Here is a 131,455-nt window from a genome sequence, read left to right as displayed (position 1 = left end):
GAGAATCATACAGGAATGTTGGAGAGTTGTGGAAAGAGGTCTTGGACACTGCATGTACCTGCATAGGCAAGGAGGCAGAGACAGGCAAGGTTCCTCATCTAGGAGGACACTGACAATGTAATGTCCTTAGTCATGCTCTGAGCCCATGTTCCTTCTGTTGCATGCTGCAAATAAACTATAGTGTTGTTTTATGAGATGGTCTTTTTTCTTTTACTACTTATTATTATACTGTATGTCACAATGAGCCCAAAGAGTATTTCAATGTTTTTAAGTCTTTTGCATTCAGATGTTGGGTACATGAGTCCAACAAGATCACAGAAAGGTTAGCTGCAGTCATTTCTCTATAGCACAGCTTGGAATGGAAAACCTGCAGCTGAAGAACTCAGACGAAAGCAGAAACTTTAGAGTTTCACCAGGAAGAAGGCACATACATCCCTGTTACCATTGGGATTAGTGTAGTCTTTCTGTCATTTAGTTATCATGCTATGTAAAATATTATATTCACAGTCCATAGTCATATGTGACACCTCCAGGGGTAACATTCCAGCTGTTGTGGGACTACACATCCCAGCATGCCCTGCCACAGATTTGCTGTTAGGGAATGCAAAAACTGTGGCTGGGCATGCTGGGATGTGTAGTTCCACAGAAAGGGGAGAACCACAAGTTGCCTACCCTAGCACTAGAATAGATTATGAATTCTCAGATGAGCAAGTCTGTGCCTCCTGTAACTTTCATTGTCACATTTGTATTTATTTTGTCTATGGGGGTCATTCCGAGTTGATCGCTAGCTGAAAATGTTCGCTGCGGTGCGATTAATGAAAAAAAGGCACTTCTGCGCATGCGGCGCAGTGCACATGCATATGCGGCGCAGTGCGCGCGCGCAATGTACTTTCACAATGGCCGATTACACAGGGTCTAGCGAAGCTTTTCAGTCGCACTGCTGGCCGCAGAGTGATTGACATGAAGTGGGCGTTTCTGGGTGTCAACTGACCGTTTTCAGGGAGTGTTCGAAAAAATGCAGGCGTGCCAGGAAAAACGTAGGCGTGGCTGGGCAAACGCAGGGCGTGTTTGTGACATCAAATCCGGAACTGAATGGGCTGAAGTGATCGCAAGCCAGTGGCGTAACTACTGCCCCCTCAGTCCTCGCGGTGGCTTGGGGGCGAGGGGCTGCGGGGGCGCCACTGACTTTGCACAGATTGACATGCGGACGATCGTCCGCATGTAAATCTGCGGTCTCCCTCCCTGCTGTAAGGACTTGGAGGGACACGGAGCACATAGCGCGTCTCTCCTGTGTCCCTCCTGGCTCTCCCCCGGCCGGTCTAAGTGCCGTTCGTGAGCTCTGATTGGCTCACGAACCGGCACTTCCTTTATTAGACTTGCCGGGGGAGAGCTAGGAGGGACACAGGAGAGACGCGCTATGCGCTCAGTGTCCCTCCAACACAAAGGTGCGGGGGGGGGGAGAGGAGAGCAGGCACTGGGCGCATATACCTGGCAATGGGGGCATATACCTGGCACTGTGGGGGAAGATCTGGCGCTGGGGGCATATACCTGGCACTGGGGGCATATACCTGGCACTGTGGGGGTAGATCTGGCACTGGGGGCATATACGTGGCACTGGGGGCATATACCTGGCACTGTGGGGGAAGATCTGGCACTGGGGGCATATACCTGGCACTGGGGGCATATACCTGGCACTGTGGGCATATACCTGGCACTGGGGGCATATACCTGGCACTGTGGGGGAAGATCTATACCTGGCACTGGGGGCATATACCTGGCACTGTGGGGGTAGATCTGGCACTGGGGGCATATACCTGGCACTGTGGGGGAAGATCTGGCACTGGGGGCATATACCTGGCACTGGGGGCATATACCTGGCACTGTGGGATTAGATCTGGCACTGGGGGCATATACCTGGCACTGGGGGCATATACCTGGCACTGTGGGCATATACCTGGCACTGGGGGCATATACCTGGCACTGTGGGGGAAGATCTGGCACTGGGGGCATATACCTGGCACTGGGGGCATATACCTGGCACTGTGGGGGAAGATCTGGCACTGGGGGCATATACCTGGCACTGTGGGGGAATATCTGGCACTGGGGGCATATACTTGGCACTGTGGGGGAATATCTGGCACTGGGGGCATATACCTGGCACTGTGGGGGAATATTTGGCACTGGGGGGAGCAGGCACCGAGGGGGCATATGTGGCACTGTGGGGGAAGATCTGGCACTGGGGGCATATACCTGGCACTGGGGGCATATACCTGGCACTGTGGGGGAAGATCTGGCACTGGGGGCATATACCTGGCACTGGGGGCATATACCTGGCACTGTGGGGGAAGATCTGGCACTGGGGGCATATACCTGGCACTGGGGGCATATACCTGGCACTGTGGGGGAAGATCTGGCACTGGGGGCATATACCTGGCACTGTGGGGGAGCAGGCACTGAGGGGGCATATGTGGCACTGTGGAGGAATATTTGGCACTGGGGGTAGCAGGCACTGAGGGGGCATATGTGGCACTGGGGGAGGGGTATATTTGGCACTGGGGGCATGTACCTGGCACTGGGGGCATATACCTGGCACTGTGGGGGAATATCTGGCACTGGGGGCATATGTGGCACTGGGAGCACGGCACTAGCAACAAGCACTACCCCCTAGCAACGAGCATGACACCCAGTGCATCAAACCCCTGGCAACGAGCATGACACCCAGTGCATGAAACCCCTGGCAACGAGCATGACACCCTGAGCATGAAAACCCCTGGCACCATGCATGGAACCAAGAGCATGAAACCCCTGGCAACGAGCAGGTAATTTAAAAGTAATTAGAAGCCTTACTGTAGAACTTAATGTGTAATGGGCATTACGGTGTGTGGCATAATGTATCACGGACATTGCGGTGTGTGTCATAATGTGTCGGGCATTACGGTGTGTTGTATACTATATCACGGGCATTGTGGTATGTGGTATAATGTCTCAGGATCATTGTGGTGTGTGTCATACTGTGTCACAGACATTGTATGTGCTATAATGTATCAGGGGCATTGCAGTGTGTAGCATAATGTATAACGGGCATTGCGATTCCTGTCATAATGTGTCACAGGCATTACGGTGTGTGGCATAATGTGTCGGGGGCATTACAGTGTGTGCATATTGTGTCATGTGCATTGTTGTGTGTGGCATAATGTCTAAGGGCCATTGCAGTATGTGGAATAATGTATACTGGGCATTACTATAAGGAGGAAAAATGACAAATAATGTAAGGGGCATGAATCAGGATTATTTTTCTTTCCTGTGGTGGCTAACGTCTGGTCGTGCAGGTTGCAAAACTGGGATATAAGGTAGTCTTTTCCTGCAATACCACGCCCCTTTACGCGAAGCCACGCCCATTTTAACGAAGCCACACACCCTTTTTGGCGGCGCGCGTCTACGGCGCGCACATATTTGTCCCTTTGCTAATGCCAATTATGGGGGGTATGGGGGGGGGGGGGGGGGGGGGCGCCGAAAGATTTTTTGGCTTGGGGGAGGAAAATTTCTAGTTACGCCACTGTCGCAAGCGCTGAGTAGGTCTGAAGCTACTCAGAAACTGCACAATTTTTTTTGTAGCCGCTCTGCGGTCCTTTCGTTCGCACTTCTGCTAAGTTAAGATACACTCCCAGAGGGCGGCGGCTTAGCGTTTGCACGGCTGCTAAAAACTGCTAACGAGCTATCAACTCGGAATGACCTCATATGTTGTATGTCCCTGTTTTATATACAGCATTCCCCATTTTTCCACTGGTGCCGCCCCTAACAAATGATAATAATATTCAGAGATCCATATAATCAGGTGTGATATTTAATGTCAACATTCAAAATGTTGACACCAGAAGATCAACATGATCTTTATGTTGACATAGACATTATGGGGGTAATTCCAAGTTGATCACAGCAGGATTTTTGATAGCAATTGGGCAAAACCATGTGCACTGCAGGGGAGGCAGATATAACATGTGCAGAGAGAGTTAGATTTGGGTGGGTTATTTTATTTCTGTGCAGGGTAAATACTGGCTGCTTTATATTTACACTGCAAATTAGATTGCAGATTGAACACACAACACCCAAATCTAACTCTCTCTGCACATGTTATATCTGCCTCCCCTGCAGTGCACATGGTTTTGCCCAATTGCTAACAAATATCATGCTGCGATCAACTTGGAATTACCCCCTATGTTGACATCAGAAATGTTGGTATGTTGACATTGCATTTTCAATGTTATTTACCCCAACCCTAATCTAATTCAAAACTGGTCTGTCGACGTTTTGCCTGTCGAAATTCACAATATTGACATATATGTCCATGTCAACACTGCAGGTGTTGACATTCTAGATGTCGATGTACAGAATGTCAGCATAATGACTGCATACCATATAATCTTGTATACACAAGTAATTAGAATTTGACAGGAAAGATAACGTTTTAGGTAGTAAAGCATTAAAGCTCATACAGTATACACAGGTGTTGGGATAAATACTAAGTAAAGGATGGGCAAAACCTTATATATTGACCGTACATTTAATAGTGCTCTAGAAGTAGAAGCCTACTTTCAAAGTTTCCCTGCAGCATAGTGTTCTCTGGGGGTCATTCTGACCCGTTCGCTCGCTGCGTTTTAACGCAGCAGAGCAAACGGGTCCCTACTGTGCATGCGCCGGCGCCGTAACCGTAGTGCGCCGGCGCATGCCAGATGGCCGAAGGCCATAGCAGGGATACGATCGCCCCTGCCTGATTGACAGATAGAGGCTATCGCTGGGCAGGAGGGGGCGGAACGGCGGCGTTTGGCCGCCATTTCGTGGGTTTGGTTTGGTCAACACAGGTGTGGCCGGACCGAACGGGGGGCGGGCCGCAGCAGCTGCATGACGTCACACGCAGCCGCTGCGGGCTGGGAGCGATGAGCAGCTCCCGGCCAGCACGCTAAAGCTGCGCTGGCCGGGAGCTACTCTTGAAGTGCAAAGGCATCGCCATTGTGCGATGCCTTTGCACTTCTGCGAGGGGGGGCTGGACTGACATGCGGGGCGGGCTAGCCCTGTGCTGGTCGTCCCCCCGCATGTCAGGGAAGAAGATCGTAGCTGTGCTAAATTTAGCACAGCTACGAACAATTCGGAATGACCCCCTATGTACTTAGTGAGTGTTCCTGCATAATGCCATTGTAATTAACAGCATTCATATTTCTGAATCGTATTAGGCAAAGTGATTGTGTACCAGAATGTGTGCTTTTATGCACTAGGTCATTGGTTCCCAAACTTCTTTGAGTCATGGCGCCCTAGAACATCAGAATATTTTTCAATAGGGCAAAAGTTTCTTATTGAGAAATTCAGAAAAAAATATTGAAATTAAGTAAATGTTGCTTAAATGTCATCCTTAGGGTCGGTTATGTGGTGAGAGATAGGGTTGCGCTTGTTTGTCAACATATTTTATGATTGGAAGCCACAAACATTGGTTTGGCCTGTAACAATGACCATAAATATTTTTAATTGGTCCTGGACAACCAACCCAGGGCACTCCTGCAAGTGCCCTGAGGCACCCCAGGTTGACACTGCACCCAGTGTGGAAACCACTGCAGTAGGTCCATTGGCCCTCATTCCGAGTTGATCGCTTGCTAGCTACTTTTTGCAGCTGTGCAAACGTATAGTCGCCGCCCACGGGGAGAGTGTATTTTCGCTTTGCAAGTGTGCGATCGCATGTGCAACCAAGCGGGATGAAAACGTTTTTTTGCAGTTTCTGAGAAGGTCTGAACTTACTCAGCCCTTGCGATCACTTCAGCCTGTCCGGTCCCAGAATTGATGTCAGACTCCCGCCCTGCAAACGCCTAGACACGCCTGCGTTTTCCCTACCACTCCCAGAAAACGGTCAGTTGACACCCATAAACTCCCTCTTTCTGTCAATCTCCTTGCAAACGGCTGTGCAAATGGAATCGTCGCTAGAAGCATTGCACAGCAACAATGCTGTTTGTACCCGTACGATGCATGTGCGCATTGCGGAGCAAACGCAGGCGTAGTAGTAACCTGATTGCTGCGCTGCGAAAATCAGCAGTGTGCGATCAACTCGGAATGAGGCCCATTGTACGTAGATAGGACCATTCTGTTAAATTCTTTTTATGTAATACCACCATAAAGGAGCAGCACATAGGCTTTAATAATGTGTGCTGTATGCACAGAATTATTAGTTGACTACTTTAAGAACTTAGTAGAAAGTTGTTTACAATATATTTTTTTTACATATGTCACAATGTATCTGTCTAATGTTAACTGTAACAAGACGATGTTCTGCAGAGACAGGCATTGACTTAGGTATTAGGTGTTTGCAACTCTCATGGTTTTTATTGTTCCACCCTCTACTTGTGACTCTGCTAGACAGTTGTATGACAGTGCAGTAGGCTGTATATATGCTGGCTATTTGAGACACTTTAAAAGTGCCACCCAGATCTGTACTCTGGTTTAAGTGACCCCACTTACCTATCGGTGCTGCGGGTATCACCAGGAATATGGTGAAAGCAACAGGTTTCCAGAAATCTGCACCGCAGATACCACTGCTCACATGGCTCACCCAGTTACACACCTTCAGCCACAAGTGGAGATGCAACTAAGTTGCGCCTGGTTCACCATCACCCGCAGGCTTGTCTAACTGCAGTGCAAAAACATGCAACATCTGTCTATAAAAATGATTTGCCTTGAGCTAAGCATCAGCCTCTAGATCAGGGGTGGAGAACCTCAGGCCAGATGGCAGTATAAGGCCTGCAGAGCCACTTGATCCGGCCCAGCCAGGCTCACCTAGCAGGACGCCCGCTGAGATTTTGTTACTAGTGGGCGCCTGGCTTCTTACCCTCAGTAGCAGCCGGAGGCAGGAGCTCACTCTTGAGCTCCGGCTTCCGGCTCTGGCAGTGTGCGTGTGCTGCTGTGCGGTGTTGACTTCTCTCCCATAGTTCTGAGGAGTGAGTGGCCAGGCGGAGGGCAGCGGTCCGGAAACAGGAGCGGGGCTGGTGAGTATTGTGGTTTTGTTTCTTTCTTTTAATGTGTGTGTGTAAGCATCGCAACTAAAGGCCATATCTAATGGGGTGCAACAACTGACTGGTGGCATATCTAATGGGGCATAACAAGTGACGGGGCATATCTAATGGGGCATAACAAGTGACTGGGGGCATACTTACTAGGGGCATATCTACTGGGGCATAACTACTGACTGGGGGCATATCTACTGGGGGCAGGCCCATTTTTAAGTTGATAATTTTTGTATGGCCCCCGAAGGATTTTAGAAATATCCAAATGGCCCTTGGTAGAAAAAAGGTTCCCCACCCTTGCTATAGATGCTCAATATTTCGGTATTCCGAGTGAAATATAGGACCAGAAGTACATATTTCTGTACTAGTGATCTAATGAAACCTGGACCACCCGACATGATGAAGCTGAAGTCCTGTGCATTGAGGAACAGTATGTGCCCATGCATAGTGAGATGTTTGGCAATAGGATCATGAGCATTTATAGCAAATATTTTTTGGGGAATACCGCACCGGTGTGTAATAGATATCACAAATCGATATAATAACCAAAATAGAAAGATATAAAGAAAACCCTGTTTTCTTATTTTTGATTTGGTGGTGCACCCTGAGTCAATGGCAATTGAGACAACAGAAGGAGAAAAAAGAGACTCTTTTGTGGGCGCACTCTTAACTTGAATTAACATATGAAAAATAGGAAAATTGATCTAAAAATTAACTTTTATTAGTATTACAACAATAAAATGTGTTCAGTGGTCAATGGCATCAAAATGGTAATCAAACAAATGAACTTAGTAGCAGTAAGTTTGCTGATACTAAATAGGATAGTGCAGTACTATAATATAATCAATGATAATTGGATGCTAATTCTAGCATGATAAATTCCGGCTGCCGGTGTCCAAAGTCTTTATGGGGGATTGACCCAACCAGTTTAAGTGACAGATAAGACACTTAAATGCACTAGCCTAATACTAGTATGGTTAAGATGTCTGATGGCGTAATGTACCCAGCTGTCATAGAGAAAGAAAGGGAAAAGTAAGGAGTGAGATGGCAGAGTGATTCTGCTGTCAGTGTTAGACTCTGAGCGTATTAGGCCAATCTTTCTCTCTACTAAACTGAGTATTCCTCAAGGGTCGCCCACTTGAGTACTGACCCAGCCCTACACAGATTAGCTTCCAAGATCGGACGGTTTTGGGCGTTCCCAGTGTGGTATGATAGTAGAGACGACAATGAATGATGATCCAAAGCTTCTGGAATCACTGATGAGAGTTCACGAATTACAAGACAGTTTCATAGATACAGTACATTTACTTTTTTTACTTTTGCACTTACGACCCATCTTCAGTTCATGATAATTGCTTGTTATTTGTAGCAACCTTTTAGGTAAATGTATCTATGTAATCTATTATGCAAGATGCTTGGGACTTAGGGTTTTCGAGGTAAGGGGCTTACCCTTCATCTGAAGCACTTTGACTAAAATATACTGAATTACTCATTAAACAAAAGTAAAAGCCAACACACACACACACACACACACACACACACACACACACACACACACACACACACACACACATTCCACAAATCTTATCAAATATGGGGGCAGATGTATTAAGCCTGGAGAAGTGATAAGGCAGTGATAAATGCAAGGTGATAATGCACCAGCCAATCAGCTCCTAACTGTCATTTTTCAAATCAGTAATTATTGGCTGGTGCATTATCACCTAGCACTTATCACTGATCACTTCTTAAACCCTCCTCCAGGTTAATACATATGTGCCATTATTTCATACTAAGAAAAGATGATAGTATTTTGTAGTTGTGGATAATTTAAATAGGATATAATAAAAAGAATAACAATTTCCCAAAGTCCAAATTAACGTTCAGCACACTTACCTAATGATGTAAGTTCTAGGGACTTGGTAACATTTTTCACAGAGCCTCATTGCCATGCCCCCCCCCACCCCTCCCAGGGCACCAACTGAGACGAGCATCCATGGCGCAATATCACAGTATAACGCCCTTGAAACCCCTCACCTTGACTTCCTCTGTGGGATCTTCTGGAGGTATAAGGTAAAATGTCAGCCATAGAGACTTTGGGCCTAATTCATGTCTGTACGCAATGCCGATGTGTTCACAATGGAGCGATTATCCGCAGACTGTGCATGTGCTGTGATTGCACTGTGCACGCCAAGATATTTATATGCAGAGTGATTGACAGGATGGGTCTGTATGGGGGAGGTAAGGTGGGAGTGGCGGCAAAAAGGCAGGTGTGTCATGCCTGTGTTCGAGGCGTGTATCTGCCTTCTGCTGCAGTCTTTTATGTAGAGAAACATGGCACCAGCATTGTTATTGCCGCGACCAGTCTACATAGCCATAGGTCAACCTTAGAAGTCGATGTTCATCATTATTGCATTGGTGATGTGTGTGAGTACGCAATTGCATAGAACTTTCCGATGGCTCCAGTGGGCGTCTATCTTCTTTCCTGGCCGGCAGCGATGATTAGCAGCCCCGTAACCTAGAAAAATGCAGATGCGTAGGCATTTATGTACAAACGTGAATTAGGCCCTTTGTGTTGTCTTGCACTAGAGGCTTTAGTCTATGGTGGTCATTCCGAGTTGATCGCTCGCTAGCAGTTTTTAGCAGCCGTGCAGACGCTATGCCGCCTCCCACTGGGAGTGTATTTTAGCTTAGCAGAAGTGCGAACAAAAGGATCGCAGAGCGGCGTCAAAGGCTTTTTGTGCAGTTTTAGAGTAGCTCAATACCTACTCAGCGCTTGCGATGACTTCAGACTGTTCAGTTGCTGTTTTGACGTCACAAATACGCCCTGCGTTTGCCCGGCCACGCCTGCGTTTTTCATGGCACGCCTGCGTTTTTTCTAACACTACCTGAAAACGGTCAGTTGACACCCAGAAACGCCCACTTTATGTCAATCACTCTGCGGCCAGCAGTGCGACTGAAATGCTTCGCTAGACCATGTGTGAAACTACATCGTTCGTTGTAATAGTACATTGCGCGTGCGCATTGCGCTGCATACGCATGCGCAGAAGTGCCGTTTTTTTGTCTCATCGCTGCACAGCGAACGAATGCAGCTAGCGATCAACTCGGAATGACCACCCATGTCTATTTGAGATAAAAGGACCTATTTATTTTTAATGACAGTGATAAATTGGATTTGAACACAATTTGTTAATATTTTGTCACTGGTCAACTGTATAATACTGAGCTACCCAAACAATACTGGTGCAGAGTGGTGTTACTTATTGCTTGGCTGAGTCAGTCTGCATGGGTTGATGCTAGTATAGCGGAACTGATACACTTTCAGTTCCACTACTACAAAAAATTTTATAAAGCTGGGGAAAAGGACAGAGCCCTTTACCATTTAAAAGAGATTGTCACGGACATTTTTTTTACTAAAAATGTGGGGGATTTTTGTTTTTTTCTGTTTTTTTTTTAGTGCTTTTAATGCCATGGGCCTGTACGGGTCGTGCGCAGGGCAGTAGAGAGTCTGGCCGGGTCAAGGTACTTTTCAGGGGGCGTGGCCTAATCATGGGAGGCATGGCCCTGCACACTTACAAAAAACTACAGAAAGAAACAGTACTTTAAGTGCCTCCCTGACCACACTGCAGCCCAGCACACAGCAGCATGTGGTGGGCTGAGGAGAACAGCTGCAAGTGCTGCTGCCAGGTAAGGTATGGGGGACTTGGGACCCCTCTGCGGCTGGCACTTTTCGTGTTTTGTGTTTTGGTTTTAGTTTTAATTCCACTTTTGTGTTTTGGTTTTGGCTTGGTTTTGCCAAAACCACCCTTTCGTGTTTTGGTTTTGGATCTGGATGATTTTTGAAGAAAACCCATAAAAACAGCTAAAATCACATAATTTGGGGGTAATTTTGATCCTACTGTATTATTAACCTCAATAACATTCATTTTCACTAATTTCTCCAGTCTATTCTGAACACCTCACACCTCACAATATTGTTTTTAGGTCTAAAAGTTGCACCGAGGTTGCTGTATGACTAAGCTAAGCGACACAAGTGTGCGGCACAAACACCTGGCCTATCTAGGAGTGGCACTGCAGTGGAAGACAGGAGGGCAGATATAAAAAAAAGTCCCAAACAGCACATGATGCAAAGAAGAAAAAGAGGTGCACCAAGGTTGCTGTATGACTAAGCCAAGCGACACAAGTGTGCGGCACAAACACCTGGCCCATCTAGGAGTGGCACTGCAGGATGGCCCTTTTCAAAAACTAGGATGGCACTTTTCAAAAACTAGGCCCTAAACAGCACCTCATGCAAAGATGTAGAAGAGGTGCAATGAGGTAGCTGTATGACTAAGCCAGGAGAGCATACCCCTACACCTCACAGGGCAAACTCTGTAAAAATTATTTGGTTTAAATATTAATAACCCCTTTATTTGGAGTAAATAATATACAGCACAGGGCAGCACCACTGAATTTATATGCCAGCACCAGGGGTGTATCTAGGGGTCCGGTCCGAGCGCCACTGGCAAAGTAAGGGACTGCCCCCCCCCCCCCCCCAGAGAGAGCACTGCAGGCCAGTGGCGGCTGCAGTAGAGACGGAATTTGAAATAAGGAGCCACAGAAACTGTCCCCCCAATTGCTGGAAAACATTGCTGGCAAGGACTCACTGTTAGGGTGAAGCCAATGAGAACTGGCCAGTAGCAGCATAAGGAGACAGGAAACTGAGCACACAGGAGTATAACAGGAGAGGCCCTGCCTCCCCTGACTACTCTTACTGCACTTCACTGAATCAGCACACCCCCCAACCTCCGCTGACAAGAGATTTCTATAGGCTAGCTAACCTGCCTGCAATAGACTAGGTGTCATGGTTGGTGTCCCGCCCGCCCCAGACTATCTGATCGGGGCTTATTCTCCAGGGCAAAATTTTCCTTTGGTGTACCACGCTTCCCCTCCATAATAAAAATGAACATAATGATATGTGCATAAGGCATGGCACTGGTCTCTCGTATCTACCTCTAGCCTTTGCCTTTTTTCTTTTACCCAAATTGCATACCTTTTCCTGCATTTTGTGTTTTAATTCAATAAGTGTAGCAAGTACTTGGGTTTAGTATCTTCACTGACCCCTCTATACCCCACACTACATAACTGACCCCTCTATACCCCACACTAAATCACTGACCCCTCTATACCCTACGCTGCATCACTGACCCCTCTATACCCCATGCTGCATATCTGACCTCTCTATACTCTACACTACATCACTGACCCCTCTACACCCTACGCTACATCACTGACCCCTCTACACCCTACGCTACATCACTGACCCCTCTACACCCTACGCTACATCACTGACCTCTCTACACCCTACACTACCTCACTGACCGCTCTATACCCTACACTACATCACTGACCCCTCTACACCCTACACTACATCACTGACCTATCTACACCCTACGCTACATCACTGACCTCTCTACACCCTACACTACATCACTGACCCCTCTACACCCTACGCTACATCACTGAACTCTCTACACCCTACACTACCTCACTGACCGCTCTACACCCTACACTACATCACTGACCCGTCTACACCCTACGCTACATCACTGACCTCTCTACACCCTACACTACCTCACTGACCGCTCTATACCCTACACTACATCACTGACCCCTCTCTACCCTACATTAAATCTCCTGTATGCCCGCCGGCTGTCCCCCCGCGGCTCGCCCCCTTCGCCTCCTCTGCGTCCCATCTTAAATTCGACTTGAAAAAGTCAAATTAAGATGGGGATTGAATAGGGGTTGTCGGATCCATTCCGACAAATACATGTCGGAATGGATCCGACTTTAATTGAATATACCCCTCTATTATAAACACTGCCCTGCCCCCCTCCTGGAAACTCTCACAAATACACATTACCTTTATACTCCCAAATCTAGCACACACACATATCCCCCTCCACTGTCAACTCTGTCACACCAATCACCCCTTCCTTCCCTCCAAACCCGACAGCTCCCTCATACACATGCCCCTCTTCACATACTGACAATTCTCTCACCCCATCCCCCCCTACCCACCCACACTAACAGCACACATACACAAATCCCCCCTTCCTCCCCTGCCGACCAACAATTCCCTCACACACATCCATCGGCCACCCCCCCCATACACATCTCTCTCACCCCCTTACAACCCACACTAACAGCACAAATACACAAATCCCCTCTCCCACAGTCCATACAGATAGCTGCCACAAACTTCTTGGAATATGGGCTCACCATTGTGTCTCACAGGAGGATGTCCATCAGCATCCAGCCAAAGCCTCTCCGCCCGCGGCGCAGTGTTATTCTTTGCAGGCACCTCCAGTAATCCTCCTCCCAGCGCTGCCGTGGTGAGCATGGGCCTGTGGATCTACGTGTGCAGGGGGCGGGGCTATTTCCTTTCAGTGACAGAGGAGGGAGGTGCAGGAGCTGAAGCTGAGAGGAGTTTTATGCTGTAGAAGAAACGGCTGCAGCCGGCACTTCATTCGGGAGTCCCGCTTGTAATTTGTGCAAACCTGATGGCGCCACTCTGTGCACAACCGGACTACAGCGTTCTAGCCCTTGGCCGCAGGTGGCACCTCCGGGCAGCGCCCCCCTCCTGCTGGCGCCCCTGGCGAGTGCCATCCTGGCCAAGGGGTAGATACGTCCCTGGCCAGCACCACTGGACTGGATTTATACGGAATTATATGGATTTATATGGAATTATCCGGAAGGATCACTGGAATTATACGGTAGGATTACTGGAATTATATGGCAGGATTACTAGAATTATATGATAGTACCACTGGAATTATACGGCTGGATTACTGGAATTATACGGCAGGATTACTGGAATTATAGGGCAGGATTACTGGAATTTTACGCCAGTACCACTGGAATTTTTCGCCAGTACCACTGGAATTATTCAGCAGGATTACTGGAATTATACGGCAGTATTACTGGAATTAAACGCCAGTACAACTGGAATTATACGGCAAGATTACTGGAATTATACGCCAGTACAACTGGAATTATACGTCAGGATTACTGGAATTATATTCCAGTTTCACTGTATTTATATGGCAGGATTACTGGAATTATACACCAGTACCACTGGAATTATACGACAGGATTACTGGAATTATACGGCAGTATTACTGGAATTAAACGCCAGTACAACTGGAATTATACGGCAAAATACTGGAATTATACGCCAGTACCACTGGAATTATACGGCAGGATTACTGGAATTATATGGCAGGATTACTGGAATTATATTCCAGTACCACTGTATTTATATGGCAGGATTACTGGAATTATACACCAGTACCACTGGAATTATACGGCAGGATTACTGTAATAATACGGCAGGATTACTGTATTTATACGCCAGTACCACTGTAATTATATGGCAGGATTACTGTAATTATATGGCAGGATTACTGGAATTATACGCCAGTACCACTGGAATTATACGGCAGTATTACTGGAATTAAACGCCAGTACAACTGGAATTATACAGCAAGATTACTGGAATTATACGCCAGTACAACTGGAATTATACGTCAGGATTACTGGAATTATATTTGTTTCCCTGTATTTATATGGCAGGATTACTGGAATTATACACCAGTACCACTGGAATTATACGACAGGATTACTGGAATTATACGGCAGTATTACTGGAATTAAACGCCAGTACAACTGGAATTATACGGCAAGATACTGGAATTATACGCCAGTACCACTGGAATTATACGGCAGGATTACTGGAATTATATGGCAGGATTACTGGAATTATATTCCAGTACCACTGTACTTATATGGCAGGATTACTGGAATTATACACCAGTACCACTGGAATTATACGGCAGGATTACTGTAATAATACGGCAGGATTACTGTATTTATACGCCAGTACCACTGTAATTATATGGCAGGATTACTGTAATTATATGGCAGGATTACTGGAATTATACGCCAGTACCACTGGAATTATACGGCAGGATTACTGGAATTATATGGCAGGATTACTGGAATTATACACCAGTACCACTGAAATTATACGGCAGGATTACTGGAATTATACGGCAGGATTACTGGAATTATACGGCAGGATTACTGGAATTATACACCAGTACCACTGGAATTATACGGCATGATTACTGGAATTATACACCAGTACCACTGGAATTATACGGCAGGATTACTGGAATTATACGCAAGTACCACTGTAATTTTTCGGCAGGATTACTGGAATTATACGCTAGTACCACTGGAATTATATGGCAGGATTACTGGAATTATACAAAAGGATTACTGGAATTATACGGCAGCATCACTGGACATATACGGCAGCACATGGACACCACCACTGGACTGATGCAGGACAATACACCACCACTGGACTGATGCAGCACAACACAGCACCCTATACAGCAGCACTGGACATATGGCAGCAGGGGACACCACTGTGACTAGTCACTGGACTGACTGATGCACAGGACACTACCCCTGGTCTGATGCAGGACAACACAGCAACACTGTAAGGAACTTACTATACAGCAGCACTGGACATATGGCAGCAGAGGATACAACCACTGTGACTGGACAGATGCAGCACAATACACCACCACTGGACACTGGACATATGGCAGTAGAGGACACAACACTGTGACTGGACAGATGCAGCACAAGACATGGACACTGAGAGAACGGAGACACGTCCTCTCTCTACACTCTCCAATGCCGGAGTGAAAATGGCGGTGACGGGCGGCTCCTTATATGGAATCCAAACCCTGTGAGATTCCGACAGCGGGATGATGACGTTTTGCCTCGTTCTTGTTTCCGAGTCAGGTGGGAAAACCTGATCCTGACTCAGATCCGGGCTCGGGGAGTGAAGTCCGGTAGGGTTCGGAACTCTGAGAACTGAACCCGTTCATCTCTAGTAAATAGTGCTTGCCCCCCCCCCCCCTTCCTCCTTCCTCGGCACCACTAGTCCTGCATTGTTCGATGCACTACAACTGCAGACATCAAGTGATTGACATAGGCGTGCGCAGCACATTTTATTAGGGGGTGCACCGTCAGAGGGGTGTGTCTAGCACCGCCTTTTGGGCGTGTCTAGCACCATCTATTGACGGTCAACGTAATATAAAATATCCACCCTTGCACCAATCCTAATAAAGCAGATACATTGTCAGATGTTGTGGTGTGCACCAAACAAACACCCCTGATGGCACTCACTGCAATTACACTGCTCCTCCTCAGCCTGGCATTTTTTCCTTGGGCGGTGAGCACAAGAACAAACTTCCAAAATCCATTTGTCTTGGAACTGTGGCACCTAATTATAAGGTGAAAAACCACAGTATTAAGTGGAAATACTAAGGGCACCAATCTACCGAGAGCAATTTAGGAACGGGCATATAGGATTGACTAAATCTGTGTATTATCACATTTCAGTGGGTGAGATCCTTGTTTTTAAAGTCATTTTATTTAACAAATGATGTGCAATATGTAATGGTTTTTAATAATATTAAATTGTGTTAATAATTCATACCAGAATTGTGTATTCACATAAGCGCTGGTTTAGGTTATTGTATTTGTTGTATTACGGAGACTGACTATCTCCACTCAGCAGTCGCTAGGTAGAAGCAAACCACATCAGCGCCTTAACTACCATTTGGTATAACTTCTCTTGCTCCTCATCAGTGGCTGGCATTGGCATAGCATAAAAGGAGTGAGGTGGGCGTGCGAGCAGCATGACGTAATCACTTCACAGCACGCTGTTTTTGTACATGGAAGTGGAGCAGGAAATCTGAAAGCTGGTGGCAGTGGCACCCATGATTAACCCAGGCGTCCGGTCAGTAATGCAGTCCTGACAGGGTGCAGTGCAGAGGGGACAGTAATCAGCCTGCTCGGCGATCGATGCATCAGGCATGTGAGATCGGGGTGCCAGACATTAGGGGGTGCCTGTGCGCACCAGGCACCCCCCCTGCGCACACCTAAGGTGATTGACAGTATGCAGGCATTTGGGGCAGGGAGGGGAGGTGATGGCCTCCATTTCCCATGTGCAGTATGGGTCCGGTGCATACGTATTGTACCAAAAACCAGTACATTGCCTACAACTGCGCCTTGCAGACCGTAATCAGCCCCCCATATCAGGAATCCTTAAGTGTTGGGTCCCTCCTAAAAGGAGCATCTAGGGTCTTGCTACAGCTGTGCATGCTTAATTCAATTTAAGGTGCATACACACTGAGCGCTTTTCCCTCCTGCCCAGTGATGTCAGCAGGGGTGAGCGGCTTTCCATAGCAGGACGCTATGGAAAGCCGCTCACCCCGCTGTTCATCTCCTGGTAATACCAGTAGATGAACGGGGGCCGCCAGCGATGAAGCGGGAGCGCGCATCAGCGCTCATCGCTGGGGCATACTCACTGGACGGCTTTGAGCTGAAAGCAGCTCATCACACCAAAAGTGACCTGCTTTCAGCTCAAAATCGCCAAGTGTGTATGGGCCTTTACACTCACTCCACGACTTGGGTATAGGGATCTTTTTACACCAGGGGATTGGGGACAATGCCATAATTACTACTGGATGGGCTAGGGGATAATGTTACAATGGGTACACATGGACACTGGGAGGGGGGGGGGGGATAGACACCATATTTCCACTAAAATATTGCAATGTTTAAAAAAAATATGTTGTTGACTTAGGCCAGGGGGTTATTCAGAGTTGTTAGCAAACAAAAAAAAAAACACACTAATGGGCAAAACCATGTGCACTGCAGGGGGGGCAGATGTAACATGTGCAGAGATTAGATCTGGGTGGGGTGTGTTCAAACTGAAATCTAAATTGCAGTGTAAACATAAAGCAGCCAGTATTTGCCCTGCAATGAAACAAAATAACCCACCCAAATCGAACTCTCTCTGCACATGTTACATCTGCCCCACCTGCAGTGCACATGGTTTTGCCCAATTGCTAACTTTTTTTGTTTGATAACAAATCTGAATAATTCCCAAAATTAAGTAAAAATAACAACAATTTTTTTTTTATTTTTTTTTAAATTATCAGTTTTAATATGCAGCCTTGTTTTTTTTTATTAGGATTGTTCCCATTTGTAAAGCACTGCAGAATATGCTGGCACTGTATAAGTAAATGTTTGAGAAAGCAAATGATTTTACGAAACTTTCACTGAAGAAGACACGGAATGCAAGAAACATTATTGGGCCTAATTGAGATCTGATCGCTGTTGTGCAAAATCGCACAACAGCCGATTATCGAATGACTGCACATGCGTACAGATTGTAATGTACAGGCGTGAGGCCAATTGATCGCTAGGCGAATGCAGGCTGATTGACAGGAAGTGGACATTTGGGGGTGGTAACTGAACATTTTCTGGGAGTGTCAGAGAAAACGCAGGCGTTCCCAAGCGTTTTCAGGGAGGGTGTGTGATGTCAGCTCCGGCCCCGATCAGTCAGTTTCTTTGACACTGTAGGGGTAAATCCTGGGCTACGTACAGACTGCACAGACTGGAAAAATCATTCTATGGTAAGTTGCGAACGGATTTGCAGCTGACCGGCGTTTGCAAAGCTGTTCGCACGGCGTACACAGACTTGCACGGGGTGGTATTTCACTCTGTTGGGGCGGCGACTATCTGATTGCAAAACTCTGTTCGCAGAGGAGTGATCAGGTTGGAATTAGGCCCATTGTTTAGGAAGGTATCCGTTCAGATGGTTGACAATGTTAAGGTCGACACTCATTAGGTCGACCACTATTGGTCGACATTGACATGGTCGACGTGGGCAAATGGTCGACACATGAAAATGGTCGACACATGACAGGTCGACACATGAAAAGGTTGACAAGGCTTTTTTAAAACAAAATTAGACTTTTACATACGTTACCATCCACGTGGACTGCGACTGGGAATAGCAACCTGTGCCGAGCGCAGCGGTAGAGGAGCAAGGCACCGTGGGGGTCATTCCGGGATGATCGTAGCTGTGCTAAATTTAGCACAGCTATGATCATCTTTCCTGACATGCGGGGGGACGCCCAGCACAGGGCTAGTCCGCTGCGCATGTCAGTGCCGCGCCCCCCCCCCCCCCCCCCCGCACAAATACAAAAGCATCGCACAGCGGCGATGCTTTTGTATTTGTGCAGTTGATCGGCGTTGGCACTGGCCGCAGTGGCTGCGTGAGGCGTCATGCAGCCGCCGCGGCCCGCCCCCTTAACAGTCCTGCCACGCCTGCGTTGGCTGGACCGCACCCCCTAAACGGCGACTTAAGGCCGCCGTCCAGCCCCCTCCCGCCCTGCGACCGCCTCTGCCTGTCAATCAGGCAGAGGCGATCGCTAGTGAACGACGGCCTTTGGCCGTTCAGCATGCGCTGGCACACTGTGGTGCCGGCGCATGCGCAATTCCGACCCAATCGCTGTGCTGCAATAAACTGCAGCGAGCGATCGGGTCGGAATGACCCCCCTTGTCCACAGCACACTTTCAGAAACGACTGTTTTGTTTGAACTAATAAACAGTTAGCTGAACTGATAAAAAGTAACAGATAATAAATCATTAGGGGTCATGCTCTTATATGTTCCTCAGATTATGTTTTTGAGAGTTTCCTTTCTGCTAGAAGAACTTGGGCCATTTTGGACTCAATGAAATGGGCAAATTCACTGGTGCATGGTTCAGGAAATCTGTTGGAAGTACGAGTACATGAACACTGGAGTAGATAGGCCCTGATTTCTAAGTCAGTACAAGTAATGCTGATATTTCTCTAATGAAACCTTGCCTGGTTATTTGGGTTGCTATACGCATTGTACTCACGCTGCAGTTGTTTATAAATACACACAGACTGCTTCCATGCTTCCTCTCATCTGTATTAAGCGCTCAGTGTGCAGCTCGGTCTTATGTGGGTGTCGAGGGCCATTGTTCAATTTACAGTATGCTTTGCTCATTTTCTGAATGTCAAGATCTAGGCTGAAACGTATTCCTGGTTTACGGTTTTTATGAATTCATAAGGAATCAGTCAGAGCAGCTGCTCAGAATCAGCCAGTGTTTTTCAATTATCGGCACATCAGCGTGTCATGTGGGAGGTGATATAATCTAAATACAGCTACAGCAGGTTTATAATAAACACTCCACCACTGAAATAGGAAACTCCGGCACGTGACTCTGCATCATCAGCCCAGTAGCTGACACTAGTGCTCAGTTATTCACTGTTTGCCATGTATTACAAGATTGCCTATGAAGGAAGATGAATAGTATTTTCGCTAGTGAGCTATTAATTCACAGATCCAGTCAGCATACTGGCATTTGGGATGCCAGCGGCCGGAATACTAACGTCATAATTCTGACACGTGCCAGGATCCTGACATTGGGGTATATTTACTAAGCTCCCGATTTTGACCGATTTGGTGTTTTTTCATCAAAGTGTCATCTCGGGAATTTACTAAACTGAAATCTCGGCAAAGTCAAATAAAAAAAATACGAATGAATACACCATCGGTCAAATACGCCTGTTATTTTATACAACTCTGTAATTTACTAAAAATTCGTATTCACAATCACTGCCGGCAATAGCCAAACACTGCCGGGGAAAAATACAAATCGTATAAAAAAGCAGTTTTCAAATAGACCTGCTTTTTTTTACCGTGTTCTGATAGGCATGCACGGATCTGTGAGATCCGTGCATGTTTATAAGTGGGAAGGAGTGGGAAAGACTTAAAAATCAGATAAAAAATTGCGTGGGGTCCCCCCTCCTAAGCATAACCAGCCTCGGGCTCTTTGAGCCGGTCCTGGTTGTAAAAATATGGGGGGAAAATTGACAGGGGTTCCCCTATATTTTAACAGCCAGCACCGGGCTCTGCGCCTGGTCCTGGTGCAAAAGATATGGGGGACAAAAGACGTAGGGGTCCCCCGTATTTTTAACACCAGCACCGGGCTCCACTAGTCAGAGAGACAATGCCACAGCCCGGGGACACTTTTATATTGGTCCCTGCGGCCCTGGCATTAAATCACCAACTAGTCACCCCTGGCTGGGGTACCCTGGAGGAGTGGGGACCCCTTAAATCAAGGGGTCCCCCCTCTCCAGCCACCCAAGGGCCAGGGGTGAAGCCCGAGGCTGTCCCCCCCATCTAAGGGCGGAGGATGGGGGGCTGATAGCCTTTTGTGTAAAAAAAAATATTGTTTTTTGTAGCAGTACTACAAGTCCCAGCAAGCCTCCCCCGCAAGCTGGTACTTGGAGAACCACAAGTACCAGCATGCGGGGGGGGGAGGAAATGGGCCTGCTGGTACCTGTAGTTCTACTACAAAAAAAGACCCAAATAAAAACAAAACACACACACCTTGATAGTAAAATTTTATTAAACATACATGCACACCTACATTCATACATACTTACCTATGTTGACACGAAGAGTCGGTCCTCTTCTCCAGTAGAATTTCGGGATACCTGTAAATAAAAATTATACTCACAAAAAATCCTGTGTAGATCGGTCCTCTTCTTTAAATTTGTAATCCAGGGACTTGGCAAAATAGAAAAACGGATTACCCGGACCACGAACTGAAAGGGGATCCATGTTTACACATGGATCCCCTTTCCCCGACTGGCGGGACCCCCCGTGACTGCTGTCAAAGAGGGTCCCTTCATCCAATCAGGGAGCGCCATGTCATGGCACTCTCCTGATTGGCTGTGCGTGCCTGAGCTGTCAGTCAGTCTGCGCACTGTAGATACAATGTAGCGCATAGGCACTCCATTGTATCCAATGGTGGGAACTTTGCGTTGATTTTGAAATAAATCGAAACGTTGCTTAAAATTTCCAGGATGATGACCTGTTGATTGATAAGTATAAGACCGGGAGTACCACTTACCTTTGACACTATATAGTATATATACAATAAACAGCACTCAGGAATGCAGCTTGTTAAATATATTCGTGGTCAACGTTTCGGAGACCTTTAATCCCCGTCGTCAGGACATATGTGATATATTGCTTTCTGATTCGGGCACCGGGACCAGTTGATTTGTTGATAGAGTGCCGGATATCGCTTGTTTCCTATATATATATATATATATATATATATATATATATATATATACATATATATATATATATATATATATATATATAGTAAACAAAAATGAAATAATGCAAAGCATGCTTTACCCAATTCGTTTGCAAGGATTGTATATTACTTACACTAACATACTAGCTGTTTAACTATATACTTATGTATATATTTATATACTACCATTACATAGATATAATAATAATAATAATAATAATAATAATAATTTCATTACTATGGTGCTGATGTTTTGATTACTGTAACAAAAATCCCTTATATATGCTTTAATATTTTACTTTTACATGATCCCGCCTCGATGCTTGTATTTTCTCCTCCACCTGATGTATAAACTACATAGGATAACAGTCAATGTTTTCTTACTGCGCATGTGTCTGAGCTGCAGTGCGTATGAACAGCAATTTAATTGCTATGGAGCTCGCAATGAGGGATAAGGCTCAAAGTAAATGACAGGTAGACAGCGTTTGGGGGTGGTAACGGGAACGGGGAGTGGTCGGCCAAATGCAGGCACATCATGGCTGTTCAGATGGCGTTTTCTGGCCGTGCATAAATTAGCAGTGGCAATCTCACTTGCTACTGGAAAGACCTCAGGGTCCCTAGAGAGCAGCTCAGCCTACACGTCTACACAGGAATCTGCATGATGACCCAATCTGCAAAGATAGTACCAATGTTTCTGTAGTTGTATGCCATTGGTCGGCCATGAGGAGGCAGCAGTAGGCATCCCTAAGCTCAGGTTAGCTTCTGACCATATTACCATATAACGCCAACAGCGATCACATCAACAACCACCATCTGAATCAGGCCCATCGTGATAATTAATTGCAGAATAGCCGTAACCAGTTATAAGCACATAGGGCAGGCCTGGCCAACCTGTGGCTCTCCAGCTGTTGTGAAACTACACATCCCAGCTTGCTCTACCACAGTTTTAGCATTCTCTAATAGCAAAACTGTGGCAAAGCATGCTGGGAATTGTAGTTTTACAACAGCTGGAGAGCCACAGGTTGGCCAGGCCTGACATAGGGGATGAAGGCATTCTATAAATGTCCTAAGCATGGCACCCAAGCTTCTGCATTTCAACTCTCCAAAGAGTGTTTTCCATAATGATACGCGCCTGTGGGTGTGATTTGCCACAAAAAGTGTATAATAAATATGACCCAAAAACATAACTGTAACGGGAGTGACTTTATGTAGAGGATAAAGGGCCTAATTCTGAGTTGATCGCAGCAGCAAATTTGTTAGCAGTTGGGCAAAACCATGTGCACTGCAGGGGGGACAGATATAACATGTGCAGAGAGAGTTAGATTTGGGTGGGGTGTGTTAATACTGAAATCTAAATTGCAGTGTAAAAATAAAGCATCCATTATTTACCCTGCACAGAAACAATATAACCCACCCAAATCTAACCCTCTCTGCAAATGTTACATCTGCCCCACCTGCAGTGCACATGATTTTGCCCAACTGCTAACAAATTTGCTGCTGCAATCAACTCTGAATTACCCCCAAAGAGACAGGATCCACTCATAGCTGACACCCTGGATGAGGCTGTGCATGGAAGCAGGGCCGTAACTAGGTGTGTGCCGGCGGTGCCTGGCACACAGCGCAAGTGCACTGAGGGCGCAGGACCGCCGGCAACACTGGCAGGTCTGCACTGCTCGGTGTGCCTGCAGAAGTTTCAGTAACTGCAGCACCCGTCAGTGGTGGATCGGGACTCCGGGTGAGTTTGCAGTTTTACGGTCCTGTACAGCAGCACCTCCCCTGCCAAACTGCCTATCGGTGATTGCTGTATTGGTTTTCCCTCACAGGGGGCGTGGCCATGGGTCTGTGATTAGGCCACACCCCCGACATTGCCTGTGGTCAGTAGTGTCTGCGTGCGCATTGGGGAAACAGACTGTGTGTGTAGGGGACAGGCTGAGTGTGTGTGTGTGTGTGTGGGGGGGGGGTTGTCACAAGGTCGTTGGCTAGAAAGTTTGCAGATGGTGATCTGGAGTAGTATATGTGCTTTTCTCACTCTCACTCTAAAAGTTAGTCCCTGTGAGGTACTGATCCCTCTTGCTCTATTTGGGAGGTGAAAGCTGCAGCACACTGGTGGAGAAAGAGGTTCCTGCTCGTGGTGCAGGTGTATGTACTGACTAAATAATGCGAGGTCAGATACAGTACCACCTGCTAAATGTCCCTTCAATGCAACCTAGTGTATTGGCTATTATGTCTCTCTTGCTCAATTCAGCTTCTATCTTCACCACCTGACAATTGATAGGCTACAAGGATTAAGAACATCAATACATTGAAGCCCTCAAAGATGCTGATGAAGTAAGGCAAGGCTCCTGATGTGGGTTTTACAGTCTAGCTTGCCTTCAGAGTAATGCTGGTGCAGTGAGATAATGCTCCCTGATGCAGATATTGCAGTGTCTTGAAAGGCCAGATAATAAGGACTGGTGGTTGGGGTAAATGGGCTTGCCTTCAGGTCTTCTTCTGCCCCACACTAATTTGCTGCAATCTGCCAACTCAACGGCCCTCCTGGCACCCTCCAGCCAGCAATCAGCTGCGCTGCTGTCATGTGTGTGTGCGTAGGGGACAGGCTCTGTGTGTGTGTGTGTGTGCGTGCGTGCGTGTGTGTGTGTGCGCGCATTGGGGGAACGAACTGTGTGTGTGTATTTGTGTGTGTAGGGGACAGGCTGCCGTAATGTGTAAAAGGTCACTCTACCTGGTGTAATGTGTAAAAGGGGTCTCTACCTTTCTGTAATGTGTAAAATGGGGCTCTAACTGCCATAATGTGTAAAAGGGGACTCTACCTTCCGTAATGTGTAAAAGGGGACTCTACCTGCCGTAATGTGTAAAAGGGAGCTATAGCTGCCATAATGTGTAAAAGGGGGCTCTACCTGTTGTAATGTGTAAAAAGTAGGCTCTACCTGGCGTAATGTGTGACGTGCTCTACCTGGAGTAATGTGTAAAATGGGTCTCTACCAGGTGTAATGTGTGTAAGTGGCGCTACTGTGCTGCATAATTTGAATAATGGAGAGTACTGTACAGCGTAATATGAATTGGTAATATTTTGTGGCCATGTCCCCTTCCTCGTGAAGCCACACCCCTGTTATCTTGCCGCGTGCACTGGCCCTATTTTAAATATGGAGGGGGGGGGGGGCGATGCTGTTTCTTGCACACATCACTAAAATGTCTAGTTACAGCACTGCATGGAAGGTCATGAGACTTTACTGGGTACATTTGAAGCTGAATCTGGTTGGAAATGGCAGAAGTCAGGGGGTGCCATGAGGGAAGGGGGTGGGAGGACAAAGGGGAGCTGAGGGGTAGGAAGTGAGGAACATACCAAGTGAGAGGTGAGAAGGGCGCAGGGATAGTCCCAGGGGAGGGTCCAGCTCACGGTATTTAACCACACACTGTAGATTTTGGAGCTGGTTGCAGAGGGGGAGCAACGCCTTGGAGACAGGTGGAGAAGGGCTATGGAGAGGGAGGAAGTGGAGCTTCTGAAAAGGGTATTATCTCCGTCCCGATATTACTCGTTTTAACTGTAGATGGCGTCCGCACTGCGCCCCACAACCCAGTACTTTGACTGATGCCTCTCAAATATTACCCTCCCTGTTCCAGCGCCTATGGTTGCAGTGTTGAAGAGCGTTTTTAAATATCCACCAGGAGTTAAGACTTCAAAATCTGGTTCTCATTTTCCTTTTTTTACAAACTGAACCATCAATAGATAGAGGGGAGATGGTCCCCCAATTACACGTTACATTCTGTTCTTCTATTGTCTTATCTAATGTTATAAACGCTGAGCAGAGTAAAAGTGATAGTACATCCAGGGCCTGATTGAGATGTGATTGGAGGTGCTATTGGATAGCACTAATACGGTAATGCAGCAGGAGGCATCATGCCTCCTGCTGCATTACTGACCCGAGCTGCAGCATTGGATCATCTGTGACACTATTGGCCAGCTGCGTGACGCATGGCCCGCTGCCAGCCACTGCATCTACTACAGAGAGGCCAGGAAATCTCTGGTCCTTGGCTTTGTCCCTCCCCAACAACAGCAGTGACACGCCTCCATTTTCCATAATGAGGCCATCGCCACCCCCTCCCCAACCCCAAATGTCATCAGACTGTCAATCACTGACAGTCTGATGATGTAATGCAGGGTCATTTTGGTGTCCCTGGCTTAAAGACGACAACAGTTGTAAATTTGACCCTTACTTTGCAGAATCCCCCTACTCTAAAACTCATTTTGACTTTATCCCCTCTGAAGATGTTAACATTGCAGGAGTTAACACGCACACACACACACACACACACACACACACACGCATACACATACCATCTTGTTATTTGTAGCCTACAACAATAGACATATAGTGTATGCAGTCAAAATGTTGACATGTACAGGACACCGACATAATTGTCAACATGTCGACTGTTCACATTCACAAGGTTGACATTCTAGCATAAGCAACATTATGTCAATGTCGACATTCAGAGCTTGTTGACATTCATAGGCATGCGCAGAACATTTTATTAGGGGGTGCACCGTCGGAGGGGTGTGTTTGGCACCACCTACTGGGCGTGTCTAGCACCACCTTTTGGGCATGTCTAGCACCGCCTATTGGCACTCAAAGCAATATAAACATATGCCCCCAGCGGTGCACCGTACTCAACACCCCCAGCGGTGCCAGATACACACTTGCCCCCAGCGGTGTCAGATACATAAGCCCCCATATGTGCTCACCCTCCTCTGTTGCCAGTGCCGCCGATTTCCGCCACTTCTCTGCCACTGAGTGGAGGAGAGCGCAGTGCGCGTCTCTCCTGTGCCTCACTTCAATGAGTCCCTGGCTTTCTCCGGTGGCCATTTGAAATATGGCGCCGGCTTGTGAGCCAATCAAGAGCTGCTCTGTGAGCTCTGATTGGCTGACAGCCGAGAGACATTGTAAATGACTGCCGGAGACGGGGACACACAGTGAGGGGCAGGAGAGATGCGCACAGCGCTCTCCTCCCTTCAAGTTCAGTGTCAGTCTGAGACGGGAATTGGCGGCAGCAGCAACAGGCGTGTGGGGGGTGCCAGACATTAGGGGGTGCCTGTGCGCACCAGGCACTAGTGATGAGCGGTTCGGTTTCTAGGAAACCGAACCCCCCCTAACTTGACCCTTTTTACACGGGTCCGAGGCAGGTTCGAACCTTCCCGCCTTGCTCGGCTAACCCGAGCGCGCCCGAACGTCATCATCCCGCTGTCGGATTCTCGCGAGATACGGATTCTATATAAGCAGCCGCGCGTCGCCGCCATTTTCACTCGTGCATTGGAGATGATAGGGAGAGGACGTGGCTGGCGTCCTCTCCGTTTATTGTAGAAGTTGATTGGTTTATTGCTTAATTGTGGGGAGGATTGGGGAGCAGCTGTTAGGAGGAGTACAGTGCAGAGTTTTGCTGATAAGTGACCACCAGTTTTTATCCGTTCTCTGCCTGAGAAAAACGCTCCATACCATATCTGTGCTCAGTGTGCTGCATAATATATCTGTGCTGAGTGCTCACACTGCTTAATTGTGGGGACTGGGGAGCAGCTATAGCAGGAGTACAGTGCAGAGTTTTGCTGACAGTGACCACCAGTATAAGTTGTCTGCCTGAAACACACTCCATATCTGTGCTCAGTGTGCTGCTTTATTGTGGGGACTGGGGACCACCAGTATAATTAATATTATATAGGAGTACAGTGCAGAGTGCACTGCTGTACCTACCTCTGTGTCGTCATCCATTAAGTATACTATCCATCTACATTCTATACCTGTGGTGCATTTTAGTTTTGCAGTTTGCTGACACAGTGTCCACCAGTATACTATATATAGCAGTACGGTAGGCCACTGCTGTACCTACCTCTGTGTCGTCACTCGTCATCCATTAAGTATACTATCCATCTACATTCTATACCTGTGGTGCATTTTAGTTTTGCAGTTTGCTGACAGTGTCCACCAGTATACTATATATAGCAGTACGGTAGGCCACTGCTGTACCTACCTCTGTGTCGTCACTCGTCATCCATTAAGTATACTATCCATCTACATTCTATACCTGTGGTGCATTTTAGTTTTGCAGTTTGCTGACAGTGTCCACCAGTATACTATATATAGCAGTACGGTAGGCCACTGCTGTACCTACCTCTGTGTCGTCATCCATTAAGTATACTATCCATCTACATTCTATACCTGTGGTGCATTTTAGTTTTGCAGTTTGCTGACAGTGTCCACCAGTATACTATATATAGCAGTACGGTAGGCTACTGCTGTACCTACCTCTGTGTCGTCACTCGTCATCCATTAAGTATACTATCCATCTAAATTCTATACCTGTGGTGCATTTTAGTTTTGCAGTTTGCTGATACAGTGTCCACCAGTATACTATATATAGCAGTACGGTAGGCCACTGCTGTACCTACCTCTGTGTCGTCATCCATTAAATATACTATCCATCTACATTCTATACCTGTGGTGCATTTTAGTTTTGCAGTTTGCTGACAGTGTCCACCAGTATACTATATATAGCAGTACGGTAGGCCACTGCTGTACCTACCTCTGTGTCGTCACTCGTCATCCATTAAGTATACTATCCATCTACATTCTATACCTGTGGTGCATTTTAGTTTTGCAGTTTGCTGACACAGTATCCACCAGTATACTATATATAGCAGTACGGTAGGCCACTGCTGTACCTACCTCTGTGTCGTCATCCATTAAGTATACTATCCATCTACATTCTATACCTGTGGTGCATTTTAGTTTTGCAGTTTGCTGACAGTGTCTACCAGTATACTATATATAGCAGTACGGTAGGCCACTGCTGTACCTACCTCTGTGTCGTCACTCGTCATCCATTAAGTATACTATCCATCTACATTCTATACCTGTGGTGCATTTTAGTTTTGCAGTTTGCTGACAGTGTCCACCAGTATACTATATATAGCAGTACGGTAGGCCACTGCTGTACCTACCTCTGTGTCGTCACTCGTCATCCATTAAGTATACTATCCATCTACATTCTATACCTGTGGTGCATTTTAGTTTTGCAGTTTGCTGACACAGTGTCCACCAGTATACTATATATAGCAGTACGGTAGGCCACTGCTGTACCTACCTCTGTGTCGTCACTCATCATCCATTAAGTATACTATCCATCTACATTCTATACCTGTGGTGCATTTTAGTTTTGCAGTTTGCTGACAGTGTCCACCAGTATACTATATATAGCAGTACGGTAGGCCACTGCTGTACCTACCTCTGTGTCGTCACTCGTCATCCATTAAGTATACTATCCATCTACATTCTATACCTGTGGTGCATTTCAGTTGTGCGCAGTAAATATAGTAGTAGGCCATTGCTATTGATACTGGCATATAATTCCACACATTAAAAAATGGAGAACAAAAATGTGGAGGTTAAAATAGGGAAAGATCAAGATCCACTTCCACCTCGTGCTGAAGCTGCTGCCACTAGTCATGGCCGAGACGATGAAATGCCATCAACGTCGTCTGCCAAGGCCGATGCCCAATGTCATAGTAGAGAGCATGTAAAATCCAAAACACAAAAGTTCAGTAAAATTACCCAAAAATCAAAATTAAAAGCGTCTGAGGAGAAGCGTAAACTTGCCAATATGCCATTTACGACATGGAGTGGCAAGGAACGGCTGAGGCCCTGGCCTATGTTCATGGCTAGTGGTTCAGCTTCACATGAGGTTGGAAGCACTCATCCTCTCGCTAGAAAAAAAAAAAAGACTTAAGCTGGCAAAAGCACAGCAAAGAACTGTGCGTTCTTCTAAATCACAAATCCCCAAGGAGAGTCCAATTGTGTCGGTTGCGATGCCTGATCTTCCCAACACTGGACGGGAAGAGCTTGCGCCTTCCACCATTTGCACGCCCCCTGCAAGTGCTGGAAGGAGCACCCGCAGTCCAGTTCCTGATAGTCAAATTGAAGATGTCACTGTTGAAGTACACCAGGATGAGGATATGGTTGTTGCTGGCGCTGGAGAGGAAATTGACAAGGAGGATTCTGATGGTGAGGTGGTTTGTTTAAGTCAGGCACCCGGGGAGACACCTGTTGTTCGTGGGAGGAATATGGCCATTGACATGCCTGGTCAAAATACAAAAAAATCAGCTCTTCGGTGTGGAATTATTTCAACACAAATGCGGACAACAGGTGTCAAGCCGTGTGTTGCCTTTGTCAAGCTGTAATAAGTAGGGGTAAGGATGTTAACCACCTCGGAACATCCTCCCTTATACGTCACCTGCAGCGCATTCATCATAAGTCAGTGACAAGTTCAAAAACTTTGGGTGACAGCGGAAGCAGTCCACTGACCACTAAATCCCTTCCTCTTGTAACCAAGCTCCTGCAAACCACACCACCAACTCCCTCAGTGTCAATTTCCTCCTTACCCAGGAAAGCCAATAGTCCTGCAGGCCATGTCACTGTCAAGTCTGACGAGTCCTCTCCTGCCTGGGATTCCTCCAATGCATCCTTGAGTGTAACGCCTACTGCTGCTGGCGCTGCTGTTGTTGCTGCTGGGAGTCGATCGTCATCCCAGAGGGGAAGTCGGAAGACCACTTGTACTACTTCCAGTAAGCAATTGACTGTCCAACAGTCCTTTGCGAGGAAGATGAAATATCACAGCAGTCATCCTGCTGCAAAGCAGATAACTCAGGCCTTGGCAGCCTGGGCGGTGAGAAACGTATCCATCGTTAATTCAGAGGCAACTATAGACTTGATTGAGGTACTGTGTCCCCGGTACCAAATACCATCTAGGTTCCATTTCTCTAGGCAGGCGATACCGAAAATGTACACAGACCTCAGAAAAAGACTCACCAGTGTCCTAAAAAATGCAGTTGTACCCAATGTCCACTTAACCACGGACATGTGGACAAGTGGAGCAGGGCAGACTCAGGACTATATGACTGTGACAGCCCACTGGGTAGATGTATTGCCTCCCACAGCAAGAACAGCAGCGGCGGCACCAATAGCAGCATCTCGCAAACGCCAACTCGTTCCTAGGCAGGCTACGCTTTGTATCACCGCTTTCCAGAATAGGTACACAGCTGACAACCTCTTACGGCAACTCAGGAAGATCATCGCAGAATGGCTTACCCCAATTGGACTCTCCTGGGGATTTGTGACATCGGACAATGCCAGCAATATTGTGCGTGCATTACATCTGGGCAAATTCCAGCACGTCCCATGTTTTGCACATACATTGAATTTGGTGGTGCAGAATTATTTAAAAAACGACAGGGGCGTGCAAGAGATGCTGTCGGTGGCCCGAAGAATTGCGGGCCACTTTCGGCATTCAGGCACAGCGTACAGAAGACTGGAGCACCACAAAACATTCCTGAACCTGCCCTGCCATCATCTGTAGCAAGAGGTGGTAACGAGGTGGAATTCAACCCTCTATATGCTTCAGAGGATGGAGGAGCAGCAAAAGGCCATTCAAGCCTATACATCTGCCCACAATATAGGCAAAGGAGGGGGAATGCACCTGACTCAAGCGCAGTGGAGAATGATTTCAACGTTGTGCAAGGTTCTGCAACCCTTTGAACTTGCCACACGTGAAGTCAGTTCAGACACTGCCAGCCTGAGTCAGGTCATTCCCCTCATCAGGCTTTTGCAGAAGAAGCTGGAGACATTGAAGGAGGAGCTAAAACAGAGCGATTCCGCTAGGCATGTGGGACTTGTGGATGGAGCCCTTAATTCGCTTAACCAGGATTCACGGGTGGTCAATCTGTTGAAATCAGAGCACTACATTTTGGCCACCGTGCTCGATCCTAGATTTAAAACCTACGTTGTATCTCTCTTTCCGGCAGACACAAGTCTGCAGAGGTTCAAAGACCTGCTGGTGAGAAAATTGTCAAGTCAAGCGGAACGTGACCCGTCAACATCTCCTCCTTCACATTCTCCCGCAACTGGGGGTGCGAGGAAAAGGCTAAGAATTCCTAGCCCACCCGCTGGCGGTGATGCAGGGCAGTCTGGAGCGAGTGCTGACATCTGGTCCGGACTGAAGGACCTGCCAATGATTACTGACATGTCGTCTACTGTCACTGCATATGATTCTCTCACCATGGAAAGAATGGTGGAGGATTATATGAGTGACCGCATCCAAGTAGGCAAGTCAGACAGTCCGTACGTATACTGGCAGAAAAAAGAGGCAATTTGGAGGCCCTTGCACAAACTGGCTTTATTCTACCTAAGTTGCCCTCCCTCCAGTGTGTACTCCGAAAGAGTGTTTAGTGCAGCCGCTCACCTTGTCAGCAATCGGCGTACGAGGTTACTTCCAGAAAATGTGGAGAAGATGATGTTCATCAAAATGAATTATAATCAATTCCTCCGTGGAGACATTCACCAGCAGCAATTGCCTCCAGAAAGTACACGGGGACCTGAGATGGTGGATTCCAGTGGGGACGAATTAATAATCTGTGAGGAGCGGGATGTACACAGTGAAAGGGGTGAGGAATCGGAGGATGATGATGAGGTGGACATCTTGCCTCTGTAGAGCCAGTTTGTGCAAGGAGAGATTGATTGCTTCTTTTTTGGTGGGGGCACAAACCAACCAGTCATTTCAGTCACAGTCGTGTGGCAGACCCTGTCACTGAAATGATGGGTTCGTTAAAGTGTGTATGTCCTGTTTATACAACATAAGGGTGGGTGGGAGGGCCCAAGGACAATTCCATCTTGCACTTCTTTTTTCTTTCATTTTTCTTTGCATCATGTGCTGTTTGGGGACAATTTTTTGGAAGTGCCATCCTGTCTTGATTGACACTGCAGTGCCACTCCTAGATGGGCCAGGTGTTTGTGTCGGCCACTTGTGTCGCTTAGCTTAGTCAAACAGCCACCTTGGTGCGCCTCTTTTTTTCTTTGCATCATGTGCTGTTTGGGGACAATTTTTTGGAAGTGCCATCCTGTCTTGATTGACACTGCAGTGCCACTCCTAGATGGGCCAGGTGTTTGTGTCGGCCACTTGTGTCGCTTAGCTTAGTCACACAGCCACCTTGGTGCGCCTCTTTTTTTCTTTGCATCATGTGCTGTTTGGGGACAATTTTTTGGAAGTGCCATCCTGTCTTGATTGACACTGCAGTGCCACTCCTAGATGGGCCAGGTGTTTGTGTCGGCCACTTGTGTCGCTTAGCTTAGTCACACAGCCACCTTGGTGCGCCTCTTTTTTTCTTTGCATCATGTGCTGTTTGGGGACTATTTTTTAAATCGGCCATCCTGTCTGACACTGCAGTGCCACTCCTAGATGGGCCAGGTGTTTGTGTCGGCCACCTGGGTCGCTTAGCTTAGTCATCCAGCGACCTTGGTGCAAATTGTAGGACTAAAAATAATATTGTGAGGTGTTCAGAATAGACTGGAAATGAGTGGAAATTATGGTAATTGAGGTTAATAATACTATGGGATCAAAATGACCCCCAAATTCTATGATTTAAGCTGTTTTTTAGGGGTTTTTGAAAAAAACACCCGAATCCAAAACACACCCGAATCCGACAAAAAAATTTCGGTGAGGTTTTGCCAAAACGCGTCCGAATCCAAAACACGGCCGCGAAACCGAATCCAAAACCAAAACACAAAACCCGAAAAATGTCCGGTGCACATCACTACTAGGCACCCCCTGTGCGCATGCCTATGTTGACATTGTGCTGTTGACATTCTGAATGTCATTTAAATATACCACAACTATTTATAGAATACTTTATAGATCTAGTCTCCTGTGGTCTATATATCCTTTCATCCCTCATGTGCTTTAAAGTTGTTAAATCCAAATTCAAAACCAGTCACGGTGGTTCGGCAAATCCAAATTCAAATCCGGACTACTAATCAGAGCCAAATCCAAATAAATCTCTAATTTACTAATTTTATCATTTGGATATGAGCAAATGTACTGTACAGCACCTTAATCCACATATTAAATTGGACCACCATATGTAAGACTAGCATTTTCCTGCGGCTTCGCTTGCGTGGATGTCTGCTATTGCTTAGCAGAACTTATTTTACAAAATCAGTAATGCCATCTAATATTGTGATGTATATTTTAGATTGTACACATGGGGCCTAATTCAGCTTCTGTTGTACTTTTACAAAAATAACAAATGGCCGTAGCCTGTGTGCGTGGTCATTCACATTCCGATCGCAGATGCGATTGCAGTGTGAGTGACAGGGGGTGGGGCTTCTTGGGCGGCAATGTGGCATGGGGGTGGAAGGGCAGCATGAAATGCAGGCATGTCATGGCCATTTTCGGGACATCCCGATGACGTCGTCTACGTTTCCTGTGATAGGAAACATGGCAGCGGTGTGCCTAAATATGCAGCCTGGCTATGTATGCAGGGGGGTTTCCACTAACTGAATCTGAATCAGGGCCATTGATCACAAAATGTCTTTGGAAACAATGGTGGTCATTCCGAGTTGTTCGCTCGCTAGCTACTTTTAGCAGCAATACAAACACAAAGCCGCCGCCCTCTGGGAGTGTATCTTAGCATAGCAGAATTGCTAACGAAAGATTAGCAATTCTGCTATTAAGTATTTCCTTGCAGTTTCTGAGTAGCTCCAGACCTACTCCTAGATTGCGATCACCTCAGTCCGTTTAGTTCCTGGTTTGACGTCACAAACACGCCCAGCGTCCGGCCAGCCACTCCCCCATTTCTCCAGCCACTCCTGCGTTTTCTGCTGGCACGCCTGCATTTTTTAGCACACTCCAGGAAAACGCTCAGTTACCACCCAGAAACACCCACTTCCTGTCAATCATTCTCCGATCAACAGAGCGACTGAAAAGCTTTGTTCGCCCGTGAGTAAAATAGCATCGTTTTGTGTAAAATTGCTTAGCGCGTGCGCCCTGCGGTGCATACGCATGCGCAGAACTGCCGGATTTTAGTCTATTAGCAATTCTGCTAAAAATAGCAGCGAGCGAACAACTTGGAATGACCACCAATATTTTCAGTTTTTCCTTCAGGAATTAACCCAAAAAGTTGCTTGGGGCTACTAAGTCGTGAGCAAGCCACGTAAAGCTGCCCATGGGAGAAGCAGCTGGTCCTGAGATCAACGCCTGCAGCCCTGAGCGTTTGCCCCTGCCACTTGTTGATCGTTATACCGAAGCTGATGCTTGCAGGAACCTGCAGGTACTTGAATTGAAAAGGACAATTGTTGGGGATAAGGGTTATACGTGGTATAAACACAGTCTCACCTGTGTCACATCTATTTATAATCTCTGCCTCAATTAGGTTACTCTACAGAGCAGTCACTTTAAGTCGGGTTCCGTTGCATAACTTGGGCGGAGTCAGGGTCTGCAGAAGCATGATGGGAACACCAACTTTGAGTGCGCCGATTGTCAAGTGTTTGTTTTTCCTTTATTACTCCTCTCCCTTATTGTCACTGGCCTAGACTGAGGGTGTTGTGAACTCGGGGATTCTTCCGATGGTTGGAAAGAGGAACCACAACTGAGCTGGAAAAGGGAAGGCCTGATATAGGATTTCCTCATACAGGACGCAGACAGTGGAATTTGATGAAATATTAAAGAGCTTTATTGCAAAGGGAAACAACTTAAAGTCAAATGCCAAAAAGGAATAAATGAGGAATTGTCCAGACCCACTGAAGGGTTTATCAGAATCAGAATCAGCTTTATTGGCCAGGTGTACTCACGTACACTAGGAATTCTTTGTGGTACAATGCATCGCCAAGCAGCAACATGAAGGGGGAATACATAGCATACGAAGGGGGAAGAACATAGCATACATTACACACATTACACGTGTGAGTTGATACTGCACATTGCAACTGTACTCAACATATTAGACATATTATACATGTAGGACTAAACACAAAGGCTGCTTGGCAGAGCAGCACCGAGGCAGCCATCCGCGGCGCCAACTAGAACTCAAACAATGCACATAATACAGAAGATTTAAGTATTACATCAAAAGATAAACCACACAGACAATAAAGACAGAAAGCATAATGCAGGGTTGGTGTAAGCATTTTGGGTAATAACCTCCAGGGGTTGTGTATTCCACCCTCACAAGGTACCAGGTGCGGCAGCCATCTTAGGCGCTCTGCATAGGATTACCCAGGGTGGAATAGTCCACCCCTAGAAGAGAACACAAAACGGGGAGATTGCAGAGTCCTTAGGTTCAGAGTAGAGTTCCAATAAAACCATCAGGTCCATGTATTTTTCATCCCATCCACAAGTTTACCAGATAAGGCAGCCATGTTGGGCGCAGTACAAAGGTTACACAGTGGGAGATGAGCCATACAAGGGCCAAATGCATTCACGGGAAAACTGACACGAGTGTAGGAGTAGGCTATACCCTGCATGGAAAGATCCAAATGAAGCACACCCTGCCCATGGAGGAACCATCCGAGGCAGCCATGTGAGGCGCACTGTGTAGGTTACTGCTGGCAGGGTGTGCAACCAATGGAGGTACACATTACAGGAATAGCACACAGTGGGGGGAAAGTACCCTGTAAGAAGAAAGAAGAGAAAGACACATTTGCAGGAAAACATTAATTTGTGAAAATGATAAATGTCCTGGTCTCATGAGAGCAGTGCGGGTGGGTGTGAGAGTGTGGGGAGCAGTGCGGGTGGGTGTAAGAATGTGGAGTGCACACTAATGTCCAATGGAACTGACCCAGCAAAATCTGGTCCTGATGCGCACGCCCCTCAGTTCCCTGCTCAGCTTGAGGGGTAGTCTTGGGGGCAGTCATGATGTTCCTGGACAGAGAAGTAGTAGGCATTGGTCCTGGTGTTCTCAAGGCAGAGGTGAGGAGAGGCCACATGATGGTCCTGAGTTGCAGTGTTTGGGGAAATTGTTTTATTCGAGATTTTAGCGTAGTCCAAATCCAGTTCAAACTCCGGTTCTAACTCCATCTTAAATCACATTCTTAACAAATGCATTCTTCACAATTGCAAGCAGGCCAAGTCCTGACTGCAGGCCTTGATAATATTGCTCTTAGACTTAAATGCTCCAACTATATCAGCTGGCAAAGGGGGAGGCATGCAATCAGAAGTTCAGCTAATTAACAGAGGTTATTTTGCATTGAAGAAGGATCACAGACATTTGCAGACAAACTTCCTTGGGGTGTGAAAAGTGTAGCCAGAGAGAGATGAGAGACTCAGATATACAAGCATGAAGATGGTGTTTTTACCTGTGAAGAGAGGAGAAATGGTTTTCAGTTCCGGTTCTAACTCCATCTTAAATCACATTCTTAACAAATGCATTTAGTGAGCAGTATTGGGGATGCTGGTAATTGAAGAAACTGTAGGTGATGTTTGAAAGTCACTGAAAACTTATGGAGCTTATGAATGATGATTAATAGCACAGATGGTTGAAGAACTTGTGAGTGATGACAGAGACGCTGATGATGTGAGAAACTGAAGTGCAGGGGTTTTAGATGCTGTGGATTTGTAGAACTTGAGAACGGAGATTGAGACGCTGATGACGTGAGAAACTGAAGTGCAGGGGTTTCTGACGCTGTGGATTTGTAGAACTTGAGAACGGAGATTGAGACGCTGATGACGTGAGAAACTGAAGTGCAGGGGTTTTAGACACTGTGGATTTGTAGAACTTGAGAACGGAGATTGAGACGCTGTTAGATTTGTGGAACTTGAGAACGGAGACTGAGACGCTGTTGGATTTGTGGAACTTGAGAACGGAGACTTGAGACGCTGATTACTAGGAACACGGATGACTGGTACGCAGAGAGATTTACCGGCCGCTGAATACACTGGAGCCGGTGTAGCAAACTGGCAGCTGGAAATGCCGGAGACACTGGAGTACAACTGCAGAGATCCTTGCCGGGAACAAGAGTACTGGCATCTACGTCAGGGAAAGACGATACTCAGGCACTGAAGCTCTGTCCGGCGTCTGACTTTGAATCTCCCGCCAGCACTGGATTGGCGGAGCAGTCTGATGACGTCACCTGCCCCCCATCCACGTGATGCCGGGTGTCATGGCGGCGCCCATGCCCCGGAGAACCGCCGGTAGCCGCGCCAACCAGACGCCGGAGCCCGTGGTCCACCGAAGGCAGAGGCCGCAACACCGACCAGCAGACACGCAGGGGTAAGCGCGGCGAACGCCGCCTCCGGTGTGTGATACTTATGTCACATCAATATCATACATATCTCTGTTTCTTTCTAGGTCACTAAGCTATATAATAGTGAAAATGCCTTCCAAAATTCATCCAGTAATTCTTGCGTGATGCCGTAACAAACAGACAAAAAGTTGTAATTTTTTTTTCATCTCCATAGTTCAGAAACAGTCCCTAGAAGTATATTTCTCAAAAAAATATTTTGTACAGACACAATCCTTACAGTTTTATTCTTTTATTACATGTATATGTAAGTTTTATTATATGTATATGTAAGATTCTTAAATAATTTAATTTACTATAATTTACACATTCCTCATATTTGACCAAGTTGCAGCATCTGTACCTGTGAATTTCCTGCATTTGGTTTTGCAAATTCATTTGTAATCCCAAACCTGACCAAAACCTATATGAATTGCAGAAACAAAATAAATTGTTTCTCTCATCACTATTATTTAAAAAGTACAAAGTAAGGCAGGAATCAGGGCACAACAGATAAACTGCACCCCAGGAGACAATGCAGAAGGTCATTGTCTACGTGCTGTAAATACAGCGGTCGCATTCCTCACAGAGCAATGAGGGCTAAGGGTTGGAGAGGGTCATGTGATGAGATCATGCTCTGACAGGCCCTGCTGCCTCATTCTGTCACAGTGGGTTTTTATCACTTTCTTACACACCGTAGTCTAATTGGGTCTGCTTAGCAACTATACCAGCTTCACATTTGCAGAATCAAAGACCACAGTTACCCAAATTAATCCAGCAGCGTGCACGGGCCTGTCCATCTGACCAGAGTGCGCTTTTTCAAAGTACAGATGAGCGGACTGTGAAGTCTGGTAGATTTGAATACTAAGCCTCACTATAGTGCATTGTCCCTGCTGCATGTAATACATTTAGAAAACTGTAGAGTGGGAGAATAATTAATAAAATATATATTAAATCAAATTAAATAAGTAAATGTGACACATTGAAATTATGTAATTTAATTGAATTCAAATTAGTTTGCTTGAAAATAATGCAACATTGTTATTTAATATGTTTTCATTTATGTTAGGGCAGTGGTTTCCAAACTGGGTGCCTCGAGGAACTTCTGGCTGTGTCCTGGGTTGGTAATCCAGGACCAATTCAAATTATTTCTGGTCAATGTAATAGGCAAAACTAGCGCTGGTGGCTGCCAGTCATAAAATATGTGGACAAGCAGAAGAGAATCCTGGCACTCACCACAAGGCTGACCCTATGGATGACCTATAAACACAATTTACTTTAAAGAAATTCTGAATGAACTTTTGGGCTAGGGGTGATGAGAAAAAGATTCTAATACTCTAGGGAGCAGTGTTACCAGACAGTTTGGGGACCCCTGCCTTAGGTAAAAAAAAAATTATTCATATACTGTAGTGCAGTGCCTCTGTTTAGCCTGCAGGTGTCAGCGCATAGTTGCTGTCTATAGAAAGCACCTAGGTAATGTCTAGTTCTCGTTGCATACATACTGTATAGGCTTACCCAGAGCCGGCCTTAGGCATAGGCAAACTAGGCAATTGCCTAGGGCATTTGGTATGCTTAGGGGCACCAGCAGCTTCTGCTGATTAAAATGATATGCGGCATGCCTATATTCTGTGTGTATTCCTGGAAATCACTGTAATGTAGCATTTCGTATGCAGATACAGCCGCAGTCGCACACAGAATATAGGCATGCTGCATATCATTTTAATCAGCAGAAGCTGCTTGTGTATCCTAGCCACATAGTCATGCAAATAAGATGCATTTTTATAAACAAAAGACGCCCAACCTTAGCAAAGCTGCCAGCTGATTCATGCCAGGCATCTCTTGCAGAACTGGCGACGGTGCTAGGGGGCACCAGCCAAAATCTTGCCTAGGGCATCATATTGGTTAGGGCCGGCTCTGGGCTTACCATACCAGCCCTTTAAACCGGGACACTCATGAATTACACAGGTTCTGTGGCTGGTTAAAACCAGGTGAAATGCAGGCTTTAAGTCAGCAGCCACAGGACCTGTGTCCCCCGTGTAAGTGTCCCGGTTAGTAGCGACAGTATGGTAAGCTTACATATACAGTGGAAATAGTGACACCTGCAGTCTATGTAACAAAGCAATGTATTTAATTACTAATTTCCGATGACAGCATCTAAATCACAGTTACTATCTGTCATCTTTCCCATCTCCAGTCCTCAGGGTCGGGATGGTATCAGGATCTCGGCGCTTGGGTTGCCGCCGGTCAGAATACCTACACCGGCATCCAACACGCAGAATCCTGACACCTGGTTCATAAGTAGTGTATCCCTCACCATCTACCCCCCCCCCAGCCCTAAACATTCCCTCCCTGCAGCCTGACCCCCTAACCTTCCCCTGGGGTGCCTAACCCTAACCCCCCCCCCCCCCCAGCCTATCCCTAACCATCCCCCCACAGCCTAAACCTAACCTCCCCTTACCCTGCAGCCTGACCCTAACCCACCATGGCATACTTACGTCGAGGATGCCAGAAGTCGGAATTCTGGTGCTGACATTGTGATGCATGTTGGGATCTCAGCGTCGGTCTTCTGACCAGTGTCGGGATTCCCATGTCAGTATTCTGACGACTGACATCCCAAACGTCGGTATGCTGACTGCATACCTTCCAACATGACCCATTCCAGGAGGGACAAAATGCTCTGTTCCTGGACGTCCCTCTTAATATAGTATTGATAACAAAGGTGTTTCATCACAGTTGAGGGTAATTTTAAATGAAGAAGGAAGTCCTGGAACAGAGGATTGTGTCCCTCCTGGAAATGGTCATGTTGGGAGGTATGTGACTGGACCCCTAACAGTGCATTTTTCCCAGATCTCCTACAGTGCATCTAGAAAGTGCTTCACTTTTTCCACATTTTGTTATGTTACAGCCTTTTGTCATAACTGAAATAAATTCATTTTTCCCTCAAAATTCTACACACAATAACCCATAATGACAACGTGAAAAAAGTATTTTTGAGATTTTTGCAAATTTATTAGAAAGAAAAAAACTAAGAAATCACATGTGCATAAGTATTCACATCCTTTGCTCAATACTTTGTTGATGCACCTTTGGCAGCAATTACAGCCTTAAGTCTTTTTGAATATGATGCCACAAGCTTGGCACACCTATCTTTGGTCAGTTTCGCCCATTCCTCTTTGCAGCACCTCTCAAACTCCATCAGGTTGGGTGGGAAGTGTCGGTGCACAGCCATTTTCAGATCTCTCCAGAGATGTTCAATCGGATTCAAGTCTGAGCTCTGGCTGGGCCACTCAAGGACATTCACAGAGTTGTCCTGAAACCACTCCTTTGAGATCTTGGCTGTGTGCTTAGATTCGTTGTCCTGCTGAAAGATGAACCGTAGCCCCAGTCTGAGGTCAAGAGCGCTCTGGATCAAGTTTTCATCAAGGGTGTCTCAGTACATTGCTGAATTCAAATTTCCCTCTATCCTGACTAGTCTCCCAGTTCCTGCCACCGAAAAACATCCTCACAGCATGATACTGTCACCACCATGCTTCACTGTAGGGATGGTATTGGCCAGGTGATGAGCGGTGCCTGGTTTCCTCCAAACATGACGCCTGACATTCACGCCAAAGAGTTCAATCTTTGTCTCATCAGACCAGAGAACTTTGTTTCTCATGGTCTGAGAGTCCTTCAGGTGCATTTTGCCAAACTCCAGGCGGGCTTCCATGTGCTTTTTACTAAGGAGTGGCTTCCGTCTGGCAACTCTACCATACAGGCCTGATTGGTGGATTGCTGCAGAGATGGTTGTCCTTATGCAAGGTTCTCCTCTCTCCACAGAGGAATGCTATAACTCTGACAGAGTGACCATCGGGTTCTTGGTCACCTCCCAGACTAGTGCTCTTCTCGCCCGATCGCTCAGTTTAGACGGTCGGCCAGCTCTAGAAAGAGTCCTGGTAGTTCAGAACTTCTTTCATTTAAGGATGATGGAGGCCACTGTGCTCATTGGGACCTTCACAGCAGCAGATATTTTTCTGTACCCGCCTTGAGACAATCCTGTCTCGGAGGTCTACAGACAATTCTTTTGACTTCATGCTTAGTTTGTGCTCAGACATGCACTGTCAAGTGTGGGACCTTATATAGACAGGTGTGTTCCTTTCCAAATCATGTCCAGTCAACTGAATTTACCACAGGTGGACTCCAATTAAGCTGTAGGAACATCTCAAGGATTATCAGTGGAAACAAGACGCACCTGAGCTAAATTTTGAGCTTCATGTCAAAGGTTGTGAATACTAAGTACATGTGATTTTTTATTTTTTTTATTTTTAATAAATTTGGAAAAATCTAAAAAAAAATACTGTGGGTTATTGTGTGTAGAATTTTGAGGGAAAAAATGAATTTATTCCATTTTGGAATAAGGCTGTAACATAACAAAATGTGGAAAAAGTAAAGCGCTGAGAAAACTTTCCGGATGCACTGTATATGAGGAACAGGAGAATTCATTAGTCACTGACACATTTTAAAAGACCCACAAGTGGTGATAATTATTTCACTTGTGCTACTGAGGAGATCTGTAAAACATGCTCTGTTAAAGGCCAATGGGGACTGGAGTTCAGAAACCCTGGCATTTATTCATACAAATGGACGTAATAACAGAAAAAAAAGTAGCACGATGCTACTATGGGGGAAGAAATAACATTTATGCTGTGCCACCGCTTTTTCCCCTATCAAAAATGACCCTCCCAGGCTATTGTACACTAGTGCAACAATGGTGACCCAGAACATTAAAATAACTTTTGTGTAGGGCACACCGTGCATGACTTGTTATAACGGAGTACAATCTTTACTGAGCTTGTCTCTCTTCTGCTTCTATCCTTTGAAGTCAGGAGCATTTGTACTTTTGGCGATTACACAGGAGACAAGGTGTCTTATTAACAAGCTGCAGCAATTCTGTCTGTGATCAAATAAGGTGCCTTTGAACTAAACCGAACACTTAGTAAAGCAAACCACTGTTAATATGGATGAATATACGCAGCGTAGCTGTTAATCCAATGTTGTATACTTTTTACTGTATACTAGGGAACATGATGCAGTCGCTGCCCTTGGCATTACAATATTAAATGGCGGAGGGAAATGCCATGGGGTGTGGTGTGACTTGTTGACAGTTATCATGTTGACGGTCAGCAGATTGACATGAAAATGTTGACAGGCAGCATGTTGGTTTGTTCAGCATGTCGGCTGTGACCATGGCGTAATTCATCATGTCTACCCAGATGATATGTGAGCGTGATGAACTGTAGACTGCCCCTGGTGGTCTAGCGGTTTCTTACCTTCTCCCGCGGCTCCAGCGTCTTCATCCAGGTCCCGACGATCACATGAGGATCAGTGTCGGCACAGGTATTGTGGGATTGGCATTCTGGAGAGTATTTATCCCCCTATTCCTAACCTTAATCTCTCCCCCTAACTCTTCCCCTGGTGCCTAATCCTATCCTCCTCACTCACTCGGCCTAACCCTTCTGGCGGCTCTTAGCCCGAACCACAGAATGTCAACATTTCACATGTCAAAAATATCAGATGTCGACATTGTGAACCTGTCGACACTTTGAGCATGTCAACCTGGTGCCTGTTGACAGTTTGAATCACGTTGAGGTTCTAATGTCTAATGTCAACATTGCGGTGTCGACCTTTTGCACATTGACATTCGACCAGATACCATGCTTGAATGTTACATGTCATAATTCAGGTGGTGACAAAGAAGACTGAGTATGGGAAAGGGCAGATATAAGTGGTCTTTAGTGGATCTGGAGAGGTGGGTTGTGTAGTCTGGGTGATAATGTCTGGCACTTTCCAGAGAATCCAGACTGTGAGTTAGACTTACCTGCACAGGGTGTATGCAGCCGGATTGTCAACAACTGATTTTAGGGCCAGCGTTAGGCTTAGGGTTATTGTTAGTGTTACAAGAAAAGTGCATTGGGAATTGCGTTGTCGACGTGCCAACATGCACTGCCAATATCAACTTTCTGGCAATGTCACATTGTATCTGTGTATATGTATGACGTTGAAATTCTGTACGTTAACATTCAGACCATTCATATTGTTGACTTAATATAAAACAACCATCCAGGGAGAGACTTTTATAAATCGCACACTGGATACAGTAGTGCATCAGCCACTGCCAATAACACAGTGCATTCAGGGCTGCCGAGACACCCAACGGGCACGGGTGCTAGAGGAGGCGTGACCAAACAAGGAGGTGTAGCCACATCCACTTTTTAAAAATTTGTTCCTACGGGGAGAGGGGGAGGAGGAGGGGAAGGGGGGAGGGGGGGCAGATATAATATGTGTTGAGAGAGTTAGATTTGGGTGGGTTATATTGTTTCTGTGCAGGGTAAATACTGGCTGCTTTATTTTTACACTGTACTTTAGATTTCAGTTTGAACACACCCCACCCAAATCTAACTCTCTCTGCACATGTTATATCTGCCCCCCCTGCAGTGCACACGGGGAGCAATTGAGACTGCATCGCTGCAGCGGCAGCGATCGCCGTCTGAATTTTTTTGCAGAGTGCGCCCACACCCCGGGAGCCCAGTGAGATGCTAAAAGCATCTCAGGGCTGTGATTGACAGGCAGAGGCGGTCACAGGGCGGGAGGGGGTGTGCCAATGGCATTAGAACGCCGTTGGTGGGGCACTGTCCGGACAACACAGGTGTGTCTGGACTGCTGCAACCTGGGACGCGACGGGTAGCTCCCTGCCAGGGCGCAGGACCTTCGTAGGCAGGGAGCTACTCGCCGGGTGCAAAAGCATCTCCACCGTGTGATGCTTTTGCACAAGTGTGTGTGTGTGTGTGTGGGGGGGGGGCTAGACATGCAGGGTGGACTGGCCTTGTGCTGGGCGTCCCCCCGCATGTCTGAGAAAATGATCGTAGATGTGCTAAATTCTATGATGAGATCTGAATTAGGCACATGGTTTTGCCCATTAGGGGAAAATGTTATTTTGCAATCAACCTTGAATTAGGGCCAGTCAGGTAAGTTAGGTGTAAGACCCTTCCTTCCTTGGTAGGCAGGCAAGTCACTGTAGGAGTGGGTGTGATGCCTCACTTCAGAAATATCATTGACACAATTAATATATTTCAACTTCCTGAGCTGAGACAGGTTCGCCTTGGCCTCCACTAGGGGAATCCACTGTTTTGCCTTATGTGGATCAATGCACTTAAGTATCACCTGCTGCACTGGGCCCTGAGGTGTGTGCACTATAGAATACCAACCCCGGCATCCCCACTGCCATAATCCTGATTGAGGCGTGCAACTAAACTAACCCTAACCCTCCCTTCCAGCAGCCTACCCCTAACCTTCCTTCCGTAGCCTAACCCTAATCTACCCCGGCATACTTCCGTTCAGGATTCCGGCATCGGCATTCAGACAGGTGTTGGGGCTCCAGCGCCAGTTTCCTGACCATCAGCGTCCTGTACATCGGGATGCCCACTACATCTCCACTATGGACTGTTTGCACAGCGAGGCCTCACTTTGGGAGAGATAGCCAAGAGCGTGAGTCAGATGACTGTGGCGGGAGTAGCATTGTGGGTAAATTATTTTCTGACCTCTCTTCATTTATTCCACAAGAGTTAAACAAAAATGTGAACATGGGAGACATTTTGTTTCTTCTTTTCACACCATTCTGACACCAGTGATTGGCTGGTGACCGTTACTATCCGCTCTGCAGGGAACTGGCAACCATCTGCGTGCATCACTTTTGCTAATTGAAGGTTCCTTAAAGTATTGCTTGGATAAAGATCTCTAAGAGACTTTACATTTAACTCAGTGGAATTTGGAGCTAATTGATCACCATTATTATTATTATGCTTCCTTGAAAGCAATATTTATTAGAGAAGCCAGGCGATATGTATATTAACATTGCGCATATTAATACTGCTTATGCAAACTTTAACATTTTATAATAATAATAATAATAATAATAATAATACTACTGTACTTGATGTTTATATTAATAAATGATTGAAAGTGATATAATTATTGTTTATCTAATTGCAGCCCTATCTTTTTGTGTGTTTAGTAGCGCTGTACTATACCTATTACCTCTGTATATTTGTTCGGGAGTTACAGAGACCCCAAGCGGCTGACTATCACCACTAGTTCTCAGCACCACAATCTTATCTTATTTCCTTATTATGGTTATTGTGAGCTATTTAGTGGTCTATGAATGAATATGCGTGGTAGTGTAAAGACTAGGGAACATATATATTGGCATGGCACATCTTATACCATGTACAGCGCAGATAGGGCATTATGTAATAGATTCTGTGATGGCAACATCCCGTTACATCCCGTCCCTCATCTCGGAACCTTTTACATAAACCCCAAAGTCCTGGATTCTACAAAATTTGGCTGCTTTGGGAACATCTGCTCTTAGGCTAAATAAGATAAGCATTACAGCAGAGCAGTACATATAGGAAGTGCCAAACGTTACTGGAGCCTTGGGGTTGGATACTGTCAAGATGGCTGATGTAAAGAAACCAATCCCGGGATTGATTTTTTTTCAATCCTGATTCCTGGGATTGGAAAATTGGCCCGGGATTGGAAACTCTACCTGCAAGCTTTTATGAGATCGGGAGGTCGGTCAGATTGATACTAAACAGGACATTAAATGCAACCTCCCGATCCTGGCTGTTGCAGGGGCATTGTAACTAAGCCATTTATTGACTAATGCTTCTGCAACAGTCCTGCATACACACCTATGCAATCATCGGCCCATTCACCCGATAACGATTGTATACCCAGCTTTTGGACAGCTCTTTCGATCAAGTTGTGTCTGGGAAAGCATGGAAATAATAAGTTAAGGATTTTTTTCTAGTGACGTGTTTTTTTATTTTGGAAAAAGATGAGGGCACTACATTTCTCATTGGCGAATAAGCCTTAGTACTTTAGAATTTACATTTTCCCTCATGACTCTTTGTAGGAAGAGTCTAGTTTCCAATTTTTGGATTTTTTATGTTTTGAGGTAGTGGTGACAGGATTTGCAGTGAATAACATCAGTAAAACCCCGCCCACTTTACTGTAGAAGTGGGCGGGGTTTAAGAGAATTCCCCAACATTCTAGAGTGCTACCAGCCTCGTGTGTTGCACTTTGGGAAATAGCCATTTTTGCTTTTACATCTAACCAGGCACAAGAACAAATCACTGATAAAAGGGCATATATAACAAAAGGTCAAGTCCTATATTTCCATCAAGGGAATTTTAATGGAAACATTCACATGCCTGTGTTACTCTGTATTCTTGACATGATCAATACATATTCCATTTAAGAGATATAATGCAACTCACAATCACCTTTACAAGCATTTGTAATCAATGGCATAAGGGGGACATTAATTAATTTTTTAAATTTAATATTTTATGATTTGGGACTTAGAAGTCATTAAAAATCCTTCTGAGGGGAATATATATATAAGATTGGAGAGCGATAAAGTGGAGAGAATATAGCCTGTAACATTGCAGTTAGGCGCTGATTAGCTGGTACTTTATCTCTCTCCACTTTATCTCAACCCTTCAGGCCATCGTTCCAGGCTCAAGTGCAGATTTTTGACAAAGGGAGATTTTAGCCATCCCACGAAAGGGGAACTAGCATCAGTGGTGTTCAATGCAGCATTACTGCAGTTTATCTGAAAGTTATTATCTGCAATCAGGATGCCTAGTCTAAAAGGGGGATTCTGGGTACATGCAATCCCTCCCTGCTTGCCTTTGAATACCTTACTATAGCATGTACCCTTAAATAGCTGTACATCATTCTTTATCCTGAATATATCTTTTAAATGAATACATACCAGAGCAAGGTGACACGATTCACAGTATTGTTTCCCCACCATGATGATGAGATTTGCACTAATAATCATCATCATCATCATCATAAGACGAAGAAGAAGGTGTACTTTTTTTGTACTCCCAATAGGGAGTGCTTTACATTTGGCAAAAAATAAATAAATAAATAAATAAATAAACATAATAATTAATAGCGTACAGAAAATTAGGTTTTGGGGTTGTATTTTTCTTCTAGACTCTAAAGGGACATTAGTGAAACGCGTGAGTAAGCAGGTATTGAGTCTGTGCGTGAATAATTCTAGAGTGGAGGTCTCTTGCAATGTGCGAAGAAGAGAGTTCCATAAAGTTGGAGCCACAAATCTAAAAGCTCTACCCCCAGATTAATAAAGGGAGATTCTAGGTTTCTGTTAATAGCCCTTCACCTACAGATCACAGTAAGCAAGTGGGGCAGAGAGGAATCAGAAGCTGCTTCAGGTATCTGGGATCCATGTCATGTAGGGCTCTGATAGTCAGTCAGCCAATCAGGAAATAAAATGGCCGTCTTACAGGCAGCTAGTGGAGGGAGTAGACCAAAGAATGGGTGTTACAATATGTGGCAGGAACAGGGCTGGTTAGGTAACAGTCTGGCTGCTACATCCTGCACCAGCTGTAAGTGGCGCAGTTATTTTGCTGGGATACCAAGGTAGAGGGCATTGCAGTAGCCTAGATGTGATGACACAAATGCATGTATGACTTTAGGCAGATCTTCTCAGGGAATTGCAGTAAGTGCTTGATTCTGGCTATATTTATACACATAAAGGAATGAGGGTTTGATCATGGCTCACATCTGGGGCGGGATGTAGTGCCACTCGAGTTTGGCGGCCGTGCAAGATGCGGCTCGAGTTCGGATGTTTTTTTTAAAGGGGCAATAACTTAGAAGGCATGGTTTTGTCTTGTAAGTAATTGCCACTTTAAAAAAAAAGTCAGAGTTCGGCCAGCATCCCACATGGCCGGTGAACTCGGGCAGCTCTACATCCCGCTTTTGATGTTTATGTCTCAATCTACAACCCAGGACAACACCAAGATTTGGCACAAGGTCAGTGTAACACTACTCTGAAGTCTTGTCCTTTGATTGTGAGCTCCTATCATAAGGAACACTGTTTTATTAGGACTGAGTTGCAGCCAACTGGCACTCATCTATTGCTGGAGCTCAGCGAGACATTCAAGATTGGTATTAGGTTCTCAGCACCCGGCCAGTACCTATGAATTATGTCATTAAGGCCAGCTGTGTCCACTTCATTTGGAAAATAATGCAAGAAGGTGGTCTACTTGCCCAGGAGACTAGAAAAGCTCCCTTGAAGTTTGTGAGTCTCCTAGACATCCCAGGAGAGTACGTTAGTATGGTAATTTTGGTATTAATTGGTAAATGGATTATCTAAGTTTTAGGATATGTTTGTACCTCACATTTAGAGCCTTTGTGACTTTCACAGTTTTGCATTGCATTGGTTAAAATAAATAGTATGGTGCCTTTGTGCAGTGCCGTAATTAGACATTTTAGCGCTGTGTGCAAGAAACAGCATTGTCGCCCCCCAGAGTTAAAATCGGGACAGTGCGCACAAAAGGCATGCGCCAAAAATTCAGGGGTGTGGCTTCATGAGGAAGGGGCGTGGCCACATAATAGTACCAATTTACATTACAACACAGTAGTAGTGCCATTTGTACACATTGCGCCAGGTAGAGTCCCTTATACATGTCACGCCAGGTAGAGCACATTATACACATTATGCCAGGTAGAGACCTTGGGGGTCATTCCGAGTTGTTCGCTTGCTGCCATTTTTCGCAGTGCAGCGAACAGGTTACTACTGTGCATGCGTATGCACCGCAATGCGCAGGCGCATTGTTCGGGTACAAAGCGTATCGATGCTGTGCGATGGATTTAATGAAGAATCCATTCGCTCAGCCGATCGCAAGGAGATTGACAGGAAGAGGGCGTTTGTGGGTGTCAACTGACCGTTTTCAGGGAGTGTTTGGAAAAATGCAGGCGTGTCCAAGCGTTTGCAGGGCGGGTGTCTGACGTCAATTCTGGGACCGGACAGGCTGAAGTGATCGCAAGGGCTGAGTAACTCCAGAGCTACTTAGAAACTGCGAAAAACTTTTTCGGCCCGCTCGGCTGCACACACGTTTGCACACTTGCAAAGCGAAAATACACTCCCCCATGGGCGGCGACTATGCGTTTGCATGGCTGTCAAAAGTAGCTAGCGAGTGATCAACTCGGAATAACCCCCCTTATGCACATTACGCCAGGTAGAGCCCCTTACATGCATGTATAATCAAGGAGCTACTAACCCTCCCCTTCCCATATCATCTACATCCCAGTTCTTCCACTCACGTGATTCTAACATTATACTATGGTACAGCCTCTGAACTGTGTTAGATACCTCTCTTGCTTGCTTTTAATTCACTTAAGGTTTGCTGTGCTGTCACTAATGCATGGAATGTTTGATAAAGAATGTAAGCTCTGATGGTGGACACCTTTAATATTTATTTATTTTTTCTGGGGTGGTGGTGGGGGGAGTGTTTGGAAGGGGCAGAGGGGTTTTCATGTTTTGTGTTCCCCTGTTATGACTGGTTAAACTTGAATGCAGGTAATAAGGTTTTGAGAAGAAAAAACAGTTGTTCAGTCCAGGAGTGTAAATGCTGGCTAGTTATAGAGCAGCCATACCAAGTCCCCAGCACTCCTACATGCAGCACTTTGATGAACATGGGGGGTCATTCCGAGTTGTTCGCTCGTTATTTTTTTTTTGCAACGGAGCGATTAGTCGCTAATGCGCATGCGCAATGTCCGCAGTGCGACTGCGCCAAGTAAATTTGCTATGCAGTTAGGTATTTTACTCACGGCATTACAAGGTTTTTTCTTCGTTCTGGTGATCGTAATGTGATTGACAGGAAGTGGGTGTTTCTGGGCGGAAACTGGCCGTTTTATGGGTGTGTGTGAAAAAACGCTACCGTTTCTGGGAAAAACGCGGGAGTGGCTGGAGAAACGGAAGAGTGTCTGGGCGAACGCTGGGTGTGTTTGTGACGTCAAACCAGGAACGACAAGCACTGAACTGATCGCAGATGCCGAGTAAGTCTGGAGCTACTCAGAAACTGCTAAGAAGTGTCTATTCGCAATTCTGCTAATCTTTCGTTCGCAATTGTGATAAGCTAAGATTCACTCCCAGTAGGCGGCGGCTTAGCGTGTGCAAAGCTGCTAAAAGCAGCTTGCGAGCGAACAACTCGGAATGACCCCCATGGTTACTTACCTTTTTGATCATCTCTCACGCTGGTACTCGATGCTTCCATGACCCGAAGGTGGCCCAGCTGGTGAGTTGTGGGTGATGCGCTGCTGATCCCTTCCTGACTTGTTTCTTTCATTTCTCCTAATCACTTTTTTCTGTATTCCCTCCACTATTACCTTCTTCTTTCTTTAACATGGTCTGTCCCTGTCACCGCACTCTCCTTCCCTGTGCAACCCTGCTGTTCACCTCTGCAGACCAGGCCATTAGCAGTGTTTTTTCCTTCTCATATAGCCGGGTCTGCTGGAACCACTCCACAATCTTTCGCTTCCGTGGCTGCCCTACTAAACTAGCTGGTGGGGGCGCCATGAGTTGAGCAGGCTGCGGTGTGGTCATCCACTCACACTGCAATCATTCTTCCTCCCATCTGCCAGGCCGCTCGGCAGCAGCGCGGGACCTGGGAGAAAGGGAGTGGGTCACGAACTGGGTGGGTCAGGAGGTGTGGAAGAGGCGTTTGCTGTGTGTGCACCAGGCAGCTAGTGTATGGGACAGGCGGCAGGAGACCCGGGCATTGGTGAGGCTGATCGCATCTTTCTTCCACTGCTTTGTAGGTCCCGACGGGCATCAGGAGTCCATGGCGATGCTGTGCAGCTCTCCACTTCCTGGTTGCGGACCCGGCAAATAGACATTACGGCGGCGGCCGGTTCTACCCCCAGGCAACCTGCGCTGTGTGCAGAGCACACTCCGCATACAGCTAGTTACGGCCCTGCCTTTGTGCATCCTCAAGAATACCCCTTTTTTAATGACATATAAGGCTTTCATTTGTATATATTGATTTAATAGCTTTTTTTATTTGAAGTGCATCATATATGGAGAAACAGGTAAAATAGCATGGAAATTATACTTTTTCATATTCTTATCTCTCTTGTACAAAAATCTAAGATAGAAGCTTTGTTGGTCGTCCATCACAATCACAGTACAAATTTAGTTTTCATTTCTCTGAATGAAGCATGGCGTTCTCTTTTTGGTGTTTATTTTGCTCTGGCAAAACCAACCCGATTGCTGTCTCGGTCAAAGACTGTGTAGTACCGGCCAATGAAGACATCCCCAAGGATCCACAAGGGTCCGGCAGGCGGAGGTATATCCAAACCCATGAATCCGCTAATACATACGGTCTTCCCCATATTTGATATCTGTATGGAAGAGAATAATAGCATCAACATACTATATTGGGGAAACTCAAATGAACTGTACTCTGGTGACTCAGAAGAAGAGATGAGCATCATAGATCAAGAGAATTATGGAGATTATAATCTGTTCTGGATTATTTTTTTTAAAAGTTATTAACCAGTATTTACGGATTAATTTCAATTACCTATTAACTTCAACATGTGGTGCAATTGCTGGAAATCCCATTGAAATGTATAGGCCATTAAAATTAAAATGGACCAATGAATAGGTCCACAGCATTGTTAGTTGTTCTTTCATACATTTTAAGGTTTCAATTACTGTTTATTGGTGTGGGCTCAATGCATGGAACCTTCTGGTTTCCCTTCAAGATAAGGCAGTTATAAGTGGTAAGCTGCTTGTCAATGGCTAGCACCAAATGAGAGTTCAGGTGCTCCCTGCTTTCATCATTTAGTGGTGGGCAGCATTAGTTTGTGGTGGGATACTTTTTTCTGAAAATCCTTTTTTATACCTCTCTCAGATTACATATAACAAAAGTCTTAACGGAGTGTTTGAGTAGTCGCCTTCAATTAAAGTTTAATATAAAATCAAGTATATGATTATTTTCATGTATATGATTGGTACAATTAGTAGAGGTCTTTAGGACCCTAACAAGTATACTGTGGCCCCTGAAATGTTACCTAATCACTTCCAGGTTGCCAATCTCATTAATTACCCTGGCCATCCACTGCCCAGAGGAAGTAAAGATGTCTAGTGCGTGTTGCCCCTCAGCCCTCACCCATAAAGTGACCTTTCACTTGATTTTCCTTTGGCCAACTCCTCTCCACCTCAGCCTACTGTACCTTGTGGTAAATTCTGCCCAGCCCTGGTACTAAAACAGAAAAATGTAGAATCTGAAGTAGTAGTGGAACTTTAACATATAGACAGGACTTCCTAAACTCTCCCACCGCTTCTAACCAAGAGCAGCAGAGATCTTGACATGTCCTAGAGGCAGCAACCACCTCATACCGGTAACTAGAGACAGGAAGCATATGGACCAAGATACAGTGCCCGAGGTTGTGGGTCCCAGTATTCTCCGCCATTTCAGCGTCTATGCTTGTCTGGCACCCAGAGGTGAACGCTTCCATTGCCACCAGGAAGTTATGCCACTAATTTGAAGCACAACTACAGAAAGCTGACAGGTTTCCACTACAACAGGCAAATGATGAGCATTTAGCCCCACTGCTGAAGAGGAATATCCTGCTATACAGGGGAAATCCAGATATAGTGCAGAAGAGTTAATAAAAAAAATAAAAAAAAGACTAATACATACTGTAATTATGACTGCTGCCAAGAGCACCATGATAGAGATGAACTGAAAAATATTCCCAATTTAAAGAAGTTTATCATGTTTAATATATTGCTAAATGAGTGGAGTCAAGGGGCCAGATCAAACTATACTGGAGCCATTGGGGTGACATCATTTTATTGACTTTTACCTTTATCCCAACACCTAGAGTCCTACAAAAAGCTCTTCAGTGCAGGACTAGTATTCTATAGCATACTGGTCTACTCTACTGTGAGCTCCTGCATTTGGGAAGTTCACCCGGCTCATGAAAGAGTAGATCAGCCTGTTTAAGTAAGCAGAGCTGGATTGTGATGATGCGATTAGCCGTGCATTGCGTCATCATGGTAAGTCTGAGCATCACAGCATTATGTCATACGTACAATGCTTCGATGATGTGATTCATGGAGCCACAGCTGGTTTGCACTATGGCCCTCATTCCGAGTTGATCGCTCGCTAGCTGCTTTTAGCAGCAGTGCAAACGCTAAGCCACCGCCCTCAGGGAGTGTATCTAAGGTTAGCAGAAGTGCGAACGAAAGGTTAGCAGAACTATGCTGACATTTTTTCAAGCAGTTTCAGAGTGGCTGCAGACCTACTCCTTCCTTGCGATCACTTCAGTCTGTTTAGTTCCTGCTTTGACGTCACAAACACGTCCTGCGTTCGGCCAGCCACTCTCCCGTTTCCCCAGGCACGTCTGCGCTTTTACCTGACACGCCTGCGTTTTTTAGCACACTCCCGGAAAATGGTCAGTTACCTCCCAGAAACACCCACTTCCTGTCAATCACTCACCGATCAACAGAGCGACGGAAAAGAGTCGCTCGGCCTTGTGTAAAACTGCATAGTTTTTTGTGAAAGTACGTCGCGCATGCGCACTGCGGCCCGTACGCATGCGCAGAAATGCCAATTTTTAGCCTGAACGCTGCGCTGCGACCAACGGCAGCTAGCAATCAACTCGGAATGACCCCCTATGACAGGCAGGCTCCAAACACTACAGGTTTCCTTGTTATAGTGTGACTGGCCCGTACATCTACCCTGGTGCTGGCTTCCACTTCAGTAGGGAAACTTCATGTTCATTCTGTAAGTGTGAACCAGCATGGCTATTGGTATTTTTTGTTCCCAGGGAGTAGAGATGGCTACTGACTCACTGTCTCAACACAGTGACTCGAATCATCAGGAAGTATGAATGATTCGAGTCACTCACTGTTTAATGAGTCGAGACAGCTGCAGCAGCCTCTCTCAGCCAGAGGGAGGAAACTCAGTGTGTCCTTCAGTCAGTGTGTTCTGCTGAGTGTCTTTAGCTGTGATTGGCCAGAGGCTATACCAGGTGACACCCAGTGGGAGGGGGGAGGGAGCAGTCACGACTCACCAGTCAGTGAGTGCTGTGCCTGAGTCATGTCATGAATCATGATTCATCCTGAGTCTGCCAGTGAGTTGAGACAGTTGTACACTGTGTAGACTCAGTGACTCAGCGGATGGATCTGATTCATGCAGCATAAGCCTGCAGGAGGTGGAGCCCCTGTGGTACAGGGCTCTCAGCTCAGTGTTCTCAACTCACTGTTCCTGCTCAATGTGATTGTGGGTGGCAAACTCCCTGGAGGCTAGATAGTGGATAATATAATAAATCCAAGCCCACCTAAAATTATCTAATTAGCAAAGTATGCAAAGTAAAAAAAAAATGTTTTTATTTGGTTTAGTTACAGACTGAATGATGTGTTTCATGGCTGTTAAGCTTTCTCTCCTCAGCCAGAAGTAATGTGCATATTCTGTAACTAGTGTGCAATAAGTGGTTATTAATAATATATCAACATAACACTGAATCTATGTTATTATATTATTAATAATCAGTGCATAAACAGCTGCCTCCCCCAGATACACTGCACAATCACTGCAGCTGAATAACTCCCTCCATGAGTCCAGCACTGGCAACTCACTGATTCATGTGCAGTCTCTGCAATACATTAACTACAAATGAGTCATGACTCATGTGCCGAGACACTGACTCGAGACACTTCACTGAACTGAGTCATGTGTCTCAACTCAGTTCAGTGAATCACTTTGCCCATGACTACCAGGGAGTCATGTTCGCCTTTAAATCTATTTGTTTATTCTTTTTTTTTATTTTTTTGCTGAATTGTCTAAGTTCTGTCAATGGGGTTTCCAGTGTAATGTGACATCTGGTGGTAGAAACTGGGTACTGCATGTAAAAAAAATTGGGGGGGGAACTGCATGTTAAGTGATGCAATGTGTTTCCATAGTGCCCCCCAGCGCATTACATGAATATCAGTGTGATGCACAAGGTGTCCTTTTAACGCTTGTTATATATGCAAAGCAGGACAGAGTTGATTACACTGTTTTTCACAGTAAGGGATACATTTTACCTTATTATACATTTTATTATTATTATTATTATTATTAAATAAAATAATAATAATTATTATTACATTTTATTTATAGGGCGCCACAAGTGTTTCACAGCGCCGTACAAAGGACAGTACAGGGAGACAATACTTAGCATTACAGTAAATAAATAACAAATATAGAGTACAGGTAACAAAGAGCACCACAATTCTCAAAACATAGGGGGTAATTCCAAGTTGATCGCAGCAGGAAATTTTTTAGCAGTTGGGCAAAACCATGTGCACTGCAGGGGAGGCAGATATAACATGTGCAGAAAGAGTTAGATTTGGGTGGGTTATTTTATATCTGTGCAGGGTAAATACTGGCTGCTTTATTTTTACACTGCAAATTAGATTGCAGATTGAACACACCACACCCAAATCTAACTCTCTCTGCACATGTTATATCTGCCTCCCCTGCAGTGCACATGGTTTTGCCCCACTGCTAAAAAAATTTCCTGCTGCGATCAACTTGGAATTACCCCCATAATACATTTAAGAGAAAAGCAAATGGAGCACTCACCAGTCTTTGCATAGGTGTAGATATCAAATTTGAAATTTTATTTCTCCAGACAGCATAGATAGCACAGCATGACTGTTTGCTACAGTCCAATAACTTTGAAAAAAGCCCAAGCCCAAACGTTTTCGGCCATATCCAGACCGTCATCAGGGGACACAGGAAACATCAGAGAGCTGTCACTTCATATTTAGCACATCAGCAGCCTAACTGACCATGCCTCACCGGCTCCCTAAATACCCATTATTCAAAAAACGCGCCAAAATTGCGTCATTATGTGGGCGGAGTCAGCCCAGTATATTCGTAATTATACATATGAACAACCCAATATTAATATAAATGGATATTAATGCAGATCACCCATTTCATATTAGTATCAACAATCCACAACCAGAGTCTCAATATTATAAAAATACCTGAGCAAAGATCGTAATGGTTGCATAGCAACCACTACCCAGCCGCCCCATCTCTGTCAGCCGCCAATCGGGACCTAAACGGAAGTGACGTATCGGACTGGTCGCCTAGCAACCTTCCGAGCGTCACTCCACAGATGACATGATGCTGACAACCGCCGGAACGGAAATGACGTCTCGGACTGGTTGCCAAGCAACCTCCCGGGCGTCACACCACGGCCAATAGATGACATTCTAAATCACTGGTTGCCGGGTGACCCTCCGAGCGGCTCACCGCATATATTACCTATGGTTGCCACGCAACCAGGCATAGACAGGCGGAACTACAATCGCCTGCTGACAGGGAAAACCACTTTGTATAAGGACATATTTAAAACAATATGGGACAGAAATTATATATATATATAAAAAAAGGGAATCCAAATACTAATTTTATGGATTTTTTTGGATGATCAATAGGGTTGTTCAACTAAACAAAGATGTGGGCAATAAGGAGCCAATGAGGTGTGGGTAATACTCTATCATGACAAACACCAACATACAACATGAATACATAAACATGAGTACATATATGCATGCGTCTAAAACACATGCATATATGAACATCAATTAAAAGTGTATTTAATTAACACTTTTCAGTGCACTGGTCTAAAGGGCAAAAGCCCCACTTCTTTATCTAAGGAAAATCCCAAGGTGATTATTCTCATTTAGTCCATTGGGAGCTAGAGTTCCCAATCTAAAAATCCATCTTGCCTCCAATTTTCTCAATATAAGGGCACGGTCTCCGCCCCTCTCGGGTTCCGGGACCCAATCAATTATACGACACCTAAGTGCTGAGCCCTGATGTCCCGCTTTTAAGAAGTGCTGTGCCACCGGTTTATCAGATGAACCAGATATAATTGCCTGGTGGATCGAGCTCCTGTGGTTTGCCATTCGTTCTCTGAAGGTGCAGGTCGTCATCCCAACGTATGCCAGGCCACATGGGCATAAAAGCATATAGACTACATGGTTTAACCTGCAGTGAAGCTTATATCTGATGTTAATCACTTTTCCAGTGTGAGGGTGTGGAAAAGAAGTGCCTGGCAGCAGCGAGCGGCACGTCACACAACCAACGCATCTGAAGCAACCTGGCCTCTGAGAGTGCAGCCATGTACTGCTTTCCTTGGCATTAAGACGTCGGGCAGGTTGCATAAGGATCTGCTTCAGGTTTCTACCACGTCTATAAGCCATCATTGGTGGATTCTCCAGAGTACCCTTAAACTTCGGGTCAGATCTAATTAATGGCCAATGCTTTTTCAAGGTTTTGGAGATAACCGGAGACATATCATCATATTGTGTCACAAATATCATCCGGCTCTGTCCCTGGTTACGTTTCTGATGTACCTTACGTTTTGCCTTAATGAGACAGCTCTCCACTGTGGTCTTTGTATATCCCCTTTCGAGGAAACGTTCTTTCATCTCTCTGATTTGAACTTCTGCGGTATCAGGGTTAGTGTTGTTCCGTAAGACCCTCATAAATTGGGAAATAGGGAGGCTTGATTTAAGAGAGGGCGGGTGTTTACTGGTCGCATGCAGGAAGGTGTTTCTATCGGTTTCTTTCCTATACAATGTAGAACCCAGTTCCATTCCATTCCGGAATATAGTCACATCCAAAAAATTGATGGAGTCATACTCACAAACCCCAGTAAAACGAACCGTGGACTCTAAATTGTTAAGTTCATTCAACATAGAATGAAATTCCTCCCTGGTGCCACTCCACAGCAGAAATATGTCATCTATAAATCTCTTGTAATAGGCGATCTTATTGCCAAATTTAGGGTAGATGTTTTTAGACTCATAATCATGCATGAAAATACCAGCATACATCGGGGCCACATTAGACCCCATCGCGGTCCCCGAGCATTGGAGGTAATAATTACCCTGATAAGTGAAATGGTTATATATCAAAATTAACTCAAGTAGCTCCAAAATAAATTCACATGGAAGATGCATGTCACCATGTATGATCATCAATTTTCTAACTGCCTCAATCCCTTCTATATGGGGAATGATAGTATATAAAGATGAAACATCCATGGTTACAAATAGCATATTTTCACTAAGATCTCTAAACGCAAGAATGTTGTCCAAGAAATCGCTCGTATCTCGAAGATAACTCGGGATGTGAGGGATAAGTTCTTGTAAAAAACTATCCACAAAAATAGCTAAGGGCTGCAAAAGGGAACCCCTGGCAGAGATGATAGGCCTGCCAGGGGGGTCCACCAATGACTTGTGGACCTTAGGCAGTGTATAAATCAATGGGCAGATCGGAAACTCCACCTTTAAGTACGAAGCGACCTGTTCAGTGAGCCAACCATTCTGAGTGGCCATATCAATGACCTGGTCTATTCGTCTTTTTATACCTGGCATAGGATTCATGCTACACTTGGTATAAGTTGTCACATCCGTCAGCTGGCGTTTAATTTCTTTGTCATAATCAACTGCATCCTGGATGACAATTGCCCCGCCCTTATCCGCAGGGCGGATCACAATGGTGTCATTGTCCCTCAAGGATTTAAGGGCCTGTCTCTGTTGGAAATTAAGGTTATCAAAAACCCTCTTAACCTTAGATTCCTTGCAATCATGTTCTGTCATCCTCAGGAAAGTACGTATGCTGGCGTTATTAGTCTGTGGATCAAAAAGGCTTGGTTTCAAAAATTGAGAACCTGTCTGTTCAAAACGACCAGTCTCATCTTTGTCCATGAAAAAATCGCGTAGCCTTAACTTCCTCCCAAACTTATAATGATCCACAGCGAAATTAAACTCATCATGCCTAGAAGAAGGCACAAAACTTAATCCCAGGGCCAAGAGAGAACCTTCAGCCTTAGACAAAACATGATTGGATAAATTGAATACACATCCCGATTCTATCTCCTCCTGTTTCTTCCGCCTGGATCCCCCCCTCCGCGGGTGTGGTCTACCTGGTTTCCAGGTGTGCCCGCCCGTCTCCTTCGTGGACCTAAAAAACCACTTGGTGGAAGTGGTGCATTAGGTTCAGAGTCAGATGCAGACTGTGATGTTGATGACTCTAATCCAAATTTATTTCTATATTTCTGTGGACGGTATGTCCTCTGTCTCCTACCTCCACTAGGATTACCAGAAAGCCATCTATACACATTATGTGTAGCATAGTCAGTCGTTACAGTCTGCAGTTTTTTTCTCTTAAAAGAGACCAACTCCTCCCTGTATGTATTTAATTGTGTCTGAATTTTTTCACACCAGTTGTCAGTCTTGTCATTTTTCAGAGTCGTTAAATTAGATTTTTCAAATTTCGTGATTTCATCACGGACCTTCACAAGTTCAATACCGACTTCCTCAATAACTAGGAGGATCAGGTCCAAGGAACATTTATTGAGGACCCCGCACCACTTGCTGCAAAACACAGCATTGGTTCTACCAATGGTTGGCGTATTAGTGATGCGGAATCCTCTAGGAATTCTCTTGGACCTGTGATATTCTGACAAGAACTGACCATGTAATGTCAATTCTGTTTCCCTTCTTTTGAGGCGTATGATTTTATGCATCAAATCAATAGGTTTCTCATCAGGGAGCCTGGTGAATTCAAAGTGGTCAAAATATACCTTTTCGGCATCGTCATCAGTCAGTGATACCAGCTGATTTTCAGCGGCTGATAACAATTCCTCATCAAACAAAACAACCTCAGATTGAGACATTATGTAAAATCAGACTTAACCAAACAAACACAGTCAGGTATTGGAGCTGAGTTAGGGAAGATGAATTCAGAAGAGGAAGGTAAATACAGGAAAACAAAAACATACAGAAAATTAAACATGCATATCTAGAGATAATCCTATTGACATATCCTACTGTGGAATGACACCAAGGAGAAATATAGGACCAGTGCACTGACAAAAAATCAATTAATTAAAAATGACAAAAAAATGTCATATCGGAGTCGACCACTATATGGTCAAAAAACGGCATAATATATTGATCTAATTGTATAAATGTCCACGGGTGCAGACCAAGAAAGCAGTCCACAATCAGGATCCTAATTTCTTTATGTATAGAAGAAGGGCAAGTCGCACTCACGTTTATATCCTCAATACAGCAGCTGGGGTGTCATCCATGGATTCCCTCCAGAGAATCCAATTAAAGAGAAAAGCAAATGGAGCACTCACCAGTCTTTGCATAGGTGTAGATATCAAATTTGAAATTTTATTTCTCCAGACAGCATAGATAGCACAGCATGACTGTTTGCTACAGTCCAATAACTTTGAAAAAAGCCCAAGCCCAAACGTTTTCGGCCATATCCAGACCGTCATCAGGGGACACAGGAAACATCAGAGAGCTGTCACTTCATATTTAGCACATCAGCAGCCTAACTGACCATGCCTCACCGGCTCCCTAAATACCCATTATTCAAAAAACGCGCCAAAATTGCGTCATTATGTGGGCGGAGTCAGCCCAGTATATTCGTAATTATACATATGAACAACCCAATATTAATATAAATGGATATTAATGCAGATCACCCATTTCATATTAGTATCAACAATCCACAACCAGAGTCTCAATATTATAAAAATACCTGAGCAAAGATCGTAATGGTTGCATAGCAACCACTACCCAGCCGCCCCATCTCTGTCAGCCGCCAATCGGGACCTAAACGGAAGTGACGTATCGGACTGGTCGCCTAGCAACCTTCCGAGCGTCACTCCACAGATGACATGATGCTGACAACCGCCGGAACGGAAATGACGTCTCGGACTGGTTGCCAAGCAACCTCCCGGGCGTCACACCACGGCCAATAGATGACATTCTAAATCACTGGTTGCCGGGTGACCCTCCGAGCGGCTCACCGCATATATTACCTATGGTTGCCACGCAACCAGGCATAGACAGGCGGAACTACAATCGCCTGCTGACAGGGAAAACCACTTTGTATAAGGACATATTTAAAACAATATGGGACAGAAATTATATATATATATAAAAAAAAAGGGAATCCAAATACTAATTTTATGGATTTTTTTGGATGATCAATAGGGTTGTTCAACTAAACAAAGATGTGGGCAATAAGGAGCCAATGAGGTGTGGGTAATACTCTATCATGACAAACACCAACATACAACATGAATACATAAACATGAGTACATATATGCATGCGTCTAAAACACATGCATATATGAACATCAATTAAAAGTGTATTTAATTAACACTTTTCAGTGCACTGGTCTAAAGGGCAAAAGCCCCACTTCTTTATCTAAGGAAAATCCCAAGGTGATTATTCTCATTTAGTCCATTGGGAGCTAGAGTTCCCAATCTAAAAATCCATCTTGCCTCCAATTTTCTCAATATAAGGGCACGGTCTCCGCCCCTCTCGGGTTCCGGGACCCAATCAATTATACGACACCTAAGTGCTGAGCCCTGATGTCCCGCTTTTAAGAAGTGCTGTGCCACCGGTTTATCAGATGAACCAGATATAATTGCCTGGTGGATCGAGCTCCTGTGGTTTGCCATTCGTTCTCTGAAGGTGCAGGTCGTCATCCCAACGTATGCCAGGCCACATGGGCATAAAAGCATATAGACTACATGGTTTAACCTGCAGTGAAGCTTATATCTGATGTTAATCACTTTTCCAGTGTGAGGGTGTGGAAAAGAAGTGCCTGGCAGCAGCGAGCGGCACGTCACACAACCAACGCATCTGAAGCAACCTGGCCTCTGAGAGTGCAGCCATGTACTGCTTTCCTTGGCATTAAGACGTCGGGCAGGTTGCATAAGGATCTGCTTCAGGTTTCTACCACGTCTATAAGCCATCATTGGTGGATTCTCCAGAGTACCCTTAAACTTCGGGTCAGATCTAATTAATGGCCAATGCTTTTTCAAGGTTTTGGAGATAACCGGAGACATATCATCATATTGTGTCACAAATATCATCCGGCTCTGTCCCTGGTTACGTTTCTGATGTACCTTACGTTTTGCCTTAATGAGACAGCTCTCCACTGTGGTCTTTGTATATCCCCTTTCGAGGAAACGTTCTTTCATCTCTCTGATTTGAACTTCTGCGGTATCAGGGTTAGTGTTGTTCCGTAAGACCCTCATAAATTGGGAAATAGGGAGGCTTGATTTAAGAGAGGGCGGGTGTTTACTGGTCGCATGCAGGAAGGTGTTTCTATCGGTTTCTTTCCTATACAATGTAGAACCCAGTTCCATTCCATTCCGGAATATAGTCACATCCAAAAAATTGATGGAGTCATACTCACAAACCCCAGTAAAACGAACCGTGGACTCTAAATTGTTAAGTTCATTCAACATAGAATGAAATTCCTCCCTGGTGCCACTCCACAGCAGAAATATGTCATCTATAAATCTCTTGTAATAGGCGATCTTATTGCCAAATTTAGGGTAGATGTTTTTAGACTCATAATCATGCATGAAAATACCAGCATACATCGGGGCCACATTAGACCCCATCGCGGTCCCCGAGCATTGGAGGTAATAATTACCCTGATAAGTGAAATGGTTATATATCAAAATTAACTCAAGTAGCTCCAAAATAAATTCACATGGAAGATGCATGTCACCATGTATGATCATCAATTTTCTAACTGCCTCAATCCCTTCTATATGGGGAATGATAGTATATAAAGATGAAACATCCATGGTTACAAATAGCATATTTTCACTAAGATCTCTAAACGCAAGAATGTTGTCCAAGAAATCGCTCGTATCTCGAAGATAACTCGGGATGTGAGGGATAAGTTCTTGTAAAAAACTATCCACAAAAATAGCTAAGGGCTGCAAAAGGGAACCCCTGGCAGAGATGATAGGCCTGCCAGGGGGGTCCACCAATGACTTGTGGACCTTAGGCAGTGTATAAATCAATGGGCAGATCGGAAACTCCACCTTTAAGTACGAAGCGACCTGTTCAGTGAGCCAACCATTCTGAGTGGCCATATCAATGACCTGGTCTATTCGTCTTTTTATACCTGGCATAGGATTCATGCTACACTTGGTATAAGTTGTCACATCCGTCAGCTGGCGTTTAATTTCTTTGTCATAATCAACTGCATCCTGGATGACAATTGCCCCGCCCTTATCCGCAGGGCGGATCACAATGGTGTCATTGTCCCTCAAGGATTTAAGGGCCTGTCTCTGTTGGAAATTAAGGTTATCAAAAACCCTCTTAACCTTAGATTCCTTGCAATCATGTTCTGTCATCCTCAGGAAAGTACGTATGCTGGCGTTATTAGTCTGTGGATCAAAAAGGCTTGGTTTCAAAAATTGAGAACCTGTCTGTTCAAAACGACCAGTCTCATCTTTGTCCATGAAAAAATCGCGTAGCCTTAACTTCCTCCCAAACTTATAATGATCCACAGCGAAATTAAACTCATCATGCCTAGAAGAAGGCACAAAACTTAATCCCAGGGCCAAGAGAGAACCTTCAGCCTTAGACAAAACATGATTGGATAAATTGAATACAGCCCTTAGCTATTTTTGTGGATAGTTTTTTACAAGAACTTATCCCTCACATCCCGAGTTATCTTCGAGATACGAGCGATTTCTTGGACAACATTCTTGCGTTTAGAGATCTTAGTGAAAATATGCTATTTGTAACCATGGATGTTTCATCTTTATATACTATCATTCCCCATATAGAAGGGATTGAGGCAGTTAGAAAATTGATGATCATACATGGTGACATGCATCTTCCATGTGAATTTATTTTGGAGCTACTTGAGTTAATTTTGATATATAACCATTTCACTTATCAGGGTAATTATTACCTCCAATGCTCGGGGACCGCGATGGGGTCTAATGTGGCCCCGATGTATGCTGGTATTTTCATGCATGATTATGAGTCTAAAAACATCTACCCTAAATTTGGCAATAAGATCGCCTATTACAAGAGATTTATAGATGACATATTTCTGCTGTGGAGTGGCACCAGGGAGGAATTTCATTCTATGTTGAATGAACTTAACAATTTAGAGTCCACGGTTCGTTTTACTGGGGTTTGTGAGTATGACTCCATCAATTTTTTGGATGTGACTATATTCCGGAATGGAATGGAACTGGGTTCTACATTGTATAGGAAAGAAACCGATAGAAACACCTTCCTGCATGCGACCAGTAAACACCCGCCCTCTCTTAAATCAAGCCTCCCTATTTCCCAATTTATGAGGGTCTTACGGAACAACACTAACCCTGATACCGCAGAAGTTCAAATCAGAGAGATGAAAGAACGTTTCCTCGAAAGGGGATATACAAAGACCACAGTGGAGAGCTGTCTCATTAAGGCAAAACGTAAGGTACATCAGAAACGTAACCAGGGACAGAGCCGGATGATATTTGTGACACAATATGATGATATGTCTCCGGTTATCTCCAAAACCTTGAAAAAGCATTGGCCATTAATTAGATCTGACCCGAAGTTTAAGGGTACTCTGGAGAATCCACCAATGATGGCTTATAGACGTGGTAGAAACCTGAAGCAGATCCTTATGCAACCTGCCCGACGTCTTAATGCCAAGGAAAGCAGTACATGGCTGCACTCTCAGAGGCCAGGTTGCTTCAGATGCGTTGGTTGTGTGACGTGCCGCTCGCTGCTGCCAGGCACTTCTTTTCCACACCCTCACACTGGAAAAGTGATTAACATCAGATATAAGCTTCACTGCAGGTTAAACCATGTAGTCTATATGCTTTTATGCCCATGTGGCCTGGCATACGTTGGGATGACGACCTGCACCTTCAGAGAACGAATGGCAAACCACAGGAGCTCGATCCACCAGGCAATTATATCTGGTTCATCTGATAAACCGGTGGCACAGCACTTCTTAAAAGCGGGACATCAGGGCTCAGCACTTAGGTGTCGTATAATTGATTGGGTCCCGGAACCCGAGAGGGGCGGAGACCGTGCCCTTATATTGAGAAAATTGGAGGCAAGATGGATTTTTAGATTGGGAACTCTAGCTCCCAATGGACTAAATGAGAATAATCACCTTGGGATTTTCCTTAGATAAAGAAGTGGGGCTTTTGCCCTTTAGACCAGTGCACTGAAAAGTGTTAATTAATTAAATACACTTTTAATTGATGTTCATATATGCATGTGTTTTAGACGCATGCATATATGTACTCATGTTTATGTATTCATGTTGTATGTTGGTGTTTGTCATGATAGAGTATTACCCACACCTCATTGGCTCCTTATTGCCCACATCTTTGTTTAGTTGAACAACCCTATTGATCATCCAAAAAAATCCATAAAATTAGTATTTGGATTCCCTTTTTTTATATATATATATAATTTCTGTCCCATATTGTTTTAAATATGTCCTTATACAAAGTGGTTTTCCCTGTCAGCAGGCGATTGTAGTTCCGCCTGTCTATGCCTGGTTGCGTGGCAACCATAGGTAATATATGCGGTGAGCCGCTCGGAGGGTCACCCGGCAACCAGTGATTTAGAATGTCATCTATTGGCCGTGGTGTGACGCCCGGGAGGTTGCTTGGCAACCAGTCCGAGACGTCATTTCCGTTCCGGCGGTTGTCAGCATCATGTCATCTGTGGAGTGACGCTCGGAAGGTTGCTAGGCGACCAGTCCGATACGTCACTTCCGTTTAGGTCCCGATTGGCGGCTGACAGAGATGGGGCGGCTGGGTAGTGGTTGCTATGCAACCATTACGATCTTTGCTCAGGTATTTTTATAATATTGAGACTCTGGTTGTGGATTGTTGATACTAATATGAAATGGGTGATCTGCATTAATATCCATTTATATTAATATTGGGTTGTTCATATGTATAATTACGAATATACTGGGCTGACTCCGCCCACATAATGACGCAATTTTGGCGCGTTTTTTGAATAATGGGTATTTAGGGAGCCGGTGAGGCATGGTCAGTTAGGCTGCTGATGTGCTAAATATGAAGTGACAGCTCTCTGATGTTTCCTGTGTCCCCTGATGACGGTCTGGATATGGCCGAAAACGTTTGGGCTTGGGCTTTTTTCAAAGTTATTGGACTGTAGCAAACAGTCATGCTGTGCTATCTATGCTGTCTGGAGAAATAAAATTTCAAATTTGATATCTACACCTATGCAAAGACTGGTGAGTGCTCCATTTGCTTTTCTCTTTAATTGGATTCTCTGGAGGGAATCCATGGATGACACCCCAGCTGCTGTATTGAGGATATAAACGTGAGTGCGACTTGCCCTTCTTCTATACATAAAGAAATTAGGATCCTGATTGTGGACTGCTTTCTTGGTCTGCACCCGTGGACATTTATACAATTAGATCAATATATTATGCCGTTTTTTGACCATATAGTGGTCGACTCCGATATGACATTTTTTTGTCATTTTTAATTAATTGATTTTTTGTCAGTGCACTGGTCCTATATTTCTCCTTGGTGTCATTCCACAGTAGGATATGTCAATAGGATTATCTCTAGATATGCATGTTTAATTTTCTGTATGTTTTTGTTTTCCTGTATTTACCTTCCTCTTCTGAATTCATCTTCCCTAACTCAGCTCCAATACCTGACTGTGTTTGTTTGGTTAAGTCTGATTTTACATAATGTCTCAATCTGAGGTTGTTTTGTTTGATGAGGAATTGTTATCAGCCGCTGAAAATCAGCTGGTATCACTGACTGATGACGATGCCGAAAAGGTATATTTTGACCACTTTGAATTCACCAGGCTCCCTGATGAGAAACCTATTGATTTGATGCATAAAATCATACGCCTCAAAAGAAGGGAAACAGAATTGACATTACATGGTCAGTTCTTGTCAGAATATCACAGGTCCAAGAGAATTCCTAGAGGATTCCGCATCACTAATACGCCAACCATTGGTAGAACCAATGCTGTGTTTTGCAGCAAGTGGTGCGGGGTCCTCAATAAATGTTCCTTGGACCTGATCCTCCTAGTTATTGAGGAAGTCGGTATTGAACTTGTGAAGGTCCGTGATGAAATCACGAAATTTGAAAAATCTAATTTAACGACTCTGAAAAATGACAAGACTGACAACTGGTGTGAAAAAATTCAGACACAATTAAATACATACAGGGAGGAGTTGGTCTCTTTTAAGAGAAAAAAACTGCAGACTGTAACGACTGACTATGCTACACATAATGTGTATAGATGGCTTTCTGGTAATCCTAGTGGAGGTAGGAGACAGAGGACATACCGTCCACAGAAATATAGAAATAAATTTGGATTAGAGTCATCAACATCACAGTCTGCATCTGACTCTGAACCTAATGCACCACTTCCACCAAGTGGTTTTTTAGGTCCACGAAGGAGACGGGCGGGCACACCTGGAAACCAGGTAGACCACACCCGCGGAGGGGGGGATCCAGGCGGAAGAAACAGGAGGAGATAGAATCGGGATGTGTATTCAATTTATCCAATCATGTTTTGTCTAAGGCTGAAGGTTCTCTCTTGGCCCTGGGATTAAGTTTTGTGCCTTCTTCTAGGCATGATGAGTTTAATTTCGCTGTGGATCATTATAAGTTTGGGAGGAAGTTAAGGCTACGCGATTTTTTCATGGACAAAGATGAGACTGGTCGTTTTGAACAGACAGGTTCTCAATTTTTGAAACCAAGCCTTTTTGATCCACAGACTAATAACGCCAGCATACGTACTTTCCTGAGGATGACAGAACATGATTGCAAGGAATCTAAGGTTAAGAGGGTTTTTGATAACCTTAATTTCCAACAGAGACAGGCCCTTAAATCCTTGAGGGACAATGACACCATTGTGATCCGCCCTGCGGATAAGGGCGGGGCAATTGTCATCCAGGATGCAGTTGATTATGACAAAGAAATTAAACGCCAGCTGACGGATGTGACAACTTATACCAAGTGTAGCATGAATCCTATGCCAGGTATAAAAAGACGAATAGACCAGGTCATTGATATGGCCACTCAGAATGGTTGGCTCACTGAACAGGTCGCTTCGTACTTAAAGGTGGAGTTTCCGATCTGCCCATTGATTTATACACTGCCTAAGGTCCACAAGTCATTGGTGGACCCCCCTGGCAGGCCTATCATCTCTGCCAGGGGTTCCCTTTTGCAGCCCTTAGCTATTTTTGTGGATAGTTTTTTACAAGAACTTATCCCTCACATCCCGAGTTATCTTCGAGATACGAGCGATTTCTTGGACAACATTCTTGCGTTTAGAGATCTTAGTGAAAATATGCTATTTGTAACCATGGATGTTTCATCTTTATATACTATCATTCCCCATATAGAAGGGATTGAGGCAGTTAGAAAATTGATGATCATACATGGTGACATGCATCTTCCATGTGAATTTATTTTGGAGCTACTTGAGTTAATTTTGATATATAACCATTTCACTTATCAGGGTAATTATTACCTCCAATGCTCGGGGACCGCGATGGGGTCTAATGTGGCCCCGATGTATGCTGGTATTTTCATGCATGATTATGAGTCTAAAAACATCTACCCTAAATTTGGCAATAAGATCGCCTATTACAAGAGATTTATAGATGACATATTTCTGCTGTGGAGTGGCACCAGGGAGGAATTTCATTCTATGTTGAATGAACTTAACAATTTAGAGTCCACGGTTCGTTTTACTGGGGTTTGTGAGTATGACTCCATCAATTTTTTGGATGTGACTATATTCCGGAATGGAATGGAACTGGGTTCTACATTGTATAGGAAAGAAACCGATAGAAACACCTTCCTGCATGCGACCAGTAAACACCCGCCCTCTCTTAAATCAAGCCTCCCTATTTCCCAATTTATGAGGGTCTTACGGAACAACACTAACCCTGATACCGCAGAAGTTCAAATCAGAGAGATGAAAGAACGTTTCCTCGAAAGGGGATATACAAAGACCACAGTGGAGAGCTGTCTCATTAAGGCAAAACGTAAGGTACATCAGAAACGTAACCAGGGACAGAGCCGGATGATATTTGTGACACAATATGATGATATGTCTCCGGTTATCTCCAAAACCTTGAAAAAGCATTGGCCATTAATTAGATCTGACCCGAAGTTTAAGGGTACTCTGGAGAATCCACCAATGATGGCTTATAGACGTGGTAGAAACCTGAAGCAGATCCTTATGCAACCTGCCCGACGTCTTAATGCCAAGGAAAGCAGTACATGGCTGCACTCTCAGAGGCCAGGTTGCTTCAGATGCGTTGGTTGTGTGACGTGCCGCTCGCTGCTGCCAGGCACTTCTTTTCCACACCCTCACACTGGAAAAGTGATTAACATCAGATATAAGCTTCACTGCAGGTTAAACCATGTAGTCTATATGCTTTTATGCCCATGTGGCCTGGCATACGTTGGGATGACGACCTGCACCTTCAGAGAACGAATGGCAAACCACAGGAGCTCGATCCACCAGGCAATTATATCTGGTTCATCTGATAAACCGGTGGCACAGCACTTCTTAAAAGCGGGACATCAGGGCTCAGCACTTAGGTGTCGTATAATTGATTGGGTCCCGGAACCCGAGAGGGGCGGAGACCGTGCCCTTATATTGAGAAAATTGGAGGCAAGATGGATTTTTAGATTGGGAACTCTAGCTCCCAATGGACTAAATGAGAATAATCACCTTGGGATTTTCCTTAGATAAAGAAGTGGGGCTTTTGCCCTTTAGACCAGTGCACTGAAAAGTGTTAATTAAATACACTTTTAATTGATGTTCATATATGCATGTGTTTTAGACGCATGCATATATGTACTCATGTTTATGTATTCATGTTGTATGTTGGTGTTTGTCATGATAGAGTATTACCCACACCTCATTGGCTCCTTATTGCCCACATCTTTGTTTAGTTGAACAACCCTATTGATCATCCAAAAAAATCCATAAAATTAGTATTTGGATTCCCTTTTTTTATATATATATATAATTTCTGTCCCATATTGTTTTAAATATGTCCTTATACAAAGTGGTTTTCCCTGTCAGCAGGCGATTGTAGTTCCGCCTGTCTATGCCTGGTTGCGTGGCAACCATAGGTAATATATGCGGTGAGCCGCTCGGAGGGTCACCCGGCAACCAGTGATTTAGAATGTCATCTATTGGCCGTGGTGTGACGCCCGGGAGGTTGCTTGGCAACCAGTCCGAGACGTCATTTCCGTTCCGGCGGTTGTCAGCATCATGTCATCTGTGGAGTGACGCTCGGAAGGTTGCTAGGCGACCAGTCCGATACGTCACTTCCGTTTAGGTCCCGATTGGCGGCTGACAGAGATGGGGCGGCTGGGTAGTGGTTGCTATGCAACCATTACGATCTTTGCTCAGGTATTTTTATAATATTGAGACTCTGGTTGTGGATTGTTGATACTAATATGAAATGGGTGATCTGCATTAATATCCATTTATATTAATATTGGGTTGTTCATATGTATAATTACGAATATACTGGGCTGACTCCGCCCACATAATGACGCAATTTTGGCGCGTTTTTTGAATAATGGGTATTTAGGGAGCCGGTGAGGCATGGTCAGTTAGGCTGCTGATGTGCTAAATATGAAGTGACAGCTCTCTGATGTTTCCTGTGTCCCCTGATGACGGTCTGGATATGGCCGAAAACGTTTGGGCTTGGGCTTTTTTCAAAGTTATTGGACTGTAGCAAACAGTCATGCTGTGCTATCTATGCTGTCTGGAGAAATAAAATTTCAAATTTGATATCTACACCTATGCAAAGACTGGTGAGTGCTCCATTTGCTTTTCTCTTTAATTGGATTCTCTGGAGGGAATCCATGGATGACACCCCAGCTGCTGTATTGAGGATATAAACGTGAGTGCGACTTGCCCTTCTTCTATACATAATACATTTAAGATGTACGTAGTGAGGGAGTGATCATCGTACTACTAGGAGCTGGTGGCCATAGATGGAGATGAGCCTTTACCAGCAGGAGAAAAAGTGGGTATAGATGGTCGCTGAGTAGGGGAGAGCTGCGAGTGAAATGTGTCGAGAAGAGGGCTTAGATAACAAGAGGAAATAGGGCCCTGCTCTGAAGAGCTAATAATCTAGTGGGAAGGGCGACAGACGACATTAGGTGCAAGCAAGCGGGAGGTAACCTGATGGCAGTATGTAAGCAAAGCAGAGATGTTCAAGGCATGAGGCAGGGGGATGGAGTAGCAGCCTCAGGACTAGGTTATGCATCGGGAGGGTATGCTTTGATAAATAGGTGGGTTTTTAGTGCCCGTTTGAAGCTTTGCAAGGTCAGGGAGAGTCTAATGGAGCAGCGGGGAGTGCGTTCCACTGAAGGGGTGCAGCACGGGTAAAATCTTGAACTCCAGCATGGGAAGCAGTGACCAGGACAGAGGAGAGGCGACGGTCATTGGCCGACCGTAGGGGTCAGGAGGGAGTATGAAGGGAGAGGAGGTTGGAGATGTATGGAGCAGTGGAATTAGAGATGGCCTTGTATGTGTGTGAGGGTGAGGAGTTTGAAAAGGATTCAGATGTGGAGCGGCGGGAGAGTAATAATAATAATAATTATTATGCAATCTATTAACACACATTGGGGGTAATTCCAAGTTGATCGCAGCAGGATTTCTGATAGCAGTTGGGCAAAACCATGTGCACTGCAGGGGAGGCAGATATAACATGTGCAGAAAGAGTTAGATTTGGTTGGGTTATTTTATTTCTGTGCAGGGTAAATACTGGCTGCTTTATTTTTACACTGCAAATTAGATTGCAGATTGAACACACCCCACCCAAATCTAACTCTCTCTGCACATGTTATATCTGCCTCCCCTGCAGTGCACATGGTTTTGCCCAATTGCTAACAAAAATCCTGCTGCGATCAACTTGGAATTACCCCCATAGTTCATACTAAAATAAAAAAAAGCCCCATCTTTATTATTACCTTTTATTTTTTGAAATGACAGAAAGGAAAGAGATGATATGTTTTTCCCCTTTTAGCCCTCTGTCAAAGGAACCAAATATATTATGCCATTTCTATAATGGACGACTTGTAATATGCAGTGTGTTCTTACCTTCAGCACGTATTCGGCCCCTGTTAGGTTGTACTGTACACCACCCAGGCTGAATGAGATGTTGGGCAGTGATTCGATCTTGTTGCAGCTAATAATATACTAACGGAAACAAAAGAGGCAAATAATAAGATGTTATAATCATTTATGTGTGAATTACTGGTGTACCCTGTTCCATCAGTTTATTCGCAATTAAAGCGCCAGGTGTAGCTTTGAAATAACAACAATGTTCTTTGGGTGAACTTGCACACTGTATCATGTAGCTCAGTGGTTCTGAAACTGGGCGCTGCAGGGCTGCCATGGGTTGGTGGTCCAGAATTTGTTATGGTCAATGTGATAGGCAAAACCAATGCTGGTGGCAGGGGCATTTTAACAGAAGTGGGGCTCCGTGTGCAGACTCCAGATGGGCCCCCTCCTCTTCACAGCACAGTAGACGCTGGCATTGTGCGAGAGTCTACTGCGCATGCACAGGTCTCCGGAAATACGGCGCACGGCATGTTCCAGAGACTAAAACCCCATTGCGCATGCGTGGTGGACATTTTGCCGGCATTTTTTTTACCACCACTGCAGCTCCGTTGCTTCACTCTCAAAAAGGTAAGTAAAGGTTCCAGATCGTGCACTCTATAAATACATTGTTCCTCTACTAGATGGTCAGGTATTTGGTATATCAGGACCTTGGACTGGTGGCTGGTCACACCTCTTAAACGTGGGCCCCTACCTCTACGTACCCCTGGAGGACCCTTCATCCCCCAGTCTGGCACTGATACCAGCCCTGCAGAATCCACTTCTTGTTTATGATTTGTGTTCCGCCCTATTATTGATGCAAGCAGATCAGGGTTTGGGGCACTCTGCTCCGCCATGGCTCTTTCGTACTAATCTTTCTTCCTCATTTGTTTCCATTGTGTTGAGTACTGTACTGGGTTTACTCTGTTGTTCTCAAATCTCAGTGCTTGATGTTTTATATATATCGATTCATGTAAGATACAAATGTAACCAGCGCTCTACTTATCCAGATATTTGGAGGGTGGCAGTAATACGTGATGGATTCATATATCGATTCATATTACTGTATTTTCCAGTAACCATTCTAGTGTTCTCCTTTATTACGTGTTACCGTTATCTTATATCACTGGCATTCTGCTTTTAGGGTTGAGTAGAATGCAAGAGTGTAATTATGTAGAGTTTTGAGAATTGTCTGATTTTTTACAGTACGATGTCTTGTCAAACTGAATATAGAGCTGGTCATTTGGTGATCAGACTGGATATGACCACACATCTGGCTGTTTGTGAACAGCATTTACCTTAAGGGCGAAGATTATTTGCTCTTACATTCTTTTAGATTTTACATCAATGGATGACTGTGACCACGCCAATAGGCTGAAACAGTGTAGTTGCTCCATACCTATGGTCCAGTAAAGTAACACAGCAGCAGTGACTAACATAACTGCCTGTCGTATATTACCTCGCCGTTGAAGAATGGAAATGCTCCTATAGCCTTGTGGAGTGCACTGATTTCTGCACTGGGTCCAGTAATCAGAGAAGTCCCAGTGTCTACAATTGCTTGGCAGCCTCCTTTGCAGAGAGATAGTTGGCTGCCGACTGTGACTCTATGGAGAGAGAGAGGAGCAATTGACAAAATGTAAACGTTCTCTTTGGTAACTGAGCTCTAAAGTCTTTTTTCCCTGTAGAGCTTATAGTCTATAGGTCTCTGTCAGTCCCCACATCGTTAGAAATAATGTTTAAGTGCTTGTATGGCTGTGAATATCTTAAAAAGATACAGGAGTGCGATAACAGATGCAGCGGATGAGCTTAAAAGGAGCTGTAGCCCTACAATCTGTACATCGCAATACATGGAGAATGGGTGCAAGGGGTGATGGGAATTGTACAATAATAATAATAATAATAGTTAGGTACTCACTCATCAGCCTTGATCTGCCAATAAGCCATACGAGTCACATTCAGGTAATGAAAGTCACCTGTGTAGTATTTAGGGTCTGTGCCTCCCAAGAGCAGTTCTCCTCCAATCGGTGCAGTAGGGTCTCTTCATCAATGACACAAGAAGAACTGTAAGATTCTACAGTCGCATGTATCTTAACAAAGCATACTAGTATAAGAAGAAATATCAATCTGTACCTCTTGGGTCTAATGTATTGATCTGGATATATACAAGTATTAGCTCTATATCCTCTTTGGCTGCTAAATTGATAAGGGCCGTCTACTCAGTATAATGTTCGCCGACCCTACCCATGTACAGTAATAGAGTCATCTGAGTGGACATATATACGGACTGTAGACAATAAAAATGGCGCCAAGCATTTTGGGGGCCCTGGGAATCAGGCACCTTGATGTCGGCAGGTATAAAATGCTACATTAAGCATTTTCCACTCGCCAGCAGTACAACTGTACACATAATGGCAATTCATCCTGTTTACAGCTTTACTGGTGGCGGGTGTACATATGCTGCCTTCTGGGGGCCCTATAATGCTTGCTGACATTTTCATTGCACACTGAGCAAGTGCACTACAACCCATCTGAGTGTTGAATTACAGTATTTAGAAATTCATTTCAGGTACATTCAAGTACATTCAAAGATTTTCAAATGACATTTTTGTTGAGATGTCTCCATGATGCTACTTTGAGGAGGCTTCATGTCCTTTACCAAGATGGCCACTGTTTGGTCTTCTGATCATGTGTGGTGCCATCTTGTCACTTTGAATGAACACCATAGTGGGATACGGATGTTTTCCACTTAACTCTAACAAGGTCATGCAATTATACCTCAGAGGCCAGATGTACTAAACCTTGGAGAGTGATAAAGTGGAGAGAGATAAACTACCAACCAACTAGCTCCTGTCACTTTTCAAAAACAGCCTGTAACATGGCAGTTAGGAACTAATTGGTTGGTACTTTGGGGTCAATTTATGTAGCAGTGAAAAGTGTGGAGAAGTGAGCTTGTGTAGATGTTGCCCATGACAACCAATCAACATTGAAGTAACATTTATAATTTGCATATTCTACAATTGTACAGAGCAGCTGATTGGTTGCATCGGCAGCTTCTCCACAGTCTCACTTCTCCACAATTTTCACTGCTTCATGAATAGACCCCTCTATCTCTCTCACTTTATCATTCTCCTAAGCTTAGTATCCATTGGATACTTAGTATTGATGGATACTGCTACTACTTGTGAACCACTACCCACTTATAGTACCGGCTCTGCTCAAGCTCCATCATCCAGATACCTAGGGAGTATATTTACTGAAGTGCAGGTTTTCAGAAGTGGAGATGTTGCCATAGCAACCAATAGGTCTTAAAGGTGCTAGGCAAATGATAAGTAAATCTGGTTGGTTGCTATGGGCACATCTTAAAGGTGCTAGGCAAATGATAAGTAAATCTGGTTGGTTGCTATGGGCAACATCTCTACTTCTGATGGCCCACATGTTAGTAAATATACCTCCTGAGTGTGTATAACAGTGAGTACAGCTGTGCAGCCAGGCTGCTGCATAATAAGCTAAAGTACTGGTTAAGACATGGACTATCTGGTGATTTCGATGGTGCATGCTATTTACTCTGCCTATTACCACCAAATAGCGCCTGATTCAGATTTGCACACAAACTTCATTGCTTACATATAAATCCAATGTTTGAGGGTCTGCATATGTACAAGCACCGCTCGTCGCATGTGTAGAATAGTCCCTAGCAGACTTCCTGGACCCCGACCCCGGCAGAGGAGTTCTGATGGCCAGTCTCTGTAAGCTTTGGCCAAGAGCTGCAACCATCACTGCCGATGGTCTTGATGGTGATCCGATGTTGCGTGCTCGGATGCAGCCCTTGGATCACAGATGCTGGCAGGAGGCGTCCATTTCCTACTGAGGCCTGCTGCTACATTTGCCTGTTATTTGTACACTCCCTGTGGCTGTGCGCTACTGTACAGATGAGAATCAGGCCCATAGTACACACACACTCAACACTTATTTTGTTTGAATAAAAAGATTGAAATGAAAAAAAAAAAAGATGAATGGATGCTGTAATATCACCAATCAAATCACTGGATAATAGCGCTTCCCTAATCATCTTGGTGATACTTTGTGCCCATAAGCCTGCTGAGGTGCATCTGACAATGCACAGGAAAGTAGCCCTTTTTATATCAAATAAACCTGACACACACACACACACACACACACACACACACACACACACACACACACACACACACACACACACACACACACACACACACACACCTCTCTCTCTCACATTACAGAGAGGTGTTTATTATAGAACTCCTGTAATGTGATCGTCACTCCCCCTGCTATCACCGTCCCATCCTCCATATGTCCCTGATCTCTGTTGCTCCTCGGGGGCTGTGGCAGATACTGCGAATTTGCATCAGGTAGAGCTGATTATTTTACTTATCAGCTATGTGTGTACTATGTCTGGCACTATATGGATACGGGGGGGAGGGGGGGGGGAGGTGTATGCTGGCCTTGCTGGTTTGTGCTGTGTGTTCACTTATGAGTATGAGGGAGTGTATGCTGGACACTGTGGGATATGGGGGCTGTAGATACTGTATGCGTGTGGGAGGTATGCTGGACACTGTGTGGGCATTGGGGGCGAATGCTGGGCACTGTGGGTATGGGGTGATGTATGTTGGGCACTGTGTCGGTATGGAGTGGTATATGATTGGGCACTGTGGTTTTGAGGGGTGCATGCTGGGCACTGTGTGGGTATGAGGGACACTGTGTGGGTATGGGGAATGCATGCTGGGCACTGTGTGGGTATGAGGGACACTGTGTGGGTATGGGGAATGCATGCTGGGCACTGTGTGGGTATGAGGGACACTGTGTGGGTATGGGGAATGTATGCTGGGCACTGTGTGGGTATGAGGGACACTGTGTGGGTATGGGGAATGCATGCTGGGCACTGTGTGGGTATGAGGGACACTGTGTGGGTATGGGGAATGCATGCTGGGCACTGTGTGGGTATGAGGGACACTGTGTGGGTATGAGGAATGCATGCTGGGCACTGTGTGGGTATGAGGGACACTGTGGGTATGGGGAATGCATGCTGGGCACTGTGTGGGTATGAGGGACACTGTGTGGGTATGGGGAATGTATGCTGGGCACTGTGTGGGTATGAGGGACACTGTGTGGGTATGGGGAATGCATGCTAGGCACTGTGTGGGTATGAGGGACACTGTGTGGGTATGGGGAATGCATGCTGGGCACTGTGTGGGTATGAGGGACACTGTGTGGGTATGGGGAATGCATGCTGGGCACTGTGTGGGTATGAGGGACACTGTGGGTATGGGGAATGCATGCTGGGCACTGTGTGGGTATGAGGGACACTGTGTGGGTATGGGGAATGCATGCTGGGCACTGTGTGGGTATGAGGGACACTGTGTGGGTATGGGGAATGCATGCTGGGCACTGTGTGGGTATGAGGGACACTGTGTGGGTATGGGGAATGCATGCTGGGCACAGTGTGGGTATGAGGGACACTGCGTGGGTATGGGGAATGCATGCTGGGCACTGTGTGGGTATGAGGGACACTGCGTGGGTATGGGGAATGCATGCTGGGCACTGTGTGGGTATTTGGGCAGAGCATGAACCCCCCTCCCCCCACCTTCCTCAATGGAGCGCCGCGCAACTCTTCTAACTTCCTATATTCTCCCTGAAACTAGTTTTCAAAAGTAGGCAAGTATGACACACACACACACACACACACACACACACACACACACACACACACACAAACTACACATTACACAGCTGTCTAAGCAACATATACAGTAACTAACATGTGTAATATAAATGGCCGATATACATCGTGGGCACGTCGGCAGGTGTGTACCAGTGATATGTCAGTGAATGACATCATTCACAGTCAAACTGCGTTTGCCGTGCAGCACAACTGATGGCCGATATATCTGCAGATATTGGGGGTAATTCTGAGTTGACCGCAGCAGTATTTTTGTTAGCAGTTGGGCAAAACCATGTGCACTGCAGGGGAGGCAGATATAACATGTGCAGAGAGAGTTAGATTTGGGTGGGTTATTGTTTCTGTGCAGGGTAAATACTGGCTGCTTTATTTTTACACTGCAATTTAGATTGCAGATTGAACACACCACACCCAAATCTAACTCTCTCTGCACATGTTATATCTGCCTCCGCTGCAGTGCACTTGGTTTTACCCAACTGCTAACAAAGTTCCCGCTGCGATCAACTCAGAATTACCCCCATTGTGCATCAGGCCGCCAGCAGACTCCCCATACACTTGCTGCAGAGGCCGCCGGGGACTGACATCACAAATGGGCATGCACATGTACCCAGTTGTGACGTCCGGCACAATACATCGGGCCGATGATTGGTAAGTGTGGATGGCTGATCTGTTTTCCTAGTGTGTGTGATGTTAGTGTATTAGAATGCTTAATATTTGTAGACACTCCCTTACTAATCTGTGTAAGCCTGAATCTTCAGTGATGGTCCCTGGGACCAGGGGGATGCTGGGAAGTGGGTGGTCCAGTGTGCAGTGTGCCTGGAGTTGGTGAGGGAATAAACAGCACAGCAGTGAACTCACATGTCTCTGTGTCCTTATGACTGGATTTACAAACATATGACCAAACAGTGTGTACCCAGCATTACTTTCTCTTGATGTATCAATTCCGTCAGCAGAAGCAGATCTCATAAGTTCTATGTGGGCTGCTAAACTCTCAGGTCTACCAAGCTCTGGGATGCAAAGTCCAGGTAGCTTTCTTCAGATGCCATTAGCCCAAAGTAGCCTATGGTCTACTCATTGGAATATTTTACCAGAGAGGAACCCACCGGATCCTGTCCCATCAGCCTTACTGATGTATGGGTCTAATTCAGACCTGGTCGCTGCAGTGGCAGCGCTCACAGGCTAAAGCCTATGCCGTGGTCACACGCGCAGCAGCTGCACTGCACATGCGCACACACTAAGATGCAAAGGCATCTCACTTGTGTGAACGCCTCTGCCTGATTGACAGGGCGGGTAGGGCCTGGCATGTGAGGCGGACAAGCCCTGTGCTGGGCGTCCCCCCGCATGTCCAAGAATTTGATGGTAGATGTGCGTTTCGATCAGGTCCGAATTAGGCCCTCTGTCAGGTAACATAAGCACTATATAGAAACTGGTGAATTTACTCAGGGGGACAGGTCCAAAAAGGTCACAGAGAATGTGAACCTTAATAAGTGAACTTGAAAGGAAACGGCTGAGCATTTTCAGTTGGCTGTTTGGTGTTTCATCACTTTTTGCTATTTCAGCGTTCATCACTGACTGTTAACTTAAAAAAATCTTTTTACCGTTGCAATGGGACAAGTAGTAGCCTGCGATATCACACAGCAGCTCTGTACAATTAGCCTTAGGTTACACTTTTTAAATTCATGCATCGTATGTTATACTCTCCCATTTTGGATTTTAGGTATATCTTATATCTTATAAAGAGTAGCCCAACACTACTCCTGGAAATGTGACATCTACAGAATCAGCCTTTTAAACTTTGTGTAAATTTAGTTGATGGGGTAAAGGAATTCCATATCACCCAATATATCCGGTAGTGCCAAACAGAGAAAATGCTATTCACAGTTGTCTGCCCAGCATGTGACAATGTCAGCATTCCACATGTCTACCTGGATGATATGTCGACACGATGAACTGTCAACAGTGCGTCTCTGGTGGTCTAGTGGTCTCTTACCTTTTCCTGCTGGCAGTGGTCAGCTCCAGCATCTTCTGGCCTGGGTACATGAGGATCAGTTCCGACGCAGGTGTCTAAGGATTGGAATTCTGGCGAGTATTTCTCCCCTAACCCTAATCCCTAACCCTCCATCTAGTGCCTAGTCCTAAACTCCTGCCCCCACGCAGCCTAACTCCAGCCTCCCACTGCAACCTAACCCTTTCCCTCTCAGAGGCGCCTAACCGTCGGCATCCTCAGAATGTTAACAGTTCACATGGCAATATTTCAGATGTCGGCATTTTTAACCTGTCGACAGTTTGAACCATGTCAATGTTCTAATGTTGACATTGTGGTGTGAAAATCGGGAACGTAAACATAGTTTCTGTTAGCCATTCAACCGGATACTACATCACATCCCACCATTGCTGAAAACTAAATAGCCCTTATAGGCCCTACACACATGCCGATATTCTGAAAGATATGAACGATCTCGTTCATAAATGAACGAGAACTCGTTCATATCTTTCAGTGTGGAGACTCCAGCGATGAACGATGCGCGGCCCCGCGCTCGTTCATCGCTGATCTCCCGTCGGCTGTGCATGCAGGCCAATATGGACGATCTCGTCCATATTTGCCTGCACTTCAATGCAGCCGGGTGACGGGGGGAGTGAAGAAACTTCACTCCCCCCGTCACTGCCCCCCCGCCGCCGGGTTGCTCGTCGGCCGTATCGGCCGTCGGGCACCTCGGCGGCGCATCGCCGAGTGTGTAGGGCCCCTTAGAACAGCAGATACAATAATAACAAACAATATACAATGGCCCTCATTCCGAGTTGTTCGCTCGCAAGGCGAATGTAGCAGAGTTACACACGCTAAGCCGCCGCCTACTGGGAGTGAATCTTAGCTTCTTAAAATTGCGACCGACGTAGGCGCAATATTGCGATTACAAACGAGATAGCAGTTTCTGAGTAGCTTCAGACTTACTCTGCCTGTGCGATCAGTTCAGTGCTTGTCGTTCCTGGCTGACGTCATAAACACACCCAGCGTTCGCCCAGGCACTCCCACCGTTTCTCCGGCCACTCCTGCGTTTTTTCCGGAAACGGTAGCGTTTCCTGCCACACGCCCCTAAAACGCCGTGCATCCGCCCAGTAACACCCATTTCCTGTCAATCACAATGCGAACGTCGGAGCGATGAAAATGCCGTGAGTAAACTTACTTTCTTCATAGTAAAGTTACTTGGCGCAGTCGCAGTGCGAACATTGCGCATGCGCACTAAGAGAATTCTCACTGCGATGCGATGAAAAACTCCGAGCGAACAACTCGGAATGAGGGCCAATATGTTATCTCTTAAAATTAATAATAATAAATAAAAAATATTGAAGAAAATATAATTAGCTTTAATCACTTTACACAATGAAATGGTTATTAGAAAAAATCTCCAGTACATGAAATTATCTTGTTTAAGCAAATAAAAATTGGGGATTGAATCTGGGAGATAACTGATTGGTCGAGCCCAGTACCCCTGTAGATCAGGCTAGTGCCCACAAATCTGTTGTGTAGTATATTAAACAGGTTTTAAATTCAATCAGTAGCTGTACATAGTGTAAGTAGTATCATGGTAAATTGCCTGCGCCGGGGAATTTAATATAAAAAAATATCTTACCTATTCAAGTAAAATGAAAAGACATTCTTTTCCACCAGTTTCTGCCGCATTATATTATCAAACAATGGAAGGACGCCATCAACAGAAATAGTAGGATATCCCATTCCGAGAATACCATCGAATCGGGCAGCAACAAATATAAACCCGGGCTGCTTCACTGCCTCTGCAAATGTCTGGTTTGTGATCAGTAGACTGCCAATCTGTGTAAGAGACCATCATAACAACACTGACATAACAACTGATGTGTAAGTAGAGTGGTAAAAAGCATATTGGCAAAATAAATCCATACCTCCCAACTGTCCCGATTTTCGCGGGACAGTCCCGGTGTTTGGGGACTGTCCCGCTGTCCCACCCGCAGGCCGCAGTGTCCCGCGGTGGGGTGCGGGGGGGGGCAGTTGGGAGGCTCCTGCATTCGCTGCCCTGCTTAGCAGAGCAGCGGTGAATAGACGCTGTGCGCATGCGCACAGCGTCTACTCTATTCACTGGAGACAGAGGGAGAGGGGGCATACCAGCAGCTCATAGAGCGCTGGGCATGCCCCCTCAGTGACGAAAACGGGGGCGTGGCTCGCGATTTGCGGTCCTCCCGTGAAGCCACACCCCTTTCATAGGCCACACCCCCTTTCCGGGAGCACGCGTGGCTTCGCTGCGCGTGTGTCCCTCTTACTCCAAGGGCAAAGTTGGGAGGTATGGTAAATAGCAGTGTGAACCAGGGCCGGCTCCATGCCTACTAGCACCCTGAGCGAAAACATGTAAAAGCACCCCCCCCATTAGGAAAAGTGGGCATGGCCTCTTGGAAAGTGGGCGCGGCCTCATAACTTCATATTATTAGACTATAAATAAATATGTTTTCACACCCCCTCTACGCACACAATTAGCAGCCTTACACATAACAGCCACAGTAGTGTTCCTTACACACAATGGGGGTAATTCCAAGTTGATCGCAGCAGGATTTTTGTTAGCAATTGGGCAAAACCATGTGCACTGCAGGGGAGGCAGATATAACATGTGCAGAGAGAGTTAGATTTGGGTGTGGTGTGTTCAATCTGCAATCTAAATTGCAGTGTAAAAATAGAGCAGCCAGTATTTACCCTGCACAGAAACAAAATAGCCCACCCAAATCTAACTCTCTCTGCACATGTTATATCTGCCTCCCCTGCAGTGCACATGGTTTTGCCCAACTGCTAAAAAATGTCCTGCTGCGATCAACTTGGAATTACCCCCAATGTCTCCAGTATAGTGTCAGATACACATAATGTCTCCAGTATAGTGCCAGATACACAATGTGCAGTGCCAGATATACATGATATGCCCCCCAGCAGTGCCAGCTACACACAATATGCCCCCCAGCAGTGCCAGCTACACGATAGTGTCAACTTTTTAGGGCAGGGAGGGCACATTTTTAAGTTAGGAGGGCAAAATGATGTACATACTGTAATGCTTGGTGCTCATCTACCTACATGGTAAAGCATGGACAGTGCGCGCCGAAGGCGCGCATCAAAAATTTAGGGGCGTTGCTTCGTGGGGAAGGTGCGTGGCCACATAATAGTGGCAATTCGCATTACACCACACAGTAGTGCAGTTAATACACACTGCACCAGGTAGAACCTCCTAGACACTTTGCGCCAGGCAGAGCACGTTAGACACTTTGCGCCAGGCAGAGCACGTTAGACACTTTGCGCCAGGCAGAGCACGTTAGACACTTTGCGCCAGGCAGAGCACGTTAGACACTTTGCCTAGCCACAGACGCCTAGCGGGAACACTACATGATATGCTCCCCAGCCGTGCCAGCTACACATGACATGCCCCCCAGCAGTGCCAGCAACACATGACATGCCCCCCAGCAATGCCAGATACATAAATGGCCACACAGTGCCAGATATGTAGATACAGAAAAGCCCCCACAGTGCTAGATAAATGCCCCCACAGTGCCAGATAAATGTCCCCACAGTGCCAGATAAATGCCCCCACAGTGCCAGATAAATGCCCCCACAGTGCTACATAAATGCCCCCACAGTGCTACATAAATGTCCCCACAGTGCTACATAAATGTCCCCACAGTGCCAGATAAATGCCCCCACAGTGCCAGATAAATGCCCCCACAGTGCCAAAATGCCCCCACAGTGCCAGATAAATGCCCCCAAAGTGCCAGATAAATGCCCCCACAGTGCCAGATAAATGTCCCCACAGTGCCAGATAAATGCCCCCACAGTGCCAGATAAATTCCCCCACAGTGCCAGATAAATGCCCCCACAGCCACAGTGCCAGATAAATGTCCCCACAGTGCCAGATAAATGCCCACAGTGCCAGATAAATACCCCCAGTGCCAGATAAATGTCCCCACAGTGCCAGATAAATGCCCCCACAGTGCCAGATAAATGCCCCCACAGTGCCAAAATGTCCCCATAGTGCCAGATAAATGCCCCCACAGTGCCAGATAAATGTCCCCACAGTGCCAGATAAATTCCCACAGTGCCAGATAAATGCCCCCACAGTGCCAGATAAATGCCCCCACAGCCACAGTGCCAGATACATGTCCCCACAGTGCTAGATAAATGCCCCCACAGTGCCAGATAAATGTCCCCACAGTGCCAGATAAATGCCCCCACAGTGCTACATAAATGCCCCCACAGTGCTACATAAATGTCCCCACAGTGCTACATAAATGTCCCCACAGTGCCAGATAAATGCCCCCACAGTGCCAGATAAATGCCCCCCACAGTGCCAGATAAATGTCCCCACAGTGCCAGATAAATACCCCCACAGTGCCAGATAAATGCCCCCACAGCCACAGTGCCAGATAAATGTCCCCACAGTGCCAGATAAATGCCCACAGTGCCAGATAAATACCCCTAGTGCCAGATAAGTGTCACCACAGTGCCAAATAAATGTCCCCACAGTGCCAGATAAATGCCCCCACAGTGCCAGATAAATGCCCCCACAGTGCCAAAATGTCCCCATAGTGCCAGATAAATGCCCCCACAGTGCCAGATAAATGTCCCCACAGTGACAGATAAATGCCCACAGTGCCAGATAAATGCCCCCACAGTGCCAGATAAATGCCCCCACAGCCACAGTGCCAGATACATGTCCCCACAGTGCCAGATAAATGCCCACAGTGCCAGATAAATGCCCCCAGTGCCAGATAAATGTCCCCACAGTGCCAGGTAAATGCCCACAGTGCCAGATAAATGTCCCCACACTGCCAGATAAATGCCCCCACAGTGCCAGATAAATGTCCCCACAGTGCCAGATAAATGCCCCCAGTGCTAGATAAATGTCCCCACAGTGCCAGGTAAATGCCCCCACAGTGCCAGATAAATGCCCCCAGTGCCACAGTGCCAGATAAATGTCCCCACAGTGCCAGATAAATGCCCCCAGTGCCAGATAAATGTCCCCACAGTGCCAGGTAAATGCCCCCACAGTGCCAGATAAATGCCCCCAGTGCCACAGTGCCAGATAAATGTCCCCACAGTGCCAGATAAACGCCCCCACAGTGCCAGATAAATGCCCCCACAGTGCCATCCATAAATGATTCACTCAGCCGCCCCCCCAAATACCTGCGGCGTTGGAGGGGGAGGAGTACTGCTGTCCGGGTGCGGCAGTGCAGGTCCGGGTCCGGGTGCGGGGGTGCTGGCGGGCGGGCGGCCAGGAAGCCTCCAAGTCCAAGGCGCTTGAGTGCGCTGTGCGCGCTGCGCGGCGCCGGCGTCTGACGTTAGACACCGGCGCCGCTCAGCGCGTATAGCGCACTCAAGTCACACGATGCTGCAGAGCAGGGCCGGCTCCATGTTCGAACATGGCGGCGCCAGCGCGCGGCGCCAATTAAGGGTGGCGCCCTGCGCGGCCGCTCTATTCGAACATGCCTAGAGCCGGCCCTGGTGTGAACTATACTGGATAGCTCATTGGCCCTCATTCCGAGTTGATCGCTCGCTAGCTGCTTTTAGCAGCAGTGCACAAGCTAAGCCGCCGCCCTCTGGGAGTGTATCTTAGCTTAGCAGAAGTGTGAATGAAAGGTTAGCAGAACAGTGCTGAAATTTTTTCAAGCAGTTTCAGAGTGGCTGCAGACCTACTCCTTCCTTGCGATCACTTCAGTCTGTTTAGTTCCTGCTTTGACGTCACAAACACTCCCTGCGTTCGGCCAGCCACTCCCCCGTTTCCCCAGGCATGCCTGTGTTTTTACCGGACACGCCTGCGTTTTTTAGCACACTCACGGAAAACGCTCAGTTACCACCCAGAAACACCCACTTCCTGTCAATCACTCACCGATCAGCAGAGCGACTGAAAAGCGTCGCTCGACCTTGTGTAAAACTACATCGTTTTTTGTGAAAGTACTTTGCGCGTGCGTACTGTGGCCCATACGCATGCGCAGAAGTGATGATTTTTAGCCAGATCTCTGCGCTGCGAACAACGGTAGCTAGCGATCAACTCGGAATGACCCCCATTGTCTTACGCAGGAATCCCATTCTCACATTCTACCTAGTTAATTACATTCTGCAAACAAAAATCCTAGAGAGCATGTAATACATAGAGTGTACAAACAAGGCCGGTGCTAGTGTGTTCGGCGCCCCCCTGCAAACTATAAATTTACACATAATAGCTCCTGTAGTCGCGCCGGTTACACACATAATACCCCCTGTAGTAGTACCGGTTACATATAATAGACCCTGTGGTAGCGCTGGTTACACACATAATTGCCCCTGTAGTAGCGCTGGTTACATATAATAGCCCCTGTGGTAGCGCCAGTTACACACATAATAGCCCCTGTAGTAGCGCTGGTTACATATAATAGCCCCTGTGGTATCACTGGTTACACACATAATAGCCCCTGTGGTAGCACCGATTACATATAATAGCCCCTATGGTAGCGCCAGTTGCACACATAATAGCCCCTGTAGTAGCGTTGGATACATATATTAGCCCCATGTAGTAGCGCTGGTTACACACATAATACCCCCTGTAGTAGCGCCGGTTACATATAATAGCCCCTGTGGTAGAGCCAGTTACATATAATAGCCCCTGCGGTAGCACCAGTTACACACATAAAATCCCCTATACTAGCGCTGGTTACATATAATAGCCCCTGTGGTAGTGCCAATTACACACATAATAGCCCCTGTAGTAGCGCCAGTTACATATAATGCCCACAGAAGTGCCATTTATACAATACATGCCCCCCTCCCACACACACACATAGATAGATACACACACACACATACATACACACACATACACACACATACACACACAGATACACACACATAGGGGGTCATTCCGACCCGTTCGCATGCTGCAGTTTGTCGCAGCAGTTCGAACATCTCGGAACTGTGCATGCGCGGCGGACGCATTGCGCACGCGTGTCATTGCCCGGCGACGGTCGTCACCAGGCAGCGACGCCACCAGCGGAAAAAGTGACCGCAGCGGCAGTTGCAAGAAGACTGACAGGCGGGAGGCATTCCGGGGCGTCAACTGACCATTTTCCAGGCGTGGTGAGGCGAACGCAGGCGTGTCCAGGCGTTTGGAGGGCGGATGTCTGACATCAATTCCGGGACCTTCATCTCTGGATCCGTCGCTCAGGGTAAATAAGTCTGACCCTGGTCTTGTTTTACAGGAAACTTTTTTAGCATAGCAAGGCTGCACAAGTGATCGCAGCCCTGCTATGCTAAAATAAACTCCCCCATAGGCGGCGTCAAATTGATCGCACGAGCAGCTAAAAGTTGCTACGTGCAATCAACTCGGAATGAGGGCCATAGTGTAGATACATACACACACATACACAGATACAGACAGATACACACACTTATATACACACACATACATACACCCAGACACACACACACACACACACACACACACACACACACACACACACACACACGGCCGGTTAAGGTCTCTCTGCACCCCAGGCAAAGCTTCAGCCTAGCGCCCCATAACCTGCAACCCATAACCTTCCCACCACCTCCCGTAGGGGAGATGCAGGTGGCCACTAGGTGGGCAGGAGTGAATTGCATCATAATACAGAAAAGGGACAACACACAAGGACCTTTAAAGTTAAAAAGTTAATTGTAATCAAAGTCACAACATTTTGTAACTGTGTGCACAATGGCCCTCATTCCGAGTTGATCGGTCGCAAGGCGAATTTAGCAGAGTTACACACGCTAAGCCGCCGCCTACTGGGAGTGAATCTTAGCTTCTTAAAATTGCGACCGATGTATTCGCAATATTGCGATTACTAACTACTTAGCAGTTTCAGAGTAGCTCCAGACTTACTCTGCCTGTGCGATCATTTCAGTGCTTGTCGTTCCTGGTTGACGTCACAAACACACCCAGCGTTCGCCCAGGCACTCCCACCGTTTCTCCGGCCACTCCTGCGTTTTTTCCGGAAACGGTAGCGTTTTCTGCCACACGCCCCTGAAACGCCGTGTTTCCGCCCAGTAACACCCATTTCCTGTCAATCACATTACGTTCGCCGGAGCGATGAAAAAGCCGTGAGTAAAAATACTTTCTACATAGCAAAGTTACTTGGCGCAGTCGCAGTGCGAACATTGCGCATGCGTACTAAGCGGATTTTCACTGCGATGCGATGAAAAATACCGAGCGAACAACTCGGAATGAGGGCCAATATACAGTACTTTCATTTTCAAGTTTACAAGTGCAAACCACTCATCGGGCTGTAAGATCTGTACAGTCTTTGCTAGATGAATTCAGTGACGCCCTCCAGGGACTTGTGCCCCTAGGCAGCCGCCTAAAGCTGCCTAATGGTAGTGCGGGCCCTACACGCATACACACACACACATACATACAGATACACACACATACATACACATAGATACACACACAGCATACCTCCCAACTTTTTAGACTGAGGTAGCGAGACACCTGTGCGTGCCTGAAAAATGGGGCATGTCCTATGGGAAAGGGGACGTGGCTTCATGGGCAGGCCTGCGAACGTGAGCCACGCCCCTGTTTTCATCACTGAAGGGGCATGCCCAGTCCTCTATGAGATGCTGGCATGCCCTCTCTCCCCCTGTCTCCACTGAATAGACGCTGTGTGCATGCGCACAGCATCTATTCTCTCTGCTCTGCTAAGCAGAGCAGTGACTACAGGAGCATCCCAACTGCCCCCACACCCACCCTACACTGCGGCCCGCGGGTGGCACAACAGGACAGTCCCCATAAAACGGGACTGGCCCACGAAAATCGGGGCGGTTGGGAGGTATGTACACACACACACACACACACACACACACACACACACACACACACACTTTCTCACTATACTCTCCCTCAAGTTACCATCTGGCTGGCCGATTTTCTAGCAGTTTCTCTGTCCTCCCCTGCAGCCTGGTCCCATGTAGCTCTGCCCATCAGTGCTGTGTAGCTCCGCCCTCTTTTCGGACTGAACACGGACACTGACTGAAAATGATGCTGTCAGGGGGGAGGAGGAGGATTCAAGCTGCCGGCGCAGCTGCCTGTCAAACGGTGTGACAGGCACAGCAGCCGGCCGCAGCAGGGGGGACAGGTGCAGCACAGGGATGCAGAGCAGGGAGAGAGCCTCTTTAGCCTGATGCCTACCTGCTTTGCATCCCTTTGCTGTGCGGGTAACGCCGGGCCTGTGTACAAACGCATACTTGTCTACTTTGATTTTTTTCCTCTCTAGGAGGAGAAGCCTGGAGAGGAGATGCAGATGGGTGGCGAAAGGATTGGACCAAGCCAGTCGAATCATTATGCCCCACCCCCTCTCAAAACAAATTGCAGCGATTGGTTTACATTTGTATAGAGGTGGGGCCAAAATGATGCCCCCTCCATGATGACCCTGGGATTCACTAGGAAGTGGGAGGGATGTGGGAGGGGTGCCCACTCTTCCGGGGCTGCCCACTTCACTAGGAAGTGGGCGAGATGCGCGGTGGTGCCCACTCTTCCGGGGCTGCAGAGGACTACCCCAACAATCGTGTGTCTCCCTCAGGATCCGGGACAGTAGGTAAGTATGCACAAAGGTGCTAATGCAATCGGGTCAGACGGAATAAGAAGAGTGGTGGAAAACTTAAGAACTTCCTGTAAAGTGGCTACTACTGTACGCGAACATGTTCCTTTCAGTGCACGTATATGAGTGTCAATGCTAGTGGCTGCTTTCACAGGTGCACAGCTGCAAACATCGGAGGCCATAGTCAGATGGAGAGACACATTTGCCACAGGGCTTGTGCAAATTTTGATGGTGCGACCAATGGTGGCATATAAATATGCACCAATCAGTATTACAGGGTGCACAGGCGCTAAAAGTGGGAGTCTTAGTCCTTGCACATTCAGCCTTGTGCATGTACACAAGAGGAGGAGTTTGTAGGCCATCTGCATAGACTCGCAGACAGGTGACCGTCGATATACCCTGCTACATGTGTGCGGCTCTCAATCAGGCCCATAGTGTTAACTAAGGCCACAATTCAGTGTCACTCGTAAATGTGTTGAAATCGCTATTAGGCAATTTCAGTGCATGTGCAAGGTCTTAAACTACATTCTCTTCAGAACATAGGGGGAAATACACCCCATAGGCGGCGACTATCTGATCGCAGCACAGCAAAAAGTTGCTAGCGAGCGATCAACTCGGAATGACCCCCATGGTTTTGCCCAACTGCTAACAAATTTGCTGATGCGATCAACTCTGAATTAAGCCCATAGTCTAAGTCCTGGTGGGGGGGCGGTGACAGGACGTCGATGCTGCGTTTTGTAGGCGTCAACTCACCATTTGGGGAGGTGCGGTCTGGACAATCCAGGTGTGTCTGGACGGTTTGCGGGACGAGCTGCAGTGGCTGTGTGACGTCACATGCAGCCGATACGACTCAAAAGATGTCTAGGCTGCATAGGCAGGGGGCTAACCTTATCATACAAGCGCTCACATGTTAGCGGCGGAAGGGGAGGACCCAGCATGCAGGGGGGACTTGCCCTGTGCTGGGCATCCCCCCGCATGTCAAGGATGTAGTTGTGCGATTTTTTTCCATGCTGAATTAGGCCATAGTCATTAATTTGATTGCGTGCATGGCATTAACAGAAATAACATCTCTATGGTATGGATGACCTTTTGTATTTAATACTAATAGAGAAACTGTGGGCCTAATTCAGACCTGATCATAGCCGTGCTAAGCTACAATCAGATACTCAGACATGTGGGGGGACGCAGACATGGGGGGGGGGGGGGGTCTGCCCCCCCTCCCAGCACAAGTACAAAAACATTGCACAGAAGAGTAGCTCCCTACCAGTGCAGCTCCTGCACGCTGGCAGGAAGCTACTCATCGCTGTGAGGGTCGCAGCGGCTGTGTGTGACATCACGCACGGTCCGGGCACGCCTGCGTTGCCCGGACCGCGCCCCTCCTGCCAGGGCCGGTGCAAGGTTTCTCGGTACCCTAGGCAAAACTGCCCCTTCCCCCAACCTGCCTTCCAGGTGAAAGACATGCTGCTCGTCTCCCCCACCCCCAGTCTGTTGCATGGCTGCTCTCTTCTCCCTATCTCCCCAGTATGTGTGGGTGCCTGCTGCTCTCACACCTCTGTTAAATGTCTGCTGTTCTATCTCCCCCACCATCTATGTGTGTGCTGCTGCTCATCCCCCCCAGACTGTGTGCATGCCTGCTGCTCATCTCCGCCCCCGCCCCCCAGACTGCTGCTCTCCCCCCTCTTTCCTTATCAAATGCAGAGAGTGCACTATGCAGCCACCTTACCTGCAGGCTGCGATGCAGAGTTGGGACTGAGTAGTCTGCGAAAGAGTCTGGAATGAAGAGCAGCACCACATGTCACCCCCAGCCAGGACTCCAGGAGCTGTCAAAGTTACTGCCTGTGCCGGGTGGAGGCGGAGCTGGAGGCTGCAATATGGGAGCTCGCCAGTTGCGACTACTGTAAAATAGGAGTGCCGGGAGGATTGCGGCGGCCGTGAGGTAGGACCATGCTACCTTTTTCAGGCAGCTGTAGCCGGTCGCCCCCTCAGGATCTGGTGCCCCTAGGCAGCTGCCTAAAGCTGCCTAGTGGAAGCTCCGGCCCTGCCTCCTGCCCAGCAACCGCATGTGCCTGTCAATCAGGCAAAGGCGACCGCAGGGCTGAGACGGCCGTCTGGCATGCGTAGGCGCACTGCGGAGCCGGTGCATGCACAGTTCAGACCAGATCGGCTGCTGTGTGAAAACGCACAGCACCGGTCAGGTCTGAATTAGGCCCTGTGAACAAAGGCTATTTTTCTCAGTAGCAGGAGTGTTGTTCTTTGGTCACAGATGAACCAGAAAGAGGATGTGTCCTTTTTAAGGATAGTAAATGTCTAACTTTATGGTAATATTTTCCAACCACGGAATGGATCTTTCCAAAAGAACGCAAAACACTTTGAGTTTGTATAAGCCGGTTGATAGTTTCCATGTTTTCAACTACATGACATGTTCTGCAGGTCACAGCTTGCTTCATCTGATTTCTTCATCTTGCTTCATCTGCCCGGGTCCGCGCTCCCCCTCACCCCCCTCTTACCTGTCGTCCAACTGCAGCCTCTATCCCTAACCCAGCACACGCTGCTGTAAGGTGGGCTGCTGTGGATCCAGGGAGGCTACTGCCACTGAGTGCAGGACTCTCCTCTACCTGCAGGGGGGGTTAGCGATTGCACTGAACCCCCTCCCCACCTCTACAAGACGATCTGCGATGCACAAATAGTAGGTTTTTTTTTGCATTTTTGCTAAAAAGGGGGCATGGGACCTAATTCAGACCTGATCGGTGCTGTGCATTTTCGCACAGCAGCTGATCAGGTCTGAACTGCGCGTGCACCGGCGCAACAGTGCACCTGCGCATGCCAGACAGCCGACGGCCGTCTCAGCCCTGCGATCGCCTCTGCCTGATTGACAGGCAGAGGCATTCGCTGGTTGGGAGGGGGCGTGCCGGCAGTGTTTGGCCGCCGTTTTAGGGGCACGGTCCAGGCAATGCAGGAGTGCCCGGACCGTGTGGGGGCAGGCCGCGCAGCTGCGTGACATCACATGCAGCCGCTGCGACCTTCACAACGATGAGTAGCTCCCTGCGCTGGTAGGGAGCTACTCTTCAAGTACAAAAGCATTGCCACTGTGTGTGTGTGGGGGGGGGGGGGGTAGGGCCAGACATGCGGGGCGGACTATCCCTGTGCTGGGCGTCCCCCGCATGTCTGAGTTACTGATCGTAGCCGTGCAAAATTTTGCACGGCTATGATCAGGTCTGAATTAGGCCCATGGCCACACCTCCATGATTAGGCCATGCCCCCAACTTCACCGGGACTTGGACAATCTCTCTATGGCCCACATAGTGTACCCAGATTTTGGGGTTCAGTAATTCTAGCCATAGAATCATAGAACTGTTTCTTAGTATTGCAAGTTTTTGCTTGACAGAAGATAAGTGTGGATCCGGAACCTCAGCCATACATTTTCTCATGGTCTCCTTACGCATGGGCTTACAGAAATATTTCTAGACACATTGCACAGGGTAAGTTCAAACTGAAATATCCCCCAATCATGACATTCTCTGAGGATAACAGATTTACCACCTTATGCTAATGCCAGTATCTGTTCAACTAATTATGGGGGTTAGTATGTGCAGGGGTGCCAGAATGATTTCGTGTTGAGGGGGCGAAGTTAGAATCTAATTTTGGCGGCTCTGCTGCGGTGCCGGTCTCGTCTCCTTCGACCCCATACCCACCTGGGATTTGGTGAAAGCCGGACCGGACCAGATTCCCTGCTAGGTGCAAGAGATCCATCACATATATTCTTCCCTTCTCAATAGGCACGTCTCACACAGAGCCTTTGATACACACCATTGATACTCCCATGACACTCCAGGACGGGGTGGTGATGTGCAATCGTATTGTCACCGGCCCCAAAATGTTCTATTTGATAGAAAGATATGGCCAAGTTTTTATAATAAAAATTGAGATACGAATGGGCGGCAGGGTAAATCACCTATCATTAAAAATATCCTGAGTGCTCCCCCCCCAATCACTACCAGACTTAAGAGGCTAATACATCAATTAGCCGAATCCCCGATTCCCCCATGACCAGTCTGATACGCGATAAGCAATCCCCCCTTTCTCTGACGATCAAACATGTTAGAAATCTGTGACCTGCTGACTCTGATCATTTTTAGATCGGACATAATTTTAATTTTTAGGTCAGACCCCTTTATTTTGCATAAACTTAGCTTGGCGGTGTCGTGGAGAATCACAGCTGCAGGAAAGAGGAGTGGGATTGTTACGGTGCATCTATCCATTTGGAATAACTAGCGTCAGCACTCACAGTGACTGTATCCTGGCTCAGGAATCCTTCGAGGCTCCCTGTTCCATAGTGAATTGCGAACACTGTATCATTCTTTTTGTAAGTGCTGGATGCTCCCGAATTATATCTCTTGTGAAACCCTGCAATATATCAGGAGAAAAAGTAATTAGCAGCTAAATTCCGAGTTCCGGAGGTTTGATACTTTTGTGCGAGTCTTCCCGTTTTCTTAAAGCAGCAATCATTTACAAGGCAAAACCAACCTGATTTTGCGTTGTAAGTGATTGCTGCTTTAAGAAAATGGGCAGACTCGGACAAAATTATCACACCTCCGCCAAATCGGAGGCTATTTCATTTAGCCGTAGGTGTCTTTTTATTACCAACTACCTGATGACAAGACAATAAATATTCAGTATGTAACATTTGGATTGTGAATATTTACAGCTTGTGGGGTATATGTATCAAAGCTTGAAGAGAGATGAAGTGGAGAGAGACAACATAACAACCAATCAGTCTGTCATTTTACAGGCTGTGGGCCTGATTCTCACTTGTAAGGTATAGCACAGATGCAGGGAAGCGGGAAGTGGCTGTGCAATACCGTACAAATGACAATAAAATGCAGCAGGAGGCGTCTGTATGAAACAGATGCTTCCCGCATGCATGAGTGCTGAGGATGCAGCATCGTATCACTATCGCCACCATCGGTCGCGACTCTCGGTGCTAGCAGCCCTGCGTAACCTGAAAGTATACTTAGATTGGTCATCTGTACCGGGTGTGGTATGAGTTGCCGGCGGCCGGGTCCCCGGTGGCCAGCATACTGGCGCCGGGATCCCAACCGCCGGCTTGCCGACAGTGGGGCAATCGCAAATGAGCCCCTTGTGGGCACGGTGGCGCGCTACGCGCACCACGCTATCTATTCTCCCTCCAGGGGGGTCGTGGACCCCCAAGAGGGAGAAAAGGTGTCTGTATGCCGGTTGTCGGGATTCCGGCACCGGTATACTGTGCGTTGGGATCCCACAACTGGTATACTGAATACCATCCATATGAACCAGACAGCCGGTTCCTGGAAGTTTGTGTCTAAAGATGCAGACCCTGAGCCCAGCACACCTACAAAACACGGCAACACGCCCCCCGCTCTGTCAAACCCCCCCCCCCCCCCAAACATTGCAGCATGTCAATCATGCTGTGGCTAAGCGGGGTCTACAAGGAACATCACGGGACCCATTCTGCAGACATGTGCAGACCCCAAACCATCAGATTTGTACGTAAACCATCGGATTTGTGTACAAATCCAAATAAAAAATGACAGTTAGGAGCTGATTGGTTGGCACTTTGTTTCTCTCCACTTTATTTCTCTCCATGCTTTGATAAATCTCCCCTGTGCAGTTTTTTTAGCATAATATTGCAACTGGAGTAGATTCCTTGATTTGGTGAAAACTGCTGTAATGGGTTTGATAAAGCCAAACGTTTAAATATGCCAACATAAATCCCTTTGTACATGTCCCGTTTCACTAGGCAGTCTGTCCTAAACCACATACAGCTTGGGCTAACCCTCAGGAGATTTAGGAGTTCCCAAATCATACCTCCCAACATCCAGGATTTGTCAACTCAGGACTAATGTAAGTAGAGCCGGCCTTAGGCATAGGCAAACTAGGCAAATGCTTAGGGCATTTGGTATGCCATGGTGCACAAGCAGCTTCTGCAGATTAAAATGATATGCGGCATGCTTATATTGTGTGTGTGACTGCGGCTATATCTGTATACGAAATGCTATGTTACAGTGAATTCCTGGAAATCACGTAACATAGCATTTCATATGCAGATACAGTCACAATCGCACACAGAATAAAGGCATGCCGCATATCATTTTAATCAGCAGAAGCTGTTTGTGCATCCTAGCCACATAGTAATGCAAATAAGATGCATTTTTTTTATCAAAAAAAGGTGCACGGCATTAGCAAAGCTGCCAGCTGACTCACGCCAGGCATCTCCTGCTGCATGGCGTATTGAGGCAAGATGTATGAGGACACAACTGTATCAAAGCAGAGGCAGAGGTCACAGTGTTAGCAGCTATGTGGGTGCTGTGTGCAGGTGGGTTGGTTGTGCAATAGTGTTCAGCATATGTGTAAGGGGCATTATATGTATCATGTGTATAAATGCATTAATAATGTGTGGCAAATGTATAAGGGGCACTACAGTATGTGTGTAATTATGTGTATAAATGCACTAATAATGTGCACCATATGTGAAAGGGACATTATGTATGTCATTATGTGTATAAAAGCATTAATAATGTGCGGCATATGTGTAAGGGACATTATGTGTATAAGGACATTAATAAAGGTTGTCATAATGTGTAACATGCATTATGTTTATAAGGACATTAATAATGTGTGTCATATGTGTACGTGGCATTACTGTGTGGTATTATGTGTATAAATGCATTACTAATGTGTGGCATTATGTGTATAAGGTGCTCCACAGGCTTAACATATAAAAAGAGCACTACTGTGTGGTCTAATGTGAATAAAGAGCAATACAGTGTGGTGTAATGTGAATAAGGAGCAATTCAGTATTTATGTAATGTGAATAAGGGGCACTGCTGTGTGGAGAACGTATATAAGGTAAAGTGGTACTACTGTGTGATGTAACGTGAATAAGGGAGACTATTGCATGATAAAATGTGAATAAAGTTGCAGTACTGTGTGGTGTAATTTGAATTGGGGGTACTGTTGTGTGGCCATGCCCCTTCCCAGCAAGAACACACTCCTTTTTGGGTTGTGCGCCGAATGTGCGCAATGTTCCTATTAAAATATAGGGGGTCAGAACACCAAAATGAGGACTGCTATGGGCAAGGGGTGATGATGCTGGGAAAAGGGTGCAGGGTCAGAGGCGGAACTAGGGGCGGTGCTAAGGGGCACCAGCCAAAATCTTGCCTAGGACATCATTTTAGTTAGGGCCAGCTCTGAATGTAAGTAATATTCACTGCAAAAGTGGGAATGCCGCAATCACGAGCCACGCCTCCCACTTTCGTCACTGTGGGGGCATGCCCAGAGCTCTGTCTCCCTAGAATAGATGCTGTGTGTCTATTCACCGCTGCTCTGCTAGCAGAGCAATGAGTGACAGGAGCCTATCAACTACTTCCCCCTCCTCTACGCAGAACACTGCAGCCTGTGGGTGAGACAGCAGAACAGTGCCCAGAAAAAGGGACTGTCCTGCGAAAATTGGGACAGTTGGAAGGAATGACCAAACCAACACACACCACCAGTGCTTTGGGTTTTCATCCAACCATGGGAAATTAATTCTGCGATATGAGTCCAAAAATCACTGGCAATCGGTGTGTTGCAATTTGCAAATCCCCCAAAAATGGTCTGTTGAGCAAATCTCCCACGGTACATTCTGTGGTTAGTGATCCAATTGTTCTGGTTTACAGAATGTGCTTTTTCAAGCTAAGCCGATGCCTTTGGCAGAAATGCCGGTCTTACTCCTAAGAAATAGTAGGCCACAATTTTCTGTAGTTAGTCTTCCCTTATTTGTAAAACATAGCAGTCGCTTGCCATGAATATTTGAGAACATTATTTTTCCAGGCAGGATAGATACTGGAGGTTAGAAATGCCGGTCATTTTCTCCTAAAGGAAGCCATTTCTTTACTGCCTCTTGACTGACATTTTATCGTAGAGCTTACTAAGGGAGATTTAAAACAGAGTACTAAACGATCATAAGTGCTTTGATAGCCTGTGTTCCTTCAATATATATATTTTGTGCAGAGACTGCACCATTGAAATGGAATTTAAATGAACCTCAGGATAGCATCTGAGACATCTATCTAAACAGCCAGAGATCAGAGGAGGAGAGATGCAACGGCCGAATCCCTGCTTGAAGCCTGTATTCACTCTGTGAAGTGTTCCCTGTTGCTCTGACTGATTAGCTATTCCCCATGTAAGCCAGACTCAAAAATAAATAAATAAATAAATAAATTTGGTGTTCTCTGTACGGCAACTAATTTGAAGGTAGACCAAGATCAGGCTTAATTGGCCCTAAGAGACAATATATGTTTCTCATCACAATTGCTGGCCCTAGTGAAGCGCTGTAAATATATGATTATATAATTAAGAAATAAAGCCCTCAGAGTGGTTTCCTTTAGAGAGAATTAGGATATTTAACATGACATGTAGGTGCGGGGATAACACTTGTGTTTGATTACTCACAGCATGCTATGTCGAAGAATGAGCAGCGGATGGATGGCACCCAGAGGTTGGAGGAGCCAGTGTCAAAGATGACGGTAAATTTCTGTTGAGGCGTACCAATCGCGATCTCACCGTAGTACTGGGCCTGCCAGGGACAAGAATTCAATGGTCAGAAGAATCCGGCCTGGAGTTATTTTACTTATTTTATTTTTTGATTGTCCTCATTCGCATTTTATTAATATAGAATTCCTGGGCACACCCTTGGGGGTAGATAGAACTCCTGGGCACACACTTGGGGGAGATAGAACTCCTGGGCACACACTTGGGGGAGATAGAACTCCTGGGCACACACTTGGGGGAGATAGAACTCCTGGGCTCACACTTTGGGGAGATAGAACTCCTTGGCACACACTTGAAGAGAGATAGAACTCCTGGGCACACACTTGGGGGAGCTAGAACTCATGGGTACACACTTGGGGGAGCTAGACCTCCTGTGAAAACAGTTTTGGGAGCTAGAACTCCTGGGCACACACTTGGGGGAGCTAGAACACCTTGCACACTCTTGGGGGGAGATAGAACTCCTGGTCATACACATGAAGGGAGATAGAACTCCTTGGCACACATTTGGGGGGAGCTAGAACTTCTGGGCACACACTTGGGGGGAGCTAGAACACCTGGGCACACTCTTTGGGGGGAGACAGAACTCCTGGTCACACACATGAAGGGGGATAGAACTCCTAGGCACATACTTGGGGGGAGCTAGAACTCCTGGGCACATACTTGGAGGGGAGCTAGAACTCCCGGGGACACACTTGGGGGGAGATAAAACTCCTGGGTACACACTTGGGGGGAGCTAGAATTCCTGGGCATACACTTGGGGGGAGTTGTACAGTATCACACCTTTGTTTTGATAAGTTGCCTTTAGCAACCAATCAGCTGCAAATTTCCATTTTATAGACTGTGCAGAATAAGTGATAAGTAGAAGCTGATTTGCAATGGGCAACTTCTCCACACCATGTCTCCCAATGGTTTGATACATCTCCCCTATGTGTTTTTCTTCAACTTCGTTCTGGTGAGCTGAGGTCCAGGTGGGTGATAAATTATGTTATTTTCCCCTCAGTGGGTGGGGCTATGAATATGCAATACACTACATCTTCATGGGAAAATGGGCAGGACCTGGTAGTTTGGACTACTCTCCCAGGAGTCTGCACTGGGACATTCAAAGAAAGTAGGCAAGTACTTCTTGGAACAATCCTAAGCACTAGAGTTTATCTGTATAAAAGCAATAGAAGGTGTTTTATCAGTGATTAGGAATGATGTTGTATTTTTGTGCTTGCAGCCATATGTAATCGACCATCACCTCCCAACTGGAAAAATAGATACTCAAATAAATGTAAAAAAGTACATATTGAATTACAAGCTGCTTACATTGGGACCTTACGAGGCTTCTTCCATATGATGCCTGCCATAGGATACTTTAATGAGGTTGCACATTGTGACAGGTGGTTAGGAACTGGACTGTGCCATCTCAAAGTAGGGGGAGGAGACACACAGTGAATGTAATAAGTGGACAATCACTAAACTGTTGTGTCACAGGGGTTGCTTCTTCCATTCTTCCAAAGATGGCAATATGTAGGGTGAGGAAAGAAACTTCTCAGATTTTAAAATTTAACTCAAAAGCCATGGTAAATGCTATTCAAAATTGTAGTACATAATCTAAAAGTGCGTGGAACACAGTTTATTTTAATTGATTTTGAAGATGATATCATCCACTTGGTGGCCTTTCTTCTTTTTTAGGTCTTTCTCACTTACGTCCAAGTAGTTGGTGAGTTTCTCAGGGACTTCAGCCAGATGAGGGACCTCATTATCCTCAAACCTGCGTTTTAGCTCCTCAGTGGTCATGTGGTCACTCAGTGTATGTCTGATGGATCTAAACTTCTTCAAGGGAATCCTGAAAAACAGATTAATTTATATGTATCAAGTTATTTCATCCATTTGAGTTGTATCACAAGGGGGTGCAGCCCACCACTTCCTGACAATTCGCCTTCCTATAAGAGCACATCAATGCCGACTGCACGCCAGCTGGACTAGTTTAATTTCTTTAACATTTTAAAACCTCTCTCACACCTCAGCTAGCCACCTTAACATGTCATGTTAGAATTTAAACCCAGGAACAGTGTTTTCATATCTGACATGCTTCCTCTTTCATTGATGGCACCTACAGAATACAGGGTCTGATGCATTGCCTACACGGAACATGTAAAGAGGGAGCTGTATCAAGCTTGGGGAGATATAAAGTGGAGAAGTTGCCCAAATCATCCAATAAGCTACTAACTGTTGTTTCAAACAAATGCCAGAAAAGGTTTTATACCCTTATAACCATTTGCCAGATATGTGCAGGAGAATCAGACAACCAAAGCACAGCTACTAAATTGATTGCATTATAAATAATAGACACTGGATACCTAATGCATCTGGTGAATGGAAAGCTACAGTATTGAGTGTACCCTCATCAGACTCACATTCTGTCTCATCAAAAGCAACAAGCCACATGTCTATAAGACAATGGTCATAGGTAGGTTAGGATGATCTGATTTGGCGCACTCCGAAACCTTTGGGGTAAATTTTCTATGCATCACTTTTCAAATCTAGACACTGCATTTAAAGAGTCAGTGATATTAAATACACAACCATGTGTGTTTTGCAATTTCAGACAGAAAGGTTAGTGACTGGTGACTACTGTAATGGAAGAATCTACCTTAGTTTGTAGCTAAGGAAAAAAATAGGGGCTTCCCAAAAACCCCACTGAATTTCAGTAGTAATAGGTTATTACAGTGTCGTTTTTGGGGTGTCGTCAGTAGCCCGGATTCCCAGATTTTGTTTGTGTTCAGTTTTATAATTACTTTTCCATTGCAAGATGGGTTTAAAGTTTTCCTTCTGTTATTAATGTTGCTATTCCAAGGCTTTTGGGTACATAACATTTTTTGCCTTCCAACCTCCATTTCTGTCAGTTAATTTAGTTAATTGATCTATGGTTATTTCAGTCAGTTATTTCAGGTCATTACGTTATGGTTATTTCTAGCCAGTGTACACCAACGGGAGGTCTGACAGGGATCCCAACCCCCTTGTATGTCTTCTGGGATCCAATATTACCACTTTGTGAAGCTTTCTTCCAAATCCATCCAGTGGCAGGAGCAGAACAGCCCCCCCCCCCCCCCCCCATGGTCACATTTCTACCTGGAGCATTCCGCCTGAGGACCGACTGAACCCAACCCCCTAGTATGTCTTCTGTTATGCAATGTTTCCACTCTGTGAAGTTATCTTCCAAATCCATCCAGTGGCAGGAACAGAACAGCCCCCCCCATGGTCACATTTCTACCTGGAGCATTCCGCCGTGAGGACCGACCGAACCCAACCCCCTAGTATGTCTTCTGTTATGCAATGTTTCCACTCTGTGAAGTTATCTTCCAAATCCATCCAGTGGAAGGCTCCCTGGGTCAAAGTTCTGCCTGGCATATTCTGCCATGAGGTGCATCTGGGGACCCTAACCCCCCTAAAACCTGTCCAAGCTCCAACTGGACCAAATCGCATTGGTTTCGTCCCAATCAGTGCCGGGGGGACTGAATGCCTAACTGGACAAACAAACAAACAAACAGACCAATTTTTTTTTTTTATATATATATATCAGATATATGGCTCTGGCCCCAAAAGGGGTGGATTTGTTTAGTTTAAACCCTGCCAGTATTTTAAGATGGATAATGAAGGTTATGTGTACCAAGTTTGTAGGAGCCTATGTAGGAGCCTATGCAGAACAAATATTCAGAATTTCACATAGGTAGATAGATAGATAGATAGATAGATAGATAGATAGATAGATAGATAGATAGATAGATAGATAGATAGATAGATAGATAGATAGACAGATATTAGTACTATAATTTCAGTCCTAGAATATATCCTGGAATTATATTAGCTCCTATAATGGACACACAATAAATTAAATTTGCTTCACAATTTATAGACAAAAAATATATAATGGCATAATATACTGTACAATCATAAAAAAATAATATAGATGATGTATATATAATATATATATATATATATATATATATACAGCAAGGGGGAGGCGGCGGCACTCAGAGACTTTCACTTTCAGGTAATCAAAGCAAAAAGTGCATTTTATTTGTCAACGTTTCGAGGGACGAACCCCCTTCTTCAGGACACTGCAAACTAGTGACTGTGCAAAAAAACAACTTAAGTTAAGTTGTTTTTTTGCACAGTCACTAGTTTGCAGTGTCCTGAAGAAGGGGGTTCGTCCCTCGAAACGTTGACAAATAAAATGCACTTTTTGCTTTGATTACCTGAAAGTGAAAGTCTCTGAGTGCCGCCGCCTCCCCCTTGCTGTACATATTGGGGTTGCCATACCCCTAGGAGGGCACCGGAGCGATACCCCACCGGGGACAACGGAGTGCCGGGCTGCTTCCATGTTCTATATATATATATATATAAATATTAGGAACAGGCAATAAAATATTAGGAACAGGCAATAAAAAAAGCAAAATAAAACAAAATTGGAAAAAGTCTCACTAATTTTGTGGCTGCAACATGTTTCGCAGTCTGGTCTGCTTACTCAGATCTGTTTGAAGAGGGTACATAGTAAAACAATATATAACAAAATGTAAAAAAACTGTGAGTTTCTGAACAATGAAAAGGTGTTATATGGGAACTGTATACTGTACCTTGCAATGTGGTATGTGCATTGTGGCTTGGCACTCTACAGTACAGCCATCACATGACCTACACTGGCATGCCAACAGGGGCTGGATTAATTATTTTACCCCTCCCCTGTCCCCTACTGTAACCCACCTGGGGTGACAGCCAGGACTAAGATAGTGGGGGTAGCGGGGTGGGTTAAGTCACAGGGTGTGGTGGCTACGCTAACCCCCCCCCCCTCTAGTGCCAAACTATAACCCCTCCCCCGCATCCTAACCCTAACTGCCCCCCCATCCCCGATAAGTACCTTTTGGGATGTCATCGGTCGGTGTTCCGGAGCCTGGATTCTGAGTGGTGTCGGGATTCCGGTGTCAGTCACATGACCACTGGCATCCCCACTGTAGGTGTGCTGACAATTTTTTAATCTCACCCCTTTTCACCCCTTTGGAGTGGACTTTTCAAAAATCCCTTCTTAGTGGGTGCCTACGTCACAAAACAAAGCTACTGTCCAAATGTCAAGTTCCTAGGGCCTAATTCAGACCTGATCGCTCACTAACTGATTTTTGCAGTCCTGGGTTCGCATAGTCGCCCCCACCGGGGAGTGTATTTTAGCTGTGCAAGTGTGCAATCGCATGTGCAGCCGAGCGGTACAAAAAAACTTTGTGCAGGTTCTGAGTTGCCCAGAACTTACTCAGCCGCTGCGATCACTTCAGCCTGTCCGGGGCCGGGATTGACGTTTTTCCAACCAGTCCCTGAAAACGGTCAGTTGCCACCCACAAACACCTTCTCCCTGTCAATCTTCTTGCGATCGGATGTGCAAATGGATTCTTCACAAAACCCATTGCACAGCAACGTTCCGCTTTGTACCCGTGTGACGCGCCTGCGCATTGCGGTGCATACGCATGCGCAGTTCTCATCCGATTGCAGCGCTGCAAAAAACGCTAGCGAGCGATCATGCAGCATTACCCCCCTAGTCCTCATGGTTCCCGAGATTTCATGATGAGTCAGTGAGTCAGTGACTCAGTCAGTGGTATTTGGCTTTTATAGATATGCAGATAATAATGGTACAGTGTATAGATAGACATTGATGTACAAAAATAAATAAAAAATTAAAATGTTATTAGCTAATGAAATGAAACATGTAGATGTGAATGATTGCTTTGCTATCAGGAGGTTACAATTATAGGAGGAATACATGGTAAAAACAGATGGCAAATATATTAAACATGCTGTAACATGTGTAAGGGGCACTACAGCAGTGTGGGCATAATGTGTAAGGGGCACTGCAACTGTGTGGGCATAACGTGTAAGAGGCATTACTACTGTGTGGGTGTAATGTGTAAGGAGCACTACTACTGTGTGGGTGTAATGTGTAAGGAGCACTACTACTGTGTGGGTGTAATGTGTAAGGAGCACTACTACTGTGTGGGCGTAATGGGAAAAGGTGTACTACTGCTGTGTGGGCATAACGTGTAAGGGGTACTACCACTGTATGTGCATAACATGAATGGAGCACTACAACTATCTTGGTGTAACATGTAAGGGAAACTATTACTGTGTGGGTGTAACGTGTAAGGTGCACTACTACTGTGTGGGTGTAATATGTATGGGGAACTATTACTGTGTGGGTGTAACGTGTAAGGTGCACCACTACTGTGTGGGTGTAATATGTATGGGGAACTACTACTGTGTGGGTGTAATGTGTAAGGTGCACTACTATTGTGTGGGCATAATGTGTAAGGCGCACTACTACATTGATAGCACAACCTCCTTCCCCTGGATATCACAGTCGCTGCCATTGATAGCACCCCCCTGGCATCACAGCTGCCACCAATTCCCCCCCCCCAACAGCTGGAGGATTGGTAGGGACCTCTGTGCATTACTTTGCCCATGGACCTACATTGCTGGCCCTGGCTCCTGGGGCATCCATGAAGTGACTGGTTATACCAAATAGAGGAAGTGTGAGACTCTTAGCCTGTATGTCACACATACATGTAAGAAGTAGATTCTGAGAAGAGCTTGTTCATGTAGGTGGGGGGTGTACTGTGGAGGAAATAGATCTGCAACAACAATGTCATCATCATTCTTCACAACTATCAGTATGTTCTATACCAGGGGTTCCCCATCCCTGTTCTATACCTTCTTATTTGTAAACCACCTATGCATAAATAGCACTGGATACATTTAATATCAGTAAGAACTAGAACAGGAGAGGAATATCATGCCCCTTGTATAATGTACAATCATTATTTGCCTGATAACATTAGTTAACAGAGCAACTTGGTACAGGTCATACTTGCCTACTCTCCCGAAATGGGCGGGAGGCTCCCGAAAATCGGGTGACCCTCCCGGCCCCCCGGAAGAGCAGGCAAGTCTCCCGATTTGCGGGGTCCCCCCTGCCCATCCGCCCACTTAGTGTGTAAAGTGGGCGGTCCGGGCAGTCGATGACGCGATTCTTGCTGTATCGCGTCATCATAGCCACGCCCCCTGCAGTGTAATGCCGGTGATCGCGGCATTACAGAGCGGGGGGCGTGGCTTAAAGGAGGCATCACCGTGACACCCCCCCACCCGCCCTTGCTCCGCCTCCGGCCCACCCCCTCCTTTACGTCACAGCCTCCCCTGCCCGCCTGCTGAGCCAACCTGGCTACTCTCTCCCGCAGAGAACAGCCAGAATGTCGGTAAGTATGGTACAGATGTGGCCTCATACACCTATCCTTTTTGTCCCATATGGTGCAAGATTTTTGTTCATAGTTGATGACTTTTGAATCTGGGAGAGAGCAGACAGGCTGGCACAGTGGTAGGTAATACGGGAAGGAGTGGTTTGTCATAGTGGTAAGAGCTGATGCAGCTCGACGGCCATGTTTGTTTTAATTTGACATGCCCAGAACTTGCCCTTTCTATACTTTCACTGCCCGCCCACTGCAGTCAAATTAATGCCCACTCTCTCTTACTCCACTTGTGACTGATGTGGCCCAATGTGTTGTCTAGTGCAGTGAGAAGTACTATTGCTCTAAACTAACCCAATTCTTCAGCTCCCAAGTAGATAGGTAATAATAAGCAACTTTATGATTTTGTTTTCCTACCAGATGACATTAAAAAAACTTATTGGATTTTAGGATACAATTTGTTTTTTTACTTCTGTTGGCAATTTAGTAAATACTAGTTAAAAGACCGTCAAACTGATGGACACCAAGGCCGGATTATATTAGGAAGGCAGTCGCTACTCACACAGGAACTGCCGGGTTTCTGGACATCCTACTGCTGGGAGCTGGGGCTCTGTCATGCTGAGTGTGTGTTAGGGATGTGCGATGAGGTAAATTGTGTAGCGTTAACCTTTTGTAAATATAGATGCCAGTTATCTGCCTCCTCCTCACCCGCATAATCTGCAGCCCCAGCACGGTCCCGCTCCTCCTCCCGGTCATCGCACTGCTCCCCCGACACAAGGTCTCACCTCTTCCTGCCAGACTGATTCACCTCCGCTCTGAGCGCTGCGGGACCATCTGGCGGTTCCCGCATCCGTTTCCTGGTTACTGCTGCTACTTGTTGTTGAGTCCTGGTATGGCAAGTAACCTGCAGCATAGTATATGAAGGAGGGGTGCAGAGTATGTGGTATATTGCAGAAGCACTATATGGAGGAGGGGGTGCCTTGTATTATAGGGGGCACTATATGGTGGGGTAAGGATGTGCAGTGTGTATATATGGGGGCAGTATATGGTGGGGGTGGAGAATAAGGAAGAGAATGGGGGTGCAGTGTCTATAGGGGCAGTATATGGTGGTGGGGTGCAGTGTACATAGGTAGTGTGTGGGTGTGTGTCCGTGTCACACAGAGGTGACTATATTGAAAAAAATCTGCATCTCTCTCCACTGTCCCCATCTGCCCCTGCCACTCCACTCTCTCCCCAGTCCCTATCTAAGCCAAACCCTCTTCCCCACCATGCCCTATCTGCTCCTACCCCACCTCTCTCCCCAGTCCCTATCTGCCCCTACCCTCCTGCCCTCTTTCTTTCTCCCCCAGTCCCCATCTGTCCCTACCCCATTCTCCACTCCCCAGTCCCTATCTGCCCCTACCCCCACTCTTCACCCCCCAGTCCCCATCTGCCCCTACCCCATTCTCCACTCCTCAGTCGCTATCTGCCCCTACCCCCACTCAAAACCCCCTGGTCCCTATCTGCCCCTACCCCCACTCTCTCTCCCTAGCCCCCTTTCTCTATATGCAGCAAGTGTGAAACAGTCAGATCAGTATTCTTAATATTACCAGCAGCAGGTTAGGAGGCTGTAACATCTCCCTGCAGTTTCACTTTCAGTTTGAGCACATAACAGAGTTGAGGAACAGAGTTGCCTTTTATTTTATAGAATTACTATACTGCATTCTTACACAAACATAAATGGCTGCATATGCAAACCATGTTTGTTCTTTAACAAATGAATACATTTAACTAGTTTGCCTAATATTGTAGTACAGAAACATTGAATGAAAGTCTAGAACAAAGTGTGCCTATTGTTGTGTCTTTCACAAAGTCTGCAGTACTGTAGGCGGTTCCATACGAGAAACAAGGCTCTATTTGTGCTGTTAATCCAATGACACTATGTAACGCCCTCATGCTTTAAGAGTCTGCAGTCTTGCTGACCACAGAAGTCTGTTTAAGCAACCATCTTTAGAATCTGCATTGTATTGTGTACTTTAATGATATTTGTCAAATACTTCACATCCATTAGACTATTGCAAAATCACAAGCACCTACACTGTATTTTGCTGCATCAGAAAGTAAAAGGACAAACAGCCCATATATTTGTTTTGCACTGTGCAGACATAAAAAACTGAGAGTACTCAGCCAAGCACAGACCAACTCTGACAATCTGCCCCCAAATCAGTGTCCAGTTCAGCCATCAGGTCAATTTGAAAACATATATTTGTTACTTTGGGCAGGGCCATAACTAGGTACGTGCGGAGGGGGCACGACACATAGCGATGCAGGGTAGGGGGTGCGGTTGGCGGCACTTGTCAATTATCTCTTACTGCTGCTTCCCCCCTTTTTGAAGCCCAGCATCTCCTGACCGCCCCTGTCTCCTACCTTGACCTGTTCTGTCGCTAATTCCTACACAACATTCAGTCACACTGTCTTTTATTACATTTCAGGATGCTGACATACCCGGGATTTGAGCCCACTGACTATGGCATTGCAGTCAGACAATTTATTCATTGAGCCATCTGTCCTTGCATAGAAAGGTAGATAATTCTAAGCTAGAGAATTCCAACTATTTGAAGCCTACCTTGTACTTTGTGAAAAAATGTTCAGCATTTTGGCTGAGCAGATCTGTGTAGTGTGCGGCTGCAAGGGATTGGATGTGTGACTGCACACTACATAGATCTGCTCAATTGCAATGCTAATTTTTTTTTTTTTTTACAAAGTAACAGTAGATTCATATAGTGTTCATAGGTTTTATGTAGGATCAAATAGCTGAATGAGTAGGGTGTTTGATTAGAATTCAACAGGTTATAGGTTTGAATCCTGACCATGGCAGTACATTGGAATGTGTTATTTAATAAAGGGTATTGTGTAAGTGAATAACAGTGAGCTCTCAAGTTAAGTGCATGAATGTAGTATAAAGGGGATTTGTGTCCAAATCCATTTTCTTGCAGTGGTCTATAAATGTGTATTATGGGGCATCACAGCATGGACTTTCTCTGGGATCAATCTTGTCATCATTACCCCTTCTCCACGAGGCATGCGCCTTATGTCTCTATTGGAAAAATTGGGGGAGAAGGGTGGCGGCAGTTCTGTCTCTGGCACAGGGCACCCTAAAGTGTAGTTACGGCTCTGAGTGTGGGGGAGATGCACCAAACATTCTGAAGTGGAGAAGATGTTCATCGAAAACCAATCAGCATCTTGATACCAAGTACATCCTGTAAAATAATAGGTAGAGGCTGAAGTGTTGCAACTTCTCCACTTGTCCTCTTTGGAAGGTTTGATACCTCTCCCCCTATGTCCTATTTTTAGTTTAATCTCTTTTTCACACTTGCCTAACTTCCTGGAAATATCCGGGAGACTCCTGAACTTTCTGCGTTTGAAATTTGTTGTTTGACAGCCCAATGCACCATAATACACTGAGGGCCTACTTCAAGGTTGATTGCAAAACAACATTTTACTCTAATGGGCAAAACCATGGCCCTCATTCCGAGTTGTTCGCTCGCAAGGCGAATGTAGCAGAGTTACACACGCTAAGCCGCCGCCTACTGGGAGTGAATCTTAGCTTCTTAAAATTGCGACCGACGTACGCGCAATATTGCGATTACAAACGAGTTAGCAGTTTCAGAGTAGCTCCAGACTTACTCTGCCTGTGCGATCATTTCAGTGCTTGTCGTTCCTGGTTGACGTCACAAACACACCCAGCGTTCGCCCAGGCACTCCCACCGTTTCCCCGGCCACTCCTGCGTTTTTTCCGGAAACGGTAGCGTTTTCAGCCACACGCCCCTGAAACGCCGTGTATCCGCCCAGTAACACCCATTTCCTGTCAATCACATTACGATCGCCGGAGCGAAGAAAAAGCCGTGAGTAAAAATACTTTCTTCATAGTAAAGTTACTTGGCGCAGTCGCAGTGCGAACATTGCGCATGCGTACTAAGCGGATTTTCACTGCGATGCGATGAAAAATACCGAGCGAACAACTCGGAATGAGGGCCCATGTGCACTGCAGGTGAGTCAGATGTAACATGCAGAGAGAGTTAGATTTGGGTGGGGTGTGTTCAAACTGAAATCTAAATTGCAGTGTAAAAATAAAGCAGCCATTATTTACCCTGCACAGAAACAATATAACCCACACAAATCTAACTCTCTCTGCACATGTTATATCTGCCTCCCCTGCAGTGCATATGGTTTTGCTCATTAGAGGAAAATGTTGTTTTGCAATCAACCTTGAATTAGGCCCTGAAAGCGGTGTGGCTTAAAATGAAGAAAATAGATGTCCTTGAAATTACTGTCTAATTCCTGACCTTAATCCATTACTGCCCCTGACTAACCTGACAAACACTGCAAGGAAAATTGGACACATGGACAAACTTTGCTCTATCCAGGAGTTCAGAGTAAACACCAGGATTACTGGCTGTAATAGCAGCCAAATGTAAGTATCAACCAAGGGGCGTGACTACTAAATGTCAATCTCAAATGTTTTTTTTTTGGTGTCCGTGAGACTCACAATTAAAATATCCCTTTAAAACAAAATAAAGGATGCAGCACATTCTTAATCCAGCAGCGCATTCTCAATCCTCCATATTTATCTTCAGATCTCTTCTGCCCATTGTACAGCTTGTGGGGCAGATGTAACATGTGCAGAGAGCTTTAGGTATGAGAGGAGCATGTCCAAACTCAAATCTAAATTGCAGTGTAAAAATAAAACTACCCAGCATTTGTGGGTTACATGCAAAAGCAGCCAGTATTTACCCTGCATGCTAAAACAATAAGGCCGGGATGTAATGAAGTCCAAGTTTGACGGCTCTGTGCAGAGACTGACTAGCCCACAGGGGTACAGGGGAACCCCCCGATAGGCCCCACTACCTGTGGTTCCTCCTCCTCCTCTAGGGATCAGGTTCAAGACTCTATCCTAGTGCACATGAATTATGCATTATACATATGTTACATTATACTTCATAAGAATATGGTTTATTATATATTTACCAAGGGGCACAGAACATGTACTCTGTAACGGTTAGCCAAACCTCTGTGGTGGCTGGCCACGCCCTTAAGTATGGGCTCCTACAACAGCATCCCCCCGGTGGGCCCTTCATTCCCCAGTCCGACACTGGCTGTGTGGGATGCTGGCTGAACTAGGGCGTCTTTTACATCCAGCCCTGTATGTCTATGAACCCCTTGCATCGAAACATGGCTTGTTCCAGATTTTACTTATTTTTTATTTTGCTTTGCTTCTAACTTAGGGTGAAATTGAATAAACAGCGAGTTGCATGCTGTGTGGGACTCTGTCTGGGTCAGCCCGTATATTTAAAGTGCAATCATTCACATGGCAAAACCAGGCTATTCAATTTTACACTTATACCCTTTTCACACCAGAAATGCCGGGGTCTTACCCGGGAATACGGTCCCTGGCTCATGCAGGGACATTCCCGGGTAAGACCCCTTGCATACCGCAGTCAGCAGCCCGGCATATTGCCGGGTTGCTGACGTCAGCAGTGACGCGGCGGGGGCGGCTCAATTTATTTATTATTATTTATTTCTTTATTAGCAGTTTCTTATATAGCGCAGCATATTCCGTTGCGCTTTACAATTGGAACAACAGTTATAGAACAAAACTGGGCAAAGACAGACAGACATAGAGGTAGGAAGGCCCTGCTCGCAAGCTTACAATCTATAGGGAAATAGGCATTGATACACAAGGATAGATGCAACCTGTTACAAAATGGTTCCCCAGATTGCTAGGTTCTTAATTGGTTGTATGATATGATCACCCAGCAATGTTGGAAGACAAAATGTGAGGTTATGTGGACTGTACAGAGGGGATGTAATTGGATAGGGAAGCATTGAAGGTTATGTGTGTGGGTCTGAAATTTGGTAGGCTTGTCTGAAGAGATGAGTTTTCAGGGAACGTTTAAAGGTTTGGAGACTAGAGGAGAGTCTTATTGTGCGTGGGAGTGCATTCCACAGAGTGGGTGAAGCCCGGGTAAAGTCCTGTAATTTTGAGTGGGAACAGGTAATACATGTGGATGAGAGACGCAAATCTTGTGCAGAGCGGAGAGGTCTGGTAGGGAGATATTTTGAGATGAGTGAGGAGATGTATGCAGATGGTGCAGTTTGGTTAATAGCCTTGTATGTAAGTAAAAGTATTTTATATTTGACACAGTAGAATACCGGTAACCAATGGAGGGACTGACAAAGCGGATCAGCAGATGAAGAACATCTGGCGATGAAGATTAGCCTCGCAGCAGCATTTAAAATGGATTGAAGTGGTGAGAGCCTATGTTTGGGAAGACCAGTAAGGAGACTATTACAATAATCAATGCGGGAGATGATGAGTGCATGGATTAGAGTTTTTGCAGTGTCTTGTATAAGATAAGGGCGTATTTTGGATATGTTTTTAAGGTGCATGTAACATGATTTAGAGACAGATTGAATGTGTGGAACAAAGGACAGTTCAGAGTCAAGGGTGACACCTAGACAACGAGCTTGTGGGGTGGGGTGGATAATTGCATTGTCAACAGTTATGGAGATATCAGGTTGGTAACTACTCTTAAATTACTAGTAAAATTTGGATATCCTATCTCCTGCGCTCTCCCAGTTCACTTATTCAAAGAAGGAGTAGACCTTTACTTATCTTTAAAGGCCGGTGATCTCTTTCACGTCCCACTTCCTTCTCAATAAATTTCAATGTAAGTGATAATGGATGGTATATGTCCAATGGTCCAATAATAAACCATGTAAAAGAAATAAAACACAATCTAGTGTGATACCATCATAAAAAGCCCTTTGTTAAGGACAATGTACCATAAATTCATTGATTTCAATCTCTAATGAGTGTGATCCACACATATGTATAAAATACAATTTCTTTAATACTAAAAAAATTCCAGTCATGGAATACAATTCAATCACATAGGGATATGGCATATATCCACTTTTACATCCAATGATTTGTGAGGGTGGCTTCCTACCAAATTTGGAAATTTTGAAGTGCTTATAAAAAAGCTGTGCAGATGTTTCAGCAATCCCGGGAAAGGCAGCTCCAATGGTCAGCACCCCGTCCTCTCCTCGTCTGGTACGTCCGCCACGAATCCTCACCGTCCGCCAAAACGTTTCGATCAAATTTGTTGATCTTTGTCAAGGCATAATCTGGTGGCCTCCTTTTCCAGCCCTTTATACCCTTATGAATTAGTATTCCCAATTGCTGGGAGGAGCCACTCTCACTTACAATTAACACTTATTTCATATACAGTACATCCTTAGATCCAAATTTAACATCCATGAGCTATTTCATAAAACAATCTATTATCCCTTTATTCGATTACACATAATGTTAACCAATTAAAAAGTAAATAAAAACATAAAAAACACAAAATAACGAGGACCGGAAGTGTAATATGCAACCAGGATTAACCTCCGCTTATCCTCCTTTAATGGTTCCGCATGACAGAGGAGAGAAATAAGGCCCCGTCCACCTGACCGCAACTTCCGGTCACATGATCATCCGGTCACATGATCACGGCCGTCCGCAATGATGTGGCCTGTACCGCTACTGCCAAGGAGTGGTTCTTATCTCCATCCTCCAATGTATGTGCCTTCCTTTCTATCTATGTTCTCACATTTATTGATAGCTTTCTCGATACTTCTATCACTATAGCCACTCTCTTTGAATTTCTTTATCATTGTATCAGCTTGTTCCTTGATATATAAGGAATGGGGTTGAGACACATGCACTCTCATCCCACTTCAAGAATATTCATAATAAAGATACTAAACAGTTAAAAATATTTGGAGCATTAAAACAAGTAAAGGGGAGCTGGAGATGTAATAACATAGCTGCAACCCTAGCAAAAACTGAAATGCAATATATACATTCCTTGAAAACTTTAGTCCCGGGCGGCCTGAACAAGGACTTTGAAGTCAAATGGTTCCTTAATTAGAATTAACCCAGAGTAAATCGATACATGTTAAGGGATCCATTCTGTGTATTTATTATTTTTATTCTCATTATGTTGTGATAAGAACATTAAACTCTTTATATGGAAGTTTCTGTTAAGGAAAAGTAAAAGAAATTTCTCTTTCCAGGAAACAACATGGCAACGTATACATTTCCGCCCTTACACTTTGATTGTATTGTAATGGATAAGAACTGTGCTGCTTAATTTCCTTTTGGAATTTGAGATATGGCCGCCGATGAACTTCCGCCCATAATATATCATGTGACCGGATGATTCATTGAACGCAATACAAGTTATATTATTGCGGGCGGCTGTGGTCGTACTTCCGCCCATAATTTATCACGTGACCGGATGACTCATTGGGCGCAGTACAGGCCACATCATTGCGGACGGCCGTGATCATGTGACCGGATGATCATGTGACCGGAAGTTGCGGTCAGGTGGACGGGGCCTTATTTCTCTCCTCTGTCATGCGGAACCATTAAAGGAGGATAAGCGGAGGTTAATCCTGGTTGCATATTACACTTCCGGTCCTCGTTATTTTGTGTTTTTTATGTTTTTATTTACTTTTTAATTGGTTAACATTATGTGTAATCGAATAAAGGGATAATAGATTGTTTTATGAAATAGCTCATGGATGTTAAATTTGGATCTAAGGATGTACTGTATATGAAATAAGTGTTAATTGTAAGTGAGAGTGGCTCCTCCCTGCAATTGGGAATACTAATTCATAAGGGTATAAAGGGCTGGAAAAGGAGGCCACCAGATTATGCCTTGACAAAGATCAACGAATTTGATCGAAACGCGTTGGCGGACGGTGAGGATTCGTGGCGGACGTACCTGACGAGGAGAGGACGGGGTGCTGACCATTGGAGCTGCCTTTCCCGGGATTGCTGAAACATCTGTACAGCTTTTTTATAAGCACTTTAAAATTTCCAAATCGGGTAGTAAGCCACCCTCACAAATCATTGGATGTAAAAGTGGATATATGCCATATCCCTATGTGATTGAATTGTATTCCATGACTGGAATTTTTTTAGTATTAAAGAAATTGTATTTTATACATATGTGTGGATCACACTCATTAGAGATTGAAATCAATGAATTTATGGTACATTGTCCTTAACGAAGGGCTTTTTATGATGGTATCACACTAGATTGTGTTTTATTTCTTTTACATGGTTTATTATTGGACCATTGGACATATACCATCCATTATCACTTACATTGAAATTTATTGAGAAGGAAGTGGGACGTGAAAGAGATCACCGGCCTTTAAAGATAAGTAAAGGTCTACTCCTTCTTTGAATAAGTGAACTGGGAGAGCGCAGGAGATAGGATATCCAAATTTTACTAGTAATTTGATAGCTTCATTGGGGTGAGGGTTTCACCCCTTTTTGGATATCCATTCCTCTGCTGCTTGTGAGCGCATTTTCATGCAGGTGTCATTTTTTTACCATTTTCCTGGTAACTACTCTTAGCTGGTGGGAAAATAATTAATTCTGTTTTGGAAATGTTGAGTTTGAGGTGGCGAGATGACATTCAAGATGAAATGGCAGACAGGCATCCAGTGACACGAGCCAATAAAGATGGTGACAAATCTGGGGAGGATAGGTAGATATGAGTATCATCAGCGTACAAATGATACTGAAATCCGAAAGAGCTAATTAGTTTACCAAGAGAGGAGGTATATAATGAGAAAAGCAGAGGACCTAAGACTGAGCCTTGTGGTACTCCAACTGATAGAGGTAGAGAAGAGGAGGTAGAGTCAGATAAGTGAACACTCAAAGAGCGATTAGATAGGTAGGATGAGAACCAAGTAAGGGCTGTGTCCTGAAGACCTAGGGATTGAAGTGTTTGTATGAGAAGAGAGTGGTCAACAGTGTCAAAAGCAGCAGAGAGATCTAGAAGAATAAGTAGTGTGTAATGGCCTTTTGATCTAGCACTGACTAGATCATTCACTACTTTGGTCAGTGCCATCTCTGTGGAGTGTTGGGCACGAAAGCCTGACTGAAGTGGGTCCAATAAGTTGTAGGAGTTAAGAAAGTGTGTAAGATGAGTGTAGGCAAGTCTCTCAAGTAGCTTGGAGGGACTGGGTAGCTGAGAAATGGGACGGTAGTAAGAGAGTGTGTTTGGGTCAGAGTTGTGTTTTTTTAGAATGGGAGTAATCACTGCATGTTTAAACAGAGAGGGAAAGATACCAGTAGAGAGAGAGAGATTACAGATTTTAGTTAAGGTTGGGATAAGCACAGGAGACAAAGTTTTACTGACCTGTGAGGGTATAGGATCAAGAGGAGAGGTAGTGGAGTAGGAGGATGAAAAGAGTGTTGATACTTCATCTTCACTTGTGGGATCAAATGAAGAGAAAGTGCCAGAGGGTTCAGGTAGGGAATTGAGCAGGTCACTGGCTGAGTTAGAGCATACCATTTCATCTCGGATTTTATCAATCTTATCCTTGAAGTAGGAAGCAAGTTCTTGTGCACTGATAGTAGCTAGTGGGGGAGGTGAGGGAGGGTAAAAAGTGATTTAAATGTATTAAAAAGTCGCTTGGGGTTTGTGGCATGATAAGAGATGAGAGATTGGAAATATGTTTGTTTGGCAGTGTCCAGGGCCTGACGATAGGAGTGGTAGGTAGTCTTATATGTGAGAAAGTCACTTGGATTCTGAGATTTCCGCCACTGACGTTCTACTTTACGTGACAATTTTTGTAGGTGTCTTGTTGATTTAGAGTGCCATGGTTGGCATCTAAGCCTACGTGTAGTGTGATGGGTAGCTGGAGCCACTTCATCAAGGGCACTCTTTAGGGTCTGGTGCAGGTGGGATACAGCAATGTCAGATGTGGTGAATGTAGAGATTGGTGAGAGTAGTTTGTGCAGAGAAGTGGAAAGTTGTTGAAAATTTATTTTGTTAGTATTTCTGCAGGTTAGAGGAGGCTTGCTTGGTTTTAGTGTCCTAGAATTTAAAGTAATAGAAGAGATTGTGAAGGTGATCAGGTTGTGATCAGAGAGAGGGAAAGGAGTGTTAGTGAATTCAGAAACTGAGCGGAGCCTGGTGAACACAAGATCAAGGCAGTGGCCCTCCTGGTGAGTAGAGGAGTCAAGAGATCACATGATCTCCAAGCGCCGCCTGCTACATAGAGAATGAACGGGAGCCGGGGCACATTGACCCGGCTCCCGTTCACACTGACCAGGTTCCCGGGAAGATCCCGGGACCAACCCTGGTCGATTGCAGGGTTGAGATGCCCGGGCAGGGATCCCGGGATTTTGACCCTGTACCCTTTCACACTGGGAAATTTCCCGGGTTGGTGCGCGTTCATGTGCAATAACCCGGGAAATTTTGGTCTGTGTGAAAGGGGTATAAGAGTCAGCCCCTGTACCAAAAACGGAACACTTAAGCTTTGTGTACATGTACCTATATGTATCATTTCACTTAAAAATGCTTTACCAAAAGATTATCAAGTTAATTATCTGTGCGAAACATCGGTTACTGCTTGCTACTTCTGTAGTGGTACATTAATTATTTATGAGCAAGGCGCATGATTGGGAAATTAATATTTTTGCACTGGGTTTGGCTGATTTATTTGACCCTCATCAAATGCTTATTGCTGCTCATGCTGAAAGTAACATTTGTGAAGTATAGGCCTGATTCAGAGATGTACGTAAACCCAATGGTTTGTGCATCTGCAATGATGGGGCAGCTGCACATGCGCAGGACCTGTCTTATGCATATGCAGGCGGCATTGGCGTTTCTATAATGGGTGCAATGTGTGCAGTGCACACGGGCCCCTGGGTCCAGGGGGGCCCACACCGCACACACTGCACCCATTTAAACACTTACCTTACCGGAGTCCAGCGGCGGGTGCAGCGATCACAGTGAAAATGGCCACCGCACATGCGCGATAGCCAAATTGGTCTCCGGATCATGGCGGGCGCCATGTTTCCGGAGACCTGCGCATGTGCAGTAGACTACGGCCAAACGCTGGAGTCTACAGCACCGTTCAGAGGAGGGGGCCCACCCGGAGGTGCACACGGGCCCCCTCCTCTGTAAAAACGCCCCTGGCAGGCGGGGGGATGGGTGGAGCTGGTCAGTGCATCTAGAAAATGGGGGGGTGTCACTCCCCATTCTCTGGGAGTGGAGAGGTCAGGGCCTGGGTCTTTGGATTTCCTGGCCCAAAGTAGCATGAGCAACCCGCCATACTGTGTAACCTGAGGATGGCTGCATCTCTAGGTGCAGCAGTGGATCACACAAGACGTTTCCTGCTGCTTTTTCGCCCAAAGACGCAGCTTCTGTATGAACTATGTACAACTCTGAATCAGGTCCTATGGGAGAGATGTATTATAGCAGCACAGATTGTGCCGCTATAACACTTCATGCTTTGCCTCATTACCAAGGTGAAGCAGGAAGGAGCATCAACAAGATGTATAAATATCTAATTTGCTGGAGCGGAGGAGTGAAAACTCACCACTCCGGCAGTCCCCGCCTGAGCACACAGTGCATCAGCTTTATGCTGATGCGCTGTGTCTCTCCCCGGCCGGCTCCAGGGCACATGTGCAAGACCTCGCCCTGCGTTCGGCCAGCCACTCCCCCGTTTATCCAGACACTCCTGCGTTTTATCCTGGCACGCCTGCGTTTTTCCGCACACTCCCAGAAAATGCATGTAGTGTAGTGATGTAGTTCAGCGTGTAGGGGATGTAGTATAGTGATGTAGTGCAGTGGATAGGGGAATGTACTGCAGTGATGAAGTGTCATGATATAGTGCATTGTATGGGATCACACTGAGGAGCATGTAGTTGAACACGCTGGTGGGGCATGTGACACATAGGGCATTTGAGGCACATAGGAGAATAATGGGGGTAATGCCAAGTTGATCGCAGCAGGAAATTTTTTTGCAGTTGGGCAAAACCATATGCACTGCAGGGGGAAGATATAACATTTGCAGAGAGAGTTAGATTTGGGTGGGTTATTTTGTTTCTGTGCAGGGTAAATACTGGCTGCTTTATTTTTACACTGCAATTTAGACTGCAGATTGAACTCACCACACCCAAATCTAACTCTCTCTGCACGTTATATCTGCCTCCCCTGCAGTGCACATGGGGGGTCATTCCGAGTTGTTCGCTCGCAAGCTGCTTTTAGCAGCTTTGCACACGCTAAGCCGCCGCCTACTGGGAGTGAATCTTAGCTTATCAAAATTGCGAACGAAAGATTCGCAATATTGCGATAAGACATCTCTGTGCAGTTTCTGAGTAACTCGAGACTTACTCGGCATCTGCGATCAGTTCAGTGCTTGTCGTTCCTGGTTTGACGTCACAAACACACCCAGCGTTCGCCCAGACACTCCTCCGTTTCTCCAGCCACTCCCGCGTTTTTCCCAGAAACGGTAGCGTTTTTTCGCACACACCCATAAAACGGCCAGTTTCCGCCCAGAAACACCCACTTCCTGTCAATCACATTACGATCACCAGAACGAAGAAAAAACCGTGAGTAAAATTCCTAACTGCATAGCAAATTTACTTGGCGCAGTCGCAGTGCGGACATTGCGCATGCGCACTAAGTGGAAAATCGCTGCGATGCGAAGAAATTTACCGAGCGAACAACTCGGAATGACCCCCATGGTGTTGCTCAACTGCTAACAAAAATCCTGCTGCGATCAACTCAGAATTACCCCCATTGGCCCTCATTCCGAGTTGTTCGCTCGCTAACAGATTTTAGCAGCATTGCACACGCTAAGCCGCCGCCCTCTGGGAGTATATCTTAGCAGAATTGCAAACGAAAGAGTAGCAGAATTGCGAATAAATAATTCTTAGCAGTTTCTGAGTAGCTCGAGACTTACTCCTACACTGCGATCAGCTCAGCCCGTTTCGTTCCTGGTTTGACGTCACAAACACGCCCTGCGTTCGGCCAGCCACTCCCCCGTTTCTCCAGACACTCCTGCGTTTTATCCTGGCACGCCTGCGTTTTTCCGCACACTCCCAGAAAACGGTCAGTTTCCGCCCAGAAACACCCACTTCCTGTCAATCACACTCCGATCACTTCAACGATGAAAATTCTTTGTTCGGACGTGAGTAAATCTACTAAGTTTGGTGCTAAAATATATAGCGCATGCGCACTGCGTACCATGTGCATGCGCATTTTTGCCTTAATCGCTCCGTTGCAAAAATCGGCAATGAGCGAACAACTCGGAATGACCCCCATTGTCCGATAGTAATCCCCTTTTTAAATTTTTTTTATACTCTGATCATTTTAGTCTGACGGTTTGTTTTGCTGGTTTTCTTTTGGGGAGGGGGCGCGCCAAATTACTGCCTTGCCCCAGGTGACGAAAATTCTAGTTTCGGCCCTGCTAACCATTACAGAGTACATGTTCTCTGCCCCTTGATAAATATATAATAAACCATATTTGTGTGAAGTATAATGTAACATAAGTATAATACATAATTGAAGTGCACTAGGATAGATCCCTAGAGGAGGAGTAGGGCCCATCGGCAGTGGGGCCCACCGGGAGATCCCCTTCTTCCCCTCTGGGCCAGATCATCGTCACATAAGCATACCTCCCAACTGTCCCGATTTTCGCGGGACAGTCCCGTTTTTTGGGGTCTGTCCCGCTGTCCCACCCGCGGGCCGCAGTATCCCGCGGTGGGGGGGGAAAGTTGGGAGGCTCAGTCTCTCGCTGCCCTGCTTAGCAGAGCAGCGGTGAATAGACGCTGTGCGCATGCGCACAGCGTCTATTCATTGTAGACAGAGGGAGAGGGGGCATGCCAGCGGCTCACGGAGCGCTGGGCATGCCCCCTCAGTGATGAAATCGGGGGCGTGGCTCGCGATCGCGGGTCTTCCCGTGAAGCCACGCCCCCTTTGCATAGACCACACCCCCTTTTCGGGAGCGCGCACGGCTTCGCCGCGCGTGTGTCCCTCTTTCAAGGCAGCCAAAGTTGGGAGGTATGCATAAGACATATTCTTGCATCCACTTGCTTTTATTCATTTTGGTAAATTTGGATCATATAATAAGAACACTCCTTGGTTTCATTTGAAGGTTAAATAATGTTTTAGATTTTCAAACAAATCATAGCAGCACTGTGTAATTGTCAATGTCCCTGAGAAAGGCAATAAGCTCTGTTGTGTTACATTATTTTTTAATGGGATGCGGCCTCCAAACACATATTTATAATTTACTGGATATGCTGACCTTCGCATAAAGCATTACTATCTCATTATACGGAGAGAACAGTATCTATTGCAAAATGATAGCTTTTGCAATATTGAGATAACTAACATTTTGGAATACAAAGGGCTTGATCCTATTAGGTATAAAGGGGGAAAGTGTCTATTGCAGTGGCACCACAACTTGCCCCTCTCGCAAACCGATCTCACCTCCAACTCACGGATTTAGTATGCTACCCAGTAGGGGTTCAAACAAAAATCAGCGGCTCCGAAAGTAACGTGAGTGTGGCATATAGCAGCACTTATTTACTAAACAATCCGATTCGCGGCTAATAGGTTCGAGCCCAAAGAATTATGGGAAGGTAGATATCACTAGAGGACACTTATTATGCTGCTATTAGCTCTTTCTACTTTGCCTCTTATCAAGGCAATCTATGGATGTCTTGCAGTGCATCAGCCTAGTGCTGATACGCTGTATATTACCTCCTGCCCGGCCCACTGTGCATGTGTGAGATATCGCAAACATCGGGGGTAATTCTGAGTTGATCACAGCAGGAACTTTTTTAGCAGTTGGGCAAAACCATACGCACTGCAGGGGAGGCAGATATAACAAGTGCAGAGAGAGTTAGATTTGGGTGTGGTGTGTTCAATCTGCAGTCTAAATTGCAGTGTAAAAATAAAGCAGCCAGTATTTACCCTGCACAGAAACAAAATAACCCACCCAAATCTAACTCTCTCTGCAAATGTTATATCTGCCCCCCCCCCCCCTGCAGTGCACATGGTTTTGTCCAATTGCTAACAAACTTGCTGCTGCGATCAACTCAGAATTACCCCCATCGTGAGATCTCGTGTGCAGCCCAGACCCCACAGAAGCTACCCAACCATCACAAATTTGTAAACATACTGGTAGGTAATCGTTCCCATATGTGGAAAAAACGATAAGCAACAAAAGTGCACTTATCTTTTTTTAATAACATCTGAATGATTTTACCTCACCATACAACAGTATGGTGACAACAAAATCGTTAGATGTTTGCAGATAATGGTCCTGATTCATGGTTGCAAGTAAAGCAAAGAAAGCAAGCAACTGGGCAAAAACATGTTGCATTGCAGGTGGGTCAGATGTAACATGTGCAGAGAAATGTAGATTTGGGTGAGTTATATTTTTTCTGTGCAGGATGAATACTGGCTGCTTTTGCATGTAGCCCACAAATGTTAGATGGCTTTATTTTTACTCTGCAATTAAGATATCAGTTTGAACACATCACACCCAAATCTAACTCTCTCTGGGCCTAATTCAGAGCTGATCGCACCCTGGAACCCATTGTGTTGTGCGCACGTGCAGCGGCTGCACTGCGCATGTGCACACAGTGATTCGCTAAAGCATCTCACTGGTGCGATTGCCTCTGCCTGATTAACAGGCAGAAGCGGTGGCGAGGGGGCGTGCCAGCAGCGTTTAAACGCCATTGGGGGGCACGGTCCGGACAATCCAGGCGTGTCCGGACCATTGCTGGGGCGGGCCACCACAGCGGCTGCGTGACGTCACATGCAGCTACTACAACCCAAAACATGGGCAGGCTACACAGGCAGGGAGCTGCTCACCGGGTGCAAAAGTATCACCGCCGTGCGATGCTTTCGCACATTTTGCGGGGGAAGGGGGGGAGGTCCTGGCATGTGGGGCAGACTAGCCTTGTGCTGGGCGTCCCACCGCATGTCAGAGATTGTTTTTAGCACATCTACGATCATCTTTATTTCCCCCCATCTGTACATGTTCCATCTGCCCCAACTACGATGCAACATAGTTTTGCCCAGTTGCATTCTTTTTTTGTTTTACTTACAAACAAGAGGCCCAATGTAAAGAAGACATTTTCCCCTATGTTATCTGCTTCCATACTTACTGATGCTCAGTATAAGTGTCACATAGCGCTGGTTATAACACATTTGGCACTGACCACCTCTTCTTTCTTACATCTTCCCCGACCTGTCTGAGATAGTGTGGTACAATGATCACATCGTAACTGTATTATTTAGAATGAGCGTGTGTGTGTGTGTGTGTGTGTGTGTGTGTGTGTGTAATGCTCTTTTTGTTACTCTCCACAAGATTAGAGGCAATTGTACAGTGCACACACTGATACAGTGCCATACACTGCCGTCACTTACCGAATCACTGCATTTGCACTCCATGTGAGAAGAAAAAGGAATGTGAACGTTTGAATCTTCATCGTGCTTCTAGCTTCGTCCTGGCAGAACGTGTCTTATGGTCAGGAAAGAAGTGTGAATGCTGCTTAGTGAGACCCGTCTGTTCAGCTAACTTCCTCTAACAGGGTTGCACGAGTAACTTTTACATTTTGTCAAGAGCTTGCTGTGGGTTTTCTTTCACAATTCAGTGGGCAGGAAGCTTGTAATGCGATTTGATGCGTGTGTGTCACAGATACGGCCCTGTCACTTGTCAGTCTGTGGTCTAGGCATTTCGGCGATAATTGGTGATCACATGACACATGACTAATCATGAGATTAGTCTGCTGATGGACAGTTTCAATAAGCTGAATAGGGCACGGGGAAGTGGGTCATTTCTCATTAACTGTTACGAGGAAACTGAGAAGAGTGGCAAAAACTTATTCCAAAAATGTATACAGATAGCACAAGTATTTACAAAGAGAAAGCGACTGATTCTTGTGTACTTTTACAGGTAGAGCAGGGTTGTCCAATTGCGATGACCTTTTTCTAACACATTTTACATACCTACCAACATCGGGAGCTGACAGTACCGCGCACGACCAGAAAGGGGATGTGGGTTCACGTGAGTGCTGTGACCGCGAGCCATGTCCCCATTTTCCATCACTATGGGGGCATTGCCAGTGGTCTGTTAGCTCTGCCGATGTCTCCAATTCCTCTGTCTCCCGTGAATAGACGCTGATCAGCAAGTGATAGGAGCATCCCAACTGTAGCCCGCTGGTTGGACAGCGAGACAGTCCCAATAAAACGAGATAGTTGGGAGGTATGTTTTTTTTTTTTTAAAGATTAGCGCTTGACAAAAACACTTGGGTCACATATATTGTATAGACAACAATAATACAATAGGAACATTTCCCAGAAATACAAAAGTACATTATAGGGTTACAGTTATAATCTAAACTTCTGCCAGAGAGACAACGTGGTACTGGGAGAGAGGGAGCAGTAGGGAACCTCAAACTGAGTAGCAGACACTCTGTTTCCAATAAAGCTGTTTTCAGTTTCATACAGAGTAACAATAAAGGTTGTACAATAAATCTAGACTATTAATTAGAGATGAGTGGGCATGGTTCTCCAAGAACCAAGCCCACCCGAATTTTCGGGATCTGTGGGAATCCTAACTATGCCTTGGGTTTTCCCCCCAAGCTTGGATTTCATTGTCATCTTCGCGGGGTCAAATCTTGTGTGTTTTGGATTCACTATCACTCCCGTGGTAATTTAAACACCATTTCACACAGGACCACTGGAGGGGAGGAAGCTTTAAGATAGTGAAGTGAGAAGTCTCTGAAGGGCACGCACATGTCCCTAGTTAACTTTGTATACTGGCCAAACTAGATGGATTTAGGCAGTTACCAAAACATTTTTTTTTATTGTTATACTGCAGGAAGGAACATCTATATGTTACTTGCATTTTGAGTGTGTCGCACTGGTGCTGTAACTTAACTGCAGCCAGTGTCAGACTGAGGCATGAAGGGGTCACCGGGGGAATGCAGACATAGGGGCCCATGCTTAGAGGCTTGGCTAACCATTAGAGAGTGCATGGTAAATACTGCTAGTGCATGCATGATAAGGTACCAGACTAATAACCTGAATGCACTGTAGAAAATACACCAAAGTCCTGTGTAGTATAATGTAACATATGTATAATTCAAGTGCACAATCTGGAACCTGATCCCCAGAGGAAAGCGTGGGCCCCTAGGCAATGGAGCGGGGGGTTCGCCTGTACCCCTGTTGGCCAGTCTGGCCCTGACTGCAGCACCTTGGTGCACAGCACACTGTTGGTAGTTTATTTGTTTTTTTTTGCCACTGCCAGGTCCTCCTAATACATATTTTTGTCACTGCTCGCACTGCAGCCCAGAGGTCCTTCTTGGGTTGCATCTTGGGTAGGTTTTGATGGCTTTTTGCTGTTGCTCCCTTTGCTGAAGCATATAAATGGTGCAATTCCACCTGGTCACTACCTCTTGCTTCAGTTGGTGACATGGGAAATGGAACTGTTCTTGCAGCTGCTGCAATCTTGTTCATGCGGTTGCTGAGTGAATGCCGCAAAATATCCAGGAATTTTTTGGGCCCCAGACAGCATCTGCTGCACGTCCCTGACATACAAAAAATAATATTTCTGAACTACCAAGTTTATAGTGTGTGCAATACACAGGACGTGTTCAAATGTACCCAGTTGTAATGCTCTCACAGTGTTACATGCATTATCAGAAAATAGGATTTTAATACCTACCGGTAAATCCTTTTCTTTTAGTCCGTAGAGGATGCTGGGGACACTTCAAGAACCATGGGGTATAGACGGGATCCGCAGGAGACATGGGCACTTTAAGACTTTAAAAGGGGTGTGAACTGGCTCTTCCCTCTATGCCCCTCCTCCAGACTCCAGTTATAGGAACTGTGCCCAGGGAGACGGACATTTCGAGGAAAAAGGATTTATTTTGATTTAAACAAAGGTGAGATACATACCAGCTCACACCTCAAGCATGCCGTACAACATGGCATTCAACCCAACGCATGCAACGGCATGAATAACGACAGCAACAGGCTGACTATAAACGCAACACAACACATGTGTAACCATAACCAATAACTGCAGAAACAGTACGCACTGGGACGGGCGCCCAGTATCCTCTACGGACTAAGAGAAAAGGATTTACCAGTAGGTATCAAAATCCTATTTTCTCATACGTCCTAGAGGATGCTGGGGACACTTCAAGAACCATGGGGTTTATACCAAAGCTCAAGAATGGGTGGTAGAGTGCTGTCAAAGCCTATATGTTTATCCTATTTAAAACACTTTAAAAGGTTAAGAGACACAGTACGCAATTGGCGCAAAAGGTACCGCAAGGGTACGCCCTTAGTGTAGCAGACGCTGTGCACAGGGTGTGAGCACAGGCGTCGCAGACACTTACAGAATTAAACTTTTATAACTATACCATAAACAATGTACTTATACTGTAAACCCTTGTGCAGTGATAAGGTGTAAATGCAACACAGTGTAACCTTGTTAGTTTAAAAGTTGTATGAGCGTATGTGACGCTCTGAGAACCCCTTAGCAATATAATAAACACTCAAATACCGGTCTAAGGGTCTAACGCCTTTTAAGGAAATGAATGAACGTTCAATTGCAAAAGAATAATACAATACAAGTTATACACTACCAAGATAACATAAAATACCTAACCGAATCACTACACATAAAATACAATAAAGATACAAATACATTTAAGGGGGAAGGAGAGAGAGAATGGCTTATAACATTAAAATAAGAGACAATATGGTTGCAGAGAATTTACACATGTGGGAGCGATCGCTGCGCAGTTAGTCAATGTTGAGAACCCTTGTGTTGAGAAACTTGTGCTCACCCAGGCTGGCTGTCCCTATATACACAACACACAGCAACAACAGAATGGTGCCTACAATACCGCATGGGACAGAAGCTAGACTCCATTTTGGGAAAAACTCCCATGATTCCAAAGTCTGTAACATATGATTTAAAAGGGAATGCTAGCAGCCATTTTAGATTTGCAAGTCCAAACACATGGCATTCTTTGCTTTACCATAATCACATAGCAGAAGACATAAGACTCCACTATATTCCAAAATGTCTAAGCTTCAATATAATGCATATGTTCTGATTTTACAATTCCAAACCATCTAAATCACCTTTCACAATTTCAAGCCAACACAGTATCTCAATAACCAGAGCATATGAGCCATCACAAGACCAGATCACCAGGTACCCACAAGTATCTGCCTGCTATTGCTACAAGCACATGACTACAGTAACAAAAGGAAGTATGTTTTGACTTCTAACCTTCAGCAAGATGTATCATGTAAAACTACTATAATCTGTTATAAATCACCATCCATAAATGTATACCAGAGATGCTATGCTACAGATTGTCTACTGTTCCAATTCATTACAGATTTCATAGAGTATCATCCCAAAAACCCAACAATCACACAACTGCACAAGCATCATTAACCTTAAGCCATTTGTATCTCCAAACTAACTATTCTATGCCAATCATTTCACAACTACTTTACCACAAACACATATTTAAACTATTCTATGCCATTAAGCCATGTGAATTCAATACTTAGCCTTCGTAAGGAGGTCAGTCCTGGTGATGAGCCAGCCATGCTTCTGGGTGCTAGGTAGCTGTGTGAGTCAGTCTGCCCTGTGATTTCCAGTGGATATATCATACCTGCATTCCAGCTGTGGGGGGGTGTCAACCACAGGAAGTGTGTGTCTTTCACAGCATGTGGGCTAGCTGTATCAATGAGCTGAGCATGTGATCTTGGTTATGCAAAACGTTGGGTGATGACTAACACATTCCTGTCTTGTGGAAAGCTATTGTTTGGCGAATACAAAACAACCCCTGTCTCTGGGTTTTGTTCGGTATTCTCAATGTCCACTTTCAGTTGAGACAATGACATCTCAGCAATCATTCTTCTGGAGACAAAACCAGCCCCATTCGTAAACACAGGTGTTAGCCCTCTTCATTGAGTCTCAAAGCTTAGTGTAATTAAAGGCTATTGTATTCCGTCTGCGGGACAGAAACTGACTGGTCTTAGGTGTAATTTATTCGGAATACAATTAATCTTCAATTACTATTCCTGTGCTTAACTATGCATAAGAACATGTGAAGCCCTCCCAACATGAAAGCTATTGTTTGGGGAATCTCTAAGGTCAAAGAGCCATCTTGAGACCCACTGATACCTGTTGAACTCAGGGGAATATTAACTTATAAAATACATTATTTTGATTAAATATGCAGCGTGCACACGCATGAAGTGCATATATGGCAACGTGCAGCGTGATATTTTTCTGACTTTGACAGTCCACCCTTTGGCAGTCACCAATAACTGCCACTTCCTAAAACATTTCAAAAAGAGAAAAATATATGTCATATGTAAATACATTTCTATGATTGGGTAAGGGAGGAGAGAAGAAGGTGGGAAAAGGGTATGACCTAGTGAGATAGCAGAAGCATGTGTGTATGAATCCATGTTTGGGGGGTCATGTATCATCGTGCCGAACGTGTTTTAAAATCAAGCTTCGAGGTATTGCGAAGTATACATTTGAATTCCTTCTTATCCCGTATTAAGGGTCTGTGGATGGGCTGTCAAACTTTACCGAGCTCTTTTCGGCTTTTGGTTGCAACAAAATGGGGGAGCACATTTTAGTTGATGATACATGAATGGGGGGATATGTGAGTGCTGATATCTGTGCCTGTATTCCCTATCGACTATGTGTGTCATTACCTGAAGGTTGTAGAAATGAAGATAAGGAGCAATTATGGTAAATGCAGTCATAAACTATGTGAGTTTAATATACATTTGTTGATTGAAGTCTTGTCTGGTGTCTTGTCTTGATGTACATGTTGACTGTAGTCTCTTTGGGCTTTTGCCAAAATGCAAGCAAAAAGCTTTCTCAATGTCCATAGACTTACAAAAAAGTGTTGGGCTAGCGTAAAATTAAAGTCACTAGGGATATGGGGGGTCTATGGCATAGTCCATCAGTTGTCTGTGTAAAAGGTTGTCAAATTCTTCTTCCAAGCGAGTCCTTGTACCTTGGAGGAAAACAAAGGAGAAACGGTTGAAAGAAACAGGTCGTGGAATCACCTTTTATCACAGCGTGGTTTCAATGGTTGGGTCGTAAGTCAAATCAATTTTGTTATGCGATACAGTCATTACTTCAGGCGGTACTTTTTCAATATAACATAATCCCTCTGAGTTTGGGGCAAGCCGCTCATACGCCTTTCTCCCGCATATGAAATATGCATCATCGGGGAGAACATATGGGACTGAATATGTCATTACCATGTTACACATTTTCCATGTGGACTCTCCTAACCCTAATTCTCCCATCTGTCTGGTACACGTATCCGATTGTATGACATGTGCACAGTATCCTGGTGATACTTCTCCAACTCTCATGATCCTACTTCCTAGGGTATACCTATATCGGAAATATTTTCCACTATCGGCTATGTGGCGTATGAGCTCTGTATCTGTAGGCATTCTATCGGCTCTATATGAAAAGGTCATGGTTTTGTTATTCCATGATACTTCCCAATTTCCCGGCTTTCGGGGATTGGAAATGTTAAAACACACTAAGGACCTATCCACATGATATTGGTGGAGCTTCAAACTAGGAGGACTAGAGATATTAAACCTCTTGTCCACCGGTCTCCCACCACTTAACTCAAGTACCTCTCCTATAGTTAAAGGGAATGGTACTAATCCTGATTTGCTATGGCCTTGAGGTACTTGAGAGCATACCCAACAGTCTGTTTGGTTTAACACCTTACCCACTAATGAGTGATAGTCACCCAATGGATGCCGGTCCATGTTAATGTTAAAACTGGACTGACATTTCTTGATGCACCCATCCTCAACTAAGTTATCACAATGCCTACAGATCCAATTTTCTTCAGCTAACAATCCTTCACAATTCCTTCTATGGTCAATGCTACCAGATTGTTTTCTGATACTCGCCTTTGCTTGGTGATTATGTTGTTCTTGGAAATCTACGCCTCCATCTTTGTCATCAGAACCTTTCTGGATCCTTTCTCGACCTCACTGGTACTCTCACCGAAACAGACTGCTCTGGTCAACATCAGGGTCGACATGAAAACACGGATCACAGTCTCTTGAGGCGAGTCCATCTTACAGGAGGAGAAAGGAGAAATTTGTAATGGGGGTACAGGAAAACAGTTTGAGGGGGAGAGAAACTTGTTACGATAATTAGTTCTCTAGTCTTGTTGTTCTTCTTGTTCTGCTGTCATCTCAAAGGTGCCGTCTCTCAGTCTTCCAACCGAACATTCTGGTGATACAATATTTCTTCCAAACCAGCGCTCTTTCTGTAAGGAGAATAAATCTTGCATCACCATTTGTCTAACTGATGTGTGACATACCATCTTTAAAACATGAAAACATGAGTGAGAAGAGAGAAAACAAAAAAAAACAAAAGAGAGAGAGAACAATTCATATACATATATATTACATAAACCAACAATAAACAACAACAGGAAAAAAACAACAGGAAAAAAAAACATTTTTCAAACATTTTAGAACATTGTCAGATCTGCCGTTCATCATCAGGCTGTCATATCTACATGTCCAATGGTATCCTTGCTCAGTCCCTCCCACCAGCACCTCCATACTCCACCCTTTGTATCTGGCCAGGATACATTGATGCGGGTAGGTCATGCTGGGGTTTGGTAGACTTCTGCAAAGACCAAGTAGCTATGCAATGTTTGAGTCCTACCGATGACCGTCAGAGATGGGGAAAAAGAAAACATTTCACAGATACATTACAAATTTTACCCGGTCATTCCTGTGTCTTCAGGGAATGACCTCCCAATTTATTAACCGTTACCTCAGGCTTACCATCAGTCCTAATGATCACCTTTCCTGACTACATATCATGGGTGTGGCCCAAACTCCTTCCTATGTGATCTCTGATTACAATTTGGTGTGTCATAACTTTGCTCATATCTTTGTCTAGGGGGTTTATATGAATTTGGTCTACTTCTTGATCTACAATCTCTTGCAAAATGACCTTCCTTCTGGCAATTATAACACCTTTTCACCTTTGACTTACCCACAGGGATCTGGGGCTTCTTTGTTTCCCTGTGCTTGATGATGTTTTGCTCATGCCCAACAGCGTAGTTCCTTAATGCAGTTACTGAGTTATTTCTCCAGTTAGGTAGAGAGGCTTGTATACTCGTTCTTAATACTTCCTTTAAACCATTTATTAACACCTAAACTGCTACTTTCCTGTAGTGTACATTTGTTTTAATATATTGTGTTCACCCTGACAGGATTTTGTTCCATTATGCTATTTT

At 45.6% G+C, this 131,455-nt stretch overlaps 1 protein-coding gene and 1 pseudogene across 3 annotated transcripts; both read right to left on the bottom strand.

Annotated features, from left to right (window-relative positions):
* Positions 1–8,141: 8,141 nt before the first annotated feature.
* Positions 8,142–8,260, bottom strand: LOC134967204 (5S ribosomal RNA; annotated as a pseudogene).
* Positions 8,261–52,085: 43,825 nt separating this feature from the next.
* Positions 52,086–123,810, bottom strand: LOC134966074 (cathepsin D-like). Of its 3 annotated transcripts, none has more exons than XM_063942540.1 (9): positions 123,528–123,810; positions 100,667–100,805; positions 98,876–98,999; positions 94,692–94,810; positions 82,429–82,628; positions 74,999–75,121; positions 74,543–74,687; positions 73,084–73,182; positions 52,086–52,447 (listed from the first exon to the last, which is right to left on the bottom strand). In XM_063942540.1, exons 1-9 carry the CDS (start codon positions 123,587–123,589, stop codon positions 52,286–52,288), a joined length of 1,173 nt encoding a protein of 390 aa, XP_063798610.1. In that variant the 5' UTR covers positions 123,590–123,810; the 3' UTR covers positions 52,086–52,285. The 3 variants fall into 3 exon arrangements, with proteins under 3 accessions (XP_063798610.1, XP_063798612.1, XP_063798611.1); XM_063942542.1 differs by lacking the exon at positions 123,528–123,810 and adding an exon at positions 123,266–123,324; XM_063942541.1 differs by lacking the exon at positions 123,528–123,810 and adding an exon at positions 103,445–103,484.
* Positions 123,811–131,455: the final 7,645 nt, after the last annotated feature.

The sequence above is a fragment of the Pseudophryne corroboree genome, chromosome 10 (genome assembly GCF_028390025.1).
Source record: "Pseudophryne corroboree isolate aPseCor3 chromosome 10, aPseCor3.hap2, whole genome shotgun sequence".
Taxonomy (NCBI): Eukaryota; Metazoa; Chordata; class Amphibia; order Anura; family Myobatrachidae; genus Pseudophryne; species Pseudophryne corroboree.
This window is presented reverse-complemented; position numbering and strand designations above follow the sequence as displayed.

Excerpts from the sequence above, each read along its gene's own strand:
- LOC134966074 (XM_063942540.1), bottom strand. The coding sequence starts at position 123,589 with ATGAAGATTCAAACGTTCACATTCCTTTTTCTTCTCACATGGAGTGCA. Across the intron at positions 100,806-123,527 it reads AGTGCAAATGCAGTGATTCG|GATTCCCTTGAAGAAGTTTA; the intron begins GTAAGTGACGGC and ends TCTGTTTTTCAG. Across the intron at positions 94,811-98,875 it reads ATTCTTCGACATAGCATGCT|GGTTTCACAAGAGATATAAT; the intron begins GTGAGTAATCAA and ends GATATATTGCAG.